This window comes from Haliotis asinina, chromosome 2 (genome assembly GCF_037392515.1).
Source record: "Haliotis asinina isolate JCU_RB_2024 chromosome 2, JCU_Hal_asi_v2, whole genome shotgun sequence".
NCBI lineage: Eukaryota > Metazoa > Mollusca > Gastropoda > Lepetellida > Haliotidae > Haliotis > Haliotis asinina.
Genome location: NC_090281.1, coordinates 65,884,197 through 66,005,353, shown reverse-complemented (window position 1 = coordinate 66,005,353; position 121,157 = coordinate 65,884,197). Strand labels below are relative to the sequence as shown.

At 40.0% G+C, this 121,157-nt stretch overlaps 7 protein-coding genes across 12 annotated transcripts; 4 read left to right on the top strand and 3 right to left on the bottom strand.

Annotated features, from left to right (window-relative positions):
* Positions 1-17,439: 17,439 nt before the first annotated feature.
* Positions 17,440-30,472, top strand: LOC137274154 (allene oxide synthase-lipoxygenase protein-like). Its single transcript, XM_067807182.1, has 15 exons — positions 17,440-17,986; positions 20,009-20,053; positions 20,492-20,620; positions 20,925-21,022; positions 21,173-21,308; positions 21,966-22,061; positions 23,152-23,248; positions 23,414-23,531; positions 24,105-24,197; positions 24,492-24,552; positions 25,023-25,128; positions 25,438-25,529; positions 26,433-26,606; positions 27,877-28,040; positions 28,690-30,472. The coding sequence occupies exons 1-15, from the start codon at positions 17,513-17,515 to the stop codon at positions 28,802-28,804; spliced, it is 1,998 nt and encodes a 665-aa protein (XP_067663283.1). The 5' UTR covers positions 17,440-17,512; the 3' UTR covers positions 28,805-30,472.
* An 887-nt stretch (positions 30,473-31,359) lies between these two features.
* LOC137273072 (paired box protein Pax-6-like) lies at positions 31,360-31,917 on the bottom strand. The gene is made up of 2 exons (XM_067805524.1): positions 31,825-31,917; positions 31,360-31,713 (listed from the first exon to the last, which is right to left on the bottom strand). The coding sequence occupies exons 1-2, from the start codon at positions 31,915-31,917 to the stop codon at positions 31,360-31,362; spliced, it is 447 nt and encodes a 148-aa protein (XP_067661625.1).
* Positions 31,918-35,996: 4,079 nt separating this feature from the next.
* Positions 35,997-36,555, top strand: LOC137273086 (homeobox protein prophet of Pit-1-like). Its single transcript, XM_067805535.1, has 2 exons — positions 35,997-36,089; positions 36,202-36,555. The coding sequence occupies exons 1-2, from the start codon at positions 35,997-35,999 to the stop codon at positions 36,553-36,555; spliced, it is 447 nt and encodes a 148-aa protein (XP_067661636.1).
* A 3,346-nt stretch (positions 36,556-39,901) lies between these two features.
* Positions 39,902-40,460, bottom strand: LOC137273087 (retinal homeobox protein Rx2-like). Its single transcript, XM_067805536.1, has 2 exons — positions 40,368-40,460; positions 39,902-40,255 (listed from the first exon to the last, which is right to left on the bottom strand). The coding sequence occupies exons 1-2, from the start codon at positions 40,458-40,460 to the stop codon at positions 39,902-39,904; spliced, it is 447 nt and encodes a 148-aa protein (XP_067661637.1).
* A 5,947-nt stretch (positions 40,461-46,407) lies between these two features.
* Positions 46,408-46,965, top strand: LOC137272941 (homeobox protein prophet of Pit-1-like). The gene is made up of 2 exons (XM_067805367.1): positions 46,408-46,500; positions 46,612-46,965. The coding sequence occupies exons 1-2, from the start codon at positions 46,408-46,410 to the stop codon at positions 46,963-46,965; spliced, it is 447 nt and encodes a 148-aa protein (XP_067661468.1).
* Positions 46,966-50,311: 3,346 nt separating this feature from the next.
* LOC137273070 (retinal homeobox protein Rx2-like) lies at positions 50,312-50,870 on the bottom strand. Its single transcript, XM_067805523.1, has 2 exons — positions 50,778-50,870; positions 50,312-50,665 (listed from the first exon to the last, which is right to left on the bottom strand). The coding sequence occupies exons 1-2, from the start codon at positions 50,868-50,870 to the stop codon at positions 50,312-50,314; spliced, it is 447 nt and encodes a 148-aa protein (XP_067661624.1).
* A 6,264-nt stretch (positions 50,871-57,134) lies between these two features.
* LOC137274153 (glycine receptor subunit alpha-2-like) lies at positions 57,135-120,834 on the top strand. Of its 6 annotated transcripts, none has more exons than XM_067807175.1 (9): positions 57,135-57,261; positions 97,229-97,373; positions 107,150-107,214; positions 107,435-107,502; positions 112,891-113,117; positions 115,919-116,001; positions 116,513-116,644; positions 117,936-118,321; positions 118,974-120,834. In XM_067807175.1, the coding sequence occupies exons 2-9, from the start codon at positions 97,252-97,254 to the stop codon at positions 119,154-119,156; spliced, it is 1,266 nt and encodes a 421-aa protein (XP_067663276.1). In that variant the 5' UTR covers positions 57,135-57,261; positions 97,229-97,251; the 3' UTR covers positions 119,157-120,834. The 6 variants fall into 6 exon arrangements, with proteins under 6 accessions (XP_067663276.1, XP_067663277.1, XP_067663281.1 ...); XM_067807176.1 differs by lacking the exon at positions 57,135-57,261 and adding an exon at positions 72,737-72,811; XM_067807180.1 differs by lacking the exon at positions 57,135-57,261 and adding an exon at positions 91,466-91,681.
* Positions 120,835-121,157: the final 323 nt, after the last annotated feature.

Genomic DNA, 121,157 nt, shown 5'->3' with positions numbered 1-121,157 from the left:
ACATGCAACAAGATCACCAATCTATGGAATTGTGTTTAAAAAACGAAGTGGGTGCTAATGTTGATAAGTCAACTACGTTATTGCTTTAGAGGTCTTATGTAGAGGATATGGCAATCTAAACAAGGGTTATTGCAACAACTCTAACGTCATCGTTCAAGTTTGGCGTATTGAAATGATTCTTCACCTTCGGAGGCTATAGCTATCTACTAAATACGTATTAAGATATGAAAAAGAAAGAGCAAAAGTCATGTAGGTACGATTGGGTTAAATATGCGGAGATGGTTTTTACAGTTGTAATTCAGTTTCTGCTCCGCCTGGCACACCCCGTGGCTTCTACTACTGCCAGAAGTGAGTCCTGGGCTCAGTGTAATGGTCAATGAGAAATGGACGGATGTTGAAACGATGTTAAAGATACAACTCAAAACACTCTGTCAGAACGTTATACGAATTATAGGGACCACTGGTCATTTTGCCGAATCTCTCTCTCTCTCCCCCTCTCTCTCTCTCTCTCTCTCTCACACACACACACACACACACACACACACATACTGCTCACAATGCGGCAACAGGAATGACCGGGATCATATTTGCTTTCACTGTATTTCCGCATTACTTTGATAGAAATTTATAGTCTTCTATTCTTGCTTACATGTGTTTGGAATTGAGGTACATAATTATATGAGGACAACTGTATGTGCATTACCGGTCCTTACGATCCTTGAGATAGAGCCTGGATTCTGGATTCATACTTCATACCTTTCATATCGGCGTTCGTGAATATGATATTGGATAGCGTAAAATCGCCACGATTGGCGGTCATTTTGTTTAAATGTACGCCGTGCTTTTAAATTACGTTTCGAAAATTTATTCTAATTGTGGACCCTAGGATGACGACAGAAATAATACTCTGCCTTTCTTCTTGCCTTGTTAGCTTGTATATGGTCATCGTTGCACCTTGATCTTGCTAATGTGCGGAATGGCAGAGGATTTAGAGACACAGCCATCGGGCATATCATTTAGATCATTTGAAAGGCGTTGTATAGTATTAACAACGCACATAAATAGTTCAGGTTTAAGTTTGTTACAACACAATATTAAGTCATTTAGCTTTTCTCACCCATAACGATGTAACAAGGTTTTGTGAGTTGGTCAAGTAGAGGTTGAATTGTTGAAGAAGGTGGGACATACAGACATCACATTATAGATAAGAGAGTCCTTAGAGAAAGATGAGTGATCTCTTGCGCTATTGATGCATTTAGAAAATTACTGCATGTGTCTTCTCACCGTAGTGCTTACACCATGACTGTACTTTTGGCATTTCGAGCATCTCAGATGATTTGAAATTTGGGTGTCAACATTGATGTTACACTAAACTGTTTTAACTAATTATGGATCACATTAGAGATTTATGAAAGGAAAACAGATAGGTATATATATCAATGATGCCATTGTTTATCTGGATTGTCAGTCGTTTAACGTAAAGTATCCTTTTATCTTTTCATCTGCACAATGTCAAATGTTATCAAGCAATCGATCGAAGTATCGTGTGGTTCCGTTGCTTGGGTATATATTTCTGGGTTGAGTGAGTGTAACCGGAATGGCAACGAAGGAATATCATCAGGTGATGTAGCTACAGACTTTTATTGCTTTCATGAACAATGCACCTGAAAGTAAGCGCATAATAGCTGTAACGTCACCTGTTATGTCTTATGTTCCCATAGATACTGCGAAAGGGTTCACCTTTGATAGTGCCTTAACTGGCGTCTTAATCAGTAGCATTCGTGCCCAGTAAACACTTGAGTTAGGCAATTGAATATGTATCACCGACAGGTTCGACGTCAAATGGACGTAAGCCATGTTTAGAAAACGAATTACATCATCCAGACCCGCCAGCCACCACGGAGACAATGATAAAAAATATTTGGGTCTCAACTTGCAACACTCAGGATACTCAGACAACATCGTCCAACAGAAAACCAGATCTTTCTACCAGATTGTTTCATTAGCATCGATGACCCGATTCGAGCTCCGTTTTTACAATGGGGTGCTGAGTACCTATTTTATCCCGCGTCCATTTATGGATTCATCGTGAATATTATACAATTATATATAGACTGGTGATGAGGTCAATACTTGCTTTTATGGACTCGCGAAAAGTAATACTGACCGAGATTTGGCCCTGCTCGAGTTCATTTTTGGATAGAACAAACACCCGAAGTTGTTTTGGCTAGATAAAAGACATATATATTGGCAATATATTCTGATATATGATGGTAAAGTTCCTGACTTAAACTCATATAAAGTACTTCTACTTAGGGTGGTTTGGGTTGTTTGTTGAACGCCGTACTTCGATATTAAAAAACACCCATGCATGTGTGGTTTAAATTTCCCGTTGAAAATATCCAGCGCCTCCAGAAGCGCCCATAAAATATGACTTATTGTAGGCAGGGTGGTGTCTGTCACTGCTAAATTGAGAATGGAGTTAAATTGACGTTTTGAACAAAATATACGAATACGATATGAAACACACTCATTTTCACCACAGTAATCCTCAAATAAAACAACATAGGGAGTACGGTCTGCCTAGAACGTTATCGTCTAGACACCCAAAATGGTGAAAATGTGTTGCAGTTCTGACAATCGAATGGGATGTGCTTTTTTCACAATCAGGATTGTTTGAGCTTTGATTTAGAGCCGGCTGTCATCGGCTGTCGTGCATGGGCCTTTTAAGGTGCAAAATGTCATGTGAGTTATGGTAATATTTTAACCGATAGCTGGATGGTTTATTTAAATGACTCTGGTTTGGATTGACGATTTTCATCAAAATAGTAGTAATATCTCAGTTCATGAGTGTGGACAATTATATTACTTGTATGCTCATCGCAAAAATAATTTGGTAAGGTCAAAGGTCGGTTTTAATAGAAAGGGCATTTGATGAGAAAATATGAGTTGAACTTTACACAATAAAGATAATTTTTCAAAATTATGTTTTTACTGATTCAGTAATATCACTTGAAGATAATATGTACCTTTAGTTGGTACGCACGAGAACCCATGACCAGAAAACAAGAGTTGGTTTTTAGATCAGCAACATGTTCCATAATGTCTACATGCTGTACATAGTATGAACGATACCAAACATGTGTAAGATACCGTCGGACTATCATTAACATCAGACAACATAACAGAAAGCTCTTACATGCATAATTCTATTATTCCAGATATCTTTCTTTGCTCATCAAAGAATGATGATTGAGTCTTTTCATCATAACGCAAGCAACATTTCCTTGATGTCAATTCGTGTCTATTGTTCCCAACAGTCATAGTGTTCCCAGTTGACATGTCAAGATCTCGGGAACATCCACATGCAGACGTATACAATCGTTGTATTTGAAACAAACACGTTGCTTAAAGTGAATCCTACTTTCTAGACATTCTCAATAAAGTCAGTATCACAAGCTTTCGGTCCGGCTTGGCCCAAGCTCACTAAAGCAGCATAAACCTGACATGTGTTTCCAGACATATTTGAAATCCATCGATTGGTATTATGTCTACCTAAAGATGTATTTGTGACGCAATGAAATGCAACATGTAAAGATAACCGGTCCCTTAAAGTGAAGCCCTTTTCTCTCTACATTCTCAACATAGCCTCATTCAAAAGTGTTAAGTCTCTGTTCGGCCCGACTTGGCCCGAGCACTCAAAAACAGCTCAAACCCCATGCATGGATAATGATTAGTGTTTATATACATAGAATAGTATTATATCTACTTAACTAATCCTTTCTAGAGTCTAAAAGCGAAGTATTTGATAGAAAACCGTTGGTCAAAGTGCAGCACTCTCTTCCATATATTCTCAACAAAGACTCTCAGGACTTTCTCTGGCCGTCAAATTTAAGGCCCATAGATGTATCTTAAATTCGTTTTATTCCATAGGTTAGAATCATATCTACCTACATATCACTTTATAGAGTTTCAGACGGTTGTATTGGAAACAAACACGTTGTTTAACGAGAACCCGGCCCGGCCCGTTCTCTCAAGAACACCTTAAACATCACACGTATACTGATTAATGTTTACATCCATAGAATAGTAATATATCTGCCTTACTAGTTCTTTATAGAGTCTCAAAACGGAGTATTTGAAGCAAGCACCTTGCTCAAAGTGACGCCGAGTGTTTGGTCAGCACTGAGGACGGGGAACTTCATGGACCTGTTAATTACATCTGCATCCAGCTTGCTTAATTACCCTTGTCTAATTGCAATCAGCTAGGTGTTGCGATTCAGTCAACACACTTTTGCCCTTAATTACCTGTCAGGGGCCTTCAGAGTTGTTGATTACTCCACCGTTTCTTTATAACGTTTTTCACAATAAATGACTAAATTACAAATACTAAACATTTGTTTCATTATATATTTATGAACATGTACACATATATTAAAATGAGAAAAATAGTAGAAGACATTACACCCAATTATATGACATGAAACGCTTGAAAGGCTTGGGTTTTTTTTCAGTGGTTAGGAATATTGAACTTTCCCGCACATGTTTATAGCATAGACATCAATGAATACTATTACAGATACAGACAGACGAGTGAGGCTTTTCATGGCATGATTTAAACATATCAGAAACTTAATACCGATCAGAAGATAGGTAACACGAGACATCTTACGGAATTTGAGTATGACATATCATGGTTACATAATTTGAACATACATCTAATACGTCTCTAGGTTGTCCAGCTCCGGACCAATAGAAATTTGGTTTCACTGCATGAGCTTTGTAACACAATGGACTACTCGGAGATGCTGTTTCCGGATGTTGTAAACGTCCAGCCTTTCAGATACACTTGCTTTAATTTCCTGAACACACATACAGACAATAAAAACATTAAAGAGGGCCGTGGGAGAAGTATATTTTCATAAACCCTCAGTGTCTCACGTAACATTCTCCAAATGTATCACTATAACACTGTTTTCAAGTCATATGATCTCAAAATTTCTGCATTACTTTTTGGCGACTCGTTGTTGAAGTATTTTGGACGTTATACGGAGAAAGAAGGGATCGTGACAAGGTCTCTGTCCGGAGCCAAGGTGGCTGATATTCCCGATCTCTTGCGGGACATTGAGAACTTTAACGTAGGAAACAGTTGAAGTATGTAGGATTTTGCACAGAATGAGGATTATTTCACGTGCGTGGTCGTAATATATCATTGGATATTGCAAGCTACAAAGCGCATATTATATTTTGATCGCCAATATCGATTCATTTCTGAAGTAACTTTTTAATTCTAAATTGTTTCCAGTTCATCATCGTTCACGCAGAGATTATAATGACCTGGCGTACATACCTTGGACGCCTGGACAGGTCTTGGTCAACTTTTCGAAACTGGTTGACATTATTGGAACCGGAACCCAGGGTATTTCATCTAGTTTTATGCATCTATTTAAAACATGACATTTGAATGCCTGTTACGTTTTTATGAATAAGAACGGTTTGATCTGACATTTACTTATACAAGCGGTTGCAAAGTAAGGTCTAAAGGCCAAGGCATTGTCCGACTACAGATTAGTTATTCATATAAATTCGATATTTCAGATTTCAGCGGGCGGGGAAAAGATCGGATGGGTGCACATAATGCTTTGTATACTAAAGTTCACAGTGCTGTGCTACTCCTTTCCGTTGTCATTAGTTAGGTTGAAGTTGCTTTTGAGAGCTCGGACCAAGCCGAACCGAAAGATTGTGATTCTGTGTCTTTATTGAGAATGTCTAGAAAATAGGGTTGACTTTAAGCGACGTGCTTGCTTCAAATACTACGTTTTGAGACTCAACAAAGAGGTATTTAGGTAGACAGAATAGTCATCTGTCATTGTAAACACAAAACAGTACACGTGTGTTAGGTTTAAGCTGTGTTTGAGAGGTCGGGCCAAGCCGGGCCGAACTATTGTGGTTGAGATGATGTTTAGAGTGTGGGGAAGAGTTCATATCTTGCATGCTTTAAATACTATGAATAGTGAATTTATGGGATGGTATTAATTGGATGTAGACGTAGAAAACGTTTTCGTGCCGATAGAAACCTGTGTCCGAATGAAGTCAAATATTTATGCATTTTAAATCATGTTTCGTTTACCGATTCCACTTTTAGACTTAATCTCGGTCAGCCAGCTCGCAGGAAACTCGCCTTCACGAGTTTTAGCCGATTTATTCGTAGTAAACTGTATATGGCACGCGTTTGTGGCTTAAAATTCATTATTATTATTGTATTGTGTATCTTAACACCAAATGTGCCAAATATGCCTCTGAAATACGCAGTATTTCCTGTTGTTTGTGATACTACTTGATGAGTCCGCGCAGTGAACGCGTTTGTGACAAGCAGGCGGGGCAAGGAATCTGGATGAATACACTTGGTTGCTACAGGTAGATTGGCGATTAAGCAAGTGCAATGCATGCTGATCGTGGCCTGAAATCCATGCCGCTACTGTTTAACACGTGACTCGTAGAGTGATTTAGTTCAGCAAAACACCATCACGACACGATTCGCACACAGAAATTGAACTTTTCAATTATTATATTTAAACGACAACCTGGAATGTTCTGGAGGGCGTCCCCATATATGCAAATTGGGGCCATTTGTCATTTGGGGGCTCATCTAATAGCAGTGGGTGATGTGATTTCCGATTCTCTTTTATGTTGACTTTCGAAATATGAATATATCCTTAGGTAGGGAAACATTTGTAAATCTTAAGTTTCCATATGTTTTCATGACTTAAAAACTTGTTCATAATCCCTGATGCATTCTTAACACTGTTTATATGATCGTGTACTAAAAGAAAATGGTCACAGAAAAACTGGGTTCATATTGTCTTATTCACATACGCTGAGGCCATTGAAATCAAGGCTCATACCGGGGGCCTGTCTTAGAGAAACATTGAGGATTATATAAGCGGACGGGTTTCCCTCAGTTCACCAACTGAATCTCTTCGCTTCAACCCATAGTCAGTTCAGAAGACAAATTTGAGTGGGAGAAAATAGTCACGGAGGCGGTGTGTGGTCCTGTGTTTAAAGCACATGTCACGAATCAGCTGAAATTAAGCCACCCGGAGAGTTCTTGGATGGAAGTTTTTGGACTGCAATCTTGGGCTACCTCCTCAGGTGAAGTGGCAAGAGGCAGCCCAGAAACATCGTGCTGTAAATAGTAAATAAGTTGTAATCTATAACATACGTTGTTATGTTATGATTAGGATGTAGCTGTGTGGTATTTCATCAATAAGGAGAACAAGATCAAGAAGACACTCATGTTCGTTTGAACTGTGATTGCGGAAAAGGTTAGCACATTTGCCCTACCTACGGTACCCTCCTCTCTCCCTCTCTTGCTCTCTCACTCTCTCTCTCTCTCTCTCTCTCTCACACACACACATGCGCGCGCACAATCACCACCACCGTGAAAAACCATGAGCTTATGGTACAAACAAAAGCTAGGTCTGTGTTGGTGAGATAAAACATTAATTAATCCTCCTTAAATAAAATTAATCTTGAATGGACCCAGCTTATACAAAAGCAACAAAAACAAACAGACACTCGCACAAACCCCAAACACTCGCACAAAACCTAATGCCATAAATAGCGATATAATCCCGTAAACAACAGGGAATTAACTTATAATCTCTTTCGGCCTAACCAAGTAGACACTATCAATTCATCTCAATTTCTTTATTTTAGCAGTTCAACAATTTGGGTATATTTCCTCTTCATGATAAAACTCATGGTCTTCAACGTGGCAAGAAAGCTGTCAGTGAGAAGCTGAGCCTGATCTTGATGATGGTTGTGTATGTTCCTGGAACTGCTGAGAATGTTAGTGGTCGCCTTCCAACATTACCAATGATCATGGTCCCTTTTTGTGTTCTTAACCCCAAACCTGTGACCTGGACAGATTACGTGTCTACTTCCCCGAGCATTTGGAATGAAGTGAACGTTAACTTGTGCGTTTGCCATTTTGCAATGATTGAACCGTGTCTACATTCCTTATATAAAGGCACTGAATAATCCTCACCCAACTTGGCTAATATAATTCGAGCTCACGCAAAGTAGTTACTGGAAATTAAGTTCACTCAGAGCAAATTGGTGCCTTGTAATTAATGAGTTCTTGTGAGTGAACACGTAATTAAGTCACATCGGCAATATTTCAGCCATATCGTGACTAATACTAGTTCTAAATATATATATTGTGTGTGTCACATCCTGTCAGTGAAAGAGATTAAAAGTACTAGATTATCACATATTGATTTAAAACTAGCTAGCATATATCTTTAAAGTTAGAAAAAAGTGACAATGAGCTATTTATCGCCAACAACTGAAGGTAGATCACCATACTAGGGTCCAAGGGGACTTATATTACTTTTGCTACCTCCATAGACCCTAGCTGGATTTACACCAAGCCTTCAGCCATTGGCGTTTATGCTGAGATTTATCCATACTTTAAAATGACAAAAATACCACGATTAAAAACCTGATAGACTTAAATTTACATCAAATGTTTTGGGACTTACGTAACCTCCCAGGAGAATAATAATTTTACAGTACTTTAACCACCTTTGAGGGTACGGCCATCAACAATCTGAGTTACTAATTTAAACCTCCAATCATTAATGAATTCTAACTCAGTACGGCAAACACTCATCTCCCCAAAATAGCCACCCACTGGAAAACGGACTATAGTCTATTGCATTACAGAAAGAGTTGGGCCGAACCTTTGCAGTATGAGACAGACAAACGCTTCTTTAAGAGGCATTTAGAAGTCGGGCCAGTAAGAAAGGATGACAATATATGGATGAACAACTTTATGTCTATGACAACGACGTTTCGCTGTAGGTTCTAACACCGTTATCAAGCAAGGGGGCATGTATACAATTACAGGAGAGCAGTTTTTGTACTGTGAAGACTTGATTCACATGCAGGAGTGTGCTGGTAAGACCTTGCCAGGTGGACTTTGCACAAAGCTAAAGTTCAGCAGAATATGTCCTTCATTTAAAACACGCTTTGCTGATCACAGCTGGTGGCTTCTGTTGGAACAATGCAGATTACTACATCTGACTAGTCATGCGATATACTGAAATCGGGATATGAACGACAGTTGGTCTCTTAGTATCCACCTAGACGAGGTCACCCACTTCTGTCAATATGTATGCACGGTTTCAAGGTTCTCCGCGCTAAATTCTAAAGTATCCACCTAGACGAGGTCACCCACTTCTGTCAATATGTATGCACGATTTCAAGGTTCTCCGCGCTAAATTCTAAAGTATCCACCTAGACGAGGTCACCCACTTCTGTCAATATGTATGCACGATTTCAAGGTTCTCCGCGCTAAATTCTAAAGTATCCACCTAGACGAGGTCACCCACTTCTGTCAATATGTATGCACGATTTCAAGGTTCTCCGCGCTAAATTCTAAAGTATCCACCTAGACGAGGTCACCCACTTCTGTCAATATGTATGCACGATTTCAAGGTTCTCCGCGCTAAATTCTAAAGTATCCACCTAGACGAGGTCACCCACTTCTGTCAATATGTATGCACGATTTCAAGGTTCTCCGCGCTAAATTCTAAAGCGTCTGTTAACGCATATACCAAAGTGTGTATGTGTGTTGAATAGCTGTGTGTTAAATGCATGTACAGTTATATGCAACTTGACAATTGGCTCTCTGATCAATGATTTGTGCAGAACCAACTGATATTGGTTACATACATTGTGTCAGTAACAGCATTTGGAATGGTCTACAATCCATATCATGACACATGCATAACTTTTTTCACAGGTTCGCAAATATGTTGGGTCAAAATTGATCTTCACCAACCCATGTTGTCACAAGAGGGAGGTAATGTGGTCAAGTGGTCATTCTTAATTACTTATGCATGCCACCCTATTCCACTTGCCAAGATAGATGCTGATAATGCCATGACTATTTTATATGTAGCTCTGTTGTGTTTGTCATTACAGATTACTAAAACGACGCTCTGTATATTTTTATGAACGTTACAGTAGAAGCAAGATGTTTACATAAACATTATAAAAGGCACTTAATGTTTTTCATATACAACAATACTTTCCTGTCGTAATAGATCTTCTTCAAACATTCCTCTTTGAAAACGTTGAAAGCAAGTTAAGACTAAAATCAGTGCAGAGAGTGTCATGCAGAGATATACATGGTGCGATATCCAACACATTAAGATCTGATTTAGTGGTGGTTCAGGGGGATCTTGACGGAATATCAGTACATCAACGAAGTCCTTGCTCGTAACATGTTTCCGATAACGGACCGACAGAAGGGATTGTCAAAGCATGACAGCGCTACTTCACACACACAACGCCTCACACAATGCCTTGCCACGGCCTTGACTATCACCAGATCTAAACCCGATAGAACACCTATGGGATGAACTCGATCGAACGTCAAACGCTCAAAACATGCCTCAGCAACGTTCACAACTGGCCATTGCATTGCAGGGATAATGGGGGGAAAATTCTGTAAGTGCGACTTCGTCGAGTCTCCAATCTGAGATAGACGATGCCGAGCAGTGATTGTCCTTAATGATGGCCATAGAAAGTACTGTCATCTTCAGGACGCAAGTTAGACAGATTGTATTCGTTTCACTGATTCGGATATACTGATATTGATATTGATATTCAGATCAAGGAGCTCTTCGGGTGAGGGGACTCCTCTCTGTAAAACATTGCTATACGTACAAAATCTAACGCCGTTTTTGCTTGTGAGACGATGCTTAAATATTTTTCACGATGCATATTTCTTTCTTCAATTTGGTATATGCTACGCTTGAAGCCGAGCATTCGGCAGTTCAACTAGCCTTCTTGGGGGCTTAAGGGACGTTTGTCAGCCAAAAGGCTTCAATGTTTATAACCGCGTTCCTTTGTATTTTGGGTTGACAGTTCATTAGCAGGAACATGGCCAACTAAAATTTTGTTAAACGGCAATAGAGACGTTGTGCGATGTCTTGTCGAAATCACTTACGTAAATGTCAGGCTGATACGCCCCGGGTAGAGCTTATCTATCCTTGTCAAACCTGTTTCTCACAAAGAAATTAAACAATAGACACAATTGAACATCGAGCCTCTATTGAGTGGTTATCACAGTATATGTTGGCGCAGCATTCATGGTGTCCGTGTTGATCATCTACCTAGTTCCCAATACTTGCACTTCATGGTGGACAATTAACAATGCATGTCGTAACAGCTTGTTACATTTGCATATTACCTGTTACAAAGGTTTCAAGCGACTAACCGGATCGGGTGGTCAGGCTCGCTGACTTGGTTCACAGTTACTTAGATCGATGCTCATGCCGATGATCACTGGATTGTATAACCCAGACTCGGTTATCTACAGACCGCCATATTACTGCAGTGCAGCATAAAATTAAACCCACTCAAGCTGTGTTTGCAACTATGTTTTTCAATAAAGTATATGTAGTTTTATGACATGGTACAGAACTATTAGATATGCCTGATGCGCATGTGCGAGGTTGTTTTTCATATTATCACGGAGTTGTTAAAGTTTGCTTTATGTTTCATTTTTCACGCATGTTTTATTGAGAAATTTTCATTCAATTTCACAGACTGTAATTAACGTTTTATCACTTGTATGCAGTCGACTTCAGGAAAGCATGTTTTTTTTCTCTACCATAAATGGTCATGAAGGAAAAGGAGATTTTTAATTGTCTCTAACATGAAACACAAAGTGTGAAAATAGTGTCACTTGAAGGCTCCCAGAATCTGGGCGATCAGTGAACATGGTTAGTTAAATATAGACAGTAATGGACAGTTTATCAATGATTACATTTTGCAGAAGAAAAATGTCCAGAGACCCCAGTAACACTCGATACCAGCTTACTGAACGGACGTCACTTTCAGCAGGTGTTCAACTGTGATATATATGTACCCTATATTATACTTGAGTCCCTGTTCGATGGTGAATAAATTTAATTTACTTCATCAACTGTCATAATTATTCATGCTGTAAATATGTGTTGCAAATCATGTAATACTGATATGTCAGTTGCCTTTAATCATTCAGTAATGAGCTAGTTCTGTGATGTGGCCCGTTTATATACATGTATTCAGCAACAATGATTGAAAGTGGAAACTGTCCATCCGTCGTAAACATTCTCATTTTCCCAGTACCCTCTCTGAGATCCGAGTTCTGAAGCTATAACTCAATGGCGTTGCTTATATGTATCTTAAACCATTCATTTTTACCATGTAAGCAGTGAAAGGACCGATCAAACAAATATCTCTCTTAAATACCTCAGCGATGTGTTGTACGAAAAATACAAATAAAACTGTTTGTCTGCCAGACGAAACCCTGGCGGACCAAACAATCTCCGATACAAGAAAAATTAACCGACCATGAATACCAGGTAATCAACAAGCGTGTGTAGCGAAATTTCAATTTCACATGTGAACCAATGTTTTCACTGTTTTTGTTCCATATACACTTCATAAAATGCCAAACGTAAAATAATGTTAGTATTTTTTATGAGGAATATTACTTTGACTGGTGATGTTTTATATTTTTTCGTTCCCTCCTGCCTTTTGCTTTTCTGAAGACAAAAATCAATCAAATAAGATTAAAACTGATGTGGCCAAAAGGCAAAAATATAAGTGAATGAGTTATTAAGTTAATATGGTATTGTTTTCCCCTTATATATAAGGTACAATTCAGTAGTCAAATGTAATACCAACAACTGGGTTTAGGAAAGCTGGCTTTGTCCCTAGTCAGAAAGGGAAAACCTCAGGTGTTTCTTGACAGTTTCCGCCACCAGAAGAATGTCACTAGCGGAGAATCTGTACACTGGAAGTGTGTAATTACGACATGCCGGGCCAAGTGCACGACTGATTACCTCAGGACAACCACCGAGCGTCAGACTAGCTCTACGTGGACCAAATTGCGCTGGACCATAACATGTGTTGTTTTAAGCGGTAGTTTGTTTCAGGGTGCAAATGTTTGCCGGTAGTTAACTAATTAACAATGGGAGGATTAACAAGGGATTGAAAATCCTTTTCTGAAATTTATTGTACCACAGCGTATCCATATGATAAATGAAACTCGCAGTTTTATCACCACTTCTCTTATACACCAACAAACTGAACAATGCATACAACATTCACACATGATACATTACACCTTTAAATTATAATGTACAAAACATCATACTCCATTTCACTTATAACCAACAAATTGAACAATGCATGAAATTGACAAACTTTATGGATAACAGCTTCTTTATTACGTGGATGCGACGTTTCGCTGGAGGTTTTTGCATCGTTGTCAAGCAGGAATGTAACATACGGAGGTGACAAACTCCTAAATGTTTATGGAAATGTACTACATTTGAACAATGAATATGACATTCACACATGATACATGGCACCTTTGAATTATAATGCATAAAACATCATACTCTATTTTACTTATACACTAACGATGTGTGATGCTGCATCTGCAAATTCTATCGGAGTGTTTTATCTAGCACCAGAATGTCCTTGTCAACAGTTGACGATATTTCGGCGTTTTGGGTCCCAGTCCTCCACCACTACCCAACTGCAGGATCATGGTCTCGGTCGTGTACTGTTCCTTCTTGATGGTATCAATGAACTTGAAGATGCTGATATGGGTCCCAGCTTCCTTGGTTGGGAATGCCACACCTCACAATGATTCGTGGTCTGGAACCCCTCTGTGTCAGAATGATCCCATCTTTCCCTACCCACTCTGCTGTCACATAGTCTACAAATCTACTAAAACATTGATTATTAATGACCTGGTTGTCGCTATGTCACTGAATAATGACTTTCTCTGTCCTGTTTTAGTTAATCGAATATAAGTTAGATGGCTTATGTATTAAACATTCTCTTATACATACACTGTGTCAGCTGTTCATGCTATGTATGTTTAACGAGGCACATATCTGACTGCGATTTGATTTGACGTTGAATGTCAACAGAAAAACAACGTAAGATACTTCTGTATTATATACTCTTCAAGAAAAGTAGGGGATAATGAGCTTTCCGTTTGGATAGGAAGTGTAAACGTTAACAAACATGTCAAAGTCAGACATCTTATGAACGCACCTTCATTCCCCTCCACTACCACCCTTAAAGACAACGCATGATATGCACGTGCAAAAAGCAGTAGCCCCATACACGTGCATGGGGTCCCATTCTTGATTTGGACTTGTTTTCAAGACGGTCGAGAAAACACTTAGAACATTAATTTTGAGACTCATCTTGCATCACACATTTGTAAGTGTTTGTTTCTAGTCGTGTGTTTTAAAATGAAAATCGTATGCATGCAAATTACATGCCATATACCAATGATCTTTTAAAAACGACTACATTCCAAGTAACTATGGTTGTAAGGAAGTGCAAATGGTGATGTACTCTCAAACATTCAGTAATATCACATTTGCATTGATTGACTCCGATAAGTTCCTAAATATTTATAATCGTAAATACAAGAATGAGTATATATGACACGATGTCTTCGTATAGATCCATATACCGTACGTTGTCATGCAAAATGAGTAACAAGTCTGCGCTGAGTGCTGGGTGAGGTTAATGTGGTTATATTCTCTGAGGTATTCAGTAACAATGTGGCCACTGTCCGGTCTTGCGTTGTCATCCTGAAACACAAAATAACCTCAGCGTCCAAGGATGTTGTGACGTCAGTACTGAAAAATCAACACGTCCTTGAATATCATGCAGTGGCGCAAGCCCATCCCACACTATTACTGAGCCACCCCGAAAACGATTGTTCTAACGTAAACAGCCTGAAAACATTCCGTCTACGCCATACGTTGTTGTGTCTAAAGATGACCAAAGTTAACCTTGATTCATCCGAAAGTTTTGGCACCAACTGTGCTTTGTAGTAACGTGACGGTCTGTCGGTCGTGGGAATAGATGTAGACATCTAGTATGCAGGTAGGTGAATCGTCACTCTTAAGCCTACAGAACTATGGAATTATCTACAACCCCCGAGCTAGAGAGGTTTGATACTCTAGATACTCTTTATCTTACTGTCAGATACTTGATGGGCACTTTGAAGTTGGATGGTAACCTAACACCTATGCATTTTGCAAGTTCTTCCTCGGGTGAATACGTCATAAAATGGTAAGAAGACAAAAAAAAATGAAGTTATAAATCCATACCATATGTTGATATGTAATGTTACTTGTACCAAGACAAAAGCACCGTGCGTGATCGTTTTGAGTCCCATATCAATGAATGTGATTTTGATAATAGAGTTGATGACTCAGCATACATGTACTATTTCAGATTCGACCATTACTTGTCACGAAATATGTGAGTTCGCTGGTGATGGCAGTTTATTGCCAGAGTTTTTGAGCATACATTAGACATGTTGTTACGTGATTAGGGACTATTCAATATTATGTTCGAATCATCCACTTTTCCAGACATTTTGGAGTATAGCAATTATTATACCGTTACATTTCGCAATGATGCAAATAAATACTTGAAATATACCGTCAGAGTACTGTCAGTAAATTATGTACTTCTGTACTTAACATAGATTTTGGGCAAATATATACGAAAAGGTTGTAGAAACAAATGCAGGATTTAGGAAAGGTTACAGTACAACTGATAATAATTCACATATTTTGCAACGTTATCTGTGTAAGAAAAAGGAAATGTTTTATGCTATAATTGTCGATTTCAGAAATGCTTTTGACTCTGCAAACATGGATAAACTATGAGCTAGTTTAAATTCTCACTTTAATCTTGATTCAACTTCACACAAAATACGTTACAGAATACATAACACATTTCACACTCTGCTCATCAGCCATTGAAAGATACACATCAGACTACCCGGACATTACCGTTGTCGTTTGCAAATGTTCTCAAGATCGAAAAAGGCCGTTGCTTTTTGAAAACATAACATAATATGACGCACTGTGACAAGAATCATATACCATGCACCAGATATTACGATTGTTATACACATTGCAACGAGCAAACATTATATACCATGCACTATACACATTGCAACATTATGTACCATGCGACAGATATAACGATATATTGCAAGTCACAAACATTCTACATCATGCACCAGATACAACGATTAGTGCACTAACTGCAACATGCAAATATTATATACCATGCACCTGATATAACTATTAGTATAATTACTGCAACGCACAAACATGATATACAACACACCAGACGTAAGTAGTACTTGCATTACCTCACACAAACATGAGGTAGCGTCCACAAGATATAGGGATCACTATGCATACTGCAAAATGAACATTTCATACTCACATGATGACATACATGTTATAACATTATAACCAAATTACTAACATTCTTTTTCTGTAACAATTCATGTTTCATTTTGTTGTTTCAAAAATATCCATAAAGTGTTATATTTTCTATTTTCCGATGTTGTTTGCTGGTCAATAGAAGGTTATAATTTCTCAGTTAAAGGGAAAACGCTGTGGGGTTTGTTGTGGTTCTTTTTCACTATGGTACTCCCCCTTAATTAGTCCAACACTGTTAGTAATTAAGACTGTATTAAGAGAGGCCAATGCGGGAACACTTAAGCCTTCAGGGGCCATTCTGGGATGAGTTGTTATCGAGGACTGAAAGCTCAGGGGCAACGCCGGGCATAAATCCTAACAAGGTTTGTCAAACTTGTATAGTAATAAACTTGCATTGTCAAACTTACGTAATATTACCAGTGCGTCAAGCCGGCATGGACTTGCTTTCAAATTCGAACCGGAGGTCTCGGGTATAAATACAGGGGTAATTATTCCCGCTTTCCCCGTTTTACCTGAGACCCTCTCTGTTTGTATTTGGAAGTGAGTCAACTTTATTTGTAACTTTGTCATTTGGTTCAATTTGCATAAAGTCCTCCTAACCGTATTACTCTGCTTGAACTATGAAATCATCTTACTTTAAACTAAATGATGTACGATTTACCATCACCTCGCTATATATTAATTTTGTACAGTATGAATATATAAATACATTTGATGGGGGAGTCGTTACAAGAAGTACTTGTCCCATCCAACGTGCATGACGTTTACATTCTGAATTCACCATGTTTTTATTGTCTGAATCTACATCTCGGTTTATGTCATACAGTTTGTAATTTCTATTGAATAGTTTTGGCGTTGATAATATGTTTGTTTGTCTTATAATTATTATTCAGAATTTCCAATTATTTTAATGTCTGTGCCTTCGTGTAATCTAATAAAGAATCCTGGTTTCCCTGAAATCCTCCCGGTTTCTGTTTGAAGACGTGGAGATCTTGAAGCTGGGTTTGAACCATCCACAACAAGACTGTTCCTGGAGTACAAAACACAAACATCATATACCACGTGTGTCAGGTCAAGTGAGTCGAAGCCCGTGTGCAAGAAAAACGAGGTCATATTAGTGTTGCTGATCATCGAGGCAGTCAGTTGAGTAAGAGGACGTCAACATGACTGACGGCCCGCTCGTTGTCTCTGTACGAACAGGGGATATCCAGGGTGCTGGGACCAACGCCAATGTTTCTATAATCCTCCATGACGTTCAGGGCAAGGCTTCGCCCAAAATCAACCTCAACCACTTTTTCAGAGATGATTTTGAGAGAGGAAATACCGACACATTCGAGCTACAGCGGGCACAAACAAAAATGCTTTGCAAGCTCGGTAAGATTGAAGTGTTCCGTGACGACTCTGGGTTTGGGAGTTCCTGGTACGTTGAAAGGATCACAGTCGAGAACAAGTCTAACGGCGACGTTTACATCTTCCCCGTGTTCAGGTGGCTGCGACCTCACTACCACTACGTGTTCCGGGAACATGACACATTCCTTCCACAGGATGATGTCGAACAGGAGCAGAGGAGGCTGGACTTGGAGGAGAAACGCAAACTGTACATGATTAAAACTGTCGATTTGAAGCTGCCAGCATCGGTATGTATTGTGATCATTTGCTACAGACAAATAACTTTTTTATACGTCGATCATATGCAAGATACAAATAACTGTTGTGTGTTGAGATCAGTTACTACAAACAATTAACTGTTGTATACTGTCATCATTTACCACAGTCAAATAACTGTATGTGGCAGAGTATTAAGCATTCAGTGATAAAAACGTTTGATTTAGTACTGTTGTTACGTTCAACAAGTGCATGCATACGCTCTTGCACACAGGCGCGCACACAACTAAAACATCTGAGCCTTTTCAAAACTAAGTCTTGCTCAAACTGAACTGCATTTATACTCAGGCTTCATTCAGGGGCCTGAGAGGTACATCATTTACATACAGGCAAAAACTATGCACCAGCAACTTCTGGGGTAATAGAGTACAATATTCAGTTGGATGTGTCAAATACTTTCTGTTCGTATTCTAAATTATTTCTTCACATTTTAAAGAAATTTAGTATTGGTGTAGAAATGTTTGTGAAATTGCTGTTTTCTCTCATTTAAAAACCTAAACAGATAAATGGGTTAAGAAATTCATCACCTAAATCAGTTGATTTATAAAGTGGACAATGTATTAAGATAAGTATATTTTTTCACTTGCTTGTTTCAACGGGCAGTCTATGAATGTTGATTCTGAAATTTAGCAATACACACTTAACTTTTCCGGCAGATTAAGGTAATTTTCAAAACTTAAAAAATCGTTTTAAAGTATATACACATAGTTGCCTTGTCGTATCTCTTCAGTCCACATAATATAAATACCTGTCAGCGTCCCAGTTTTCAGCGTTCAGTGGGCATACATTAATACTCTGTCTTCCGGATCATTGACTGACGTGCATTAACATACGGTGGCCAGAAAAGCCGGGTTAGGGGGTGTGGGGGATGGCTTTTCGACTTTTGAACACGGGCGTTCCCTGGTCGCAACAAGCGCCTGGGCTAATAAAAATAACGTCACGGATGAACTCTCCACAGGTATTTGTGCCCCTCATGTGACACATATCTCAGCGAAAGTGGAATATTGCAATGTCGGTATTCCTCCCAATGCAACATTAAGCGGTTATTTCATAGCGGTTTCCTTTCGTCAGTCATGGGGCTGAGGGCCGAATGCCCCAAAGGAAGATGTCGGTATCGAGGGTCGATATGACTGGCGTCAGGGAAACTGTCACATCATAACCTTTTAATCGTATATCACACCAAAGGACGTAATCCAAAAATATACTAGGCTGCGTTTATTCAAGTTTCTGGCCTTTGCGTGTATTCAATTCACCAATTTAGTAGCCGAGTAATACGGCTAATATAGATTGTCGACCCAGGGGCTGATATTTCTGATATGCATTTTCTGGTCAGTATGGACATATGCCTCCAGCCAGTATTGTATGTGCAAAATGGTTCATATCATTGATAGGCATTATGAACGTGTATACCTGTGGATATATAGAACATAAAATTACTTATCTACATAAATTTAATTCATGGCTATTCTTGTGGGAACATGTCTGCGTGGCTCGAACCTTGTTGTAAATATATGAGTCTAGATTTGTGGTTATTTGGAGATTAGTTTGGAATTCGTTTAAGGCGTTAATTACAGCAGGGATAATAGGCAGCACGTGTTCTGTTCTCTCTGATTACAGTTACCTACCCCTCCACACACACACACACACACACACACACACACACACACACACACACACACACACATACATACATATATGCATATTGCTGTTGGCTGCCTCTTTGATATATATATGAAAGAGGCAGCCAACAGCAATAGTGTGTCCGAGTGCTTTTGCTTTTTCACAACTTTTATTTAATTTTCACCTGTGAAAAAATAAATTGGCGTTATTATTCTCTTTTAAGTAGGTTACCAGGAGCAGTGTAACGGGCCGTATTTAGGGCGAAATAATGTGCCACATATAACAGTTCGTTGAAGGTGCACATGCATGTGTAGAACAATAGAACCCTACAGAAACGTGTCCTGATTAAATCAACGTGTCTCGTTCTATTTCAGATTACAACCCTGCCTGTGGATGAAATGTTTTCAGGCCAGTATCGTGTATGTATGCTAATTGTTTTATGGTTCTGCCTATAATGATTGTTTCTGGCCAGTATTTGTTTAACTCATTTGGCTGTGTAAGGGGTTTTTCAGGAACTGGGATTTTTCCAAATATTAATGCTTCTGGTATTCGTACAGAATATCGGACTGTGTTCTAAGGTGTTCGTATACAAATGGTGAAGCCTCTCAGGAAATAGTAAGATAATAAAGTGTTGCTATTGCTTTATTAACGTAACCATTGAATACTACAGATAAAATAACTTTATGGATGATCAGCTTCTTTATCTTAAGCTTGATTTTAAGTTCATCATCCATGAAGTTGTGGCATCTCCATACCAGCAACTTCTAGAATGCCACTCAAACCAATCACTAATTTGATGTATTACGAATATATGGTTAACTCAGTGCACTCAAACCATGCTTTGCTACTCGTTCTAGTGGGACTTGCAGAAACTGAAGCTGAACCTGATAATTAAAAGCAAAATAACCATGCTTACATCAGGAACATGGAAAACTCTGGATGACATAAGGAACGTCTACGTCATGGACATCTTCAACGAACCCAATGTAATATGGAAGGGAATGAGTCAATGCTGGCGTTGTTCAGTTTGTTTAGCTTTTTACGCCAGCAACTATGCTACTATATTTACCATCTGTCCGCAGTTGCCATATAATATGCCATCTTATCAGGACTAAAAACCGTTCAAAATACTGTTACTCAAGTCTATATACTAAAACAATTCCCAAGAATCGACAGGGTCACTTACCTTAGTTCTATTCAATAGGGGTGAATTTCTGGAACGAAACATGTATAGCAATTACATGAACTTCTTTACTCGTTACTTTACTCTTTACTCTAAAATATCAACAGAGTAGCAAGGTGTGGCAAGAGGACTGGTTTTTCGGCCACCAAAGGATTGCTGGACTGTGCCCTTCCCTGATTCATCTCTGCACACACCTTCCGGAAAAGTAAGTTTCGCTGACAAGTTCATCACTCATCTTGCTAAGGGAGAGTATTACGTTTCAGTTAATCAGTGTTACAGACCCCAGTAACTAATTAAGTCATGATTGACCCCTTAAGAGTTGTTTATCACAGGGTTAGTATCATTGTATTTTCAGATTAGGCATTGCCGAGGGTGACCTGCTGCCATTCCTGGAGGGACATACTATCAAAGAGGCTCTGACCAACAAGAGGCTGTTAAGTTGTGACCTTGCCATTTTGCACAACTTCCCCGCAAAAAACAAAGAACTCAGGGTTTGTTACTATGTCATAAAATATCCTATTAATGACACATTTGACAATGTATCAGTGAATGACGGTGCGGTGGGCGAGCTGGCTAAGTACCAGGCTAGTGATACAGCGAGGCTGAGGTGTCGGGATCGAGCCCATCTTTGACCGGGTGTGGAACCTGGAGTCACCTTTGTGTGCAGACGCTTTCTGTGTTGTCACAACCCCTAGTGTGCTGTACACAACCCTGTGCACTTAATAGAACCCACGAATGCGTTGGTATATGACCAGATGGTAGCTACATGAATACGTGTAAACACCTATATGCTTGTACAGCAGTGTGCAGTAAACATGGACAAAGTACTATGACTATGTGTCCCAGTCCACCCAGCTGTGGATGGGTACCCCGTTAATATGAAAAAAAACAACAACACACAGATAAACTCGGTGCGCCTATTTGGTGCAAGAGCTGTATACTCCTAGGGGGGGGAGGGGGGGGGGGGTTGAGATTGATTATACGACGTGCGGTTTGATTGACTTCCAGTGAGGACACAGGAAAGCGCCTTTGATCAGCTGAGCTGTATATCGGCTCTATACACATGTTAGTATATATGTTTGACAATATGCCCTTTATTAAAGCAAACACGTTCCACATATACCGTCATCGTTTTACCGTCTGTGCAGGTATGTGCCCCGATCCTGTTGCTGTACCAAACCAACAGTGGCCAGCTCCTCCCAGTCGCCATCCAGCTGTTCCAGGAACCAGGTCCAGACAATCCGGTAATGTAACCACCTTCTCACAGATGTAACATCATATCAAATTATTACAACCTTCACAAACGGGTCTACGATTACAACTAAACACTTTTATGTGACAGACAGTAAAGTGCACCCGTTAATGCAGTTAATTCGCCGACATTTTGAGTTGTGCAATTGACATATATTTTGTGCGACAAGGTCAGAAATTACCGCCGAGCGCAGTGGTGGAAGACAAGCAATTAGTGAAAGTGTGTCCCAAACTCCACCATAACCATCGCATAAACTAACTTATATCTATCAGGGAGAATGTACGAGGCTTTGGTTGCACTCGGTGATGTCTAACACATGAACGCCTGGACGTTTTGTAACTTTACGTATTCAGACAGCGGTATATAATGGCTTTAGGGCAGCATTAGGATGAATCACATTGTTCTAATCTGGGTCAGTGTAATGTGCATTGTGCTGCATGAGAGACCACGATGTGTGAACAAGCTATACATGTCGGCGGATGCCTCTTTAGCGGGCGGCAATCAGCAGTTAGTCTTTTACATCGTTGACATTTTCCCAGTTGCATTTGACAGCTGTTACTTCTGACTTTCCACGTGACATTCTGTTGAGGTCGTCTAACGAGACGGATTTGTTAGTTATATAAGTTTCAATAATGAGCTCATGTATATTACTATTTTTAATACAAAGGTCCTGCTGACCGCACCCAGTTGTTGGCAAACATACTAAAACGTCCATCGAAAGTCTAACATGTATTGTAACATACTCTTGAACGAGTGTAGGGGCGGGAGTTAGCCCAGTTGTTAAGGCGTCCGCTCGTCACGCCAAAGTCCAGGGTTCGATTCTCCGCACGGACATAACGAGTGAACCCCATTTCTAATATCGTCCGCCGTGAAATAGCTGGAATATTCCTACATGCGGCGGCGCCATATAGTTGGAATATTGGTGAGTGCGGAGTAAAACTAAACTACGCTCACTCACTCACTCACTCATGAACCAGTGTCGGTGCAAGTATAGGTTGTATATATGTAATTTCTTTACCACAAGGGACCCTAAATACATTTGCCATAAATGCCACGCCCATGACATGTGTTTCTACCACCAGGTGTTCCTGCCGTCAGATGACCAGTACTTGTGGATGCTGGTTAAAATGTGGTATAACCATGCGGAGACATCCTACCACCAGTCCTTGGTCCACCTAGGTAGGTTCTTATCTCGTACATCCTCACTGTCACTTTAACTCAACATCAGTCGTGTAGAGTTCCTTGGCAGAATTATCTTAATCGCACTGAATAGTATAACGTAGTATTAACTGGTTTTCAAGTATCATAATAACAATTATTAACAAAGCCGTTTTCCTATGTCAGGGTTCACACATCTAGCAATGGAAGGCGTAAGTCTTAGTATCAACAGGTGTCTATCCGTCTCCCACCCGATCTACAAACTCCTGGCGCCGCACCTGCTGTACATCCTCGCAATCAACAGGTACTTCAGTGATATGGTGTGCAAAGTCTTAGAGGTCTTTTAAAATTTATTGCACAGGTATTTGTCCTGATGAAATAAGGCATACCAACATTTAAACTGATGGTATATCATACTTGTTGGTAATTACATTTCTTATGATGTTGGTACGACAGGACTGACTCATCTAGGTTTTCCGTTCATTTCCTCACTCGACAATACTCCAGTGAGTTTTAGTAAGTTTAGTTTTAAGCCGCAGTGTTTCAACTATGTGGTGGAACAATATTCCAGATGAATACATTTGAAAAACTTGAAACATAAAATGGATGATATCCGTTTCATGTTATAACTGTGCAGTGTTTTAATATATATGATCACACGAGTTTTTCATAAAACAATCCGTGACGTCATGGCACGGTGGCACACGGTCAAGTCAACAACCGTAAACCCCTGATCCCTTACACTGGCTCCAACAGCTAAAATATTCCAACTTAGGATTTTAACTGTTTTGAGACGCGGGGTTAATCCAGTCATCTAGTGTGACCACTAAAATTGTATTACATGTAGCAGAATGTAGATGAAGTCATTTTTCTCCAGTCGAGCTGTTGAGAAGCTGCTGGCTCATGACGGGTGGATTCAAAATACTATGACCGTTGGCAGAGATGGAGTTCTGAACCTTGTGAAACTCGGGTAAGATATGCATGCAGTCTTTACGACACAAACTAAACATACTTCATGGTATTTGTTATCTCTCAGTTACCTTTATTGGCTGTATTATGTACGTGTATTACCAGAATAACAATCATACTCAACACCTCTATGTACTGTATAATCTCGGAAGTACTGTATAATCTCGGAAGTACTGGACGTGCATCATGGCCCAACCTAATTTCAAAATGTCTTGACCATGCACCTTGTAGGAATTAAAGTAGTCAGTACACTGTGAATTTGACGTGAAACATGACTTATATCCGAGTTGTTCAGCGTATCACAGTGGCGGCTAGACGAGGACGGGACACTCCCGGAGGACCTCAAGAAGAGAGGGGTGAGTGAGCAGCTAGTTGGGAACACAGGGGCCAACGACCTGTACTTGGGGTCTACGTGAGTGAATTTGGGTAACAGTAACAAAGCAAGTTAAATACACATGTGCGAACATAGCAAAACTTCGCATCGACATGGTTTTCTTATGACAAGCAGCTAAGGATGTCAGGTTGGGTATCGCAAAGAAAAATGGGACGAAAGAAAAATGGCCGCCATTTGCACCTTTGTCAGCAAGCCAACATATTACTTGTATAGTATGTGTAGAGTTAAGGGTATCAAATAATCAGCTGACAGCAGTCTGCCTGCATGATATTATGCAGCTGGTGTCACCTCGCCATAAGGAACGTTATTCTATTCAACTGCGTGCGCGTTTTGCTCTTTACACTTCATGCATGGGTAATTTATAAACACTGCTTTCTTTGCCTTTATAATGTTGGTCGCGCCTGAGTAGTTGGTGGACTCCTGCTGTTACAGGTATACGACAAGGATGTACTGCCTAACTTCCACTATCGGGACGATGGATTACTCTTGTATGATACAATCAACAAGTACGTCAGCAAGTATGCCAACTTGTACTATGGTGAGTTCCATTGATGTTTATCTGTCACGAACACAAACAATGTTTCTACTAGTGCGTGAGGGAATAGACTCCTCCTGTTTTCAAATCTGATATAAGCTCAGCTGGAAACCTATGGGGGGTTGCCGTTTTGTTACCATACTGCTGCCTTCTAATCACACGAACAACATCAAAATTTAATGCAAATCGCTAAATACTTGTCTTATCAAACCTAATATGTCACATGCATCATGAAAGTGTGAAAAGCACGTGGATTTTACACGTATTATTACACGACCTACTGACCTTGTGACAAATGCACGTCTCCTCCAGAGACAGACGATGTTCTACTTGCTGATTGGGAGATCCAGGCTTGGGCCAAGGAGCTGGTGACACCGAGAGAAGATGGTGGCATTGGGATGAAGGTGAGTGACAACATAAGAGCTAGAGAACCTCCCGGGTCAGTTAGTTATCATACAATTATGAATCAAAACATTTTGTTTCTTGTTTTGAGCAATGTCATGCATTTCAAGAAAGCGGGACAGTTGCCATACGCAAATGGTGATGCCTGGCTTGTCAGTGTATGGATTGTTGGTTTCTTGGGGAAGAATTTACGTTCCTGGCGTACGCGTGTGTGTGTGTGTGTGTGTGTGTGTGTGTGTGTGTGTGTGTGTGTGTGTGTGTGTGTGTGTGTGTGTGTGTGTGTGTGTGTGTGTGTGTGTGTATGCGTGTGGCTAGGAGAAGGATAATGTTTTCTGTCGTACCCTTGCTTCAAAATGTAACGTATATTGATCTCTCAATTCTACACCAACGTGAATGAGTGGACAAGGTAAATGTTCACGTTAATGTAACAGGTACAGAAATGGTAAGAGGCTCCTATATATAATCAGTATATATAATATTTCCATTCAAAACGAAATGATCTCTGAATGGTAAAACAACGGTATCATAGGTAATGATTAATGTCAAATCTTCAGATTTCCCTCGATAGAAGGATATTACGCAGAAAAAGTTAAATAATCACGGAAAGTCTGATCTATCCAACATTTCTAAAGTAATATATCCCAGACTGGAAATTAGTTGAAACTTTAAGTAAGAACATGGTTCTAAGAACCATTGGGAAGCAGTAGACAGCTTTGGAAATTCATTGCAGTATTTTTAATGTACATCATGAATTGTTCAATACTTGAACTGACATGCTAATATACCATGGATACCGATCGGTAAAAATATCGTAACCTGTGTGGACGGGCGGCAGTTAAATCGCTGTATCAGCAGCTGCAGCATTTTCACGATGTACAGATATGGCGTGTTCTGCTTGTACACAGGGTGTTCCCGGTAATGGTGAATTCCGATACCTGAAAGACCTCATCCAGACATTGACGGCGGTCATCTTCACCTGCAGCGTCCAGCACGCCGCCGTCAACTTCCCCCAGTATGACTACTACGGCTTTCCGCCAGCCTACCCCGCCAGTCTGAATGGATCGCCACCATCTCGGAAGGTACACATTCCTCTGAAACCCCAGCTCATGATGTTCCAGTATTGATCCACTATGTCCCCTTCCGATAGAGTTCAACTATTTTGTGCTGCAATAACGGACACAGGGACATACCATTTAATAATATTATTCTAACGAACACTGACGGTGCTGAAACGACAGGCCTGTCTGTACGTGACATCATTTCACGCTTTTGAATTTGTGTATTATTACACGAGTGACCTTTTCATGTTTGCATATACATGCTATGGAGACATTTCTATGCAGATCCAGAATAGATATGCGGTATTGTAGATAAAAATAATTGTAGAAGACAAAATGGTCACAAATGGCCACCATGCCAAGTTGCTGCGTAGTTGCTAATTTCAAGCATTTGATTTAAAAAGTAACGAAGGCTGTGAGAAACACACAAGAAAGAAGGGGAAACAAGATCAAGTTGAATCCCACATGATCCCCACATTAACATAGTGCTTTTTGTCACAAAACTTGTTTATTATTCAAAAGTAGCGCGTATACACAACCTGGAAAACAATCATGGCACAGCGAGATATAAAATAATTCATGAGGCACGCACTTTTCATCTACTGAAACATAGTCACCTCTGAGGAAAACCTGTGCATTATTACCATTTAGAGCATGTAATTACATCTACCAGGCGAGTGAGTGAGTATAGTCTTTTTTATGCCGTTTTTAGCAATAATCCAGCAGTATCATGACAGAGACACCAGAATTGGGTTTCACACATTGTACCCGTGTTGGGAATCAACCCGGGTCTTCTTCGTGACGAACGAACGCTTTAACCACTAGGCTACCTGACCGCTCCATCTTCCTAGACACACTGGGCTTTGGCAACGTATGCCATGTTAAGAAAGGACTTGTCCGCACTGTGATTAATGAATGTACTTTATATCCTAAATTGTTTTAAATGTTAAACGCATGCACTGTTGTGCCACCGTCAGTCCACAGTCCACTATATATGGTTCATGTAACTCATGTTATCAATCATGACTTTCTTTTAAACCACGTTGACAACGTCTTTCGTTTTTCACTCTTCTCACATCGAATTACAACGGTTACCTGTATTTACTTTTTTACTACCGCCACAGTACATAAATACAGTAACTGGATTATGTGTGGCACAACAACGAATATTATGGTCACCGTTATCCCGAATTGATATGTTAATATTTTGAAATGTTACTTTTTGTCCAGGTATCTAATTACCGATTTCGCTACTTATTACCATTACATCTGTTCTGGTCTGTTCTTCCAGTCGCCGCTGAAAATGCCTGATGTCCTGCACGCTCTGCCAGACAAGAAAACAACATTTGATATTATGGTTGTCACCAAACTGCTCAGCAGCAAAGGTGTCAAGAGTCTGGGGGACTTCGAGGTTCAATATGTGTTTGATCCAAAAGCGACTGTTGTTCAGGACGAGTAAGTATTGGATGAGATCATCCGCTCAGTGATGTCTAACTGGTGTTGATTTGTTGGTGGTTCTGTTACGATTACATCATATTGTCAATAAGGTCTAAATGACGTTGTCGTGTTGATGGTTCTGTTACAGTTGACACTATACAGTCAGTAATGTCTAAATGGTGTTGATTTGTTAGTGGTTCTGTTACTGTTACATCATATTGTTAATAAGGTCTAAATGACGTTGGCGTGTTGATGGTTTTGTTGCGAATACACCTTCTGGTCAGTAATGTCTAAATGCTGTCGACGTTTTGGTGGTTCTGATACGATTACACCATCTGTTCAAAAAGGTCTAAATGACGTTCACTTTTTGAGGTTTTGTTACGATTACACCTTCTGGTAGGTGATGTCTAAATGCTGTCGACGTTTTGGTGGTTCTGATACGATTACACCATCTGTTCAAAAAAGGTCTAAATGACGTTGACGTGTTGATGTTTTGTTACGATTACACCTTCTGGTCCGTAATGTCCAAATGGCGTCGATGTATCGGTAGTTCTGTTACAGCTGAGTCCAACCGCTCCGTGTCGGTATATGGAATCTCTCTATGACAGGTTTAACGCTTCATCGGTCATGTCTAACTTGTGTCATTTAATCACTGATTCTCTTACAGATTCCGGGCAGATCTGAAAGAAGTCGGGAGAGTGATTGTGGAGCGAAATAAGACAAGGAACCCTATCTATGACTATCTTCATCCCGACGCTATCCCAAATTCTATCAGTATCTAGCTGTCGCGGTATTACTCTTCATGAATATGTAACTAGTTTGAACAATCAGCATGACATCAAATGCCAGAAGGTACTGTAGTACACGGAACAGCACAAAGTAAGCACCACCTTAGGTCTGATGGAAATGTAACCTGATGTGAGATCACTAACACTAGATTCTACGCACTAGGTAACAAAATACATGATCTGGATATCTTGTGATGCTTCGGCATTATAAACGTTTGAAAGTGAATACTCCTCAGTGGAAAACACTTTCGACATAAAGTCAGGTTCGGAGTGTGATGGAAGACACCATTATATATTTCATACATTGCACTATTTGTGAGCCAACTGCCTCACTGTCGTTCAACATGAGAAAGGTCGGGACATGAGAAGGACATGAATGGGCACAAGGAAAACGAAATAAATATCCAGTGAAGGATAAGTGAAGTTAGATTGGTTTACTTGTATCTGTTTCGGCTTCATAACGTCAACTTTAACAGAAGTATTCATGAACTGAATCAAAGAGAAGCACGGACTTTGCTGGCGATATCTGAAGGATGCGTCACTTCAGTGCGTCACTGGAAATCACTTGAAGGACTGAAGTCGGCGCTGCTGACATTGTAGATAAACAACGCTGCCTTATATTTCTTGGCCATGGAAGCAGTTGGGAAAGGAATGAGACCATGAAGAACGGTTACTCACACCGTGGGTGAAAGATGTGGCAGACTAGTCTGTGGCAGAAGGAACGAATATCGTGCACATAAACCTTGCAAGTCTTGCACGCAAGATATATAATAAATCTCTCTTGTGTTACAGGGCATGTGCAGGGAGTACATGGTTGGAACATAGATTCGTTTTGGCGAAGGTGTACATTTGTCGTTTGAATTTGTCTCAATTGCAAAGCTCTGCCTAACAGCGATATGTTTAGATCGTCATATCATTCAGTACTATTTATTTCAGTATCGCCATGTGTAACTTTCTGGGATGTTTTACTTATGTCATTCATTTGGAATGTCTTTCAGGGTAGGTTACACACAGCAAAAGATTCTGAAAAACGTTGTCGTAAATCGATAATTTCATTGTTTTAAAAAATCACACCGCACATGAGAAACGTCAGCCCCCTGGCATATCTTAATTTGATGTGTTATGACCATACTTGCCAATACATGTATGTCAGTCATTGCATTTCCACGTCTGTAACCGTTTTGAATTTATTTGTTTTGATTAGTAAGCCCACAGACATGCCTCCAGTCATAATCAATCCTCAGTGTTTTCAGAATGTGTCGGAGTATAAATATCTTGGAACCTTCATTGACCTTATCTCAAACACTGAAGCTGTACACAACAAGCGTTAAGCGTTAGTCATCTTAAGTGTGAACTCAAATCTCTTAATGTTAACCCATCTCTGATGTCATATTTTTATGTAGCATTCGTATTCGTAACTCTCTGATATGTATTCTATTCTATTCTATTCTATTCTATTCTATTCTATTCTATTCTATTCTATTCTATTCTATTCTATTCTATTCTATTCTACTATTAGATTATTAGTGTCATCGTTTTGTATAAATTGTTTAGTACATTTCATGTTTTCTTCGAGTTTTATGTGCGCACAGCAATTTATGGAATTTTATATTCTGAATGTTTCAGGAAATATGAAATAAAACATCTTTCGAATGCTTTTAATCGTCAGTTGGCTTCATATGTGACGCCGAGTCAGGGTGTAGCTAAAGCAGGACCCTTTGAAAAATTGTTAAGTATCATTATTTACCGCTGTCAAGATGATATCGAAATCTGTACGATTTGACACTAGGCACCGTACCACGATGTGGTATCAAAATTCAGCTTACAAATTCAGAATGACAATTGGCGTTGATGCAGGTTTGGCAACAAAGACCCGTAGATGACACTAAACTATTGAGGAAAACTTGGGGTATGTTATTCCACGTATGAAGCAACGCTTGTTCCACTTCAGCTAACGTCAAATTCAGATTGTGGGCCTTACATTGCTCAGTTTCATGAGAAGCGTGTTCGAGATTAGGAGATTGGTCCGGAGAAACAAAGGACCGGGGGCGGTACCACAATGCTGCCTAAGAAAATCTGTCCTTTATCGCACATCTGTCAGATTGCCATTGACAATGACAAGGTGAAACAATATTTTGCCAGTGGATGCTGGTAGAATGTTGAAATATATACATCTGCTTAGCTGTGGCGCACCTAACTTTATCCGACAACGCAGTACAATATTACATTTGTACCCTTGTACATTGATCTATAAAGTAGATCCTCACTTTCGTGATTCTATTCCTGTCATGCAGCTTTACCCCATCCACATGGTGATGTTTATTACATGGTGATCTTCACGTCACAACAAACAACTTGAATATTAGTGACCTGACGGATTTTTATTACAAAATTCAAGGAGGCACTTTGAACCTTGAGTTTTCTCAAGAGCAGCACCATAAACGCCTTTTCAAACTGATCATTGACTTGGTTGGCATTGTCTCTAGCACTAACCCACAGGTCTTTCTCCCGGCGACGGATAGCACTAACATGATACTTCACTTGTGAGGTCAGCAAATATCAGATGTTAAGTTGGAATCGCCATCCGAATCCGTGGAGCTGGAAGCTTTGACATCATAAGCCCTCAACTCTCCAATCAAGAGATCTCTCAGTTTGTCTTGTTGCTGTGATAGGTGGTTGGCTCTGGAGTGAGACGGGATGAAGTAGTCAGTTGTTGGGGAATAACGGGGCAGGAGATCTGGCAACAAGGATGATGGAACGTGGAACCATGGTAGGGGGTTGCAGTAGGGAAGAGGCGATATGGGATGAGAGTATGGTGGTTTACTGGTCGTCTGTTTGGAGCTACAGGGTCCACGTCGGGTCTTTGTACGTCCTCGGCGAGTACGACGATTCTGAAACCACACCTGGAAATAGGAAAAAGAATGTGGTCAGCATCATGTAGTAAAACATCTTCTTCAATGCAATTAAATTTCTAAGTTCATTTTACACAATTATTAACTAGCATGACTGCACACCTGTATTTTGGACTCCGGGATCTCGAACTCTTCGGAAAGACTCTCTCTGATGTCAAGATCTGGATAGGGATTCTTTTCAAAGATCGCCTCCATCTTATCAAGCGCATGTTGACTGTACAAGGTACGTTTTCTTTCTGGCACCGTCCAGCATCTTGTTGAACTGGATGTTCGTGGGAACTCTGGATGACAAAGTACATATTAGAAATGCACTTGGATCAAGTAACATCAGGGTATTGTTCCCATAGGTTCATTCTTAATATCAGATGCTGTCATGATTTGAAATGATGAAATCTCACAAAACTCAATTTGACGATTTATTCCTTGATTTACCATGCACGAATACTAACCTTTGTGTAAACCAAGGATTGTGCTGATGGAGTGGTCGGAGTATGACTTTGCCATCTTTGAAAACGACTCAAATGGCCAGGGTTGCTGATTCATGAGTGATGGGAGTTGAGATATACTCACGTCTTTTATACACTATTCGAGTTGATTGAGTTCAGTCAATCAAATTAACTGCACTTTGGCTTACATATGATGTTGGAAGACGCTCGTTATCAAAGAGATTAACAGTTGAATGTGTTGAATGTGAAACAAACGCCAACAATTGGGCAATTAAATCTGGTTTGCTTTGGGGATTAACTAAGTGAGGAAGCCATGATAATTAGTCACTCGTAGAATAACATCTTGAATTCTTGTGACATGTGATGTCGCTAATACAAAGCATGTTGATACAAAATCGAACTTGTTTATACTACTGCCTTATCCAACATATCTTGACCAACCGCTTTGTGTAGTTAACAGCCTTTTCCACAACTTTATAATATCACCACAATCCATTTAACTGTATAAACACTGCCAATATTAGTATAATGCCTTTTAATTTCGGCAATGGTTATAAATTTTGTTGGAAAGCATAGCGTTCAATACTTTCACTTATCAAATCCAACAGAGAACCCCTATAAGCATCGTATCCCGGTGAACTGTGTCAGCTCATTCGCACTTCTTCAGATACTAATTTAGAAACCTAACAAACGACATGCGATTGCTAAAGACTTAATTTATCCCCATATATAATATATTGTGGTGTAACTTAACAGTAATTAGATTTACTGATGTGTTTATCAATTTTTCTGATATATTTATTCCAATCTGGATTATTACGATTTGAGGCAAGGTTAAACCTTGATATTGGTAGATCAAGAATGATGACAGTTGTTATGACTAGACAGCTTCTTTTATTCCATGAAAGGCGACATTTCGAGGTAGATTCTAATACGGTTGTCAAGCAAGTGATATCAGAGGTATGCTCACGTCTTTTATACCCTATTCGAAATTACGGATGTTGACTGAGTTCAGTTAAAATGAAAAATATAACCAGGGTGATATTTGATCGCTTATGTAATTATTATTATATCTTCTGGTCCTTGGGTTAATAGGTTTGATTTAAGCAATATTTTATTTCTATTTATCAAGTGATATATGGTTCTCTCTAAACTTGAAATCTAGTTTTGAGCTGTGCGTTTCTTTAGCCTTACCTATAACGTATATGCCAACGTTCGTCATTGTGTTTACGTTTATGTGTACGAATCGCCTAGTTTCAATTAAAAATAGATGGACTGATTTCAATATATTTCATTGAGTCTGTGGATTTAAGGAGGACGTTCCGTATAAGATTGTTTCTAATGAAAATAAATTAATAGAATAAAATTTATTTACTCTTATAGCATCAAATCTGGGACGTACAAAGAAATAATGACGTGCATCTTCAGTAGGGTGGCCGCACTGACAATCTGCTCTCTCTGATATATGTCTGTTGTATTTGTCGGCATTGAGATCGCTACATCCTAACCTTAAGCAACAGTGGAGGATTTGGCAAACTCTTGTATCTATATTTGGATCGAATTGGTTGAGCTCTGGGTAGATTTGAATTCATTGACATCTGTCAGAGATTTAATATTTTGCGGTAAAGCGTTCCATAAACTTGCAGCAACAGGTAGAAATGAATTGTGATACAGAGCAGTACGGCAAGCAATAGTTTGCAAATGTGATGCGTTGTGTAACGGATAGGTACTGACTTGAGAGACAAAGGGAGGGACGAGTAAATTTTCAACTACTGAGCCAATATCGGTTATCATATTATAGTATACTCTTAAAAAATGTTGGGGAACCTGTTAAACGTTCAAGGACAGTCCACCATTTTTCCGTCTATTACCAAACCCCTAAACACAACGCATGATATGCACGTGCACAACACACTAGCCTCATACACATGCAAGGGGTCCCATTCTTGATTTGGACGTTTTTTCAAGAAGGTCGAAAAATCACTTAGAAAATTAATTTTGAGACTCATTTGGCATCACACATTTGTTAGTGTATGTTTCTAGTCGTTCGTTTTAAAAAGAAAATCGTATATCATATCAATGTTAATTGACTGCGATAAATCTCCTAAATGTTTTTATTCCTCAATAAGAAAAAGTGAAGATCCCATACTTTTTGGAAAGCGTATATATGCTGAGAAATTGCGTTTTTAGTAATCGCATGTCGATTACTACGTTTTTAAGCGAGGGGGTAAGGTGGCGGTTTGATGTGTGGGTGCGAGTGAGATATGCGACCTTGGAAGCATATCGACTTGAGTAGAAGTATTTGTTTGCGACTGACGATTTTAATACGGCTTTTCCGAATGGACGTTTGAGACGAAGGTGTTAAACGAAGCTTCCTTAAATGAACTCTCGTTAATTGCAGGGATATGAAGCTTTTAGGGGCGCTTTGTTGGATTTCTAAATGGAAGTGCTATGGATTACAACACAAATGATAACGATTACAGAACATGAAGGGCATTAAACATCGGTTATGTCAGTTCTGTGACTACTACTCAGTGGAGGGTGAGATTCAAGTTCTGATCAGTTGTCCGTCTTATTCAGATTTACGTTACAGGTTAAAACCGTTGGACTCTGCTTTCTCTCTCTGCTGCCCGGCGTTCAGCAGACTGTGCAACACACAGTATTAGTTGCCGCCCTTGTCGAGCGCATGTACATACAGGAGGAGACTAAATACTTCTTAGTATGGGGTTCGGTTGGGGTGGGGTGGGGTGGGGTGGGGCTGGGGCTGGGGCTGGGGCTGGGGCTGGGGCTGGGGCTGGGGCTGGGGCTGGGTGTGAGGAAGAAAGGGTGAGTGTGTGGGTGTGTTTAATGTATGCATGAATGTACCTTTGTGTGCAAGAATTGTGATGTATGTGCAATATAATATATTTGTATTCATTGTAAATGTTTTACCATGATATATGGTCTCAGAGGACAAAGGGCAGGATTGTTTGTTTTAACCGTGTTATTATGTACGGAATATCAGCATGTGACACAATGCTAAAATATTGTTCCTTTCTTCAATAAACTAATATGGAGTAGTGTGTATAGAGTAAAGTGGATTGTGGTGGCGCTACAATGGCGTGGCGAATGCTGCTAACCACACAAAGCGATTGATCTTGGGATAGAGGCATAAAACGGCTTATTGTGAGCAGGCAGTAGTATCAACAAATTCATAAACAAAAGGATTTTGAATCTGTGACGGATACATCACAATCACAAGAAGATGTTATTCTACGAATGGGTAATTATCATGGGTTCCTCATTTAAACTAAAGCCCCAAAACAGCCAGATTTAATTGCCTAATTAATGGTCACATTCAACCGTTCACGTTTAATCTCTTTGATAACGAGCGTCTTCCAACATCATATGTAAGCCAAAGTGCAGTTAATTTGATTGACTGAACTCAATCAACTCGAATAGTGTATAAAAGACGTGAGTATATCTCAACTCCCATCACTCATGAATCAGCAACCCTGGCCATTTGAGTCGTTTTCAAAGATGGCAAAGTCATACTCCGACCACTCCATCAGCACAATCCTTGGTTTACACAAAGGTAAGTATTCATGCATGGTAAATCAAGGATTAAAGCGTCAAATTGGGTTTTGTGAGATTTCATCATTTCAAATCATGACAGCATCTGATATTAAGAATGAACCTATGGGAACAATACCCTGATGTTACTTGATCCAAGTGCATTTCTAATATGTACCTTGTCATCCAGAGTTCCCACGAACACCCAGTTCAACAAGATGCCGGACGGTGCCAGAAAGAAAACGTACCTTGTACAGTCAACATGCGCTTGATAAGATGGAGGCGATCTTTGAAAAGAATCCCTATCCAGATCTTGACATCAGAGAGAGTCTTTCCGAAGAGTTCGAGGTCCCGGAGTCCAAAATACAGGTGTGCAGTCATGCTAGTTAATAATTGTGTAAATCAACTCTTAGAAATTCAATTGCATTGAAGAAGATGTTTTACTACATGATGCTGACCACATTCTTTTTCCTATTTCCAGGTGTGGTTTCAGAATCGTCGTACTCGCCGAGGACGTACAAAGACCCGACGTGGACCCTGTAGCTCCAAACAGACGATCAGTAAACCACCATACTCTCATCCCATATCGCCTCTTCCCTACTGCAACCCCCTACCATGGTTCCACGTTCCACCATCCTGGTTGCCAGATCTCCTGCCCCGTTGTTCCCCAACAGCTGACTACTTCATCCCGTCTCACTCCAGAGCCAAACACCTATCACAGCAACAAGACAAACTGAGAGATCTCTTGATTGGAGAGTTGAGGGCCTACGAGGTCAAAGCTTCCAGCTCCACGGATTCGGATGGCGATTTCAACTTAACATCAGATATTTGCTGACCTCACAAGTGATGTATCATGATAGTGCTATCCGTCACCGGGAGAACGACCTGTGGGTTAGTGCTAGAGACAATGACAACTAAGTCAATGTTCAATTCCAAAAGGCGTTTATGGTGCTGCTCTTGAAAAAACTGTTTATGTTCGAATTGCCCACTGAATTTTGTAATAAACAGCCTCCATTCCATTAATATCCATGTCGTTATCTCCCATTGGTTGATAATATAATAATCACGTGAAGATATCATGTTCCAAGGAGCTACATTATTAACACAAAGGTTCCATGCTTGGACTGTATTTGGGTGAGACAATGACAACCAAGTCAATGTTCAATTCCAAAAGGCGTTTATGTTGCTGCTCTTGAGAAAACTGTTGCCTACTGAATTATGCAATAAAGACCTTTCATTCCATGAATATTTGAAGTTGTTTGTTGTGACATGTCTGTCATTTGTTGATAATTTAATCACGTTTGGATCATGTGTAACATACTGAATAGGAGAAAAGGAAATTTCATAAATGTAAGCGGTCGTGTTTATGGAACGTTCATGAAAAGTGACCTGATCATCCCAGATGAGATGGGATCGTGCAACTCGACGTTCATACATTAGCTCAAACACCCCTACTGTACAGCAAAACCATAATTTTAACATGTGCACCGACGGTACTGGGTGGAAAGCACGCATGTTTGTCTGACGTGTACCTTGTAAACGTCTGTGACTCAGATCAGTATTGAAGCTAGGAGGCATACACGCCTCTCAAACGATGCCTAGACTAACGGCTGATCAGAGCCAAGTGAATGTGCCAGTGCCTATAGCTTACATTCAGAGTGATTTTGGCAAAAACGTAAAGTGATTTACATGGATTTGAGGGCCCCCATTTTATATCACAGTTTGTATCAGACAGATATTTTCAGGGGTTCCACAATTCAGTATTTTATCTGTAACTAAAAGTGTTAAATGTGTTTGGAAATGCTTTTAATGATTTTTATGGTTTAAACATGTTTATTCGTGAAAAAAGACGGATTGGCAAACAGGATAGTCACATGACAAACCACAAGGTAAATGCACATGAAACTAGTTAATGGTTAATGTTTCAAAAAACAACCAATATATTTCTTAGAGCTAGAAATTCTCAAACATATTTAGTGAAGAAGAGGTAGACAGATTTTAAGATGGCTAGATTATCAAGGTCAGATAATTCACTATTTCCATATAAGATTGTCTTTAGGCTGTATCCATGTTTGTAATATTCTACATCATTTCTTAGTACAGTGTAATTGGGACAGACAAGTAGATAGTATTGGGTAGATAGTATCTTCACGATGAGCGCCACAAGAACAGGAAGGATCGTTTGAAAGATGTCTTTCAAATTTATGATAGTTCAAATCACTACAGCTTAGACGAAGCCTGCAGTGAATGATTTGACAAAATCGACTTCCATAATTCAGATCAAATCCAAATGTATGTCCAGGTTGTGGATTGTATTATTTTAACGTCATGTGGTAAAGCATTCCAAAGATGTACTGTACTTGATAAAAAAGATGTTGAATAAAGAGTTGTTTTTACGAGAATGTTTTGTAAGTTTCGGCGAAACGCTGTCTGGGACAAGAGTACAAAAGTAGTCTGGTGCTTTGTCGTTTATCATTTTATGGAAGAGGGTTAATTTTTGTATACGTCTTCTCTCAATAAGAGGAATGAACTTAGTTTCTGCATATAGTTTGTTATGGCGTGTTCCTATTGTTGTCCCACAAATTGTCCTTAATGCATCTAACTGTAATTTTTTTAAAGCGGTATTCTGAGCAGAGGTGCAGTTGTTCCAAACGTGACTGCAATAATCAAATAACGGCAGAATGAAAGGCTGGTACATGATCTGAAGTGACCTACGTGATAAACGATATTTCAAACTTCTCCAGCAGTTTATCATAGAAGTAACTCTATCTACAATATTATCAATTTGAGCAGCCCACTTATCATCCTTTTGAAATATAAGACCTAAGTGTTTATGTTCATCAGCTTCATCATTAGTAGGAATCCCTTGCATAAATAATGGGGACCTGGGGCTGCCAATCCGTTTTCTGCTAAATTGAATTGTTTCCGTTTTTTCGGGGTTGAATTTCACTTGCCATTTATTCGCCCAAGTTGATATTTTTGTACATCGTCGTTTAGACTGTTTGCTGTTAAAACAGGATCTTCTATTATTACGTACAAAGATGTGTCATCAGCAAAAAGACGTATGTTGCAATCAATGTTATCCACAAGGTCATTAATATATGTTAAGAATAATAGAGGCCCTAAAAGTGAACCCTGAAGAATTCATGCCAACACAGGAGTATATTTAGAGTTATATCTGTTTATAAGTACCTTCTGGACTCTGTTACTTAGATAACTACATAGCCATTCTATCACTTTACCACTAGTTCTAAATGTCTGTTATTTATTTAACAGTAGCCTATGCTATACTTTGTCAAATGCTTTACTTATAGCACAGAACTCTGCTCTTACTTCTTTACCTTTATCCAAAGAACTTGCAATAAAATTGTACAAATCCATGATTTTTATCTTGGTAAAATATGTATACCATCAACAGACAATTGCAGATGTGTTTAAATAAAATTTATACATGGTCACTTGTTTCACAGTTTCACAGATTTCAAGACCAAATGTATTTTTTTCTGTCGGAAGTATACGACTCATAAAGACCTCGAACTGTTCTTGGATGACTCTCCAGTAAACGTTGTAAAGAATGCTAACAATTTCATCAATTTTCAAAAGTATTTCAGAACATACCTGAGAATATATGTCATTGCAAAAGTTGGAAATAATAATGAACTATCTTGAAAACATTGGTGTAAATGAAGTTCATGCTAATGTTAAGAATTCTGTTGAGAGCTCCTTGGAGGTGAAATGTATTTCTGTCATGTGGCTTTGTCTGTCTCTGCATGGTGTACATGTTAAACATGTTATGTGAGACATTGCATCAATGATTTAGCACTGAGGGACAAGCTTGTGTATCGCAAGGACCTGCGTCTTCAAACCGTTGAATACCTCACCCAAATACAGTCCAAGCATGGAACCTTTGTGTTAATAATGTAGCTCCTTGGAACATAACGATCTTCACGTGATTATTATATTATCAACCAATGAGAGATAACGACATGGATATTAATGGAATGGAGGCTGTTTATTACACAATTCATTGGGCAATTCGAACATAAACAGTTTTCTCACGAGCAGCACCATAAACGCCTTTTGGAATTGAACATTGACTTAGTTGTCATTGTCTCTAGCACTAACCCACAGGTCGTTCTCCCGGTGACGGATAGCACTATCATGATACATCACTTGTGAGGTCAGCAAATATCTGATGTTAAGTTGAAATCGCCATCCGAATCCGTGGAGCTGGAAGCTTTGACCTCGTAGGCCCTCAACTCTCCAATCAAGAGATCTCTCAGTTTGTCTTGTTGCTGTGATAGGTGTTTGGCTCTGGAGTGAGACGGGATGAAGTAGTCAGCTGTTGGGGAACAACGGGGTAGAAGATCTGGCAACAAGGATGATGGAACGTGGAACCATGGTAGGGGGTTGCAGTAGGGAAGAGGCGATATGGGATGAGAGTATGGTGGTTTACTGATCGTCTGTTTGGAGCTACAGGGTCCACGTCGGGTCTTTGTACGTCCTCGGCGAGTACGACGATTCTGAAACCACACCTGGAAATAGGAAAAAGAATGTGGTCAGCATCATGTTGTAAAACATCTTCTTCAATGCAATTGAATTTCTAAGAGTTGATTTACACAATTATTAACTAGCATGACTGCACACCTGTATTTTGGACTCCGGGACCTCGAACTCTTCGGAAAGACTCTCTCTGATGTCAAGATCTGGATAGGGATTCTTTTCAAAGATCGCCTCCATCTTATCAAGCGCATGTTGACTGTACAAGGTACGTTTTCTTTCTGGCACCGTCCGGCATCTTGTTGAACTGGGTGTTCGTGGGAACTCTGGATGACAAAGTACGTGTTAAAAATGCACTTGGATCAAGTAACATCAGAGTATTGTTCCCATAGGTTCATTCTTAATATCAGATGCTGTCATGATTTGAAATGATGAAATCTCACAAAACTCAATTTGACGCTTTAATCCTTGATTTACCATGCATGAATACTTACCTTTGTGTAAACCAAGGATTGTGCTGATGGAGTGGTCGGAGTATGACTTTGCCATCTTTGAAAACGAGTGAAGTGGCCAGGGTTGCTGATTCATGAGTGATGGGAGTTGAGATATACTCACGTCTTTTATACACTATTCGAGTTGACGGGTGTTGATTGAGTTCAGTCAATCAAATTAACTGCACTTTGGCTTACATATGATGTTGGAAGACGCTATTTACGAAAGAGATTAAACGTGAAAGGTTGAATGTGATTAAGGCAAGACAACAAGGCCTTTGTCATGCAATGTTTTTGCCGAAAGATTGACAAGAGTGGTTTGCTTTGGGGAATAGTTTAAATGAGGAAGCCATGATAATTAGCAGTTCGTAGAATAACATTTTCGTGAATTCTCGTGATATGTTATTTCTGTAATGTAGTGTATCTGTCACAGATTCAAAATCCTTTTGTTTATCAATTTGTTGATACTACTGCCTTCTCCCATTAAGCCGCTTTTATTTCTCAATCCCAACTGCTTTGTGTAGTTAGCAGCCTTCGCCACGCCATTGTAACGCCACCGCTATCCACTTAACTGTATAAACACTACCTCATAGTAGTATGATGCCCTTCAGTTTCTGTAATCGTTATAATTTTTTGCTGTAAACCGAAGCAGTCAACTTCACTTTCTAATCCAACAAAGCGCCCCTAAAAGTCTCACATCACGGCACGAAGACTAGCTCATAATGCAAGCTTCATTCACCACATCTTCGTTTCAAATGTCCGTTCGGAAAAGCAGTATTAAAATCACCACACGCTGACAAATACTTCAACTCAAGTTAATGTGTTTGAGGTCACATACCTCACTCGCAACCACAACAACAAGCCTTGATCTGATCTCCTCGCCCGAAAGCGTAAAAGACGGCATGCGATTACTAAAGAACGCAATTTATCAGCATATACTACAGTAGGATATAAATTATAATCGATATTGGCTCAGTAGCTATTAAGTTTATTGATTTGTTTAACATTATTTATGAGACATTTGTTCCTTGAGGCAAGGGTAGACCTTGACATTGACGTTGGCACATCAATTCGGGAACGTAAACATAAACTGACAAAAGGAAGAAAAAAAACTCACTATAAATTGGAAATAAAGTTAGGAAATTTATTAATCCAAGGACCAGAAGATATTACAAAAGCCATCAAATATCAGTCTGTTTATTTGAAGAAAAACGTACTTTCAGAGTGCATACAGATTTATGCACACCACGATGAACCACGAGACAGAATGAAACTTGTTCTCATGGAAATGGAGAGAACCGATTAGATTAGGTTTGGAGAACTGCTCCAGACAACCACACCGAAAGGGAAAATTACACAGCTATGTTTTACACATTCCTCAGTAGCCTTTAAAGGTGCGCTTCTGCCCTTAATTAATACATGTCCAAATGAAAAATGTTGGATAGGTTTTTAGTTCTGCTCTGGAAACGACAGTATCTCCTTTTGAACTGAACCCAACTCATTTGATTTAAACATGTTAATTTCCTTTATGAAAGAAACCAGATTGGTAAACAAAAATAGACTCATATGAATACCGCTCCGGCATACAACAGAAGGAAGAGTATACATGTATTGATGAATGTACAGTGCGAATGAAATACTCATACATGTTGCAACAACGAGAAATAACACCAATCGTTGTTAAACAGTATGTGTCATGTTAACAAACTATTTTGGATCAAATCTGCCTATTAAATTTATAAACGAGTCCACTGAAATTGAAAGTTCTTTGTTTACTGTTGAGGAACAGTGTTGATTTCTAAACCGTATTCCTAAAATACTGATTAAAACCAAACCCTCTAGTATAAAAATAGATGATTTGACGTGTATCGCTGTGAGGAATTTACGAAAACAAACATAAACAGAGTCTTCATGTTATGGCCGCGACAGCTATATGATGCTGGATATATAACTCTTGCATATTTCTTATATTCCGGTCGGAGACGAAAACCTGCTGTCGAAATTTAAGTCAGTATGACTATAGATGATAGAATCGTTTGAAATAATATGTTTGAATCTTGACAGACTCGGTGATTCTGTATGTTCGGCTGGTAATGCACTCCATGACTTAACAGTGTCTGGAAGAAAGAACCTCGCATAATTTACAAATTTACAGTTCATAGTCTGAAGATGTGAATCATCGCTCAGATTATAACCAACAACACATGATACTCTCGGCGGAACAAGTTTGCCAAGGTTGTCAACCTTGGGTAATGGATGTGATGTCGCTAATACAAAGCATGTTGATACAAAATCGAACTTGTTTATACTACTGCCTTATCCAACATATCTTGACCAACCGCTTTGTGTAGTTAACAGCCTTTTCCACAACTTTATAATATCACCACAATCCATTTAACTGTATAAACACTGCCAATATTAGTATAATGCCTTTTAATTTCGGCAATGGTTATAAATTTTGTTGGAAAGCATAGCGTTCAATACTTTCACTTATCAAATCCAACAGAGAACCCCTATAAGCATCGTATCCCGGTGAACTGAGTCAGCTCATTCGCACTTCTTCAGATACTAATTTAGAAACCTAACAAACGACATGCGATTGCTAAAGACTTAATTTATCCCCATATATAATATATTGTGATGTAACTTAACAGTAATTAGATTTACTGATGTGTTTATCAATTTTTCTGATATATTTATTCCAATCTGGATTATTACGATTTGAGGCAAGGTTAAACCTTGATATTGGTAGATCAAGAATGATGACAGTTGTTATGACTAGACAGCTTCTTTTATTCCATGAAAGGCGACATTTCGAGGTAGATTCTAATACGGTTGTCAAGCAAGTGATATCAGAGGTATGCTCACGTCTTTTATACCCTATTCGAAATTACGGATGTTGACTGAGTTCAGTTAAAATGAAAAATATAACCAGGGTGATATTTGATCGCTTATGTAATTATTATTATATCTTCTGGTCCTTGGGTTAATAGGTTTGATTTAAGCAATATTTTATTTCTATTTATCAAGTGATATATGGTTCTCTCTAAACTTGAAATCTAGTTTTGAGCTGTGCGTTTCTTTAGCCTTACCTATAACGTATATGCCAACGTTCGTCATTGTGTTTACGTTTATGTGTACGAATCGCCTAGTTTCAATTAAAAATAGATGGACTGATTTCAATATATTTCATTGAGTCTGTGGATTTAAGGAGGACGTTCCGTATAAGATTGTTTCTAATGAAAATAAATTAATAGAATAAAATTTATTTACTCTTATAGCATCAAATCTGGGACGTACAAAGAAATAATGACGTGCATCTTCAGTAGGGTGGCCGCACTGACAATCTGCTCTCTCTGATATATGTCTGTTGTATTTGTCGGCATTGAGATCGCTACATCCTAACCTTAAGCAACAGTGGAGGATTTGGCAAACTCTTGTATCTATATTTGGATCGAATTGGTTGAGCTCTGGGTAGATTTGAATTCATTGACATCTGTTAGAGATTTAATATTTTGCGGTAAAGCGTTCCATAAACTTGCAGCAACCGGTAGAAATGAATTGTGATACAGAGCAGTACGGCAAGCAATAGTTTGCAAATGTGATGCGTTGTGTAACGGATAGGTACTGACTTGAGAGACAAAGGGAGGGACGAGTAAATTTTCAACTACTGAGCCAATATCGGTTATCATATTATAGTATACTCTTAAAAAATGTTGGGGAACCTGTTAAACGTTCAAGGACAGTCCACCATTTTTCCGTCTATTACCAAACCCCTAAACACAACGCATGATATGCACGTGCACAACACACTAGCCTCATACACATGCAAGGGGTCCCATTCTTGATTTGGACGTTTTTTCAAGAAGGTCGAAAAATCACTTAGAAAATTAATTTTGAGACTCATTTGGCATTACACATTTGTTAGTGTATGTTTCTAGTCGTTCGTTTTAAAAAGAAAATCGTATATCATATCAATGTTAATTGACTGCGATAAATCTCCTAAATGTTTTTATTCCTCAATAAGAAAAAGTGAAGATCCCATACTTTTTGGAAAGCGTATATATGCTGAGAATTTGCGTTTTTAGTAATCGCATGTCGATTACTACGTTTTTAAGCGAGGGGGTAAGGTGGCGGTTTGATGTGTGGGTGCGAGTGAGATATGCGACCTTGGAAGCATATCGACTTGAGTAGAAGTATTTGTTTGCGACTGACGATTTTAATACGGCTTTTCCGAATGGACGTTTGAGACGAAGGTGTTAAACGAAGCTTCCTTAAATGAACTCTCGTTAATTGCAGGGATATGAAGCTTTTAGGGGCGCTTTGTTGGATTTCTAAATGGAAGTGCTATGGATTACAACACAAATGATAACGATTACAGAAAATGAAGGGCATTAAACATCGGTTATGTCAGTTCTGTGACTACTACTCAGTGGAGGGTGAGATTCAAGTTCTGATCAGTTGTCCGTCTTATTCAGATTTACGTTACAGGTTAAAACCGTTGGACTCTGCTTTCTCTCTCTGCTGCCCGGCGTTCAGCAGACTGTGCAACACACAGTATTAGTTGCCGCCCTTGTCGAGCGCATGTACATACAGGAGGAGACTAAATACTTCTTAGTATGGGGTTCGGTTGGGGTGGGGTGGGGTGGGGTGGGGCTGGGGCTGGGGCTGGGGCTGGGTGTGAGGAAGAAAGGGTGAGTGTGTGGGTGTGTTTAATGTATGCATGAATGTACCTTTGTGTGCAAGAATTGTGATGTATGTGCAATATAATATATTTGTATTCATTGTAAATGTTTTACCATGATATATGGTCTCAGAGGACAAAGGGCAGGATTGTTTGTTTTAACCGTGTTATTATGTACGGAATATCAGCATGTGACACAATGCTAAAATATTGTTCCTTTCTTCAATAAACTAATATGGAGTAGTGTGTATAGAGTAAAGTGGATTGTGGTGGCGCTACAATGGCGTGGCGAATGCTGCTAACCACACAAAGCGATTGATCTTGGGATAGAGGCATAAAACGGCTTATTGTGAGCAGGCAGTAGTATCAACAAATTCATAAACAAAAGGATTTTGAATCTGTGACGGATACATCACAATCACAAGAAGATGTTATTCTACGAATGGGTAATTATCATGGGTTCCTCATTTAAACTAAAGCCCCAAAACAGCCAGATTTAATTGCCTAATTAATGGTCACATTCAACCGTTCACGTTTAATCTCTTTGATAACGAGCGTCTTCCAACATCATATGTAAGCCAAAGTGCAGTTAATTTGATTGACTGAACTCAATCAACTCGAATAGTGTATAAAAGACGTGAGTATATCTCAACTCCCATCACTCATGAATCAGCAACCCTGGCCATTTGAGTCGTTTTCAAAGATGGCAAAGTCATACTCCGACCACTCCATCAGCACAATCCTTGGTTTACACAAAGGTAAGTATTCATGCATGGTAAATCAAGGATTAAAGCGTCAAATTGAGTTTTGTGAGATTTCATCATTTCAAATCATGACAGCATCTGATATTAAGAATGAACCTATGGGAACAATACCCTGATGTTACTTGATCCAAGTGCATTTCTAATATGTACCTTGTGATCCAGAGTTCCCACGAACACCCAGTTCAACAAGATGCCGGACGGTGCCAGAAAGAAAACGTACCTTGTACAGTCAACATGCGCTTGATAAGATGGAGGCGATCTTTGAAAAGAATCCCTATCCAGATCTTGACATCAGAGAGAGTCTTTCCGAAGAGTTCGAGGTCCCGGAGTCCAAAATACAGGTGTGCAGTCATGCTAGTTAATAATTGTGTAAAATGAACTTAGAAATTTAATTGCATTGAAGAAGATGTTTTACTACATGATGCTGACCACATTCTTTTTCCTATTTCCAGGTGTGGTTTCAGAATCGTCGTACTCGCCGAGGACGTACAAAGACCCGACGTGGACCCTGTAGCTCCAAACAGACGATCAGTAAACCACCATACTCTCATCCCATATCGCCTCTTCCCTACTGCAACCCCCTACCATGGTTCCACGTTCCACCATCCTGGTTGCCAGATCTCCTGCCCCGTTGTTCCCCAACAACTGACTACTTCATCCCGTCTCACTCCAGAGCCAAACACCTATCACAGCAACAAGACAAACTGAGAGATCTCTTGATTGGAGAGTTGAGGGCCTACGAGGTCAAAGCTTCCAGCTCCACGGATTCGGATGGCGATTTCAACTTAACATCAGATATTTGCTGACCTCACAAGTGATGTATCATGATAGTGCTATCCGTCACCGGGAGAACGACCTGTGGGTTAGTGCTAGAGACAATGACAACTAAGTCAATGTTCAATTCCAGAAGGCGTTTATGGTGCTGCTCGTGAAAAAACTGTTTATGTTCGAATTGCCCACTGAATTTTGTAATAAACAGCCTCCATTCCATTAATATCCATGTCGTTATCTCCCATTGGTTGATAATATAATAATCACGTGAAGATATCATGTTCCAAGGAGCTACATTATTAACACAAAGGTTCCATGCTTGGACTGTATTTGGGTGAGACAATGACAACCAAGTCAATGTTCAATTCCAAAAGGCGTTTATGTTGCTGCTCTTGAGAAAACTGTTGCCTACTGAATTATGGAATAAAGACCTTTCATTCCATGAATATTTGAAGTTGTTTGTTGTGACATGTCTGTCATTTGTTGATAATTTAATCACGTTTGGATCATGTGTAACATACTGAATAGGAGAAAAGGAAATTTCATAAATGTAAGCGGTCGTGTTTATGGAACGTTCATGAAAAGTGACCTGATCATCCCAGATGAGATGGGATCGTGCAACTCGACGTTCATACATTAGCTCAAACACCCCTACTGTACAGCAAAACCATAATTTTAACATGTGCACCGACGGTACTGGGTGGAAAGCACGCATGTTTGTCTGACGTGTACCTTGTAAACGTCTGTGATTCAGATCAGTATTGAAGCTAGGAGGCATACACGCCTCTCAAACGATGCCTAGACTAACGGCTGATCAGAGCCAAGTGAATGTGCCAGTGCCTATAGCTTACATTCAGAGTGATTTTGGCAAAAACGTAAAGTGATTTACATGGATTTGAGGGCCCCCATTTTATATCACAGTTTGTATCAGACAGATATTTTCAGGGGTTCCACAATTCAGTATTTTATCTGTAACTAAAAGTGTTAAATGTGTTTGGAAATGCTTTTAATGATTTTTATGGTTTAAACATGTTTATTCGTGAAAAAAGACGGATTGGCAAACAGGATAGTCACATGACAAACCACAAGGTAAATGCACATGAAACTAGTTAATGGTTAATGTTTCAAAAAACAACCAATATATTTCTTAGAGCTAGAAATTCTCAAACATATTTAGTGAAGAAGAGGTAGACAGATTTTAAGATGGCTAGATTATCAAGGTCAGATAATTCACTATTTCCATATAAGATTGTCTTTAGGCTGTATCCATGTTTGTAATATTCTACATCATTTCTTAGTACAGTGTAATTGGGACAGACAAGTAGATAGTATTGGGTAGATAGTATCTTCACGATGAGCGCCACAAGAACAGGAAGGATCGTTTGAAAGATGTCTTTCAAATTTATGATAGTTCAAATCACTACAGCTTAGACGAAGCCTGCAGTGAATGATTTGACAAAATCGACTTCCATAATTCAGATCAAATCCAAATGTATGTCCAGGTTGTGGATTGTATTATTTTAACGTCATGTGGTAAAGCATTCCAAAGATGTACTGTACTTGATAAAAAAGATGTTGAATAAAGAGTTGTTTTTACGAGAATGTTTTGTAAGTTTCGGCGAAACGCTGTCTGGGACAAGAGTACAAAAGTAGTCTGGTGCTTTGTCGTTTATCATTTTATGGAAGAGGGTTAATTTTTGTATACGTCTTCTCTCAATAAGAGGAATGAACTTAGTTTCTGCATATAGTTTGTTATGGCGTGTTCCTATTGTTGTCCCACAAATTGTCCTTAATGCATCTAACTGTAATTTTTTTAAAGCGGTATTCTGAGCAGAGGTGCAGTTGTTCCAAACGTGACTGCAATAATCAAATAACGGCAGAATGAAAGGCTGGTACATGATCTGAAGTGACCTACGTGATAAACGATATTTCAAACTTCTCCAGCAGTTTATCATAGAAGTAACTCTATCTACAATATTATCAATTTGAGCAGCCCACTTATCATCCTTTTGAAATATAAGACCTAAGTGTTTATGTTCATCAGCTTCATCATTAGTAGGAATCCCTTGCATAAATAATGGGGACCTGGGGCTGCCAATCCGTTTTCTGCTAAATTGAATTGTTTCCGTTTTTTCGGGGTTGAATTTCACTTGCCATTTATTCGCCCAAGTTGATATTTTTGTACATCGTCGTTTAGACTGTTTGCTGTTAAAACAGGATCTTCTATTATTACGTACAAAGATGTGTCATCAGCAAAAAGACGTATGTTGCAATCAATGTTATCCACAAGGTCATTAATATATGTTAAGAATAATAGAGGCCCTAAAAGTGAACCCTGAAGAATTCATGCCAACACAGGAGTATATTTAGAGTTATATCTGTTTATAAGTACCTTCTGGACTCTGTTACTTAGATAACTACATAGCCATTCTATCACTTTACCACTAGTTCTAAATGTCTGTTATTTATTTAACAGTAGCCTATGCTATACTTTGTCAAATGCTTTACTTATAGCACAGAACTCTGCTCTTACTTCTTTACCTTTATCCAAAGAACTTGCAATAAAATTGTACAAATCCATGATTTTTATCTTGGTAAAATATGTATACCATCAACAGACAATTGCAGATGTGTTTAAATAAAATTTATACATGGTCACTTGTTTCACAGTTTCACAGATTTCAAGACCAAATGTATTTTTTTCTGTCGGAAGTATACGACTCATAAAGACCTCGAACTGTTCTTGGATGACTCTCCAGTAAACGTTGTAAAGAATGCTAACAATTTCATCAATTTTCAAACGTATTTCAGAACATACCTGAGAATATATGTCATTGCAAAAGTTGGAAATAATAATGAACTATCTTGAAAACATTGGTGTAAATGAAGTTCATGCTAATGTTAAGAATTCTGTTGAGAGCTCCTTGGAGGTGAAATGTATTTCTGTCATGTGGCTTTGTCTGTCTCTGCATGGTGTATATGTTAAACATGTTATGTGAGACATTGCATCAATGATTTAGCACTGAGGGACAAGCTTGTGTATCGCAAGGACCTGCGTCTTCAAACCGTTGAATACCTCACCCAAATACAGTCCAAGCATGGAACCTTTGTGTTAATAATGTAGCTCCTTGGAACATAACGATCTTCACGTGATTATTATATTATCAACCAATGAGAGATAACGACATGGATATTAATGGAATGGAGGCTGTTTATTACACAATTCATTGGGCAATTCGAACATAAACAGTTTTCTCACGAGCAGCACCATAAACGCCTTCTGGAATTGAACATTGACTTAGTTGTCATTGTCTCTAGCACTAACCCACAGGTCGTTCTCCCGGTGACGGATAGCACTATCATGATACATCACTTGTGAGGTCAGCAAATATCTGATGTTAAGTTGAAATCGCCATCCGAATCCGTGGAGCTGGAAGCTTTGACCTCGTAGGCCCTCAACTCTCCAATCAAGAGATCTCTCAGTTTGTCTTGTTGCTGTGATAGGTGTTTGGCTCTGGAGTGAGACGGGATGAAGTAGTCAGCTGTTGGGGAACAACGGGGTAGAAGATCTGGCAACAAGGATGATGGAACGTGGAACCATGGTAGGGGGTTGCAGTAGGGAAGAGGCGATATGGGATGAGAGTATGGTGGTTTACTGATCGTCTGTTTGGAGCTACAGGGTCCACGTCGGGTCTTTGTACGTCCTCGGCGAGTACGACGATTCTGAAACCACACCTGGAAATAGGAAAAAGAATGTGGTCAGCATCATGTAGTAAAACATCTTCTTCAATGCAATTAAATTTCTAAGAGTTGATTTACACAATTATTAACTAGCATGACTGCACACCTGTATTTTGGACTCCGGGATCTCGAACTCTTCGGAAAGACTCTCTCTGATGTCAAGATCTGGATAGGGATTCTTTTCAAAGATCGCCTCCATCTTATCAAGCGCATGTTGACTGTACAAGGTACGTTTTCTTTCTGGCACCGTCCGGCATCTTGTTGAACTGGATGTTCGTGGGAACTCTGGATGACAAAGTACGTATTAAAAATGCACTTGGATCAAGTAACATCAGAGTATTGTTCCCATAGGTTCATTCTTAATATCAGATGCTGTCATGATTTGAAATGATGAAATCTCACAAAACTCAATTTGACGCTTTAATCCTTGATTTACCATGCATGAATACTTACCTTTGTGTAAACCAAGGATTGTGCTGATGGAGTGGTCGGAGTATGACTTTGCCATCTTTGAAAACGAGTGAAGTGGCCAGGGTTGCTGATTCATGAGTGATGGGAGTTGAGATATACTCACGTCTTTTATACACTATTCGAGTTGACGGGTGTTGATTGAGTTCAGTCAATCAAATTAACTGCACTTTGGCTTACATATGATGTTGGAAGACGCTATTTACGAAAGAGATTAAACGTGAAAGGTTGAATGTGATTAAGGCAAGACAACAACAAGGCCTTTGTCATGCAATGTTTTTGCCGAAAGATTGACAAGAGTGGTTTGCTTTGGGGAATAGTTTAAATGAGGAAGCCATGATAATTAGCAGTTCGTAGAATAACATTTTCGTGAATTCTCGTGATATGTTATTTCTGTAATGTAGTGTATCTGTCACAGATTCAAAATCCTTTTGTTTATCAATTTGTTGATACTACTGCCTTCTCCCATTAAGCCGCTTTTATTTCTCAATCCCAACTGCTTTGTGTAGTTAGCAGCCTTCGCCACGCCATTGTAACGCCACCGCGATCCACTTAACTGTATAAACACTACCTCATAGTAGTATGATGCCCTTCAGTTTCTGTAATCGTTATAATTTTTTGCTGTAAACCGAAGCAGTCAACTTCACTTACTAATCCAACAAAGCGCCCCTAAAAGTCTCACATCACGGCACGAAGACTAGCTCATAATGCAAGCTTCATTCACCACATCTTCGTTTCAAATGTCCGTTCGGAAAAGCAGTATTAAAATCACCACACGCTGACAAATACTTCAACTCAAGTTAATGTGTTTGAGGTCACATACCTCACTCGCAACCACAACAACAAGCCTTGATCTGATCTCCTCGCCCGAAAGCGTAAAAGACGGCATGCGATTACTAAAGAACGCAATTTATCAGCATATACTACAGTAGGATATAAATTATAATCGATATTGGCTCAGTAGCTATTAAGTTTATTGATTTGTTTAACATTATTTATGAGACATTTGTTCCTTGAGGCAAGGGTAGACCTTGACATTGACGTTGGCACATCAATTCGGGAACGTAAACATAAACTGACAAAAGGAAGAAAAAAAACTCACTATAAATTGGAAATAAAGTTAGGAAATTTAATAATCCAAGGACCAGAAGATATTACAAAAGCCATCAAATATCAGTCTGTTTATTTGAAGAAAAACGTACTTTCAGAGTGCATACAGATTTATGCACACCACGATGAACCACGAGACAGAATGAAACTTGTTCTCATGGAAATGGAGAGAACCGATTAGATTAGGTTTGGAGAACTGCTCCAGACAACCACACCGAAAGGGAAAATTACACAGCTATGTTTTACACATTCCTCAGTAGCCTTTAAAGGTGCGCTTCTGCCCTTAATTAATACATGTCCAAATGAAAAATGTTGGATAGGTTTTTAGTTCTGCTCTGGAAACGACAGTATCTCCTTTTGAACTGAACCCAACTCATTTGATTTAAACATGTTAATTTCCTTTATGAAAGAAACCAGATTGGTAAACAAAAATAGACTCATATGAATACCGCTCCGGCATACAACAGAAGGAAGAGTATACATGTATTGATGAATGTACAGTGCGAATGAAATACTCATACATGTTGCAACAACGAGAAATAACACCAATCGTTGTTAAACAGTATGTGTCATGTTAACAAACTATTTTGGATCAAATCTGCCTATTAAATTTATAAACGAGTCCACTGAAATTGAAAGTTCTTTGTTTACTGTTGAGGAACAGTGTTGATTTCTAAACCGTATTCCTAAAATACTGATTAAAACCAAACCCTCTAGTATAAAAATAAATGATTTGACGTGTATCGCTGTGAGGAATTTACGAAAACAAACATAAACAGAGTCTTCATGTTATGGCCGCGACAGCTATATGATGCTGGATATATAACTCTGTCATATTTCTTATATTCCGGTCGGAGACGAAAACCTGCTGTCGAAATTTAAGTCAGTATGACTATAGATGATAGAATCGTTTGAAATAATATGTTTGAATCTTGACAGACTCGGTGATTCTGTATGTTCGGCTGGTAATGCACTCCATGACTTAACAGTGTCTGGAAGAAAGAACCTCGCATAATTTACAAATTTACAGTTCATAGTCTGAAGATGTGAATCATCGCTCAGATTATAACCAACAACACATGATACTCTCGGCGGAACAAGTTTGCCAAGGTTGTCAACCTTGGGTAAATTGATAGAATGGCTAAGTAGTTATCAAAGTAACAGAGTCCAAAAGGTACTAAGTCTTATAAACGGATATAACTCTACATATATTCCTGTGTTGGCAGGAGTTCCTCAGGGTTCAGTTTTAGGGCCTCTATTATTATTAATATATATTAATGACCTTGTGGATAACATTGATTGTAACATACGTCTTTTTGCTGATGACACATCTTTGTACGTAATAATAGAAGATCCTGTTTTAACAGCAAACAGTCTTAATGATGAGTTACAAAGAATATCAATTTGGGCGAATAAATGGCAACTGAAATTCAACCCCGAAAAAAAGGGAACACTTAGGTCTTATATTTCAAAAGGATGATGAGTGGGCTTCTCAAATTGATAATATTGTAGATAGCGTTACCCCTATGATAAACTGCTTGAGACGTTTGAAATATCGTTTGTCACGTAGTTCACTTCAGATCATGTACCAGTCTTTCATTCTGCCGTTATTTGATTATTGCAGTCACGTTTGGGACAACTGCAATCTACTTGTGTGTCCCAATTACACTGTACTAAGACATGATGCAGAAAATTACAAACATGGATACAGCTTAAAAAATATCTTACATGGAAATAGTGAACTATCTGATCTTCGTCACTGCTTCTTGTAGATTTGATACTAAATATTGTTGAGAATTAGTAGCTCTAAGAAATATATTGGTTGCATTGGAAATATTAACCATCAAATAGCTTCATGTGCATTAACCTTGTGGTTTGTCATGTGACTGTCCTGTATTAGAACTTTGGTTTATTTACTTTCGTAACGTGGAGAGGCATTGAAATAAGCTTCTAGCTTGTTTGCCAATCCACTCGTTTTCACGACTAAATATGTTTCAACCATAACTTGGCGGAGTGTTATTAACTATTTCATAAAACATTATGAAAGTATGCTCTACGACATGTCGAGTGACAATTAGTTTCTTCGTATATTTTGTGATGGCTGGTACCACGAACAGCACCACACACCGCCTAGGACATCAGGATTGAGCTTTCAAGTGTGTCTTCCTTTTTGTCTCTGCAAATATCGAACAATACAAATCTCCTGTATAAGACTAAAATTGTTTCCATGGAAATGAAAAACGGGCACAAAATTAAGATGAGATATCTGCCAAGTTATGTTATCATTCTCTAAAGGGGTCCAAATCGTCTTTGCCGTAGAGTACAGTATGTATGTTTAGGTGATTAACAACAAAGTAGTTGTCAAGTCTAAACTGGGCATGACGGGGACAGGACAGAAAGTAACGGGTAGCATCTTCTCTGTTATGGCCAATTATCAATCAGGATTCTGTTAAATAAGTGTGCTTTTAGGTCACTACAACCTAGCCTAATTCTAGACAGAATAATTTGGTAACGTCGCTGGCCACAACTAGCAATGTATGTAAAATTTGAAGGAAGCTTGGTTTCTGTGGAAATCAATTGCTTAAACCTAGGTAAGGAGTCTACATTTCTAATGTTAATATCAAGTGCATTCCATGCTTGAACAACAGACGACAGGAAAGATCGGATATGCTGCGGTAAGCGTGCTGCATTTGCCTGGAAGTCTTTAGAGTTCCGGAGGTTGTGACCCGTCATAATGGAGGTAATAGGTGGGACCCATTAAGATAGGTAATTAGGAGTCAGCCCATTGGCCATTTTGTAATATGTACAAAAATTATGGTGATATAGTCTGTCAGACTGAGCTATAACCCGTTTCTTTTGAAGTTCTTTTTCACGATTGGTTCCTCGTGCTGCTCCACATATTGTTAGAAGAGCATCCAAGTGTAGGTTTTCTAGAATCTTTACTTGTTCTTTGTTATAATTATCCAAAATACTATCGCAATAGTCAAATATAGGTGAAATAAAGATTTGTACATGACATGTAATATAAATGACACTCTGCATGGTAACCTAGACTCACCTGATCTATAACTCATTATATCAAATCAGTACATAACATTTATTATCTCTTCAAGAAGATTTAAGCAATAATAAGTTTTCATATAGCCCTTTGCTGAACTGAACGTATTTTAGCCGTTCGGACGTTTATATTCAATCTTTACAATTTACGAGAAATACATACGTTAAACCATACATATCCCATTTTTATGTTATGTTATTAATTAATTATGTATTCATCTAGATGCTGTTACAGGTTTTAAATAATAATCTATCCTCTTTGAGTGGCATTTGTTTAGAAGCCAAGTAAGGATGTATGGATGAACAAAGACGAACTCATCAATCAACCTTAAATGCTTGTGTTCTACTTCTCTTGCTCTCACCATCACACTGGCTTCTAGATCTAACCTTAAACCATATGCTCTCCATTGTCATCACTCCACTTTAATTCTTAATTATCTTCTTGTTGGTTTTGTTAATAATCTATACATAAACCCCGTTTTCTGCCTGTTTCATATCTGCTTGACAACGAAACAAAAATCTGCATCGAAACGTCGAATTACTCGAGTAAAGACGCTATTCATCCACACAGAGTGTGTTCTTATCTGTAATCAGCTAGTTATGCTACTGTCGGAGATAGGTTTTTAACTATATTTAGTATTTATATTCAAATTCAAACGATATGGCTGACGTATTGTGCAAAATGATGTGTAAAATGTAACTAGCCCACTCAATTCACATAGTTAAACCGTGATATTTTTAAGCGGGCGTCAAACCCGGTTATCAATATGCTGACAATTAATGCTCTGACCTTTTCCGAGATAGTCCGCGAGCAAGATTCCTTTGAAATCTCAGAACACTCAGGCCATCACCTTTCCGGCTGCTGGAACGACGTTTGCCCTCTTCGAAAAATGAGGCATGCGTTTCCATTCATTTTACGGTACATTTAGTCTTGGGCTGATAGTGGTAACGCCAACACTCATCCATCGATACGAATCACTCCAGGACCAACAGTGTCTGAGATTATGAGTCTTGATGGAACCCAACATTAGGAAACATGTATAGTGCCTAGTTCATTCCTCAAAATGTTCCCATCTCAATCATGAGAGACACGTACCACATTGGCCACGACACATGCGATGAGTCGTTGATTATCCATAATCATCACTGTCCTAAGTGTCAGAGTAAGATGTTGGTGCTCCTAGGTCATCTCGAGGCTTATTCCCAAACTCATTTCAGCAGTTTAAAGGCTCCTTGAAGAGAAAGTAGTATTATCTCGTAACGTTGACAGTATATCAGAATGGATGGTTAATGGTGATGCTTGACGACACCTAGGTAGTAAACGTTTCCATTTTCATCGACAGGAACGTCCTGACCACTTTGATGTTATTTGTAATATACAGCCTTTACTCAGTGCAAAGAAATGGTTCAGACCGACTATGCATGTTTTTGTAATGAGGCTCAAATCATTTTAGTGAAAGGTTTAAAGGGATGTTATAATTCACTGCTTTTGGAAATATAAAAATAAATCCTCAAGAGAAGAACATCAGCAACAAATCACCTCCTTGTACTGGGAATGGAGACCTGTACTCAGCATGTAGAGTAGCTTGACAACAGACTGACACCGTCGATGTTTTCTTTTTTTAAAAAAACGAGAAAAAATTAAAATTAATCGAACAATTTCAACAGATCGAAAATTAAATACAACAGAAAGTGAAAGGAGACTGGACAGTTAAACGATAGGTATCAACACCAGGACTCTATCGGATCAACAATCCTTGAGCAACAGAGCTAATGCCACCAGCAGTACTGGGCCTTAGGTGCCAAGAGGCAATCAGCAGTATTGCTCATCCAACTTATTTCCCGAGGTAAATCTTGACGCCAGATGTCCTTGTGCTGACTTACACGTGCGTTCTTTCTGGGATATCCTCGAGTCCTGCGAGCTGGGTCAGGCCAGCTGACAGATGCAATGTGTGGTAGGTGAATACTTAATTGTTGTAATTAGCTGTGTTTGTTCATCAGTGGCGACTGTTTATGGTACCTCGTGCGAAGGAACCTTGTGTAGCTTCTGTTTTGCTGGTATCTATATATAGGCGCTGAAGCTTACCCACATATACCTCCACACATCGCTGAGTGTAGATAGAGTCAAACGGTTAGTAGCCCGCTGCTTTGTACATACAATACTAACGTGCAACAACTGATTTTGCAAGGCGCACATGTGCTTGTTACTGCGACATGTGCTTTACGGAGTTAGACTCTGTTAATAAAAATGGTTGGTTATATTATGACGGATCCGAATAACGACTGTTCTAATGTACAGTGAAAACGAAGTGTAGACAAGTGTGGATATGACAACGCTTCGGTTTCATTCTACATCCGAAGCACCGTTAAAATATACACATTTCTTCTTGTCAAGCGTCCTTTGTCTGCTCAAGACCTTTCGTAGTTCAAAGGCTCTTCAAGTGTACAATGAAAAATTGAGCGTAGGCATATGCACCCTTTTTTACCTTACTTGCCGTTGGACTGTGTCGGTGTGGTGCATGCTGTGGTCCAGTGTAAATATACACGTCTGCAGGTTTGCAGACAATCCCCAGTTTAGACACGCGGGTAAAGAAACTGACCGGTAACTCAGGAAATGATTTAATGATGAGGCTCGCCTTAAAGGTTACTTGTTTGTAATGCGACCAGCTGGAATAGCCACTCAGTGTAAACAGTGAGTACACCTCGGGCAATATATGATATATAGCCTGTGCTAATGCATCCTACACACTGTATGGTGTTAACCAGACACTGAGGGATAATGGTGTATGAGGGGTAGTTCGCCGGTCACTACATATTTCAACCCTAGTTACAGCAGAGTTATTTTTATTTGTTAATCTTAGTCCACCCAGATATTAATCATTTCCGTTAAGCTATTTCCTGTACCTGAACACACCAATCCATCCGTTATCTCACTGCGGTTTACTCATTTCTTGGAAAACCAAGTTCTATAGAGAGTAAACTTCTTTACTGCAGTGAGTACGACCTTACGGCGTAGGTACTAACACCGTTATCAAACATTTATGGCTTGATAACAGTGTAAGTTCCATAAATTCTGGTCTTCCTATTTTGATCATATTTGTTTCGTAAAATTAACTAAAGGCAATAATGAAATGACACATTCAAGATGCAAGTCGTAACGTACGACATATCGTATATCGTAAATTCCAAATATCAGATGTTATTCTTGGGAGACCATATGCCTGCGTCATAACTACAGAACTACATAACTACATACATGTTGTAGGATGTATGTTTCGGATACTTACATGCATGTAGATACAACTTTCAATTTTGCTCGGTCGTTACATTTCATAAAATCATGGATTGTAGTGGGAAACCGAAGGGCAGATATCATCTTTGAAAGGAAGTGAGCGCCCTGTAGTGTGTGTAACAGTATGCACATAACCGCTTAGTATATACGTACCCTTTGTTATATCCAGTCATTAGTGTCCTCAGATGTCAGAAGCTATCCCGCCCGTAATTACAAACTGTCGAACCTCGTTGTGGTATACTTAGGTTAAGAAATCCACCTTTTTGGTTGTCTTGACCCCTCGATAACACGAACAGTTTGCCAGTTCTCGAGAAAAAACCCCAAAACAACCGAAGTCAGACTGCCAATGGTATACCAATGTGTCCAAGACACCTCATTGCAATGCCATAAAGTGAATACGTCACTTGGTTTTAATCAATTTTGCCAGCAGTACCACGACGGGGACATCAGGAATGGGGATCTTCAGGTACCAACGTTGGGAATCGAACAAGGACCTTCGGGTCGACGAGCGAACACTTTTAATCTCGTCGTCCGGATCATTGGCGACGTTGTAGCACTTAAATGGAATAGCACGTATGGTTTTAAAATTAGATTTTCAAAGAGAACGCTAACGTTCATACATACCTTACATATGTGACTGTTTCATTTTGCACCAGTGTTTATGATAATGTGAGTGGATAGTTTTAAAGTGATTTAACGCGCTTCGTCTTTACTGCGTTAGAAGTGGGATGTGAATTTATACTTTCTGAACTTTTTTATCAGTGAGTGACATAGAAACAGGTTATTAGTTTCAGCGTCATAACGTACCTGTTACTGAGGTGCAGGGCCATGAGAGAAATGCAATTATATGAATCATAAATATCGTGATTGTGTGTTTTGGGATGGCATGTATCCAGATTTAACATCGTATTGCTTCACACAAAATTCAGAAAAAAAACTTGTTCTCAGTTCTCACAAACGTTTGAAGGTTTACCTGAAACGTACCCTTTAACAATATGCATTACGTTATGCGGTCAGTGATGTGGAACCTGTTTCTTAATGGTTTAACGTATCTATTATGTGAAACAATTCATTATACTCCTGTTTGTAACTAAGGGATATATGGTAGTATATCGAGTAGTTGTATGGCATCCACCTCCTGCACTACAGTGCGATTAAATGGAAGTGCCATATCGGTCAAGAACAAGTCTGAATTGATCATAGAACACTTGATATTAGCCTTGAGCGACAGCATAATGGGCTACAGTTGCAGGATAACGGATTTCAACCAATAAGTTAAATATTAATAGGGAATATCACATACGGTGTGTCAAAACTAACGTGGTCTGTGTAGCAGTCCTCGATATGACGAAGGATAAGGTTTGGTGAGAGACATTTGTGATTTATTTTGTATTGACACACAAACTACATGTTACCAGGCACGTGCACATGTTCGTAACCTTCGCATTTTGACGTTACTCAAAGACGTCGAACGTGATATGAATGAGGGTAACGCGTGTGTTTGTTTCAGTTGTGTTTCATAAGACAACGCTGCTATGTAGTGATTAACGTGAACATTGTACATGTTCTCTGTGTTGACCATATCAACATGCATGTAGTCAATGTGCGTACTACTAATTTGAGGTCACTCATGAGGAGGTATCACTATTCATTTCTACGAATTTGGACTTGTTGCTATTGAAGGAGATCTGTTGATCCTTGTCGGTTTTATTTTCCACATCGAGTGGACATATCCGTGAAAAGCAAAAACATTTTGCCTTTGAAACCTTCAAATTATTTTCTAGTAAACCGCTTTCCAGGAGGTCCTTTATTGATGTACCAGTCAATATCATCAAGGTACTTTTCTCATTTACCAAAGAAACAGTCTCTATAACCAGCGTGTAACTCATTAATTAATGATCTCAAATCAGTAATTGTGACATTAGTTTCACTGTTCAAGGCACAAGTGTCATTAGGCAACGCATTGATCTCAACGGGCAATGTACTCGTCACAATAATCGAGATCCTGCTGCCATTCTTAATGATGGTACTGGCCTCGCTTATCAAGATTCAATCCTGATTCTCCAAGACTTCAGTCTTACTGGTACAGGCACGAGATTCACATTTTGACAGCTGGGTATCTGTTAGCTATGGTCTGATCTCATATCGGAATACCTGAAGAATCATTGGTCAAATGACGTTGATAAAAACGCAGTGCCCTATGGCGCTTTCTTATTGTACATCGGCTGTAAGATGCTGAAACGGTGTACCGGTATTTGAGCACAGCGTCACGAAGTCGGGTCATATATGAAGGTAAGTAATCTGACCTTAAGACCACTGTAGCCCCGATGTCGTCTAATGCAGAAGTCGTTCATCGATTTGTACTATTTTCATCCAATTCATGTCGAGATAGGGCAGAAGGTGGTATTTGTGATGACCTATTTACCCACACTCAGCGTTACAGTGATGGAACTGTTTCAACACTTCAGTTGCTGACGATCTGGGCAGGAACAAAGCACCACAGCCGTGAGGCATTTGTCGAAAACCAATTAGCTTCAGCTTGCAGGAGATTGGTTTTTGTACAGATTGTGTGTCTGCACACTTGGCAGTGTCAGTATGTGTAAACTTCATGAATGGAATATTCAGTGAGATTTTTTGCTTGGAATTTGCTTTTAAACATGTTTGTCTTTTAACTGCACCAATCTGTTACAGTCTGTTGCTTTTCTTCACTTTACCATCATAATGCAGAAATAGGGAGGTCGTTCGGGGACAATGTGCGCCCCATATCTCACAGATGTTGTATCTGAATTTTGGAATGACTAGCTATAACACGATATATAAATATCATTCACAATTGTATTGGACGTGTTGCAAAATGTTAAGAATAGAGACTACCTTTAAACATACTTCCAGTGTTTTAACATGTAACGTCCCAAAGAAATTGAGATAATAGTTTTATCCAAAGTTGATGCAATAAATGAGAACTGTATACAATCAATTCATTATCATGCAATCTAGTTAGCTACCTAAAGAGCAACCAATCAACCAACCGAAATATGATAAAGTTCCTTATAACTGGGACGGTTTGGGCTATCGGCATGAATGATTCCAAATGAATGACCATGAGATGGTCCGACAGCGATGGGATTTTGTGTCAGTTCAAGGTGAAAGGCTGCTTCTGCACATGTCCAAATATAAGCAGAAAAAAATCACTTTTATTATTATGATTTCATGGATATGTTTAGGACATATCGTCGGGAGTCAGTAGTCAAAACAATATTGAAACTATGATGGACAGATATGGGTTAATTGATTGTGGGGGATGTTTCAGAGATATGTCAGTTTCCCTCAAGTTTGCGTATGAACTATAAGTTGAGAAATCGACCTATAGTTACCGGATGTGGTAAACAAATGATTTCCTGCGTACAGAGCTAACTTTAACTTCAAGCGTAATACATCATATTTCGATATTTGATTTTTAGTTTCATGAACATGTACTTGCATTCTAACAGTATCTCAGACTTGCTCATTATTAGCGTGTTAATGAAGTAAACTATTGCAAAGTCTAGAATCCATGCTATGATACATGATTTCAATTCTTATAACTGTATAATCCCGAGTGACTAACGTATACCATACTGTATTGGAACCTGGTGTGTTCAGTCAGTCACACTGTCTGTGGCATGTAACCTATTCAAACATATAAACACAACACAGATTCTGATCGTGATCGAAACACTTGGTCAAGGATGTGTCAATACCTCGCTTGTTTAGTTTCTCTGATATTATGTCATCTTCAGAGTTATCAAGCGCAGTCATTTCATTGAATTTCGCAGTGTTGTGGGTGGCCAATAACGAGTCATTGCCCCTTGGAGTGAAAAATAGCCGGTGTGCAGTAAGAGGCAGATGCACACTGAACGAATGGTTATATATGCTTCGGACTGTTTCCAGAGCTCGCTTCTTGGGCTTCCGTAAACCTATGGTCGTGGTTCGAATCCCGGTTTGTCCTGCTATTGTTATCAGATCTGTGTTTATGTAGCAGTCATTTTGTTGGACGCTCCTGTCAGAAATACTCTTACTGTATGACGGTGATCTGTTTATTGTGGAGCATTGGTGAGACAAAATAGACAATGAAGAGTTGTCTGTCAATAACACAATAGCAGATCGCGTTTATATACTTTATAACGTGAACACTCTATATGTGGCTCAGAATGGTTTTGGTTGTGTAACTCTGTAGTCCTAAATGCAATCCTAAATATAACACGTATATATATATATATATATATATATATATATATATGAGAAACAGCTCGGAACATCATAATTCATAGCATTCCCACACTACCTCAGTAAAGAGACAGACAGATACAGACGAGCGAGAGATGTTTTACTCATCCAGCACAACTCCCTCTCTCAGCTGCACCGACATATACCGGCGGCAGTCAAATCCTTTTCCTGTGTCTATCATTGACGGTGGTAACTGGCATTCATTGTCTCATTACGGTGGAGTGCTTGCATACGCATCATTTGTGTACATTTACCTTCATGTACATTGATTGCCCCATTACTGTGCACTGTTGTCATATTCACCTCTTCCATACATTCACCTTCATGTACATTGATTGCCTCATTACTGTGCAGTGTTGTCATATTCACCTCTTGCATATATTTACCTTCATGGACCTTGACGGGGATTACTGAAATTCATTGTCTCATTACTGTGCATTGTTGTCATATTTACCTCTTGCATACATTTACCTTCATGTACATTGACGGGGATAACTGAAATTCATTGTCTCATTACAGTGCACTGTTGTCATATTTACCTCTTGCATACATTTACCTTCATGTACATTGATGGGGATAACTGAAATTCATTGTCTCGTTACTGTGCATTGTTGTCATATTTACCTCTTGCATACATCTACCTTCATGTACATTGACGGGGATAACTGAAATTCATTGTCTCGTTACTATGCAGTGTTGTCATATTTACCTAGAAGGTTGTTATGATAAAACAATCCAGTCATCTTCACACAGTGTTCGGGTCCTTGGAAGAAGGTGATGATTTAAGATGTAAATTTATTTTTCTGCCAAATTTCCAGTGAAAATACACAACGGCGTTAGTCCACGTGATGGTGTCTGCCCCAAATGTGAAAATCCGGGCCGTGTTTTGGGTGGTGCCAGATAGGTTTCACGATAACTTTTGTTTAAATATTCTCACAGTTCGAAAGATGCAAACAGAACATTCATCAGAAAAGAAAATATTATCCCACCTTTGATTTCGTGAGCCCTGCACGGCTTTAAGCGTCTTTCATCACCGCGCTTTTTCACCCCAAGGGTTTGATTACATGCCCAAGAACTTCCTCTATAACTCATCTCATTTCTCACTTTCTCAGGAATTTTCAGTTCCATCTATTCGCAATCTGACCAAGTCTCCGGCGATCCGCAGTACTGATCCTCCTCGTCATCCCTGTCCTTGCCTTGTGCTCAGTCCCAACTCCTGATTGAATGTTCTTCAAAGTTCTGAATATTGTAGACAGAAGAATGTCTTGTCTGTCACCTGATTCGTTTGCATTAATCACATTCCTCTTAAAATCACCACGAACCAGCTTTCTTTTCTTATCTCACCTCCTGCCACTTCTGCCATACCAACAAAGGAGTGAGTGAGTGAGTGAGTTTTACGCCGCACTCAGCAATATTCCAGCTATATGGCGGCGGTCTGTAAATAATCGAGTCTGGATCAGACAATCCAGTGATCAACAACATGGGCATCGATCTGCGCAATTGGGAACCGATGACATGTGTCAACCAAGTCAGCGAGCCTGACCACCCGATCCCGTTAGTCGCCTCTTACGACAAGCATAGTCGCCTTTTATGGCAAGCATGGGTTGCTGAAGGCCTATTCTACCCCGGGACCTTCACGGGTGTATCAACAAAGGAACCCCGTAGTAGTAAGGTGATGTGGTAAGTTTCATTCTTAAACCTAAAAGAGTTTCCTCCCGTCTTGAGTACCAATCTACAAAATGTAACACCTATTTTTTTTTCAAATTCTATTATCAGTATTAGGAAACAAAGATGTTCTCAATCGTTTACAGTATGGGAGACATTTATATGGATACAGACAGACGAGGGAATAACTAAGTTAGTATGCGGAATATACATCGGAATATAGAGACTATGGAGTAATAAGGTTTGTATGCGCAGTGTGCTTGGGTAAACTGGGACAAACGTAGGAATGTACATGGACACAGAGAGACGAGGTTTTGACAACTGTAGTATGTGCACCATTGACACATGTATCGGGTTAGTCTAAGAGACACGGGTTTGCAAAGCATCGCTGTTGTTAGAAAATCCACAAGTTGTCTGTACTCAAAGACTTACAGATCATGCAAGGCTACGGCGTTAATTGTTGATACATGTATTGCTGGTTTGTTCTCTCTAACATCGATGAACTAGAAGAGCCGTAGAACAGCCGACGTGCCTACATCCAGGCCCTTGGATAATGAGTTCTTACTGGGTACCGCCACATAGCCGATCGCTGATTGCGTATCTCTTATCAGAAAAGCCTCAAGCGTTAATCACCAGGACCAACTAAGTGCATTATTCTCCTCTTGTTGATCCCCTCTATCATCCCTCGTTATAGCCTCCTTGTAGAGTTAAAGACACTTCGTCCTAAGTTTCCTTACGAACGGTATACAATGACTACCAACAAATGAATACCAGATCCCAGGAGCATAATGTTACATGTCATGTATATTTGTGTGCCTCAAGTTATGGATAAATGATGGATAAGTATCTCTGCAGTCTTCGAATAACACATATTCAGGACTATCATTGTGTCTTTTTATACGTACCCTCATAATTAAACCCAAATGTTTACTTGCTTCTTTGCGGTATACGTTCTATGTTTCACCAGAAAAAGAAAAAACCCTTCTTATTAAACAACTTTCCCTAAGCTACCACTAACCAACACGCTGCGGCTGTATGTGAGGTATTGTACAGAAGGGACTGCGCGTCAGAACATGACTTTCAATCATTACTTCAAACTAAACGTATGGCAGGTTCGACAAAACTGGAAATATTTCTAAACGACTCTCGCATACTCCGTTCTGTGTGTTAAATCTGTGTTGCTCGGTATATGGTAAAGAAACCAAAGATCGATTACAATTATGTAAACTGATTGTAAAACACCTTCCTTGTTGCATAAATCAATAAACGAAACGCTGATGTTTCACACGTCTGTTTATAGCGGGATGGAGACCTAGCTTACCCTGAATTATTTACCTCCACTGACGTTACTAAAATGTTCTCGGGGGACACTCTTTTTCGTAATTTCGTTCAAACCCGATAAATCTCGCTTCCACGGGCAATAATCTACATAATGTCCCCCTGACCCGGGCATTATCTTAATATCGCCCCTCTGCTCCCGAACTTTGAATTAATACTTGTTTAGAAGACTGATACGACTTTGTCTTGCCATTACTGGATGTGATCGTAAAATATGACATCATTAACAATTTCCAACGTGATGCCGACACACGGTTTCGAACCTGTACCCCTTCGCTTTTAAGCTTGGCGGTTTCATCCACTAGGCTCCGAAAGATCGCTGCGAAGAACGCGGTAATTTCTTGGTAAGAACCGTATATTTCTTGCAAGACGGGCAGTGCACGTTCAGGGCAGGTAAGCGCTTGCAAGGCGTGTATTGCGCGTGCAAGGCGAGGCGTCGACTACCAGTCTCATCCCAGTTGTTTCTTCAGTGAATACCAAATACTGAAATTATTTCTAAAGTGTATATCTTCAGTAAGTTTATACGTTGGGTATTACGAAGAAGTAGGGCAGTTTTCCCTCAGGAATGCATTTCCCTTGGGAAAACAGCCTTACTTCTTCAAAATGACCGCGACCCATGAAGGTACGGGGTAAAATAGACCTTCAGCAAACCATGCTTGCCATAAATGGTGACTAACGGAGTCGGCTGGTCAGACTTGGTTGACATATGTCCTCGCTTCCCAATTGCGCAGATCGATGCTCATGCTGTTGATCACAGGATTACAGACCGTCGCCATATAGCTGAAATAATGCCGAGTGCGGCGTTAAACAAAACTGCCTTCCTCATAATGCCCTCGGCTCATGCTTTATCCCATACTGAAACACTGTTGTAAATTGGACATTACGACCACAAGAGTTCGTTTGATTTCTGTATAATGTCCATCGACTTTATTCATTTATGGTGATGTTTGCAACAGACTATCGTTAATAAAGTAGCACTCATATAGTATCTGTATAATGTACCAGCTATATGCTCTAGTTTACAAATAAAGGAGCCCTGACTGATGATTGGTTTTATTTTGTACCGCTAAATCCGGGATAACACAAATTATTGCAGAGTGTCTTGCGAGGTCGCGAGCAACTGGTGGATGCCTAACCTCCCGGCAATGGCGGATTACATTTCATACTGTATGTTCCTCATGGGTATTTGATGGTTGAAATGATGTTCCAGTTACAGCCCGTTTGAGTCAGAAACGGACCGATGAATTGCAACTTATATAATTATACAAAATTGCCACATAAACATAAACAGTACACATGTTTATCATTTACTAATACAAAACAGCTTTCTTCTATTTCAGTATTTTCCGGACTCCACCTAAAAAGTTGTTTAAGAAACTTTCATCACTGAAAACGCAAAAGCTGTTATCTGTCGCGGCGGGTGAAACAAGTGTACTGTTTATAGTTATGTGGCAGTTTTGTACAATGATAACATTTGTAGTTCATTTCTGACTCAAACGGACTGTAGTTATTTCATTCGAAAGTGTTCAGAGAAGATAGCTGTGCAAGCGTTATCTAGTTAGTTAGTACTAACTGTATTTCCTGAACGTTTAGCGACACTAAGTGTTGTGTCTTGGCTGTCAGTCTTATTCAGGTTTAAAAGTTTCACTATGAATCGCGAGGGGATATCAAGAGAAATAAACACACAATTACTGAAGACAAGTGGCGTGCGTGAGACTTATCGGCGGCTTCCTTGGTGGGAAAGAGATCGGAGATTGGCTGTGATCTATAACATGACCACGGGTTGTCTCTTCCAGGCCTGATAATAGCCTACATAGAAGAATAATGTAAGTGATGTTGGCTACGAGGATTTGCTGCCATCTTGCCTCCACAATGAGTTGTGGACAAGGACTGAATTATTATTTCGCTGGTGTGGTGCCTCGAGCAGCAGAAGTTCAAACAATACTGGGCGACATCTCTGCGTTAATGAAAATGTTGTAGTGATACCTCCGTGTTGCCTCTCGCGTAGTAGCCATGGACCTTCCCAATAGGTGGCTGTACAATCTCATTCTATCACGTAAAAATCTTTGTCTTTGACTCATTGAATTTTGTGTCGAAAGTCATGCTATTTACGACGACCATTTCAGCAACGTTGTGTTAGCTTTCATCAGGTTCGAGATCACAACCTGAACTAGGAAGTGGCACCAAATCATCGTCAGATCATCATCAAATCATCACATCATCATCACCATCATCATCATCTCCATCATCATCATCATCATCATCATCATCATTACGTGGTTTGTGATTCTGACACTTTATCTCCCCATGTGTTAAGACTGGTGACGCGTGTGTTAATCACCAAACTGTCGCTGTGCCGTTTTTCTTTCTTTACTTTTCATAGATATGAGAGTTTTGTAAAAAAGACCTCTTGGCTCCTTTCGATGGGCTCTGTGTCTTGCCAGGAATTTGTGTAGGAAGAATCGAAAATACATTAGAGTCTCCAACATAATGCAACAAACAGCAGACTTGTGGAAGGACGTCCAACTACCCTCAGTTACCAGCCCCAGTCACTCTTCATTGGTCGCTGTCACCAGGCAGGGTTTGACGACACAGTACAAGACAACAACAGAATATAATCAAACGATTTATCTTTACAGATCGTCTTACTTTGTGTACTATAAAACTGTATTTAGATAACATTATCCACAACAATACATGTATGCACATATGCAGTGGCATTTATGCTGTGGAAATACAATTCTGAAATACCGTAAGATTCTATGCATGCAACAGATACAGATAAAGAAGGACTACATAAACTACTACTTGCTCAGGCTTACTTAGATGGGAGGTGCGTTATACTAAAGCTTCATATATAGGGAATTGTACCAAGCTAAGGAATACATGGAATGCGCTATTCACGCCATTGCAAATAATCAGTTTGATTATTTCGTCGATTTTCCTCCCAACTAACACAACTCCTCCAGTGATCACACATATCATGCCACTGTGAAGTTAATTATAGTTCATATTAGGGCTATGCATTGGCAAACAGTTGTATGGCAATATATTGGGATTCGGGTACCCGTATTGTGATACGTATTGCGATATATTGGGAATTTAAGTGTTTGACAGTGAGTGACACTAACTGTAAATGTCAGTCCTATTTTCTATATTATCAGTCCCTAAACATAGGGTGTCATGGTCCTGATCACAACAATCGCAAAATTAGGTTGCATAGTCATTACTTCTATATTCTTTTTTATACAATTTAATGGAATACACTATGTCGTTTTGTCTGTGATTAACGAAGGACATCATTTGTAGTGAATGAAAGAATGTGTACATTGAAATGTAAAAGATCATTACAAAATCTCCAATTACGTTCTTTAGCGAATACACATGTTCTCAGAAAACATATTCCAATAGCTTGAAAAGCGTATTGCTATATACTACTAATACGTGCAGTCCTAGCTCATATCAATAAAACCCTCTTTTTATGAGTGCTAGTACGTGCTCTCTACAAAACAAATTGGCAAAACACAAATGTATCAGATAACGATCTCGGGGTGATCATGTGACGCAAGTGTGATCGTTGGTGGATATGGATAACCCACTGCCATGATGGTGCTTTGGGTGACGTGAATGGTGACATGTTTCACAAACATCATCTAGTCACACTAGAGATTTGTTCAGATGAGTCATCGATCTATAAAGCAAGGACTGTGTACGTTCATTCTATGAAAGGGATATGAAGAACTCTCCAGTAGTCACGCCCGCGAGGAATTATTCAGCTTAGCATCAACGATTATTTTGTACGTGTCTCCATTATGTTTTTCTTCACTGATTATATCATTATAGATCTAGTACGCGTCTTCACCAAAGCCCGACACAAGGAGTTCATTATAGCCTTATTTCACCCATAACTGACGTTGATTTATTGTTTATAATTTAGGTTTATTGATCCCATTGTTAAAACGTCCAGTCAGTACATAATACAGACAACAGCTGGGACAGAAGCCACCAAGCATACCACCGATGTTATTAATATTCAAATACAGAATGCGTTTCGCGCAGTGTAGGTCACACTTATTTGAGCAGATGAAAGTGTCGTGTAGTCGCGACATGTTCCTATTTATAAGATCAAAGACAGTTTTTCCTACCATGCAATATATAAAACAGCAAGCTCACAAACTAATTGTCTATGCTGTCTCTTGCTATTAACCCCGGGACCTCCGATATGCTGTTTGTATTTAGACTGGAGTTACAATTAGTGGTCATGTGTGAAAACAATCACAAATAGTGTGAGGATTCTGACAGCCCAATCTAATATCATCCAGTAATCAGATAAAGTATTCAATATTGAGTGGAAGCTCTCCCTTGACAGGCGGAGATAGAGATGGGGAGCGTGAATGATGTTCCGGATAAATACAACGAAATGGCCACAGCAGCTAATCGAGTCAATAATCCGATCATGTGTAGGCATACATCAACAGCAGATTTACATAAACGTTATTGTAAATGTACATTGCTCCGGAACCACTTATCAACGCTCAACGCTGGAAGCCCGGTAAATATTGACGCAATTAAAAACAAATGTGCATCCGCTGAGTCTGAACACGAGATTAAAGGATAATTGCCATTTTGTAAGGTTAAATCCTTGCAAAGCATATGAATCATTAACTAGTTGTTAGAAACAACATGTTGTCTTGCATGGATCCTGACAAATAGTACACTTGCAATACAACGTTAATGTTGCATTATTTGAGAAGGTATCTAGGAAACTATTTGAGAAGGTATCTAGGAAACTATTTGAGAAGGTATCTAGGAAACTATTTGAGAAGGTATCAAGGAAACTATTTGAGAAGGTATCTAGGAAACTATTTGAGAAGGTATCTAGGAAACTATTTGAGAAGGTGTCTAGGAAACTATTTGAGAAGGTATCTAGGAAACTATTTGAGAAGGTATCTAGGAAACTATTTGAGAAGGTATCTAGGAAACTATTTGAGAAGGTATCTAGGAAACTATTTGAGAAGGTATCTAGGAAACTATTTGAGAAGGTATCTAGGAAACTATTTGAGAAGGTATCTAGGAAACTATTTGAGAAGGTATCTAGGAAACTATTTGAGAAGGTATCTAGGAAACACGTATACTTTATATACGTACATTATCTTGGGTTACACTGATTTCGTCACCCTGACCTGTGTTTAAATGTCACACCGACACGGAATGAAATGAGTGCCAACTCGGGTGCCATGTTCCGGCACATAAGGTTTACTAGCCTTAGCTATCCTGGGATCACCACACGAGTATTTCTGTTGAACAGGTTTGCTGAAAAATGTTGTGCCGTCATATATTTACAGATGTGAAATCAAGGGAAGCAAACTCGTGAAACGCCATTGGATCTTAATAGGAACCCACCTTAAGGAATCATAAATATTTACTTACACATGTAATGAAGAATTCTTAACCAAGAAGAAAACATTAGAATTGTGGAGGTTCTTCAGCTCGCTTAAGTAAACATTCCACCTAGAATCCTTTCAAGTTACCTAAATGTCCACCCTAGTGGAGTTCCCCCTCGTCCAGCAGGCTCCAGGAGTGTGTAAACTGAGGATTGAAGGTACACGCCAGTTTATCCAGACTAGTCACATCACTGCGATTACATTAGGTGGTATTCCCAAACAACAGGTTCTAAGCAAACATTAATCGTTGCGTATAATACGTGAAAAATAGTATCAAAGTATTATACGAACGCTGCGTGTGTTGAAACAAACTATTGCCAGAAATATCCTTTATGGACATCGAGACCTTTCTTTCGTAATTCCCCAGTTACTTCTCACAACGAAATGTACTCGTGTATATTAATCTTCAAGTTTAAGGGGAAACGTGAAGTATAAAACCAGCTGGGAAAAGAACTGCTATGACTATCCAACTTGATTATGTATCTCAGTATATTCTCGTTAAACACGTAACCAGAGAGTTTAAAAATGGCTTTTAAAATGTTGGTGAGTATTTCTGCCACTCACGCTGAGAGATGTTACGATCCAACACATATAAAACATGAGATATATTTGTTTTGTTTACTTTTTCACAACCAAGCTTTCTTTTTACCGGAGCTGTTAAAAGAGAGCCGTTTAATGGATACATACATGTTGAGACAGGATGGCTGTAATGATGTGCATGTGGGATACCTATACATGTGGATATACATGTGTGTGTGTGTGTGTGTGTGTGTGTGTGTGTGTGTGTGTGTGTGTGTGTGTGTGTGTGTGTGTGTGTGTGTGTGTGTAAAATATATATATAGTTATACTTTCAAGAAGTGCGACTATGGTTACCTGAACCAATCACTGTCAGTTATGACTGTCCTGTTTAAGACGTAGCATCAACACCAGCCTGCCTCAGAAAATAGATATAACACCCAATCAGTAGATGCATTGTGAATCTACGACAGACTTTGTAGTATTCCTTTGCATGTCAGATAAAATTACTGGGTTGCATGTGGGAATACCTTAACGGTGCCTGTTCAAATCGATGACGTACTGATATCCGTTACGTTAACTATTTGAGCATAGATTGTCCTGACTTTGGAGACAAGCAAGACACTTCATACAGCACACTGACAATCTTTATTAAAGCCGTGATATGCCCAGCACATAATAGAACCTTCTTGGTACAATTTTTAAATCTTAAATTGCAGTGGGAAAATCAAATAATGGTTCATGTCATGTAACATCGATTTCTTCATCCGTTGCGTAATTGCTACCTGTTCTAAGGAACCGAACCGGTCCAAGCTTCGAATACCATACCACCTAATCAGGTCTCTGCACTTCTTCCACATGCTGATAATACGAGCGCGTTATGAGGTTGCAGAGAAGTGCGTACCTTTTAGTCGTCAGTACGCCAGTGTACAGCTTCATCAACGAAGCAGCCGTGCATCTGTGGCGTTGCCACATCGTTTGAAGGTAGGACTATGGTCAAATTCGCTTGCTTAGGTAATAACTATGCATATCGAACTATGGCGTGTTTGTTACGACGCAAATTGTAATAACACCGCAGGAAATTGTAATACCGCGGCAAACTGTAAATTTAAATAAAAAGTGCGGCAAAATGTATTAACTGCCCTGCGGTAAATTGTAATAAAAACAGTTTATTACATTTTACCGCATTATTACAATTTGCGTCGTAACGTTTGTTGTTTTATATTTTCATGTCGCTCAGCTCTCATATTGTTTTGAATCTGTTACTTACTTAATTATTGATGACTCTCTGGTTTCTACGCTATGCTGATTATAAACAATATTATTTAAATTGCATATTTTTGTGCAAAATTTGAAATGCATAAAACTCTTTGTCTTATATGTCTATATTTTCGTATAATAACAAGTGTATCTGTTTTCTACATTGACAACGCACAAAGATCCAAGTTCTCTTATTGTTATCGTCCAGCTACAATTCCAGCATGTAGCGTCTTAACAAGGTCAACATACCTTCATTTAACTAAGTAAAGGACAATGCGGTGTCCCTCCGGGTAATTTACGAATAATGTGGCATCAGTCTGGGCAATATAACATTCAAAGTGTCCATCTGGGTAATTTACGGATAATTACTGAAAGGCTAAATAGCAAAGCACGTACCGTGTTCATAAACATAGCATCGTCCAAATGCGTAGGCTGTCAATTCAGAAACTTACCATCTGAGAATTAGACAAATTAGTTGGGTAAATGTTTTATAACCTAATTCGAATGTACATCCAGAGTGCACTTTGCTTCATTTTGTTACTGTGTCCGACATCTCCCTTCACCATGACAATGTTTGTGACGAGGCAGCATTGCAACAAAATTAACGTTTCTCGTGCTCTGATAGCCTTCATTTTGGAGGGCAATTGGTTGACGGTCTAGATACATGGCAAATTCTGTGTTACAAATTTACAAATTTCACACTTTAAACCTACGAATATGAAAACTTATTGTTCTGTAATCTTATTTAGGTATTACATTATACGAAAGGGTGGCAGTCATCACTCATCTTTGTCATGACAAGCAGAACGAAGATAGCTCCATTGTGAGTGCTGAAGCCATTCTTGTCTATTCTATATAAAGAATGTCTTCCGTTTGTAATACAATACGTGTCCATACACTAGTTCTAGGCTATCGGACTTGATGGCAACTGCGGAGTCTCTGTCGAGGTTATCTAAGCAGTGCTGCATTGCGCTGTGTGATAGTGTTACAACATATGCATGTGAATCATCACTCTTGTCGAACATGTCTGTTTACCTGTGTATGGATGAAGCATGTTTGGTTGAGTTCTTGTAGTAGTGTGTTGCTGTGGGGCTCCTCGGTCAAGAAAACACCTAAATACTCTACTCTCAATGTATGTGGATCTGCTTATGTACTGTGAATGTTTCTGTCAGAGGATGTAGTAATGGATGTGTGTAGATGAAATTTACCCACATGCAACCGAACTTATGTCCACAAACATTCAGATGCTCTGAAGAACTGACGGCTCACCCGTTCACTGATGCGCATATGTTCATTCAACAAAACACACTTGTAGCACCACCGTCGACGAAGGTATGGAGAGTTTAACAGATGTTTCGAAGTTTGTTCTTGCTCATATCCGATGTAGGGTATGAATTACTTCTGTCGTTGACTACCGTTGAGCAAGAAACTTCGATAGACAAATGCATTCTATAAACGCCAAATTCTCACCCATGCAGTTATTTCTGTTTAACTGAAACAGGCAGTGTACAACGAGACAAAGTATTTGCCGATATTCAATGGAATTCACCCGGTGACAACACTGACAACAGATCAGAACTAACCTTGATGAGTAAAACTGATCACATTTGCAGAAGATCAGAATGTCATGTATTGTGTTTAGTAGATATTACGATATTGAAGACGATCAGAATATAATGCCATGTGTGAGGCTGATCACCATATATGATGTAGATCAGAATGTAATGCAATGTATGAAGCCGATTACGATATTTGAAGAAGATCAGAATGAAACGCAATGTATGAAGCAGATTACGATATTTGAAGATCTGAATGTAATGCCATGATGTAGATCCGAATGAAATGCAAGGTATGAAGCAGATTACGATATTTGAAGAAGATCAGAATGAAATGCAATGTGTGAAGCCGATTATGATATTTGAAGAAGATCAGAATGAAATGCAATGTATGAGGCCGATTATGATATTTGAAGAAGATCAGAATGAAATGCAATGTGTGAAGCCGATTACGATATTTGAAGAAGATCAGAATGAAATGCAATGTGTGAAGCCGATTGTGATATTTGAAGAAGATCAGAATGAAATGCAATGTATTAAGCAGATTACGATATTTGAAGAAGATCAGAATGAAATGCAATCATGTATGAAGCCGATTACTATATTTGCAGATCAGAATGCAATGCCATGATGTAGATCAGAATGAAATGCAATATGTGAAGCAGATTACGATGTTCGAAGAAGATCGGAAGACAAAGCAGGCCCAGGGCAGTATGCACATTAGCATTACGATGCTTGTGTGTGATGACAAATGCAACACATGATGCAACGTAATGTTCTGTCTCAACATTTCGTCAAAGGGACCAACATGCCGAACGATGCCGTGCTAATTTATGAAATTTATGACTTTGTGATTCCATTTCCAGTCCCAAGCAGACCACCAGAGTCAAGCAGGTGATCCCCAATGCATTTCCCACCCTTGTCTTGTTAACCTCAGATGCTCTATATAGACAAGCCGGCCTTGCTATTACACTGGGCGTACCTCTGGACGTCTTGACCAGATGTTGTGCTCCATAGGAATTGTGCGAACAGACAGTATGGCAGTTGGTATCGTTTCTCCAGATGAGTACGCCAAATGCTATTGTCTTTGGGGGACTGTTGGTTTATGACAAGTCAAAATTGTATAACTGAGGCCTTTTGCAACTGTGTTTTACAAACACTTGTGAAAAACATTATTTAATGATGATTCATAGACCCATGCCCATGATATAGTCATAATTCTAAATCAATTAAAGTGCATTTTTTATATATTTCGTATAGACGTTGAAAGGGTTTTTATCCACGGTTGTGCAAAAAATTATTCGTGAGCGGATGATTTCAGTTGATACATATATATGACGATCATCATTATCAGTCTCCCAGCAAGTACAGACAGACCCAAACTGTTCACCCGTGCCTAAAATGCATGGTCAAATTGTGGAGGACGTCTTAATGAACATGTTCAGAAGATTATTTACTTTCAGAAACAATAATGCATTGTTCTTTGCACGAAGGGTCGTAGCTGTTTTCATTTGGCGAGCATATTGTTGTCTACGGAGTACAGGAATCATTTCCCTCCGTATAAAACGACGCATTGGAAAATTATTTGATGTCGGCCACCACATACAATTGTTAAGTACAAATATCATTTGTTGTCCTCTAGGGGCTCACAAGTTCGCCCATCACCGACTGAAGTTGTTTATTAGCTAGATAGCCCAGGAAATCCCACACGAATGAACGTAGCCTTCAAAGAAAGCTAATGTGTTGTTTCACAGAACGGTGAACAAATGCATTATTCATGCTGCTGAGAACTCGGCTACAACATCGCGCCGCCACTTGCATGTTTTGTCATGTAGAATTATCTGTGACGGGAGACGGCACCGACTTTAGTAGCATGAATCTTTGTGCACGTGTCAATATATAATCATGACTTTCTTGAATAGTCATCAACAGTATAAAACCTGGTAATCATCAGGTACGTCAGCCAGTGTGCCATCACATGCGTTTGGGCGCCGCATCAACAGAAATTCAGAGATAAGACGGATGCATGCAGTCGGAGCTCATCATGAACCCGTCAACATCGGGTTTTAAGGAAAACACACAACGTAAATATGTTGAGCCCGTCAAGATCGACTGAGTCGTCTCAGCTGGTCAAGGAGTGAGAGGGGTGCTGGCAGCTTCGCAATTGGATACAATGCCCTGGTATTTGGGCAACAAGTACACACTGTTTATCATTTTAAAACATTTTTTTCTAAATATTTAGTGTATTTCTTTTTTAAAATAACCTTAAAGCCTCAGGTGTGCACTTTCTTTGCGCACGTTATATTATGACTGCTCTGTTACTCCGGCATTTACAGTTAGAAATTTGAAGATGTAGCTTCAAGATGGCCTACTTCTCTGCAGGTCACCTGCATGTCTTCAAACCATGTCCTGCTCCTAGTTCATGATTTGTATATTGTGCTGCACTCAGTACAGATTCATGTTCCTCTCTAACTTGGTGAAGCCCGTGGACATGGTGGCGACACACCTTGTAATATTAATACCCTGGACAGCAAACTCCGACGCCTCAGGCCATTGGGCTAAACGCGGCCCTTGTCACTAGATATTATGGTGACGAACGTACAGATTTCAAGGACAGCCAACATATCACAAGTCTGTAGTCAAATCAATACATTCGTGAGCATGAATCGTATGCATGAGTTGGTTAAATGCACTTCAGCATATTCCTGGTGTCTATATTAAACCCTGCTCAAAAGTTCACAGCCAACGATATTCTAAGTGCGGTTTCCACTTATCCCGTGGGCACAGGTTGATATCAATATATGTATTCTACAAAATGCTGTATTGCAAGGTCATGTTTCATCATATCGAGTATGTTCTCTGGAAATATTTCACGTCACGACACATGCTTGCACTCAAACACCTTACATACTTGCTACATGTCCGACCCAATCACCATGGGGAAATCAGCAGCCACAAGGTCTTTTCACGCTCCATCATCGTTAGCGATCGACAGCAAACAACACGGGTCAGTAGCGCGACTCAATGGTGATGCTCCTAGCGGATACTCGTAAATGGCAAATCAGCATCAGATTGGTACTGGGCTGTGAATCTCTGTACAATCAACAGCTGGAGGATACAGGTAAGAGCAGACTTTATAGAAGGAATTCGAAGTAGCCGTCATGATTAGACATTATAGAAGGGAGTAGCCGTCATGTGAAGATGGCTCTTATTGATTGATCAAACAGCCAAATAGTCTCATTCTGAAGAAACGTGGAAGAGGCCAAGCCTTTGACCAGCTCACAAGTACACACAGTAATATCGATCAGTAATTTCACTTTCGGGAGGACGTGATAACTTTAAAGCAATGTGTTTGTAACATGTTGGAATAACGACACTTTATGGCGTATAGCAATGTGTAACAGCGTGCTACTCAAACGTTTTGCACCAAGAAAATGTCATAACATTCACATTTCGTTCCAAATGTTTGAAACCTACACCTTTAGCATTATTTAATGCATGTGCTAAATGTCGTCCTGTCGACATCCTTCCTGCTGGACTAACATTCGGTGTTAGTGGCAAATAAGCTCCTTTGTATGTGACTTTACAAATGTCATTGACCTGTGGCCTTTACAAGTAAGGCCACAATCAAGTATTAATAGATGCTTCATTGTTACTTGTCTTTCTAAGAGTCTCGATAAATGTTTTAATAGAAACATTTTAACCCAGACAGAATCGAGTGAAATGTATTCCCCTGGGGAAGGCGTATGACGAAGGTTCACTTTTTGGTGTCGTGTAAGCGTAAAATCACTATCTGGCTGTCTCATTAATGTTTCACATTGTTCTTATATTCTGCACATTTATGGATATGGAGTTTTTCTGGAATATGCAACACATATGTCTGTTTCTTGCCCCAAATCAATTAAATATGTATCAGCATCTTTTACCTGGAACACCAAATACCCTGATGGTTCAGCGGTATTTAGAAGTTGTTATAGATGTCCAAGATATTTTATGGATTTTTTAACGTGTAGGGAAAAATGAAGAAGCTCGAATCCATAAAATATCTTGGGTACCGTGATGGTTGTTTATAACAGATAGGAACCAAGTGATTCGGCAACGTAAGTCTATACGTGTTCAAGGCGTATATATTCAAAACATGTAAATCCTTAATGGCGTGTATGTTAATAGGTTCTCCTGTATGCAGTGATGTATGCATGACAAGATACCCAGTGTTTAACTGATACTCTTACTAACGTCATAGCGTGGAGAACACGGATCACATTTCACAACTATGAATCAAATGTACTTAAAATTATTGCACATGTGGTAAGGTCACATGTTGTGCAGCTAAGCGTTTAAAGCTTGTTGTCGATCTAATTAGAGTACAGGGGACGCAGATGGTATTATAGTCTCGTCAAGGATGGGAGAACAACTAATCGCGTCTCTGTTTATGAACATGTCATATATGGAGATACGAGGAGCATTGGCAAATGATGGATGATGGAAAATCCATGAAATGCTGATAACCTGCAGATATGAGTCGTTAAATATATAACAGGGAAGTGTATGTGTTAATGTTGAGTGTGGACTAATATCTGTTACATTCTTAGATTCAGGGGCACCAATGTAGTGTAAGTCCCCATGGTCCCTAGTGTGGTGATCTATCCTCAGCTGCTGATAATCTATAGCCCATTTTTGTATTGTTTTGTCATTTATAGGTAAACTGCTTTAGATTTAATTAGTAGGCTTACATGGATATCTGTGATATACTGGTAGTTTTACTGTTCTTCGTCAACATGGCTTTAATTTCTAATTTTTGTTTATCTGCAATGTAATTCTTACTTGTTCCCGTGACGATATGGCTGCACAATTGCCGATGTGACGATAAATATTAACTCACTCACTCATTCACTTCTTACATTCAGTGAAATGGTAGCCCGTCGGAAATGTTTTAAATAATACTCCTTTGTTAATGGGAACTATAAAACCATTCTTGTAATAGTTCAAATTGCTATATTGAAATCCACGGCAAGTTCCGCTCTGCCTTATATATAGGTAGGGTATAATGATATTTCTCAGTGTGTTCTTTACACTTTCGGACAGGCCCCGTACAGTTAGTATATGTGCACTTTGGCTCTTAATATGTGCATAATGATCACATTATCTCAGAAATTGCCCTCCTTTATGACTATAATCACATTTTGAGGGTCTTAACATCAGCAAGGGGGAGTTTATGAAAAGTTGAATCGTTACACATTTTTTCATACAAGATCACACTTACGTGATATAAACAACGCATCACATTATGTTGTGTCCACAATGCTGGTTGTATCCAGCTGGTACAATTACTTGATTACATGTGCCCTTTGAAAGGCACCAATTTCATGGTTTCCTTCACAAAGTCAGTCTTGTGCCATTTCGGTATGAAGAGTTCAATACTCAGTAACTGGTTTGTTTGTGTCGCTACATTTGACAAGTATGATAATTGGTTCCTGTCCTTGATGTCACTCCCCACACCCTCCCGTGGCGTGCTGACATGTCCGAGTGCCTCCAGGGGGACGCGTGGGATGACACCAGCTTGTAGCAAGAGGTGAAAACTAACTCTTGGGGGACGAGTCTCGGCAACACCAAGTGTATACGTATTTGCTCACATTTATGAAACAACGTACATGTTTTATATAATTACTTCAGATGAGCTCGTTATGCACGAATCACTCCAAAAAGAGCGTTGTCTGTTGAAACGATTGCACGTTTTAATATCGTTGGGGAAAGCAGCTCAGTGAGTCTGTTTTGTGGACAGAACATAACTTGCAATCGGGTCAGAATCAGGACTTTGTCCTTTACTTGAAATACGTCTTGAGACTGAACAGCCTACCAGTAGGGTCGAGAATTTAAATTATTCAGCGTTCAAAATCGGGAGAATTCGCTTCCAAGAACAACATTGTTGCTGCTGCGCTCTATAGACAAAGAATTTGCTCACCTTTTCTCAGTGACTTTGCTGGTAAAATCAGAGAAAGGCTTGTCTGGCCCAAAGCAGTTGTAATGTCACAAAGAAGCGCTGCTGGAACCAACGTCCCATTGCATTAGCCTTACACGTTCGATATAAACAGTTCATCGCATGAGCTATTTGAACGTGATGATGAGTCTGGAAACGTCAGCCGAGAGTGTAGGTATTGTTTTTATCCTAATATCTGTGTAATAATGATAATGCATGTAAGGGTGGTGGTGGTGGTTAGCACAGGAGTGTGAAAGCCTTGGGTACACTAATGGGGGTATTTCCCCGTCACAATAATGCTTGAACGGCGTCAAACCACACTATCTCACTCATATGCACGTCAATAATTTAATTATATACTTGTATGTAATAAGTAATTGGTTTGCCGGTATAAGTGATATGCACTGCCCAATCTAGACTCAGATTGCCTTTCAAAAGGAATACTTCCTGTGTGCATGTACAATATGGATTGTCTACCAAAATGCTCTGCATTTTGTTTTGATGGATTCTTTCGACCTTAAGAATCCATATCTATTTGTTGAAATTCTGTAGTTACCAAGTTTAGTTCCATTATAAAGCAAAACTTGTAAGAGAATTTGTAAGGGAATTTTGTGAAACTGTCGACGTTCTCGGACTTTAAGTCAGTATCTCATTCCGCAGCATTCACGGTGGAATAATTCACGTCTTGCGGGCGTATTGATCTGTTGCTTGTTCTTCTCCAAGGGAGCACTAAGAACCTGCATGTTATTAAACGTTCTGTATTTATCGTTAAATCATCATGATCTGGGGAAATTAATTAATGACCTGGAAGTTACGCCAAAGAGATGTGCAGAGGGGGATTCAATGGAAATATTGTCTGTAGGAAGTAGACCCAAACATCCAGAGTGCTTAATTAGCGGTTCGGAATTAGGAATAAGAAACGTGAAACCAAGGGCCTTTGATAAAAGGTTTGATTCAGTTCCGTTCTATTTACAAAGGCCCTTTATCATGGTGTGGTATCAAATAATCATTATAGATATTCGCAATCGATATTTATGTTGTGCTGCAAGTAGTCTATTAATACAGTTACGGCTTTAGGGCTCACACCCTTTAGGTCAATGTACATCTCAGCCGGAGCGAACTGTTGAGGAGTTGTACAGACTCAAATCCCGGAAAGCAAATCATTGTGGAACATTTTCATTTGCATTTGTTATGAGCTGACACTTTTATAACACGCATGCAAACGTTACAACGTACCCTTGACTTATTATTAGTAATGTGCAGCGTGTATTTATTAAACTACCTACATTTTGGGTCAGTGGATATTTTGCATCTTGTACTCATTGGTCCGTATCGGGATAAACTTAGCGTATAATTAATTCGCGAGGTGAAACATTACTTAAAGATCTGGGCATGTTTCCAAATGATACCCGGTATCACATCCTTGTTCATGCGCTGCGACGTCATTAGTTCCCAGAATCCAGGAGCTGACATGAAAGCACTTAAGGCACAGCAATTCATGTACAAATGGGAGCAAGTTTTCATCTTGTACATTAACAGATGCATTAAATATGAATGCTTCAAGCCATGTCATTTGTCCAAGGTTAAACGTGATAAGTCTTCACTTCCCTCTTTAAAGATGCATCAAGTAACGCCACTCCAGACATGAGCAGGGTCCAGTACAGTACACGCTGAGAGACAGATATTAAACATTTTGTCTACAGAGGCTACGATTCTCGATGTTTTTGATGAGTACTCATAAATTCATGACTTTCAGTGACTATAGCGAACACGGAACAAGTTAAGAAGAAGATATGATGTTCAGTCACCACGAGATGTATCTGTATACATTAACTCATGAGCGGGAAGCAGCCAACGTCAGTTCAGTCACGAGCGCAGATCACGTTAGTTAGTCAGAAGCATCTCTGTATATACTTCAACAAATTGTTAAAAGACACGTTTGGGTAAAGCTGGATATTCATACTGGATACAGCGCCAAGCAGTAAGTATACATCCAAGATTTGTTTCATGATGTACAACAATACTATTGCTCATGGCACCCAGTGGCGTCTTGAGTTCCTCGTCATGTCTTCCAAGGTCTGCTAAAACGGTACATTTTAAGATCTGATCAGTTTCGCCCTTGGTTTTGATAGCAAATACGCACATTTATCTCTTCTTCAACAGCCTCCTCTCTACAGCTAAATAAAACTCCATCTCTAATATGCGCCTTGGACAAGCACTGGTTTTGTGAATATGTGCACTCTATAAATATTCTAAAACAATAATGAAAAAAGAATTATTTGCATCAGAAATTCTCATTTCCTTGCAATAATGTACCATGATGTTATGCAATGCTAAACTGCAGTAGACAATTTTCATTTTAATGTTCTCCGTGCTAAATTTCGGAGAGTTTCTTGTCGAATTCATTTGCCAACTTTCGTCTTGAGTTATGGCCCTGTTTGCTGACATGCTCATTGTGACATTGATCCACGGCATTGTACTGTGGAAAATGTGGAAGTACGATATACTTAGAATGCGTATTTAGAATATACCTGTGAGTATAATCATGGTGTAATCATCTGTAGGCTACAATGATAGCCATTCTAGAACGGAGATTGTCAGATACGCTATGATTATAGTCTACACGGCCATCACTTGTTTTGACATATTTACACCCTTTAGGTCAATGTACATCTCAGCCGGAGCGAACTGTTGAGGAGTTGTACAGACTCAAATCCCGGAAAGCAAATCATTGTGGAACATTTTCATTTGCATTTGTTATGAGCTGACACTTTTATAACACGCATGCAAACGTTACAACGTACCCTTGACTTATTATTAGTAATGTGCAGCGTGTATTTATTAAACTACCTACATTTTGGGTCAGTGGATATTTTGCATCTTGTACTCATTGGTCCGTATCGGGATAAACTTAGCGTATAATTAATTCGCGAGGTGAAACATTACTTAAAGATCTGGGCATGTTTCCAAATGATACCCGGTATCACATCCTTGTTCATGCGCTGCGACGTCATTAGTTCCCAGAATCCAGGAGCTGACATGAAAGCACTTAAGGCACAGCAATTCATGTACAAATGGGAGCAAGTTTTCATCTTGTACATTAACAGATGCATTAAATATGAATGCTTCAAGCCATGTCATTTGTCCAAGGTTAAACGTGATAAGTCTTCACTTCCCTCTTTAAAGATGCATCAAGTAACGCAGTAGACAATTTTCATTTTAATGTTCTCCGTGCTAAATTTCGGAGAGTTTCTTGTCGAATTCATTTGCCAACTTTCGTCTTGAGTTATGGCCCTGTTTGCTGACATGCTCATTGTGACATTGATCCACGGCATTGTACTGTGGAAAATGTGGAAGTACGATATACTTAGAATGCGTATTTAGAATATACCTGTGAGTATAATCATGGTGTAATCATCTGTAGGCTACAATGATAGCCATTCTAGAACGGAGATTGTCAGATACGCTATGATTATAGTCTACACGGCCATCACTTGTTTTGACATATTTAACGCAATCATAAAAAGAGCGAAGTTCTGTTTCGAAAATCACTGCCATTGAGGTATCTGGTATTTTCTTTACTCTTAAGGTGGATATGTTTCGTCCCAGTGGTCTTGTATAATTAGAATGTGATAAACACGTATCACGGAATGCTTTACAAAATGTCAACTACCGTAATATACAGGGCGCTGTGATAAACCGCTCCTTTGGGGGACATGATTAACTGTCTGCAAAATTTGACAACTATCCCTTACGAATTCTTTTCCTTTTCCCTATTATATAGTTGTTTTCATCTTTTATAAGCAATTATATACAGGAATTACAACAAACATTGCAATTCATATATAACCATCCAGTTTGAAAAAATAATTGAATATTTCATGCAATAAATATTCATGAAAAAAATTAATTGTTCGTTTCAGACTTATTTGTGAACATTTGATTGACGAAACATTGGCGCCTGTATGTCTGTAGGATGCATGTTGGAATGCTTAGATTACCATTTAGTACTTAGGAATGAACTTGATAAAAACATATTTGCACGAAATACAAACGATTTTAAAAACATATTTTTGCCACTTTCGAAATATTTTCGGAGTGTTTGACTGACGTTAACCAGGTGTCTTGGTAGCTGAATAAACCCAAACACCCATTCCGTTTAATTCATATTTATTCAAGACGTTTTTCAGATTGTAACAACAGACTGTAATGTTTGAACGAGAAGGGTGCAATTCTCTTGACGGTTCAGGTTCTGAATCAAATACGGGGCGGAGCAGGGATATCCTAGTAACACAATGTGACACCGATCTAAGTGGTAGTGTGTACACACAGGGGTTGATGGTGGAACGAGGGTACCCAGATGACACATTGAGAGACCGATCTAAGTGGTAGTGTGTACACACAGGGGTTGATGGTGGAACGAGGGTACCCAGATGACACATTGAGAGACCGATCTACGTGGTAGTTTGTACACACAGGGGTTGATGGTGGAACGAGGGTACCCAGATGACACATTGAGAGACCGATCTAAGTAGTAGTTTGTACACACAGGGGTTGATGGTGGAACGAGGGTACCCAGATGACACACTGAGAGACCGATGTAAGTGGTAGTTTGTACACACAGGGGCTGATGGTGGAACGAGGGTACCCAGATGACACACTGAGAGACCGATCTAAGTGGTAGTTTGTACACACAGGGGTTGATGGTGGAACGAGGGTACCCAGATGACACACTGAGAGACCGATGTAAGTGGTAGTTTGTACACACAGGGGCTGATGGTGGAACAAGGGTACCCAGATGACACACTGAGAGACCGATGTAAGTGGTAGTTTGTACACACAGGGACTGATGGTGGAACGAGGGTACCCAGATGACACACTGAGAGACCGATCTAAGTGGTAGTTTGTACACACAGGGGTTGATGGTGGAACGAGGGTACCCAGATGACACACTGAGAGACCGATGTAAGTGGTAGTTTGTACACACAGGGGCTGATGGTGGAACAAGGGTACCCAGATGACACACTGAGAGACCTATGTAAGTGGTAGTTTGTACACACAGGGGTTGATGGTGGAACGAGGGTACCCAGATGACACATTGAGAGACCGATCTAAGTAGTAGTTTCTACACACAGGGGTTGATGGTGGAACGAGGGTACCCAGATGACACACTGAGAGACCGATGTAAGTGGTAGTTTGTACACACAGGGGCTGATGGTGGAACGAGGGTACCCAGATGACACACTGAGAGACCGATGTAAGTGGTAGTTTGTACACACAGGGGTTGATGGTGGAACGAGGGTACCCAGATGACACATTGAGAGACCGATCTAAGTAGTAGTTTGTACACACAGGGGTTGATGGTGGAACGAGGGTACCCAGATGACACACTGAGAGACCGATGTAAGTGGTAGTTTGTACACACAGGGGCTGATGGTGGAACAAGGGTACCCAGATCACACATTGAGAGACCGATCTAAGTGGTAGTTTGTACACACAGGGGCTGATGGTGGAACAAGGGTACCCAGATGACACACTGAGAGACCGATGTAAGTGGTAGTTTGTACACACAGGGGCTGATGGTGGAACGAGGGTACCCAGATGACACACTGAGAGACCGATGTAAGTGGTAGTTTGTACACACAGGGGCTGATGGTGGAACGAGGGTACCCAGATCGCACACTGAGAGACCGATCTAAGTGGTAGTTTGTACAAGCAGGGGCTGCTGGAGGAGAGAAGTAAGGAGGCTAAAGTACTTGACTTTTAGCTTCCAGGAATGAGCCACGCCTGTAGAGGCAACATGTCGTATAGTCACCAACACATGGGAGTGGAAACACAACATGTAACAAATAGATAACAATATAACAGTAATGAAACTAAGTGAGCCTCGTACTACGCTTGGAGCTTATTTTGCTACGATGAGATGTACCGAATGCTTCAGATTAACCATGACTGCACTTTGCAACAGCACGAAGTTGCCTCTTTACCCTCCTCGGTCACGTTGACCTCACCATAATCGTTAAACTACACTTAACAGGTGTAGAAGATAGGCAAACTCATCAGCTGGATTCATACCTCTAGCATGTTAAATTGGGCTAAAGTTTGATGGATGAACGTTTCAATCCTCTAATAACCGAAAGCAGGGAGCGTCATATCGGAGCATGTAAATTGAAGGGTCAGACTACTGAGCATCTGTTCATGCAGTGTCACATCCTATCGGAAATACCGCACAACACGTGTACACGATAAGGAACCGTAAACCATGCCATTTACATTTTACCCCATTCAACATTCATTTCATTCGTCAAACCTCTGATAGGCCTGACCTTCTAGTTTGACGATGGTTTCTTGCATGTCCTTGAAGCTTTAACCGAAACATGTACCGTATGTATGATAATCTACTGCATACGGAATCGTCGCTTCAGTTTCTTAAACAGAGCCTAAAGGAATACATACACTTTCAAAAGGCATCTGAGACTTCATGTTTATTTTTGTCGGGCTGGAAATGATGGAGTGAGTGTCATATCAATGCCCAAGTTTGCAGAAACGAAAATACAAAAGTCCCCTAACCACATGCGCTATAATCAAATCCAAGGAAGTTTTGTGATACGTGATCAAACCGGTTAAGTGGGTGTTAGGTTGAATTAATAGGGTCAGTGATTACACACACACACAGTACATCTATGTTATGGTTTTAATGTCTTATATAACTGGGTTATACACTGCTTAAAAGCACGAAGATCATCATCAGCAACATATTATATGGTGTGAAGGGCGCTTTGTTTCTATACCCCTCAAACCCACGTGGGCTCATGGAGGTATTTACGTTTCATCTTTATACTTTGAACAGGAATGGATCAGCGTGTGGAAGAGTGTATTTCATTCTTGGAATTGTCAGTTGCCCTTCATCTTGTACCGCCTACAGTTGTCTGTAGACCACTCATGACAGTAAAACCCATGCACTGAGGAGCTGAGCAACACTTCACTGATAACGCTATTGGCTGGACAAGCTGACACATACTGCAACAGTCTAGGCTACAGACTGCACGATGTTACACAATAGACTAGGTGCTAGGTAAATATTCTATAGACTGCACAACGTTACCTAGTAGGCTGGGATTTGTACTACTTTACAGACTGCACGAGGTTACATAGTAGACTGTGCTAGGTACAGGCTACAGACTGCACGATGTTACACAATAGACTAGGTGCTAGGTAAATATTCTATAGACTGCACAACGTTACCTAGTAGGCTGGGATTTGTACTACTTTACAGACTGCACGAGGTTACATAGTAGACTGTGCTAGGTACAGGCTACAGACTGCACGATGTTACACAATAGTCTGTCCTTGGCAATAGGCTACACGATATTAGTTTAAACATATTTTATTCACAGTGTGAAAAGGATTGGGGACAAGTTCCTTCAACTTATAAAACCCCTCTCCAAAGATATTTGCAATCACTTATAACGTCAAAAGAAATTATTAGAAACATGGAAAGACTGAAGGATAACAGAGGGAATTGTTATAATACAACAGCTGTATAGACAGAAGGCTACTGGAATCGTTTAGATTTGCATATGTATGGATGGACAATTTTTAATATAATTTCATTTTTATCATTATCCACGATGTTACACAGTAGACTATGCTGGGCAATAGGCTACAGACTGCACGATGTAACACAGTAAGCTGTGCCAGGCAATAGGGTACAGACTGCACGATGTTACACAGTAGACTTTGCTTTGTGTGAGGGAGGGTGTAGAAGGTACAGGTCAATTGTTTGGAGCGTGTTGTTTACACCGAGCTACTGAAGTGTAAGAGTATGTACATGTCATGTCAACATGTAGTTCTGGCGTCATCAGTGTCACCCATGTGCCCGATCTTTTGTTTTGCAGCTATTAAGTGTGTATCCTCTGATACAACAAGAGCAGAAACATAGTCTTTGTAGCCCTGCTGTCTCTCAGTCCTTCAGAGCTTGTTACTCTCAAGATAAAAATGTCAGTGGTAATAATGTGAACAATAAATAAACTTGAGGAAAGCTGAAAAAAAATGTTTTTGAACATTCTATGTCCGTTGTCATATGTGTTTTGTGAGGAAATAGGAAAAGATGTCATTGGAATCTCGGTGTGTTTTTACATATACAGTCACGTCTTGACGGCCTTGGGAAGTCGGAATAGATAGCCAGCTGTTTTACCATTTCTTTTAATGATTTGTTTAACTATCACGTGTTGCACAAAGAATTTAGAACCGCCATGTCATTCGTAATCGTCCTTCAGTCTGGGGAAGCTGATGAAACGACAAAAAACCTGGTCATAAAAAGAACATCTCCCATGCATTGTCAGTGGCAAACAAGTGACTGCGTCAATCATCAGTAGAAGATGTTATGTAGACTCTGTTCCGTTGTGGAATCGACATCTGATAGCCTCCCATGACTATCCTACTGCGCGATGTCAGCGGTACCGACGCATGCATTTTCAATCTTCTCGGTTTAAAGCACAGCGTTCTTGTTTACATAAACCGCTTTCTTGCAGATATACGAAGATATAGGGCCAGTTCAATGTAAACAGAACTGAAGATTTGGGAATCGGGGTATATTTACCATTTGCAGGTTTTCATTCCATGTCTATTTAAAGGCATTTCTTGGTGGTATATCAGTTGTAAGGACCTAGGTGAGAGGTCATTGACAGAAAAATGTACATTGAAACCAGAAATACATCAGTTTGAGTACTGCACTCACTGAAATAGGAGGCTCATGCAGTTTGGACATTGGATTGCCTAGGCCAGGATCGAGTTTCTACAGACCGCCGAAATATAACTGGAATATTGCAGAGTGTGGCATTAAATGACAAACCAGGCAGCCACTTAAATAAGAGAATGCCACACAAAGAGTTTCATGCACTATGTACACAGATCCTAACATACCATTTATCACGTAGATGGTACATAAAACAGCTGTCAGTGCCACACACCTACAGGACCATATGAAATAACGTATCCACCAAGGGTTCACAACACCTCACAATGGCAGTAGATCACCGGCAGAAAGCGTGTGGAAAGATATGACTGCTTGTCATCACTGTCTGTATGTCTAGTTACTGACGCCCCCACTGACCGTCAGCAAGGCTGGTTGTAACAACGCGCAACAAATGGAGCTACTGACACTCCCGCAGACGTTCAGCAAGTCTGTTTGTTACAACGTGTAACAAATGTGACTAGTTACTGACAGTCCCACCGACCGTCAGCAAGTCTGGTTGTAACAACATGTAACAACTGTGTGTCGTCACTGGCATAACCAGTGACTGTTAGGATAGTATAGCAGCACGTGACTCGGGAATCCACCTTTACTGTTGTTTAAAACATCGTAGTTTAGTACGGTTCTCCTTGTAAGATCACAAACTAACACGGAGTCGGGAAGCTGGTATGCCCTCGGTCTCACCAGACAAGGCTGGCACAAACATGCGTGTTATTGATTCTCAAAGGTAAATACTATATCATTAAACAGCGTGTTTTCGTGAGCACCTCCTTATGATGCAGTCGGAATCGTAAAGCAGACACTGCTCTCGAGAGACGTCCTAAGATTAAGGAGACGTTTCCGTCGCTTAAGTTTTACTGATATTGTAATGGTATATTTTCAGTCGGAATCAGCATGAATACCATGCATTGAAGACAACATGCCCAACACTCCTGCAGCGTAACAGATCAAGCTAAAGGGAAATCGAAACGCAATGTATTAATGGTGCCTTATTTTGGGGGTACCCTCTTCGCGTGCTGACAGAGGTGTCACCTGTGTTTATGATGTCTCTGCTGTGTTTATAGACTGTGTGTTAACTAGTCTTTTGTGCTGTGTGGGAAACGAATAATGGATGGTAGGCTTGTTCCGTGTCCAGCAACGTGGCTTCACAATACCATGAACTTTGCATAAAGCAAGACGGCCGAGTTTCTTGTATTCAAACATGCACTGTGAAGTACATGGGTATAAGAGCGTATGTATTGAGCAGTTAGGTGTAATGAGTTTGTCTCTATAAGACGAGCCGTCACAGTAACCTAGTGAGCTATGTATCAAATAGTCTTCCGTCTGAGAAAAAATACTTCATCGATACAAAGCAGCGAAACATAAATGTATTTTTGGGAATGCTGCGAAGAGAGGCTATCTTTGTCTTAAGCAGTAAAGGTGAAACAGGATTGGAACCGCTGAGATAAACTGGAAATTATTGCTGGCCAGATAACAGTTTATTCACTGCAAAGTCAGAAATAAGAATTGTGCATATATACAGTTTGATAGTTGGTGCAGTTAGGTGACAGTTAGATAGTAATTGTGCCGAGGTATAGGTCACAGTATAGTAACAAACAGTACAGAGGTACTAGTCATATTACAGGTGTGCAGGGCATAGTAAAGATGTACTAGTCATATTATAGAAATACAAGTCACATGACAGAAGTCATCTGACATTACAAGTCACAGTATAGCAACGAAAAGAAGTGCATGCCCCATTACAGGACAATTTGCTAACATTTAATATCTCAGCAATATATAGTTAAATATCAGACAGATGTCACTGACAGTAGCTCCGAACTGTCTGCCCTGGGGGTCATGCTGTATGTAACATAGGTAGGTGCCACATACTAGCAACAGACGCCGGTATATATACTTAGGGGGTACAAGACACACTTGGTACCAATCAGTGAATCTTCATTCAGGGCCACAATGGAGGTTCATTGGTTGTTGAGATGTGGCAAGTAATAACATGCCACGTGGGTGAGATGTGTCTGCACATGTCCTCACTGCACATGGTCAGCGATGTAACCTACCTCTCATGCTTATTACGCTCTGTTAGATGCGATATGTTAGTGGGCGCTACAGGGATACTGGCACAGGAAGCGGCAGGCAGCTGAGAACAGAACATGTTATCTAACATGAAACTTAACACAACCTCCGGCTGAGTATCAGACCGTAATGCAGGTTTTCCCCACCGATGTGTGAGACAGGCTCGTTCGACATTGAAATCGGGAATGTTTCTTTAAACGTGACATTTGATTCTGAGGAAGTCCGTCTGGAAGGTGAGTAACTACATACATACGGTACAACAGACTACTTGCACTGACACAGTGACACATGTATGTAGGCTGTTGTTGTCAGGTGTATGGGAAATGCAGTTAAGTAAGTACAGTCTGTCATTCCACGCACCGTCAGCGGAACTGTGTTAATATCGCGTTGCCTTCGCTTTTTATCGCTGAAACTGAAGTGCCTTCTATACTATGTAGCCAAAGTCCCAAGGGTACTTTTCGGAAACTGCAAGCAGCACATCTTATTAAATAGCCAAGACCTTGTAAATCAGGGAACGTATGCTGTTCACGTTGAGTCAAAGTGCACCGTTTTGTACTAAGACACCAGATTTGGTCCAGTCTGTGACGGCTGGTCCCAGCTTTATATATTGGGCGTGTACTTGTGTGATGCTTCATGTCCCACTACACCGTGACTTGTACCTGTGTGATGTGTCACGTCCTTCTATACTGTGACTTGTACATCTTGATGTGTCACGTCCTTTTACACTGTGACTTGTACCTCACACACTACACGTCTCTTTACAGTATGACTTGTACCTGTGTGTGCACATGTATGATGTGTCATGTTCTGCTACACAGTGACTTGTCCTTCTGTGGTGTCTCATGACCTGCTACACTGTAACTTGTACCTCTGTGATCTGTCACGTTCTTTTACACCGTGGCTTTTACTTCTATGGTTTGTCATGCTATACTTCACAGTGACTTGTCCTTCTATGGTGTCTCATGACCTGCTACACTGTAACTTGTACCTCTGTGATCTGTCACGTCCTTTTACACCGTGGCTTTTACTTCTATGGAGTGTCATGTCCTACTACACACTGACTTCTATGATGTGTCATACCTGCTATACTGTGATCTGTACCCCTGTGGTGCATCATGTCCCACTACACCGTGACTTGTACGTCTTTCACGTGTCACGTCCGTTTACTTTTCATGTGTCACGGCTTGTACTTTTGGGATGACCCATGAAAGTCTGGGTTAGGACATTTGTCTTCAGTAACCCATACTTGTTGTAAGAGGCGACTAACGGGATCGGGTGATCAGACTGACTAACTTGGTTGACATGTGTTATCGGTTCCCAGTTGCCCAGATTGGTGCTGTTGATCACTGGATTGTCTAGTCCGGACTCGACTATTATATAAACTCACTCACTCACTTCTGCGATGTGTTATCTACTATACTTTCTACTTAGCCGTACTTTCTTGATGTGTTATGACCTTATTTTCTTCTGTAATCTGTTATGTCTTACTTCTCAGTGACTTATGCCACACTGTGACGTGTACTGCGTCGTTTCCAGCTACACGCTCATGTGCAGGTAATGCATTAATGGAAGAAGTGGCTGTAAAATATCGTCTCGGTTTGCAACACCATTCTTCCTCAAAGACGGCATAACATGTTTGTTTCGTTGCACGAAGTCAGACTACAGGTTTATGGCGGACGGGTCCGAATAGTAGAATGTTGACAAGCACTTGATGATATGCGAGCAACGACCAACGCGCCCAGATCCAAGCATTCAACCAAGTCGGGAGCTATTCCACAACTTGTCTTGAACGCGTATTCTCCACAAGAGCTGGAAAGTTCACACTATTAAGCAATACGGTGTTGTTTTGTAGAGTCTTTGAACGGCATTGACGTTTGCAGGAATCATGACCACTAAGCCTCTGATAGGATTGTATTCAGCGAAGCGTGACCTCAAAGATCGCAGAGAAGGACGTTAAGAAAACCACTCTAAAAATCCAAATTTCTTGTGTTATGATAGAATAACACGTTGCTTTATCTCGCAGTGATACACATGAAGACGAGATGTTATGGTGTGACCTTCTTTAATTAAGGAATGTGGCGCCTCGGAGTGTATTCTTACTCCTTCATCACCTGGGGAGGAAGAACTTCGTGTTCTTCAAATAAAAAAGTTGGCATCCATAAATTCTTGCCTCAATATTGTTTGTGTATTTAGATACAGCCGATGACCAACATTGTACGGTCTGATGTTACTCTTTCCAAATTAGTAGAAAATTTCGTCAGGAAGATCTGACACGCGCACACATTTACGGGAAAGGTTTCAGACGCTTGTGTCCACAGCCTTGCACATTTCAGCATCTTGTGTCGATTGTTAACCACAGCTGTCAATTTTCCGCCCTCACACAGATTACCACCTCGTCACCTACAAACACATAGCTCGTCCACCCTGCTTCAATTATGTCAGTCTTGATGAATCCCTCGACTGACATTGTTAGGTTAATTTGCCCATATAACCGATAGGTCGGGGTTTGGGACCAGAGTGCGCGTCTTCCATCGGATCGAGTGTGGGACTTTGCCGATGTAGCGTATTAACAGCTGTTGTGATGGAAATAGAGCAGGTCTCCCTCTCAACCCTCTGTAACACCGCACTTCATATGCCTAGGACTGCCATATGCTGAAACTTCATTTAACGACCAAATGCATTTGAACCCTGTGGAAAATAATTTACTGTTTTAAAAAGAAATTGAGTAAACCCGTGTTCTTCCTGGCAGATAAAGCTCTTACGTGGCTGTTTGGATACCTTGTGGCATGTGAGTTCTAACTGGACAGATGGTGGTAGGTTGAGTCCTGTCTGGATAATTTGTGGCAAGTGAGTCTTACCTGAATAGTTGGTGGCAGGCGCAATCCACCCTGGAAAATTTGTGGCAGGTGAGTCTTACCTGGATATATGGTGGCAGGTGGAATCTTAACTAGATAGTTGGTGGCAGGTAGTGTCCTGCCTGGATTGTTGGTGGCAGGTGGTGTCCTACCTGGATAGTTGGTGGCAGGTGGGTTCCTACCTGGATAGTTTGGTGGCAGGTGGAGTCCTACCTGGATAGTTTGGTGGCAGGTTGGGTTCTACACGGATGGTTGAAGGCAGGTGGGTTCCTACCTGGATAGTTGGTAGCAGGTTGGATTCTACACGGATAGTTGAAGGCAGGTGGGTTCCTGCCTGGATAGTCGGCGGCAGGTTGGGTTTTACACGGATAGTTGAAGGCAGGTGAGTTCCTATCTGGATAGTTGGTGTAGATCTACTCCTACCTAGAAGGAGGAGTCCCGACTTAAATCGTACTTGAATAGTTATGACATGCTACCCGTACTGCTTGATTTAAGTGATGACAGGTAGTTTCCCAACTGTTTCGGTCTTTATAGTTTAATACACCGGAGAATGCAGGGTGTGTTAGAATCGATGACACACAGAATATATTTCTATACCCGATGGTCAGTAATGTACAGGTAAAATGGGTTTCTGTTACACGAGGGAGGTAATTTCTTTGCTCTATCTCAGAGTTACTTGAAATAATGAATATATCGTTCATAATTATGTAAGCCCATTTACCTTCAACGTCAGCAGCTTACCCATGGTTCAGTGGACAAGTAAGTATAATGAAGTATTTCGAGAATTATCGGAGTAACAGATGTTATCACTCATATCTGCGTTGTACACTTGAATGCACTATTAATTGGACTGTGTTGTATTTGTGGTGTCAGGAGACTGAACCGTTCTAGGTAAGGTCCGTGTTACAGTTCTGTATTTGATCTGTCTGGAGACTGAACCATTCTTGATGGTAGGGTCTGTGTTGGAGTTGTATTTGTGGTGTCAGGAGACTAAACCGTTTTGTAGGTAAGGTCTGTGTTGGAGTTGTGTTTGTGGTGTCAGGAGACTAAACCGTTTTGTAGGTAAGGTCTGCGTTGGAGTTGTATTTGTGGTGTTGGGAGACTGAACCGTGCTTGAAGGTAGGGTCTGTGTTGGAGTTGTATTTGTGGTGTCAGGAGACTAAACCGTTTTGTAGGTAAGGTCTGTGTTGGAGTTGTATTTGTGGTGTCAGGAGACTTAACCGTTTTGTAGGTAAGGTCCCAGTTACAGTTTCGTATTTGTGCTGCAGGGGACTGAACCGTTCTTGTATGTATGATCTGCGTTAAAGTTTTGCATTTGTGGTGCCAGGAGACTGAACAGTTTTTGTAGGTAAAATATGTGTTGCAGTTCTATATTTGTGCTGTAACCACAATCAGTTCCATCATCTACACTTCTAGTTGTAACAATTTGTCATACATTTGATTTGCATAATCTTACAATATTAAAGTTTTTCGAAGCGTGTGACATGGGTTTTCACCAGTGTTTTGTTATCCGCAGTGTATGAACTGAAAGATATTGATATATTCAGTAGCACATGCTTTGCTGGATGCAGCACTTACCGGATTATTTCCACCTTAATAATTCACAGTGAATTACCACGCATTATATTAATATTTTCCATATGCCACAAGTGATGCATATAAAAAATCTAGGATAAATCCGTGGTATTTTCAAAACATTATTAATGCGGTGAGAACATATCTACGTAAGTGTAGTGGGGCCACTGTGAAAAATGTTTTTGGTGTCACTATCTCCTACGAAGGACTTATTTTCTCCTACGGAGGAGTTATGAACTATTACGTCCTACGTGGGAGATACTATGACCTACGTAGAAGATAGTATGTCTTACGCTTGGAGATATTAAGTCCTGGGACTAAAAAACATTTTCATCGTGGTCATAGACTAAGGCTTAGTCTATATATTTATATTTATATTTATATTATATGAATATATATTTTTGACAGTGACAAACAAACCCATTTTAATTGAAAAGGAATCCTAAGACCTGAACCTGAGAAAATCTAGACTTGCTTCATTTAACAAGCAATTGCAGAAAGCAAAATAATGTGGTTCAGGGACTGTGAGACAGACAACCGTGGCCCTAAAACGCTTCCGTGCATATCAACTAAATGATGAATACAATGCAGCTTTTATTGTTTTCCTCACTGCCTGATGTTCGACTCATCTAAGTTCGACATATGGCGTTTGACTGCACAACAATTTAACGAAATACACAGTAACAGAACCATTGTGGAAATTACGACCTTTTAATGTAGCAGGTTTTATATACCGTTTTGAATGGTGTCATTATTTTACCCTTGGTATACGCAACGGTACATTTGCTAACAGGAATGCATGTTGAGTGCAACTTTTAAAACAGCCTTAGCACTGTTATCAGTTGAACATAACTCCAGCGAGTAACCACTACCAGTATGATATTTCTACCAATTACGTGAAATGTGGATTTCTTGGTTTGAATGACTTGTATGATAAATGTACGCAATTTGGTAATTTTCCTGTCATACCAAAGGGCATATTCGTCCTGCTGAAACATACATCGCACATCGTTTACATCAATGCAATATACGCGTGTCAGTTTTTAATATATCTAATATGTCATCATTCAGATCTAAATGTTTTTCAGTCTTTTTTTCATCCTATTACACAAGTTAATCAAATCAGTGCACAGCTGATGAATGTTAACATGTGTCAGGACGGCCTGACGTTTGTTGGTCATACACGTATATATATTGTTCACGCGCTGACGAAGAATGATTGTTGCATATTAGAATGTAGAGCAATATGTGGAATATATGAGCAACATTCATTTGTAATTTCAAATCTTTTTTTTTCAGTTACATTACATTTTTTACATTGTTGTAAATAAAATAAACTGTCAATTTCAGGTGTGCCTTTGGGTGTAATCTAGATGATGGGGGAGAATCGGTTGCCCCCGCCGATATTTCTTGGCAGCTTCCTGTGCTGGTTGGTTCTTTGCCACTGTCTTCCGTATGATGCTCCACCCGACCAATCCACCGCCATCTCCCAAAGGTGAGACTTAAGCGTCACATAACCCAAATCAGGAATCGTCATGGGTCTCACATAACTCACGTCAGGGGTTGCCAAAAGCCTCACATAACCCAGTCAGGGATCTCCATGGGCCACACATAACTCAAGTCAGGGGTCGCCAGAAGCCACACATAAGCCAAATGAGGGGTCGCCATAATCCACACATAACTAAACTCAGGGGTCGTCATAATCTACACATAACTCAAGTCAGGGGTCGCCAGAAGCCACACATAAGCCAAATGAGGGGTCGCCATAATCCACACATAACTAAACTCAGAGGTCGCCATAATCTACACATAATTCAAGTCAGGGGTCGCCAGAAGCCACACATAAGCCAAATGAGGGGTCGCCAGAAGCCACACATAAGCCAAATGAGGGGTCGCCATAATCCACACATAACTAAACTCAGAGGTCGCCATAATCTACACATAACTCAAGTCAGGGGTCGCCAGAAGCCACACATAAGCCAAATGAGGGGTCGCCATAATCCACACATAACTAAACTCAGGGGTCGTCATAATCTACACATAATTCAAGTCAGGGGTCGCCAGAAGCCACACATAAGCCAAATGAGGGGTCGCCATAATCCACACATAACTAAACTCAGAGGTCGCCATTATCTACACATAATTCAAGTCAGGGGTCGCCAGAAGCCACACATAAGCCAAATGAGGGGTCGCCATAATCCACACATAACTAAACTCAGGGGTCGCCATTATCTACACATAATTCAAGTCAGGGGTCGCCAGAAGCCACACATAAGCCAAATGAGGGGTCGCCATAATCCACACATAACTAAACTCAGAGGTCGCCATTATCTACACATAATTCAAGTCAGGGGTCGCCAGAAGCCACACATAAGCCAAATGAGGGGTCGCCATAATCCACACATAACTAAACTCAGAGGTCGCCATAATCTACACATAATTCAAGTCAGGGGTCGCCAGAAGCCACACATAAGCCAAATGAGGGGTCGCCAGAAGCCACACATAAGCCAAATGAGGGGTCGCCATAATCCACACATAACTAAACTCAGAGGTCGCCATAATCTACACATAACTCAAGTCAGGGGTCGCCAGAAGCCACACATAAGCCAAATGAGGGGTCGCCATAATCCACACATAACTAAACTCAGAGGTCGCCATTATCTACACATAACTCAAGTCAGGGGTCGCCAGAAGCCACACATAAGCCAAATGAGGGGTCGCCATAATCCACACATAACTAAACTCAGAGGTCGCCATTATCTACACATAACTCAAGTCAGGGGTCGCCAGAAGCCACACATAAGCCAAATGAGGGGTCGCCATAATCCACACATAACTAAACTCAGAGGTCGCCATAATCTACACATAACTCAACGTAATGGTTGCCAAAAGCGTCATATAAACCAAGTAAGACGTCGTCATGAGCTTCACAGAACTCAAGTCAGGGATCGCCACGATCGTCACATAACTCAACTCATGCGTATGGAATCATCACTATCCGATGGTGATTCATGAACACATATACATGACATACTCCAAGTCGGAATTGTGTAATTTACTTTGTTTTCAGTGGTCTATCGCATTTTTCTACTTCCTATAAGTGTTTTATGAACGTAACACTAGAAAATGTTGAGGGATAACATGAAAATACATTTATATGTTCAGTTCTCGTGAACATCAATATGATTACAATTCTCTCCTATATTATTTATTGCACGGAGGCGTGAGCATTGCCGTGCTATAAAATATACGTATAAACCACAAATACAGCGGACACGCAACAGTACACGCAATAAGCAGACAGTGACTAACATCACCACTATGGCCATCTGTGTGAGCACCGGTACAAACTCCAGCAATGCATGTACATTTGTGCAGCAAGCCTTGTACATCGATGACTGTAGTGAGGGTCTTTATGGAAATGTGATAATAAAATTATAGAATAAAGAGGAATTAATGCGTTGTTTAATATGTTATCACCATGTAGTGCAATTAAATGTTTTACACAGCCGTAGAACACACCATGTAAACATTTCCATATAAACTGGATAAATACAAAAACACGCGGCTGTAGTGAAAGGTACGCTAGCAACGACTGGACCGGTCGTGTTTAAGTTTTCATTTTCTTAATCACAGGTGTCATGATGCACCTACCAAATGCAGTTGGAAAAGAAATGGCCATCATATTACAACTAACTGTACAACTCGATGTAGCTGATCGTATCTTTTCAACTTCCGGATATGTCTGTGATACTCAACATTCCTGGGAGGTCTGTCAGGAACGAAATATATGTCATGATGTATGTGTCATAATTTGTCTACACTAGCAGATTGCTTGATTATGTTACAGACATATGTTACATTTGATAGCCTGCTAAAAATACTGAGGCACTGCAATATCACATACAGATTAGATAATGGAACGTGTTTTGATGCGTTAGGATGGCAACGAGTTGTTTCAGATCAGGTACTGCTCCTCTGCATTTGGAGACAGGCAGATATTCGAATCTGAAAGTGAATGAGAGGGCATGTTTATAGTGCAGTGAGTGTTGATGATGAAAGACATGTTCTGTTTTACTGCCCTCTGTATGATGATATGATGCTTTGCGTGAAAGTTTGGAAATGTCTGTTTTAGCTATCCCTACTTCTTAGATCTCTGTGATAATGATAAATTAGTTTTACTTTTTAAATTCCATGAATATTTCAGTGCCAAAACCCGCTTTTATATTTTACAAGGAAGAAAACATATTTTATATGGATAGATTTTATACTGTATTTAACTATACCTTTTATTTTGCATCTTTTTAGTGTTTATAATGCATTATAGGCTCTCATCACCCTTAAAGGGTGGCTCACTTTACGTTATATCTTATAAGCATGTTAATATGTGTGTCAGCTGTGAGGTTAGACTAAAGTAGAATATCCGTCTGTCTGTCTGTCTGTTATGTCAGCTTGTAAAGGACACATCTCCACTACTGTGTGTACTGTTCCAAGACCGCAGCATGCGCACATCAGTTAATGGCTGTGTATACACATGTCAGCTGTTTGTGTGTGTACGATACCAACATGGTCAATAAACACAATCGCTTTGCAAAGGTCAACACCACAAAGTCTACAACATATGGTCTTTCAGTGGTGGCAGCAGGTGGGCGAGGCGATATCAAAATATTTTGAAAATATTACACAGTTTTGGATCACAATTCATAATTTGTATATTAATCTATTCTTTCAAAGGCTAGCACCTACCACCTCTGTATTCCAGATTACTCTCGGTACCCTTAGACTGAAAAACGGTTTTCTATGGGCGATCACCAGACGACATTAAATGGAGTTTATGATTATATGACTTGGTGACTGTTCGACCTGTAATTGTACGACACGATGACTGTGTGATCTGTGATTATATGAAATGATGACGGTGTGGTCTGCGATTATGTGACATGATGTCGTTGTGATCTGTGATTATATGAAATGATGACAGTGTGGTCTGCGATTATATGACATGATATTGTTGTGATCTGTGATTATATGACATGATGTCGTTGTGGTCTGCGATTATATGACATGATGACGGTCTAGTCTGCGATTATATGACATGATGTCGTTGTGGTCTGCGATTATATGACATGATGACGGTGTTGTGTTTGATTATGTGACATGTTCTATGGTCTCTCTCACTCTCTGTCTCTTTCTGTCTCTTTCTGTCACTGAGTGTCGTACACACACGTGCTCATACATGTGGATGTTTAAACATATTTATAGAATAAAATGGGATTGGGGAGCAAGCTTAGCGCTTGCGTTAACTCTGCTCTCATACAACATACGATGCAAAATAAAATGAAAGATGAGACGTCATCGATATAGATGAATGTGTGTGTGTCTGTGTGTGTGTCTGTGTGTGTGTCTGTGTAATGTATATGTATAACATATGTACATACATATTACATCATTACATATATGTTGTTATATACATATACATCAAAATACACTAAGTAAACATATAAAGTAACGGTTTTGTGTGTCTAACAAGCCATATACAAAAATATTAATCACTTATGGGAAGGTATTTTTAAAGAGCTAATTTATTTTTCTGTTATGACAATTAAAAGCGCAGTGTGCGAATGATTGTCCCTGTGGGAGATCACTATGTAGTATTGACCTGTGATGTGTCATTATATAACATGCTGACTGTATATCTGTTGCCTGTGATTATATGACATGATGCATGTTAGGGTTTTCATGTACAAACCTTAGTACTCCACAGGCAGCTTACGTTATCCGAGGGAGTTTGTGGTGCGCCGCTGAACAGCTTCGAGTTGGATACAAGAGACGCCATAGAAATCCATTATTTTTAATACATATATTCATAGAACTGCTAGGGTGCGCATGTAGCAAATCGCACAGATGCCGACGCATGTATATACAAATTTCAGAGAATATATGCCGTGCACATAACCCTCTGGGTGTATTCCACGTAGAAACAGAGCTGAAGGGATTGGTTCAAACGAAATAAAAAGACCACACTTTGTCGCAATCAATGACTTTGGCAGTTTCTGTTTAGTGAGTTACTATTATTAACCGCAATACTTGGTACTTCGGACATATATTTTGCATGAAGTTTACTCTGAAGACAACTCGAAACTCTGATAGATAAGCCTGGCGCTCTGAACGTTTTTCTAAATGATCCTATCAGGAAACCCCCCATCTGTTCACAGTCGTCAGTCCACACATATAACAACGAACTGACATTGTAGCCGACATTGTAGCCATCCATATTTGTGATCAATAACTTTCTCTATCCATGAGGTAGTTTGTGTGACCTACATCAGTTTACGGAAAGAATACAATAACATTACAGCACTGCATCACCTCCCGATATAGATTATCAGGAGTGATTGACTACGGGGTCGATGATTAATAAGCAGATAACTGAACTGGTGTTAACGCAAGGTTAATAACATTACCATATGGAGCTATTATGAAAGCCAGACAGGCATAATTGCCCGTTTAATTGTGGTATCAAGATTGCGCCATTATTGTATAGCATGCTGCATGTGCAAGGTCGGTTCAAGATCTTTTTATTTCTAGTGAATCTGGCAACCATATCAGATCGGGGTGAATACTTGGGAGACACATAGACTGATGGCAGTGACCGTACCGCTGGGGACTTTCAATATGTAATAGTTAGTCGATATAGTGAACAGTTGCAGAATTTACACCACGGCTGAAGGTATGCTGTCTGTACTGCGGTAGGGGACGAGGCTTTACTCCTGTAACAGATGGCTGAATGAACGCTCCACAGCGGGCTGGTACTGTTCTGACAGACACTCCACAGCTAGGCTGATATAGGTGTTCCAGGCGAGCGTTGAATGGAGAATACTACGGCACAGCTGACTGAGACAGCAATTCGAGGCGGGACCTCGTCAGCTTTGTTTTCATATTAGACGAACTATTTGGACTTAGGGTAAGGTGAAGAGGTGATAGACAGGCTCTCGTTCACTGTGTGTCTTCTGGATCTTTGGATCTTCTTTCATTCATGGCTGATTTGGTTCCCGGATACGTTAAAACCCCATAATAAGTTATAGCTGTCTGGCAACCAGAGCGGAAGGTGCTTCCCCTTCCGTTTATTCCACAAGCACTCGGAACTAGTACCGGAACATACACACAGATGATGACTCCAATCTTCAGCACCAGCATCCTAGCCCTCTGTTGCAGCGGGGCCTTCGGGATAACACCTAACCATGATGAATTTGTCGCAAACCCATCTCTTCTCTCGTAAGCATTGTGTATCAATATTTTTGCATGATGTGAATTAATCCAACTTTTGAACTGCTGCAGAGTTAGCACATATCGGTATATGTATAATTGCTTCAATGTAGGCCCGATGTTACTTTCTTTCTAAATGTACGTTTGTGTTCACATCTTCCTAACTTTCTCATTCGATGTCTGCTGGAAAGACATCCAGAAGATGTCTGGAATTCGTGGGGAAACCCACATAACCGGATAACTCTGTGAGAAAACATTTTAACTAAGCAATGTGTTAGACATGGACCGACATTGTATGTACGTGATAAGTACACTGTGATATGTTCATGTACAAATATTATCATTTGTCGTTTACCCTTTCCCGGGTTGAAATGGAACATATCTGTCTTAAACACTACCCTAGTCCCGACACTCCGAGAGTAATTGATGGTCGAGGCAGGCAGGAATCAGTGAATACCATTATGTATATACGATGGTACATAGCCTTAAACCTGATTTGTCACTTTACATGTCTAATATACATAAAATCGTGTTATCTACTCAGCAACAGATTATCATTATCTCCAGTGCACTCAGTGCACTATTAATCTTAGTTAATGATATAAATAACAATAATAACTGGCCGTCAGTGAAATGTGTGAAACACGCCGGCATTCCATAGTAATCAGCTGGCATAGGAATATGTTCATAAAGTCCTTCACCTTTCATTAATGTAGTTTCATACACACGCACGCACGCACACACGCACGCATACGCACACGCACACATACACACATACGCGCACTTTTCTCCAATAAAGCTTTCCTTACACTTGTTAATGTATTTTTAAGCTCCTCTCTATTTTAACAAAATCAAATCAGGTCTCTCTGTGTTAGTTGTTCAATTTCCATCGATCCGTTCTTGTCCTGCTTAATGCGTTCCTTTTCATGAAGCTACTGCCATGCGGACAGTCTAAAGGGTCGTGTTTCTTGCATCTTTCTATAAAGCTCGCTTTTTCATTTTCATTTACAAATTGCAGTCATTTTGGATATCATTTTCACAATGCATCAGATGAAAACCCACTCCTCTAAAACTGCCTGCGTTGTTGCAAAGTTAATTAATCATCCTCCAAAACATGCTATCAGTCACCTTCCTAGTGTGTATGTTTAGGACGGTGAATGCTGTGGTAACAGTATCCCCGGAACACCTGATTACACAGCCATGGCAAGACCCGTTTATTGATGGTCGGCAATGTCCTTATAATTACATTCACACAAGTGTGAGATACATCACCTGGGGGCAGACATATGGGCATATTGTTAGCGAAGAGCTGCAATGAGCACATCATTGAGTAACAATATTACAGTTTCAGTGACAACATGGAAGAGCTATGTATTTTGTTACTTTAAATTTTCTGGTGTTACCATTTGTTATCCATACAGGTGCACACCAGTGGCATGCGCGTGGGCGTTCGAACACGCGTACGTGCGTGTGTACGTGTATGTTCGTCAGACCAGAGCTACACGGTGTTGTGTGTATGGAGCTATGCCGGCAGTGCCAGGTTAGCACCTACACGTGTCTGTACAACGTAGATGACGCACCTACATCTTTGTGTCTGTCTTAGGTATGCCATTCTGTCCTGTAAGCGATTCATCTATTTGGCATCAGCACTTTATGAAATATTCACGTTATTGAGTGAGTGAGTGAGTGAGTGAGTGAGTGAGTTTGGCTTTACGTCGCTTTTAGCTACATTCCAGCAATATCCCGGAAATCCGAAATGGGCTTCACACTGACGTAAGATACTTGGCGTGATGAGAAAATGTCCTCCGTATATGGGGAGTAGGTTAAGAGGTCAGTGAACTGGTTTTCGTATGCCTGATGGGGTGAGTGATAATATCCGTTGTCTGTAGTTTATGACTTTGTATATTATACATCTGCATCTAAGCATATGGTATTGAAAATATAAATACCGTTTCACAGCTTTGAGGTCATAGCATGAATATTTATCAGAACCTTTTGTTCAAATTAGTTTCTGACGTCAACCAAATAGATAGCAACTAGCGCAGTCCATACGCATGTACACTTTCTACACTTCAACGTACCGCAAATAGTCTTGTTTTCATTCCAGTAATTTCTTGTATACACATTTCAAGTGAGAGGATCGATATTTTTCATCCAGCTGTATTGTGTATCAGCATCTCCTCCAATATGAAGTCTATATACCTACATCCTTGGCTGTCCCTCTGTGCTCCCTAGTTGAGATTATTGTAGTTACAGGTAGAACCCCTTCGTCCCTAGGACTATCTCACAAATAACCCCCTACAGACGCAGGCCACCGTTCATTACTTAATCAATGTTTATATCTTGGTCCATACAAGAGAGTGTGTACACACAGCATGCAGACGGGATAGATCCTAGGGCGCCCAGTGCCTGTACACGAGTAAAACAGTGTTTAAACAATTTACCGTTGGTACCGTTGGTATCCTGATGATCATTGTGGTCAAAAAATAAATGGACTTTTTTGATAAAACAACAATAGGCGTCACAGACCATATTGTAGGCACATCATTCCCAAGGACGCGGTGTAGGCGAGCACCTGATTTACCATTCAGTCCAAGAGCAGAGCTGCGATCCTTCGTGGGGTCATATCTAGTACCCGATGTTTTCACGCAAGCTAACCCAGTATGGTGGGTAATTACACGGTAATGAAGGGTAAATGCGGTTACTGATACAGCAAGGAATGTCTTGGATGAAAGTCCCCGGGCTCCTTTTCATAATATTTTATGATTAGAATTTTCTGTAAAATTTACTCATTTCAGAAACTATATTTTAGCCAAGGAGTTGTTCACATGGATTCTGATCTACATCTCCAACAGCGGTATTCCATTGCTTCCTGAATAGATGCACATCTAAATATATAGAGGAACATTAGGCTTAAAGGTCAGTCAGGGTAATACAATTACATCGCCCCGCGGCCCTGGCTTTTCATGGGTGCTGCACAAAACCTCTGCTTCACTACTTGGCAGAAAATGGGTGACGTGAAGCTGAAGGTAACATGATCTCTTGGGATACAGAAACATTGTGCAGTCATTAACATCTATCTGGGTCCTCTTTTAAATGCAAATTAGAAATTGTGTGAATTTTTTTATTGGAATGCATGTTATTCACACTTATTGATGTTGATTTCTGAATGCAGCGAGAGCTTTCATCACCCAATTTCCTCAACCATGTATACGTTGTCTAAATGTCAATGGAAGTGTTTGGGATCGTGTTAAGACTTAAAGAAGGAATGTTTAAGGATGTTAATTTCTCTGTTATAATGAATGAGATATCAGTTGAATGAAAGCCCAGACGCGGAGGGGTACGAGGGGATATTAAAAGCTAGTGAGTCTGACTTCTCTCCATGTCCAATATTTCTAAATACTTTCAGTAAACATAAACGGGGCGTCCCTTTAACAAGCGATTGTAGTTTCAAATTGCGTTTTTATGCTTTCTAATGCCTAACTGTGATTGTAGTGGACGTTACATATTGCCAGTTCAAAAATTGTTTCTTCCATATTTTAATCCTGATATATGTGATGCATTTTTGCGGTTTTATTGCACTTTCTTGTGGGGGTGGGGGTGTTACAAGATAAACAGTCAAAGAAGATTGGGATCGTGAGGCTGGAACATAGCAAACTAATTCGCTTGAGGATGACAGATATTATGTAGAACGGCTGCATTTATCTCGTTGTCGTGGTGAGGTTGACTATTTTTTTATAGCCCCTCGTATGTACGTGTGAGAACAAACTAAAGTGATAAGTCATTAAAAAGTTACTTTGCGCTGGTTGGCACCACACTGTACAGATACAAGGAGGACAGGTGATATGCATATGTATAGATGAGCTCAAACTTTCATTGATGAAAGAACCTGCTCCGAAACACCGTGTTTTATAATGAAGAAACTGGCAGCCGTAATGGTCCCTTGCTTGTGTAGCAGGTCTAGATGTCAGCCAAAGACTATTTGTTGCCTTGTATCTATTTCAGAGAGGAGGCCATACGGAAGATCCTGGCTACATACGACGCGAACGTACCACCAAACTTCGAGGAAGGTGAGTATGGTTTTAATTAGTCGGACTAACAGACACTGGTATAAATCTACTCAGCATATCCCATGCAAGTCAGGAATGTTATTAGCACATTTATTGTTAAAAAGACAGAGGGATTGGGCACAAATGCGTCATTTGCGGTCACCTTGTCCTTAAATACAATATTATTAAACATCATGGAAGCATGTATAAATGTATGCACTGTTTTCCTTGGTCCTTGCAGACATTGCTACCCTGGTCACTGTGCAGATATACATCGTCAGCTTCGATTCCATTAGTGAATCGACCATGGTAAGTGTTTTTCGACGTGAGAGAGAGAGAGAGGGAGATGTTATTATAGAGCTCATCACTGACATTAGATGGACATCCTGAGACATTACCTCCAAAATTTATCAAATTCTTGACACCCCCACCCCACCCCAACCCACCCCACCCAAACCGCACAAGCACCGAATGCAGACGATTAAAACGGACATATTAGTCTTATACAACTGAAGACACACAAACGCTGTCAGTGAAGACGTGATCAGCACATGGTATGACAGCTAAGTTTGTTGTCAGTGATTGTCCACGATAAATGGGTTCTGTTTTCACCGTATCTCCTTTAATAACACTGGATCTATTTGATCATTCTTCCTTTGAAAGTCTGTTACCAGCTATTTGGTTTTCTACACGTTGATAATCACACCATTTGTGAACTGCGACAATATCTTTCTTGTAAGTGTCTTCACTGTCGATATGTAAGGTGCAAAATGTGTCGCCACTCTTAAGTCGTTAGGAGAATAACCCACCGAGACACTAGATACTAGAGTTGCGTTATTAGACCTTGAGAATATTGATGTGATAGATCCTCGTTACTCGGATCGAACAAGGCGGAAAGTCTGTTAGTGTGATAGGATAATTGCTCAGGTGGTGGAATCGAATGTCTTGTGTTGTGAACAAAGCCTGATACCTCGTTCAATACATAGCCCCGGGTTGATATAGTAAGTCAGTGATGACCATTAACTTCCTATGAAAGAATAATTACCTTATTTGGCAAACACAGATGTGGTAAATACACAAACAACATTAAACATGTCCTCGTGTCAGCTGTAGAAAACAGAGCAACATATTGTGATTCTTGGGTCACATAAACTCGAGTTTTATAGCTGTGCCCGTCATCATAACCCTTCAAAGTCATTATTACAGTGACAAGCTGTGCATCACGTTTGGTGCTGTTGGGTACACAATGTTACAGCACAATGGATCAGACTAGAAACAACGATAACTCAGATTCATGTTTTTGCACCAACGTACACGTAAGTTAGTACTACAGGCATCGGTACAAACGCAGTAAATTTATTGCAGAAGCATCATTCTAAACCCTCTTTGTTATTAGGGTGTATTCTCCTTTCAGATATTAGTTTTGTATGGTAATGAACAAAAGTGTCTAGACATAGTACATATCCGCTGTCGCCATACTAAACACATAAAATACTGAAACACCATTGTCATATCTTGTATGTGTCGAGCCGCTTAATTATATTCATCTTCTCTATTCGGTCTATCTGTCTTGTCACGTTTCAATTGGATGCTATAACTATTCATGCGAGGGCGTTCTACGACTGACAGATTGCACCCAGTCCCCTCCACCAGTATAAAAGTAATATGTTTAAAACAAATTGAAATACGTTTTATCACTTTACCTGACACTGCACACTTGAACTGAACAAACAACGGTGAATGTCTAGATCTGTTGCTGTCCACGGTGCTTTACCTCAACCCATCCAATTATTCAGTCTTTTTCTCGCAAAAATATCATAACTGTTGTGATAGATATCATGGATGTGGATGTATTTTCTCTCTTGTGTGTCTCTGTCCCATTTGTTCTATTCTGACTGGACCCGTGTGCTGTATACGTGATAGATATCATGGATGTGGATGTATTTTCTCTCTTGTGTGTCTCTGTCCCATTTGTTCTATTCTGACTGGACCCGTGTGCTGTATACGTGATAGATATCATGGATGTGGATGTATTTTCTCTCTTGTGTGTCTCTGTCCCATTTGTTCTAATCTGACTGGACCCGTGTGCTGTATACGTGATAGATATCATGGATGTGGATGTATTTTCTCTCTTGTGTGTCTCTGTCCCATTTGTTCTATTCTGACTGGACCCGTGTGCTGTATACGTGATAGATATCATGGATGTGGATGTATTTTCTCTCTTGTGTGTCTCTGTCCCATTTGTTCTATTCTGACTGGACCCGTGTGCTGTATACGTGATAGATATCATGGATGTGGATGTATTTTCTCTCTTGTGTGTCTCTGTCCCATTTGTTCTATTCTGACTGGACCCGTGTGCTGTATACGTGATAGATATCATGGATGTGGATGTATTTTCTCTCTTGTGTGTCTCTGTCCCATTTGTTCTATTCTGACTGGACCCGTGTGCTGTATACGTGATAGATATCATGGATGTGGATGTATTTTCTCTCTTGTGTGTCTCTGTCCCATTTGTTCTATTCTGACTGGACCCGTGTGCTGTATACGTGATAGATATCATGGATGTGGATGTATTTTCTCTCTTGTGTGTCTCTGTCCCATTTGTTCTATTCTGACTGGACCCGTGTGCTGTATACGTGATAGATATCATGGATGTGGATGTATTTTCTCTCTTGTGTGTCTCTGTCCCATTTGTTCTATTCTGACTGGACCCGTGTGCTGTATACGTGATAGATATCATGGATGTGGATGTATTTTCTCTCTTGTGTGTCTCTGTCCCATTTGTTCTATTCTGACTGGACCCGTGTGCTGTATACGTGATAGATATCATGGATGTGGATGTATTTTCTCTCTTGTGTGTCTCTGTCCCATTTGTTCTATTCTGACTGGACCCGTGTGCTGTATACGTGATAGATATCATGGATGTGGATGTATTTTCTCTCTTGTGTGTCTCTGTCCCATTTGTTCTATTCTGACTGGACCCGTGTGCTGTATACGTGATAGATATCATGGATGTGGATGTATTTTCTCTCTTGTGTGTCTCTGTCCCATTTGTTCTAATCTGACTGGACCCGTGTGCTGTATACGTGATAGATATCATGGATGTGGATGTATTTTCTCTCTTGTGTGTCTCTGTCCCATTTGTTCTATTCTGACTGGACCCGTGTGCTGTATACGTGATAGATATCATGGATGTGGATGTATTTTCTCTCTTGTGTGTCTCTGTCCCATTTGTTCTATTCTGACTGGACCCGTGTGCTGTATACGTGATAGATATCATGGATGTGGATGTATTTTCTCTCTTGTGTGTCTCTGTCCCATTTGTTCTATTCTGACTGGACCCGTGTGCTGTATACGTGATAGATATCATGGATGTGGATGTATTTTCTCTCTTGTGTGTCTCTGTCCCATTTGTTCTATTCTGACTGGACCCGTGTGCTGTATACGTGATATACGCGAAAGTGTGAAATGTATAATTATCATTCATGAAACATGTAAAGGTGTGAAATGTATAATTATCATTCATGAAACATGTGAAAGTGTGAAATGCATAATTATCATTCATGAAACATGTGAAAGTGTGAAATGTATAATTATCATTCATGAAACATGTGAAAGTGTGAAATGTATAATTATCATTCATGAAACATGTAAAGGTGTGAAATGTATAATTATCATTCATGAAATACGAGACAACATGTTTGTTTATCTTCCCTCACACATAAACGTCGCTTTCTGATTGGTTGAGTGTTGTTCTATTATTTTTCAATGTACTCCGCTTACAAGCCAGTAACATTTTCTATGTACCCCGCTAGGAATGCCGAACTCATTTGGTACATCGTGGTGGTAGCTATATATATCGAATAACACTGAATCACGCATGATGTACGGAAAGTACCGATGTTTTGCGGATGCAGTTCGATGGATGGGAGACAGCTCTAAATCTGTTTTTCTTGTCTGCAAACTTTGTACCCGTGCGTCAAACAGTTCAAGATTAACGTTTAGGTGTTTGGTAGCATAAACACGTTCACTGGGCTCTTGAAACCCATGGGTTGATGTACCCTACAGTCTGTATATGTTTCTCTATGTTCCCTGAGCCCGAGTGCACATCAGCCAATGTTCCCCACGTGACCAGTAAACAACTTGTAATATCCCAGTAAGTCCCACATACGTGTGACCTATGAACCCTACTGCTGACACTGAGATGGTATCGTCACTTACAATGAGATAACGCATCCTAAAACAGTTTGGGAAAGCATAAAAAAACTGACAGGTAAAATGCCTGTGTTATTGCCGAGTCATTATTTCATATGCGTGGCTTGTTCCCCCTTGAGTGATCCTTGTAGGATACAGCGGGGCAACCAGTTGTCCTGATGGCAGCCCACAGGGTGGAGGCAGGGTGATTATCTGCCAGGTTATTTGATTATCTGCCATGGTTTAGGTTTTGTGAAACATTGTTATTATCGTAGTGTATAATCTCATATTGTTCTGTGTGATTTTGGAACTTTAACTGATCATACTCATCTGTTCAGAGTGACACAAATATTTCTACATATTACTCGTAGTAATCTCTGTACACATATGAATTTCTTACATGTGTCTACCTCCATTTACCGTTCTATCCATGTGGGACCCTTGTGATTGCAGTGTGAAATTCAATGCATTATGTAGCACCTTCGTGAAAACGTGTTTGTACGTGCCATCGGGCCCGCAGGCCCCGCAAGTGTGTAGATCCCGACGGATCACATCGTCACTTACATTCTCATAACACATGCTTCAAAGTATAGAAAGCATATAAACGACAGACACGGCGGCCATTCATAATCGTATATGTGGAAAAACCATGTCCCATTCCAGTATGATAATAATAATTTATTAATAAATAGAGAAAAGTCTTACAATGCGCTCCACGCATCAAAACATGTTATATGTGCTAACACATTGATTGTTATTATCCCGGATAGCCCAACCTGTCTGTTAGACGCTAGACGGTTATAGTCATATGACTTTATCCAACCGGGTACCCATTTTTTGCAAGATGAACAGAGGCAATTTTGAACAAACTCACTTGCCTAAGGTGAAACTACATGTATCACATGTGTTTCGTTGTGGGGCAGGGCGGAAGTCCTAGAACGTCTCAAGAGTCAAGCTGTCAAACACGGTCACTCAACCAAGACTATCCAAGCTCAACGTTACTTAACTTCAACTGATTCGTGACCTGAGCTCTGTGCACAGGACCACACGCACATATTTATATGTAAATATATATGGATCTGAAATATACATGTAGATGATCACAAGAGACAGCTGTCATCTCACAGAGACATATCTCGTGTAGGTAGAATCTGTCGGGAAATATATAAACGAAATTTCAACTCCAAACTGAAATAGCAAATATTAATATTACATTTGTTTATGTCCGGACCTGTATTTGCCACCGAAGGGAATTAGACCTGTAGAGTTGTTGTGATACATCTATTGCAGGTTTGAACATGGCATTGTGCAAGGGAAACTGTTTCCAATCACATTCTTGAAATTAATCTCTTGTAGCTGTTCCATATGTATGATTTACATGATTGCTATTATTTATCAAATACAGATAGGAAAACACGGAAAAAACACATTCGTTTCATATTACTTTCATTGTAATCTAGCTTAATGTAGTTATTATACAACAGCATGGCATTATTCTTGCAGGATTACTCACTGACAATCTTCCTGCGTCAAACATGGCAAGACACACGTCTGAGATACGGCTCCCTCCCGAATATAGACGCCCTCGAGCTGGACACACGCATCATGTCTCAAGTCTGGGTTCCCGATCTCTTCTTCACCAATGAAAAGAAAGCCGACTTTCATTCTGTCACGGTGCCAAATAAACTCATGCACGTGTACCCTAACGGAACAGTATTGTACAGTGCCAGGTAGGTACAACATCACGCCATCTCCACAATGGTCACCTCCATAAAAGTGGACAAAATATACAGTGTCACAAATAACTTAGTTAAGCACCCCTTGATATATCTCACGTTTGACAAATTCCCGACCTTAACCCTGTGGAGCATATCTGGGACATAGTTGGTCTTCGTTTGCAACAAATGGAACTTGGCCCAATAGGAAGCTGTTTTACAATTGGAATGACGTAGACTGCCCCTTCAGAGTATCAGGAGGCTGACAGGGGTATGAGGAGGAGAGTGCAGGCTATCATACGCTCATATTGAGCTTACACTCTCTATTGACCTTGAATCCCGTAGGACACGCAAAATGGCGTTTTGAATACACACCGTCACAAAGTCAACATTAATCATTCCAGGGTCATATGTGTACAGACGTGGTTTTGTATGAAAACGAGTGGTTTATTGAACCGAGTAATAATCACCATTAACACAACGTGATTTCTAATCATTTAGTCGGTTTTTTTACGAGTCATGGGATCATACGACTCAGAAAAGCCTCATCGTGGTCACCACGAGACGTTTTAGGTATTGAAAACCTATCAATGCAAATGTATGGAGGGTGCTTAAGTAAGTCATTTGTATGTGTGTGAGTGTGTGTGTGTATGTGTGTAATATATTCACACAGGATGTCCCAAATGCCTCTTATGACATGTCCCACACAAAGTTATACAGTGTTGTACAGTATAGGACACAAATGTGTGCACACATATAATGGTCACCTCTCTGAATACGGCAAGGAGGATATGATATACACTGTTGCCCTACATCCAGTTGATAGCAATATCTGATCAATATTTGAGCCCGAGTCACATATCGGCCTTTATTGTTTTATCAATCAAGTGACAAATTGCTTTGACCTTTTCATAAATCAATAGGTCAACTGGTGAGCACTTAGCTGTCAGCGAGTTTTGCTAAATATAGCTATTAGCATGAACTAACCGTCAGCTGGCGAGAGTTTCATACTCTGGCGTACGAGAGAGAAATATTTGGCAAAGATGTTTCATAATGACTTACCAGTCACACATATAATGCACCATTTGCCAAAATACTTGTCAAATGTTGGGCGTGAGATATCTTGAATATCATGATTTTGTTGAGTCGCACCTGTGTGATATGCACCAACAGTATAAAACACGGTCGACTGAGATAGTTGGTGGTACCTGTTAAAAGCAAGTCAAAATGCCAAGATTATCCGCAACAGGAGAGAGAACGAGCCATTGCCATGTGGCAGATGATGATTGCGAGTGAGTAAATTTAGTTTTACACCGCACTCAGCAATATTCCAACTATATGGTGGCGGTCTTTAAATAATCGAGTCTGGGCCATTGATCAACAGCATGAGCATCGATCTGCACATGTCGGAACTGGTGACATGTGGTCACCAAGTCAGCGAGCCTGACCACCCTATCCCGTTGTCTCCTCTTACGACAAACATAGTCGCCTTTTGTGGGAAACATGGATTGCTGAATTCCTATTCTATCCCGGACCTTTACGGGTCTGATGAGATAGAACAGCAATATCACTCGAACCTTTTGTTGACCACAATCAGACCATACATACTGGACGGTCAGACTGGCCAGACTGAAAGACCTGGAGTGGCCAGCCCGGTAGATGACCATCGCGTGATCATTCGTATTTTGCACCAGCGGATGCTCTCAGTAACGTCATCAGTATCACCGGCGATGGGTCAGTGCATCAGCCGGAACTCAGTGCTGTCGGCATCCGGGATTAGTGACTATTTCCGGACATTCGGAATCGTCTACGTTGGGCAAGGAATTTACGGTGCTGGCAACATCGCAGTTGGGTAGTGTTTTGGTATGCCTACACAAAGTTGACTTGTAATTCGAGACCAAAAGACATCTCAACGCACCATGTATATTTTTTGTACGTAGGCTTACTGAAAAAACGACACTGTCGCCATCAACCGTAGCAGTTAGTAATGTAACTATCTACATCTGAGTTGATACAATTGAAACAAAGTTAACGTGTCTTCCGTGGCCATCTTTTGTGCATTTATGTGTGGGTGTTTGTTTGTGTGTGCGTGCGTACTTGCATTAGTATATATGTGTGCGTGTGTGCATCTGCCATACACAGATGACCAGAGAGTAAGTAATTTGGATACTACGTTTGCGGTGTTTTCAGTTTTGTTTACTACTGAAGAAACTTTGGGTATTTGTGAGCCAAATCCAACATAAAACACTATACTTTCAATCGACAGTTTCATTGGACAGTAGATATACCATATTCAAGGGGACACCTCCTTCATCTCGTCCTCTACTACCTTGATCAGGTTAACGACTACCTGACCACACCAACAGCTATTCCCGCCCACTAACTACTCACACACCCGCTTTGCAAGATACATGGAAACAGCCATGTTAATAATACCATCACATACACACAGACATAAACGCATACAGAGTTATACCCAGTTGTTCCAGCTCAACAGTTCTATTCAACTAGATGCTCTGTCCGTGTTGATCACTGGGCACATCAGGAGATATTAATGGGTGCTGGTTTCCCGGCTGAGGCTGCTCCTGTTCGGGTATCATTATGTAAATACGTGTTCCTTATTACTAATCAATACACTCACCTCGTCCATCGATGTTTTCCTTTCCAAGCGGTTCAGTGAAATGACACTAAGAAATACATACAAAGATGGAATTTAATAATAGCAGCACATCATAGAACGTTCAGCTGAATTAACATACAAACCACACATTAGATAGAAGTTGTTTCGTGTTTGATGCAAATACTTGAACTTGCAGAATCTCGATGACGCTGAGTTGCGACATGCAGTTACAAAAATACCCGTTTGATGATCAAGTGTGTTCGATACTTCTGGAAAGTTGTGAGTACTTACTTATCACTTATCACAGTAGGTTATGATTAGGGGAGTTAGTTTCTGGTTGAGCTATGGTGACATTGAACATACCTGTCAATAGTCGCTGTGAAATAAATTATTCACTGAGTTGAAATAAAAAATTATATCTCCAAGATGCCTCCTTAAATATTTCATCCAAACAGTGACGTGTGTTCGTGTTCAAATGAAAACTACCCGTTCAACGACGCATGCTTGCCACAAACGGTGACTATGCTTGTCGTAAGAGGTAACTGACGGGATCGGGTGCTCAGGCACGCTGACTTGGCTGACACAAGCGATCGCTTCCCTAATGCACAAATCGATGCTCATGCTGTTGATCACTTGATTGTCTGTTCCAGACTCAATTATTTACAGACCACTGCCATACAGCTGGAATATTGTGCGGCGTAAAACTGAATTTACTCACTCGCTCAAATGAAAAGTGACACTTATGCATGTTAAGAGCAAGGTGTGTTATAGAACCTACGATATGTTTCAGATAGTTACTCAACCAAGAACGTCATCTTCGCGTGGCACGACAACCCCATTGTCAAAAGAAGCGATCTATCACTACCTCAGTTTGACCTGAATGGCTGGATCACCGACGACTGCACTAAAACATACGTCAGTGGTAGGTGTACCTACGGGCATACAAGGATAGAATATACTTGATATATGTATACAATGATTCGATTGAGCTAAGCGTTAGTACCGTCTTAATATGTCACTGATACCTCTTTTGTCGGGAACTATGCTGAAGATGATAATTTTATGTTTTTATTATGCAACTTCTTTATTTGTGAACGGAGACCTTTCGACATAGATTCTACAGTCGTTAGCATGCAGGTGGTGTTGTTTAGTATAGTGATGTGGGGTTTTTTTTCTGAAATTTTGAATCTAATCTTTGATTAGTCGCTGACTGGAGTCTTCGTAGCTTGCTTGACAACGACGTCACCTGCTTGAAAACTTCACCAGAATCTATATATAGAAACGTCGCCTTTCACGAATAATGAAATTGTATATCCATAAATTTACCATGATTCCTTATTACTTCAACTTCTAAAACGATCATGTAAAACGTGTTGTATATCTAAATCAAGATCATCGGAAGTAATTATAACAGATGTATGCACACTTCATTGTGTATGATAAGTGGGGGCAAAGGACACGTAGCTATTGACATTCAGTGACACTTCACGTGAGGCGTTCTCGCAACAGAGAGCAATTAATGTGTCCAGGTCATCTATAAAACATGTTATATTTGGGATTACACTTTTTCAGTACCGTACATATTGTAGCACTTTAGTTAAGTTCCATCTAGGATTCGAACCCACACCATCAGAGTCAGGCATCTAAACGCACAAAGTCAGCTGCCTAACCTGCGTTACACTTTGTGTACTGGCGACTGGGTGTCTGAATCTGAGGGTGTGTTTCGAATTCCAAATGGATCTGAATACTCCAATATCTACTTTACTAAGAACGTGAAATCCCAAATATAACATCTCTTATGTGTGCATTTGACCTCTTTCTAACTGGAATTGTGTATTTAAAGGTCATCTATAGTTTAAACAAATGCACTTTAAGGCTGGAGATGAAATGTGTAGAGAACATTTACACACATTAATATGACTACTTGAGATGTTCAACGTTTACATCTAAGGACACAAATGCCAAAGGTCCAGGGAACATTGATCAAATCCAGGTGAAGGCAAGAATGAAAAAAACCCCGACAGGACTAAACCATATGGAGGTGGAATTTTATAATTACGTTTGTCAACAATGATAACGCAATAACTTCCCATTTAATCATCACACAGAACAAGTATAAATAACGATACAAGGTCAGCGCAGGATTACACCCAAACCCCCGTTCAGCCAAGTTTCAAATGCCAGAAAGTCACTTGCAAATGTTCTGTTTACAGGCAACTACACGTGTATTCGCGGGGATTTCCAGCTGTCCCGCAATTATGGCTACTACATTGCACAGGTGTATGTCCCAAGCATTCTCATAGTGATCTTGTCCTGGATGTCTTTCTGGTTGGACATTGACGCAACGCCTGCTCGCATTTCATTGGGCCTCCTCACAGTCCTCACCATGACAACACAGAGTTCCGGTGCACGAGCAAACCTTCCACGTGTGTCCTATGTCAAGGCCATAGATGTTTGGATGGCCATGTGCTTGATTTTCGTTTTTGCAGCATTACTGGAGTTTGCTTACGTCAACGTCATGGCGAGGGTGGAACGACGTCGCCAGACCATCAGCGGAAACAGCCGACCGTCGGTGTCGGGCGAGGAACTGGCCCTGGAGGTAAGCAGATGATGTCTTCAGCATGTCACATTCATAAGCTTTGAACAGGTCATTATCGTTTCAGGCATTGATGTATTTGATGTCCTCGTTTTCTAATGGTAGTTGTGAGACTGTTCTTGTTGCGGCATGCTTTATATGCTTTTAAGATCAAGCACTGTGAGCTAAGTCACAATTTTACTCAAAACATGGCTACCATTGGTCTCATTTGCCCTGTCATTCAACAGAGCACAAGGTGTTTGGACGTTGTGGGTACGTTTGGGGTGCTTTTGGGGCAGTCGTGTGATTTTATTAAGCAAAACATAAATCAAAGCCGTAAAGTTCTAAGATGTCTCATTATTTGTAGAATTGGAATGTTGGAATTTCTTTGTATGTTAAAACCTTTCATATACCTGTAACTTCACTGAACGTGAAATAATGTGAACGTTACACCATAATTCGAGAACATATAAGTAGCGTTTATCCTCTAGAGATAACACTTACCATGGGTTAGTTTCTAGGGGTAGTTTTTTGCCGGACTTACAATACTGCTTCTAAGCGAGCCTTCGTTAAGTTTGTAATATACGTGTGGGCTTTCGATAACTTTGTTCCATGTATTCATTCGTCCTGAATTAGAGATAGATCGTATAATTGTTTTCTTGTTTTGTCATTTCAGCTAGAAAAACAGAACGGCGCACGAGGGCGAGGGCGTCTTGGGCTGTCAAAGGTTTCAATGATGAGACAAAAGGCACGCTTAATGGACAAAATATCTCGGTATCTCTTCCCCGGGGTGTTCCTGGCCTTCAACATCATCTACTGGCTGGTGTACATGCTGTGGGATAACTCCAATGGCGACTAGTGTTGCCGTCGAAGGTGTAAAGGTTACCTCCCTTTGAATGATTCGGCTGAATGTGGAAGTCTTTGGAATACACCATTATACATCGTCATGGACGATCAGTGGCAGCCGTTTCTCACCCTGGAACATAGAAGTGCAATGATAGGCCACCTAGTGAAGCAATATGTGTGAGAATCGACTCTTGAGGACGTGCAGGTAGTGGTGCGCAACCTGAATCGACATGTGTGCTCGAGTTATCTCCCATTGTGTGATTTCGCAGAGGTTGTGAACAGTCCAGAGGGCTCTCAGTGTTAAACACACGGTTAGAGGTGGCATAAGGTATCCACGCTTAGGGGAATATTGCAACATATTCCCGTATGCATTTCTGTGATGTTTCTTCTTTGGAAGGGTTTCGAATTTAATCATACGTTGATGGAGATTACCGTTTTATGAAGTTTATCTTTGTTGGGTTGAATTATTTCTTACAGAGAATACAATGCACGAGGAGACAACATGCTTGTGATGTTTATACACGTGTATCACACCGTGACGCATTTTGTCTTAGATCACGTTTTTCTGCGACTTCAATTCAGAACATGGGAAGGAAAGATATGAAGTTTTAAAGATATGAAGTTCAACAGTAGGTCCTTTGTATTTACCCAATACATCGCCCAATGTCACTGACACATTTTTCTACTGAAAACGTTTATCTTTGTTGGGTTGAATTATTTCTTACAGAGAATACAATGCACGAGGAGACAACATGCTTGTGATGTTTATACACGTGTATCACACCGTGACGCCTTTGTCATAGATCACGTTTTTCTGCGACTTCAATTCAGAACATGGGAAGGAAAGATATGAAGTTTTAAAGATATGAAGTTCAACAGTAGGTCCTTTGTATTTACCCAATACATCGCCCAATGTCACTGACACATTTTTCTACTGAAAATGTTTATCTTTGTTGGGTTGAATTATTTCTTACGGAGAATACAATGCACGAGGAGACAACATGCTTGTGATGTTTATACACGTGTATCACACCGTGACGCCTTTGTCATAGATCACGTTTTTCTGCGACTTCAATTCAGAACATGGGAAGGAAAGATATGAAGTTTTAAAGATATGAAGTTCAACAGTAGGTCCTTTGTATTTACCCAATACATCGCCCAATGTCACTGACACATTTTTCTACTGAAAATGTTTATCTTTGTTGGGTTGAATTATTTCTTACGGAGAATACAATGCACGAGGAGACAACATGCTTGTGATGTTTATACACGTGTGTCACACCGTGACGCCTTTGTCATAGATCACGTTCTTCTGCGACTTCAATTCAGAACAAAGGAAGGAAAGATATGAAGTTTTAAAGATATGAAGTTCATCAGAAGGTCCTTTGTATTTACCCATTACAATGCCCATATTCACTGACACATTTTTCTACTTATCTAGCAGGTTGTTTTTCTTCACATCATTGGCCGTTTTCGCTGGAGACACTGCTTCCGGTGTTTGTTTGTGGTTGACTGTCAAGCATGCAGCCATGTTGTTTACGATTTCGGCCATATATTCCTTCTTCCTCGTGCCTCCTCACACACATGAACGTCATTTTCATGTTACTTCAGTTAATTGTAAAACGAAAACTTGTACCATTATTTATTGCATATTTCATGTATTTTTGTAATAAATATTGACGGAATGGTTAGTGTTTTGTATTAAACAAAAAAAGAAGAACGATCGATTTCTTACAACGGCCTGGCACACTTATAGGCGCCTCTTTAGTTGTTGGGTGATGAGTTGACTGTCCTGAAGACCCTGGCACAATCATGTCCAAGAAAGTCCATGCAAGTTTAGATTATGTGGCAAATCTAGATTTCAGCAGATTCTGTAAATGAAGAGAATCTCGGAGCTCCTTTTCATTATATTCCATTTATACTGTACTGTTGTCGAGCGGTATATTACCTCACGATCTCAGATGTCATCTGAGGGTTCATCGACTTTAATCAGAAAAGAAGACATGTCGTTTTC

Excerpts from the sequence above, each read along its gene's own strand:
- LOC137274154 (XM_067807182.1), top strand. The coding sequence starts at position 17,513 with ATGACTGACGGCCCGCTCGTTGTCTCTGTACGAACAGGGGATATCCAG. Across the intron at positions 22,062-23,151 it reads AACCAGGTCCAGACAATCCG|GTGTTCCTGCCGTCAGATGA; the intron begins GTAATGTAACCA and ends TTCTACCACCAG. Across the intron at positions 26,607-27,876 it reads GATCGCCACCATCTCGGAAG|TCGCCGCTGAAAATGCCTGA; the intron begins GTACACATTCCT and ends CTGTTCTTCCAG.
- LOC137273072 (XM_067805524.1), bottom strand. The coding sequence starts at position 31,917 with ATGGAGGCGATCTTTGAAAAGAATCCCTATCCAGATCTTGACATCAGA. Across the intron at positions 31,714-31,824 it reads TCCCGGAGTCCAAAATACAG|GTGTGGTTTCAGAATCGTCG; the intron begins GTGTGCAGTCAT and ends TCCTATTTCCAG.
- LOC137273086 (XM_067805535.1), top strand. The coding sequence starts at position 35,997 with ATGGAGGCGATCTTTGAAAAGAATCCCTATCCAGATCTTGACATCAGA. Across the intron at positions 36,090-36,201 it reads TCCCGGAGTCCAAAATACAG|GTGTGGTTTCAGAATCGTCG; the intron begins GTGTGCAGTCAT and ends TCCTATTTCCAG.
- LOC137273087 (XM_067805536.1), bottom strand. The coding sequence starts at position 40,460 with ATGGAGGCGATCTTTGAAAAGAATCCCTATCCAGATCTTGACATCAGA. Across the intron at positions 40,256-40,367 it reads TCCCGGAGTCCAAAATACAG|GTGTGGTTTCAGAATCGTCG; the intron begins GTGTGCAGTCAT and ends TCCTATTTCCAG.
- LOC137272941 (XM_067805367.1), top strand. The coding sequence starts at position 46,408 with ATGGAGGCGATCTTTGAAAAGAATCCCTATCCAGATCTTGACATCAGA. Across the intron at positions 46,501-46,611 it reads TCCCGGAGTCCAAAATACAG|GTGTGGTTTCAGAATCGTCG; the intron begins GTGTGCAGTCAT and ends TCCTATTTCCAG.
- LOC137273070 (XM_067805523.1), bottom strand. The coding sequence starts at position 50,870 with ATGGAGGCGATCTTTGAAAAGAATCCCTATCCAGATCTTGACATCAGA. Across the intron at positions 50,666-50,777 it reads TCCCGGAGTCCAAAATACAG|GTGTGGTTTCAGAATCGTCG; the intron begins GTGTGCAGTCAT and ends TCCTATTTCCAG.
- LOC137274153 (XM_067807175.1), top strand. The coding sequence starts at position 97,252 with ATGATGGGGGAGAATCGGTTGCCCCCGCCGATATTTCTTGGCAGCTTC. Across the intron at positions 107,215-107,434 it reads ACCACCAAACTTCGAGGAAG|ACATTGCTACCCTGGTCACT; the intron begins GTGAGTATGGTT and ends TGGTCCTTGCAG. Across the intron at positions 116,002-116,512 it reads TTCGATACTTCTGGAAAGTT|ATAGTTACTCAACCAAGAAC; the intron begins GTGAGTACTTAC and ends GATATGTTTCAG.